General features: G+C 38.6%; 5 protein-coding genes and 1 pseudogene across 6 annotated transcripts; 5 read left to right on the forward strand and 1 right to left on the reverse strand.

Annotated features, from left to right (window-relative positions):
- Nucleotides 1-16,334: 16,334 nt before the first annotated feature.
- On the forward strand, nt 16,335-18,555 carry CALHM6 (calcium homeostasis modulator family member 6). The gene is made up of 2 exons (XM_082668797.1): nt 16,335-17,123; nt 18,084-18,555. The coding sequence occupies exons 1-2, from the start codon at nt 16,377-16,379 to the stop codon at nt 18,504-18,506; spliced, it is 1,170 nt and encodes a 389-aa protein (XP_082524923.1). The 5' UTR covers nt 16,335-16,376; the 3' UTR covers nt 18,507-18,555.
- A 17,469-nt stretch (nt 18,556-36,024) lies between these two features.
- TRAPPC3L (trafficking protein particle complex subunit 3L) lies at nt 36,025-41,507 on the reverse strand (the record flags this gene model as incomplete). The annotated part of the gene is made up of 3 exons (XM_082668708.1): nt 36,025-36,144; nt 39,263-39,448; nt 41,421-41,507. The coding sequence occupies 3 exons, from the start codon at nt 41,505-41,507 to the stop codon at nt 36,025-36,027; spliced, it is 393 nt and encodes a 130-aa protein (XP_082524834.1).
- A 141-nt stretch (nt 41,508-41,648) lies between these two features.
- On the forward strand, nt 41,649-46,541 carry CALHM5 (calcium homeostasis modulator family member 5). The gene is made up of 2 exons (XM_082668973.1): nt 41,649-42,199; nt 45,648-46,541. The coding sequence occupies exons 1-2, from the start codon at nt 41,660-41,662 to the stop codon at nt 46,053-46,055; spliced, it is 948 nt and encodes a 315-aa protein (XP_082525099.1). The 5' UTR covers nt 41,649-41,659; the 3' UTR covers nt 46,056-46,541.
- A 22,713-nt stretch (nt 46,542-69,254) lies between these two features.
- On the forward strand, nt 69,255-92,275 carry RWDD1 (RWD domain containing 1). The gene is made up of 7 exons (XM_082668798.1): nt 69,255-69,519; nt 77,046-77,111; nt 78,918-79,048; nt 80,835-80,978; nt 81,675-81,807; nt 82,324-82,386; nt 91,982-92,275. Exons 1-7 carry the CDS (start codon nt 69,447-69,449, stop codon nt 92,101-92,103), a joined length of 732 nt encoding a protein of 243 aa, XP_082524924.1. The 5' UTR covers nt 69,255-69,446; the 3' UTR covers nt 92,104-92,275.
- Nucleotides 92,276-109,107: 16,832 nt separating this feature from the next.
- LOC309831766 (amine sulfotransferase-like) lies at nt 109,108-122,077 on the forward strand. Its single transcript, XM_082669105.1, has 7 exons — nt 109,108-109,255; nt 111,309-111,460; nt 113,518-113,726; nt 116,389-116,515; nt 117,458-117,552; nt 120,035-120,221; nt 121,661-122,077. Exons 2-7 carry the CDS (start codon nt 111,319-111,321, stop codon nt 121,780-121,782), a joined length of 882 nt encoding a protein of 293 aa, XP_082525231.1. The 5' UTR covers nt 109,108-109,255; nt 111,309-111,318; the 3' UTR covers nt 121,783-122,077.
- Nucleotides 122,078-123,357: 1,280 nt separating this feature from the next.
- On the forward strand, nt 123,358-124,776 carry LOC309831797 (N(6)-adenosine-methyltransferase non-catalytic subunit METTL14-like; annotated as a pseudogene). The gene has a single exon. The product of its transcript is annotated as a N(6)-adenosine-methyltransferase non-catalytic subunit METTL14-like (transcript).
- Nucleotides 124,777-136,786: the final 12,010 nt, after the last annotated feature.

A 136,786-nucleotide genomic window follows, 5' to 3' on the forward strand; every position in this document is an offset into this window, starting at 1 on the left:
AAGAATAATGCTTCCGTTTGTCCTGCATGGATGCTGTTACGGGGCTTTAAACTTGCTTTATGTGACAGATTCTCCGTTTACTTAACCTCATTCGACATTCCTCTCTTCTAGTCTTTCTCATTCAGAAAGGATGAATTGTCTGAAATGATCAAAAGCAAATTTTGAAAAAAAAGGTAAATTGCTCTTTGAGGCTACCAAGCAAACCTGATCTCAGACCCAAAAACTCAGGCAAACTTTCTCATAAAGATGAAAAGTGCAAGCGAATGCCGAATCCAGCTTTCCTTTTGTTTTTACTAGGTTAGGGCAGACAATAAATTAGTCCCCATAGCATGATCCTAGTATAACACATTAGCTCATTTTCAAAGCAACTTTTAAAAATATGGTAATCACATATCTTTAAAACAAAATTATTTGATGGGTTTATTTTCCTTCTAAGTGGACCTTGTATTTATTTCAATTTAAAAAATTTCCGCAGTCAGTGACTTAAGTGGTTAAGTAAGGAAAAAGAATGCTGAGACAAATCACAGCTCTTCATAATGAGACATGTTTTATATCAGGGATAGTTCATATTTGAATAAAACTAAGGAACTCTTTGTATCTTCCAGAAAAGCAAGCAATGTTAAATCTCTCTTGAAACTGAGTAATTAATTATGGAATGTTCACTGCTGCTCACTGTGAAAGGAGTGTTTCAAGTTCATTGGATAATATGGGAGCTTTTGTCTGGGGGATTGGCAGGACGTTAGTCCTCATCTTAAAGAAAATTTGGGAATCGTTAGCAAATAGAGCTTGTCTGTGCAGTGGGAGGGTCATATTCCCTGGTGGATAACTGATTAGCCTCTTAACAGCCATGATGATGGATGAGACCTGTCATTTGCTGAGAGAACAGTATTGAGATCATTGTTATAATTGTTAATAAAGTCAAGTGGAAGACATTCTCAATTCTCAGACTGTTTTAATAAATAGAATCTATTATATCACCTAATTCTTCCACAAAGATTTTAGTCATAGTTTTTAGGAAGTACCAAATGTCCCAGGGTTACTAGAGAATAGTTTTAAAAGGATATTATGCACACTGAATAATGTTTTAGAAGAAAAATTTATATGACACCTTAATCTGCTTTTAAAAAATTCTTGGTAGTTCACAAACCACCACAAAGGAATTGGAAATTTCTCCAAATTTTTAAGAGAAAGCAAGTCATGAAATGTTATTATTATTTTTAGAAATGTTATATTTTTAAGTTAAAAAGTAAATGCATGTTTTTCCTTAGAAATCTAAAACAAGATTAACTGGGCCACTTTTGAGAGGTAAAGGAGAAGCAAGCAACAGTTTCCAAGACTGTTCTAGAAAAACTAGGACATGGTCGTCTGTGTCTTAGATTAATTCAGGAAATAAAAGGGGCTAGGGATGTGTGTGAAGGTCTAACTTGAAGTTTAGCGCTAAAAACAGGAACTTGAGATGATCTGATGGAGCTTCCAAAATCTGCAGGTGAGGAAACGGGCTCAAGCAAAAGGGGCTTTTATCTGCTTATTCTTGTGCTTACTTCACTTCTGTTGGCAAAGCCCACTGGCTTGGTTTTTCCTCTTTATTCTCGCGCTGAGAAGAGGTCAGTTTCTGCAGCTTACTCAGCCTACTGGCAAAGATGAACCATCTTGCCAGCAACGTTTCAGCTAGATATGTGCTTTACGCTATGTAACATCGGTGAAGTACTGACAAGGAAATCATGCATTCCAGTACATGGTCTAAATATTTCAATTGTAGTCATCAATTTTGATATGTTCAAACTCTGTTAAGCAAGATGTAGTTGCCATGTGAAGAATAAAAGTTGATAAAGTTACATTATGACTTTCCTGTTCTTTTTCTTGGCTGTGCAGTTTCTCTTTGGGGGGTTTCTTTTTTGTTTCTGTTTTGTGTAAGTTATAAACATACATGATTGGAAAAGTAAAATAGTACTAGAAGGCTCATATTTTTAAAAACCTCCTGCCCTCTCCCTTTTCACTCTTGATTTGTGCTTCCCAGAAGTAACCAATTTCTGACTATCTTAGCCGTTGGGTCCGTTACATCCTTGTTTATGTTAAGGTCTAAACCTTCCTACCGGTGAAAAGAGGATTTATCTCTTTTTTCCATCTCTCCTTTCTTCATACCTGTTTCATTACTGCCTTCCTTCTAACAGGGCTATCATAATTTTTGGCTAAGTCACTATTCAGTATTTATATGTTAAAACTATGTAAATATGACTCAAAGGCTAGCCATAAAATGTACTTTCTTACTTTCATAAACAACTTTGGTTTCCCCAGAGTTAATGATTATTTTCTTCATTTCCTTAGTTGTCAAGCAACCTCATTTTATCCCCAAACTTAGCACTGTAAGTATCAATCTCCTCCCTCTGTCCAATCACATCTATGTAATTTGGGGTTCTTTTTGTTCTTGGGGCCATCCTTGCATGATGGTTGTCTTCAAATCTCCTTTCTCCATCATTCTAAGGATTCTCTCTACCACTTTTCTGTGTGAATCTTTTGTGTCCTGGACCCCATGCTTTTCTTTTCTTCATCAGTGTCTCTTTTTGATGGAGCATACCCTCCTCGAAAATCCCGAGAAAGGATGCATAGGGAGTAAAATCTTGCCTCCTTCCATTTCTGGAAAAAAAGAAGTTTATTCCCTCCTTCACTTGATTCATCATTTTGCCAACAATTTTAGTCTGGAAATAACTTTTCCTCAGAGATGTGAAGCCATGGCTCTATGACTCTCCAGTTTCTAGTGTAGCCATTGAGAAGTCTGCTACCGAGTTTTCTCTTGGACAGAGATTTTAACTGGAGAAAGTCTGTCATCTCTCTGCTTAGTTCAGTGGAGGGATGCTGGAGGAGGGAGTTGTTTAATAGGTCTAACTGCTTGTGCTCTCAAAGTCAAGCGGAGAAAGGGGCTAAAAGTCTCACTGTTTCGTAAGTAGACACCTATCCTCTAATTACAGTGCCTCCACTCGGTTGTGCTGTGTCTTTAAACCAGAACCCTCTTCTCAGTCTCTCCAGGGAGTCGAAGCCTCATCTTCTGCTGGAGTCCAAGGGCATTCGGCCTACTGTGGTTCCATTTTCCACTCCCATGCATTCCCACTCTCACAGGCACCTACTACCAATTCCTGAGCATCTTTGTGGTTCTGCTGAGTGAACTGGCTTGTTTCTGTCAACTCCAATCCCATTTTCTTGCTGGCTTATATTTCAGCCTCCTGTTTAGTTACCATTCAACCACCTACTCTCAGCTTCCATGGTCTTGTTTTATTCTCCATTCATTCATTCTGAAAGTACCCACTAAGTGCGAGGCACTGTTCTGGTGCTTGGAATACTACATTAGTGAATAAAAAAATTAAGATCCTGCCTTCTTGGTGCTTACGTTCTAGGGATGGGTCTGACAAATTAGCATAATTCATAAGTAAATTATATAATCTATTAAAAGCTAATAGGTGCTATGAAAGCAAGGGAAAGATGGGATAAGGAGATTGAGAAGGGGAGGGTGTAATTTTAAATAGGGTGGTCAGAATAGGCTCTACTGATGTCCCCACTCCCATTCTCTTTTTCATTTTTAAAATCCCTTTAGTGGATTTAGTAGAGTTTCAGGAAGGACCAGAAATAATTCATATATTGAATCCAATATGTTTAACTAGAAGCCCCACTTCACTGTTCAGGTAAGTTGACAAATAACAAGAATGACAGTAACGTGTGTTTATTGAGCACCTACTATGTGCCAGGTACTGTTTTAGGAACTGGAGATTTGGTAGAGAACAACAACAAAATAAAACCTGGTCCTCATGTAGTTTATGATATGAGTGAGTGGGTGGATGGGAGGGGCAAAGAGCAACAAACTCAACAAAAATACACTAGGTCAAGTAGTGATAAGTACTGTGGGGAATAGTGTAGATAGGAGATAATCAGTTCTCTTGACTAAGTCCAGAGGGGGAATATTTAAGGCCCAGCTCATAGGCAAAACATGTGACCAGAGGCGTGTCTATTTTGTGGGAGCATGTTGGTCAAAAGATGATTAATCAAGGGGCCCTCAGGATACTGTGTCTCTGAGTCTCATTTACTGTAGAAGAGCAGATTGCGTGACTTGGCTCTGACCCAATCACCTGACTGTCCCTTAATAAACAGAAAATTGTGCAAACCTTCCTGCCATTTCTATTTTCAGCCTGCCTGTTTCAGGCCTTCACCTAGACGTGTGGCTGGAGTGTAGGGTGTGTAATGGCAAGGTGGTGGGAAACAAAACTGGGAAGGTAAACGGGGGTGCAGAGGAGGTGCTCCTTGCTTAACCCTCCACTTAATTTTTTAAAATAACACCAATTGTAGGAGCATTTTGAGTAATCCAGGCAGTTGGAATACCTTCCACATGGGAAAAATAAAAGTGCTTCTTCTTTTCCATGTCTTATTGGGAAGTCTGTGTTGTAGGAGAATCATATGATTTTCATGGTGAATCTCAAAGGAAACACCAATGATTTGGGAGGGGTCTTTGAGGCTTTGGTTTAAGGTAGATTTTCTTAAAGCAAGAGCTTCTAAAAACATTTCAGTCAGCCCATCACTTTCCAAATTAAACAATGAAAACTGATTTTAGTATATATTTAGGAATTATTTTCTGAACAAAAAAGTTTTCGGTGGTTTAGGTACCTTCTTTTTCTTTCAAAGAAATAGTAATAACGGTACTGGAAATACCTTTCTGTCTGAAGGGAACATTTGTCAATTTTCCCTACTTTTCCTTGTTTTCCATTTTTCAGCATTTATTATTTACCACTTCTAAAATTTTGTCCAGGATAAGAGACAACCGGTAAAATAAAAGAAATTGCCTTCCTGTGCAGATACTCTTGATTTCTTAGCTCCTTCACCCCACTCTCTAAGGAATTTGTTTTACTGACGGAAGGATGGACCCATGCCATTTATTAGAGTTCTGAGAAGAATTCTTGGAGCCCTTAATATATTCCATATTTAAAGCTCTGTTCTTAATACAAAAAGAATTGAAGAGAGGAAAATGTGATTATTTTGAAAGATGAATTCACAGAACTTTTAATCAAAGTTGAATATAAATTGCAATAACAATTTAAAACATTGCTATTACTGAATATTGCCCTTCGGTAGCTCACACTTAGGAGATATAAAGAGATTATAAAAGTTGCTACTCCACCTGTCTTCCCCACTGGACTACACTCCTGGGGGGCTACATTCCTTGAACTACACTCTCTTGCTTATTGTATGTACATGATTCTTACACAGTGCCTGGCACATACATGGTATTCAAAAAATACTTGATGAATTGACTAACTGAATACATGAATGGAGCACAGAAGACTGTGGCCCCAAAAAACCTTAACATACAAAGCTCCAGCTCTTACGATGAGCTGACATCACTAACCTCCCACACACTAGATCCTAGAGCTGTTTCAACATTGTCACCTCTGGGCTATGTGGTGGCCCTAAAAAATCAATGTTCAGGACAAGTTACATGAAAAAGACAGATGTTAACAAGATACACATACAGTTGCTATATGACTGTTACACATGTGGCGGTCCCCTGTGGGATAGAAAGCCCAGATGCCAAAGCACAACTTAAAATAACACACCGTTTGTGTGGGATGTTGTAAACCACCAGTAATCAACAGACTGTTACTAAGCTTCAACAGTTACCCATGATGATGCCTTTTGAGTGCAATCCAGCAAGCGAGGCTACGCCAGCACAGCTGACTTCCTAAAGAACACAGGACAGTGCAGTGTGGGTGCAGGGGATGTGAGCAGGCAGTGCGGCTGGGAGGGTGGCTTGTTCAGCTGGCTTTACAGCCACACCTACACACGTGGAGAGTCCCACCTTGGCACCTCGGAATACGCCAGACTTCCTCAAAAAGACTCTGGCAAGGACTTCTCATTGCGGTGGCTTCTCTTGTTGCAGAGCATGGGCTCTAGGCGCACGGGCTTCAGTAGTTGCAGCACGTGGGCTCAGTAGTTGTGACTCGTAGGATCTAGAGCGCAGGTTCAGTAGTTGTGGCGCACGGGCTTAGTTGCTCCGCGGCATGTGAGATGTTCCCAGACCAGGGATCGAACCTGTGTATCCTGCATTGGCAGGTGGATTCTTAACTGGTGCCACCAGGGATGTCCAATATTTGCCTTTAATTATTTGGAATGTTCAAAATGCCACATTATAATCATTTAAACTATTAGTTATCAGCATAGTTATATCAAACCTAGTTTGATATAGCAATTTTTTACCTTTAATCTTGTGAAACTGAAGAGAGTAAGCAAATTTTTCTTGTCAAAATAGATTTTTAAAAATAAGACAGACTAAAGGACATCTCTGTAATTTAGAATTACTACAACTCTGTCAGAGTTTAGGATCCTGCAGGACAGCTTACAGAGAGTATAAGATACACCATTAGAGCAAAATCAGACTTCTGTTTTTCGTTTCTAGTCTCATTCTGCACTCAAACTGTGAGTTATTTCGATGCTTTCAAAATAGAAGAGAGTCATAAAGGTAAAAACAAATTATTTACTAATTTATTCATATCCATCTTTAGTATTGTTTTCTGGATTTTGCCCTTAGTCATAGATGTTTGTGGTTTTTCAGGTGGTTGAAATTAATGAAGTCATTGTAAAACTTGAGTTTTTTGTTGGCCAGCTCATACTTTCTACAAAATAAGCCCACTTATCACCCTCTCCTAAAGAAGACAGAGATTTGGCTGAAATAGCTATTAACAGGTGTGAAGATACAGAAGAGGCTACAGAATATTTCTTTCACAAACAATACATCTTTCAGACATCCAATCGTTTGTCACTCACATTGACTTTTTAAACTCCAGCATTACGTGGAAGCAAAATATGGAACTTTTGTCTTCTGTTTTGGCACATTTTAAAAATTCTTTGTTTTTCACATTTGATTGAATTTTGTCACTTCTTGGTTGAGTGTTTGTATTTTTGGAGACCATGACTGTTTCTTTAATAAGCTAAAATTGTATATTATAGAATATTAGAGTTAAGAAGGACCCTGAAGATGATCTAGTCTAACCCTCCCATTTTACAGTTGAGGAAACACCTTGCTTGGCATTTCTTCACTGTAGTGCGGGTGAGGGCATCACCTAAATCATCACTGCCTGTTTTGACTTTTCTACTGTTAGTTGGTCAACCCTAGGTTGGGAAATAAGGTTTACGATGCCATCAATCTGGCTGTTGGACTGTTCTTCCCCAAAATAACTTCAAGTGAGTTATAGGCTTAAATTTTTGAATTATATTACTTTATTTCATTAAATACAGATGGCTGATAGTTTGCTTACTAAACTTCCAGTTCTTTCTTTTGTTCTTGGTTAGATGAGCCAGTTAAGCGTTACTGCCCCATAGAGCACAGTAGCCTATTATATGGTGCCTTAGCGCCCTCTGGCACATCTCTGAGTCACCACTGTTAAAAAATCTTTTACAAAGTGTAATTGTGAAACTAAAATGTTCTAAGTACTGTGCTGGGTTCTTTACACTATCTCACTTTATTTTTTAATACAGAAATTGTATGACAAAGGTTGAGACAGCTCCCAGTCAAGACCCCAAGACAATAACCATTTTCCTTGTGATTCTTAATCACTTCTTTTTTTCTACAGTTTTGTCGCTTATGTATATATCCTCAAAAAGTAAAGTTTAGTTTTGTCTGTTTCTGAACTTTTTATGAATGGACTCATACTGAATATATTCTTTGTGTTTGATTTCTATTGCTCAATATTATGTTTTTAAGAGTCATCCTTGTTGTTGATTGTTGCTATAGTAGTATTTATTTATATTGCTGTATAGTATTCTATTGTTTGAATATTTCGCAGTTTATCTTGTCTGCTGTTGTTGGATATTTGTTCTTTGATTTTTAACCAGTTTTCACAGAATGCAAACAATACTACTATGAGATGTTTCTACCCTGTTCACATGTGCATAACACTTTCTAGGGTATATTCAGATTCCTTTTTCATGACTGTGTGGCAGAAAGAGTGGGATGAAGTAATAAGGGTCTGTCCACTTTCAGTGAGGATGGAGAGGTCCAATCTGAGAAATGGTCCTCAGGATGAATTGAGCTACACAGGAAATGGAGTGGCATCCACAACTGACCCTGAGTTTTCTAGCTTGAAAGACTGATACCCTTAACTGACATCAAAACTCTGGAGGAGAAATAAGTTTTAGGGAAAAGAGAGTTCTGTTCTGGGTTTGAGGTGACTGCTGGACATATAAGTGAAAATATCTGCTAGGCAATCAGAAATGCCTATCTGGAACTTAGGAAAAGGAGGAGCGGGAGATGAAGATTTGGAAATGGTAACATACAGTTGGCTGTCAAAGCCAAGGGAAAGGAGAATAAGGCTAACTGACAATGCTTTCTGAGCATTTACTATGTGCCAGGCATTGTGCTAAGAATGTTACTTGTAACAACTCACTATCTAAACAACAACCCAATCAGGCAAGGTAATATTATTATTTTCATTTTACAGAGAGAATTGAGGCACAGAGAGGCCAATTGGCTTGCCCAAGGTCACACAGGTAGTCAGTGTTGGCACCAAGAGGAGATTATTCGGAAGTTTATGTGGAAAGGATTGAACTTTAGTGAGCACCAATATTAATGGTTGGAAGGCAGAGGAGCCTGGGAAGGAGATTCAGATGAAGTCATCAAGTTAGGACGAGAGCCAGAAGAGTGTAATTAATAGTCAAACTGAAATTAACTTAATAAGGGAAGTACTGCAGGTGCCTAGCCCTCCTGGGGGAGGTCAGGTAGCATACCAAAGTAGAGTCACAAATAGTCTGAGTCTAGGTGTCGACAAAACCTACTCAGGCTCAGTTCATTGCTTCCAGGAAAGGAAGTGAAACCTCTTTATGGAATCTAATAATAAAATATAGAAAAATAGTTACTTCCCTTTGGTTGCTGTCTACAGCTAAAGTACAAAGAAGAATCTCTCCCCTAAGGAGTTCAGTTATGTATGGGTATGGGAAGATGGTGGAGAAATGGGGCAGGTAGCGGGGAAGTTGAGCACTACATTCCAGACAACTCTGCTGAGAAAACAAGCTCTGCCAGGCGGGAAGGAGGCCAGGAGGCAGTCACGGGACCGGCCCTGCTCTGCCAAGGCCTGCGGCCCTAACAAACACCCCCCACTGTGGTTTGGTGACACTGATGAAAGTGGGTGGGAATGGGTGTCCAGGTGGCCCTACAGCTGTACCGGGACCTGCCCGATGGCCTTGTCCTCTCTCTGGTATTGCCCTGTTCCTGTCTGCATAGACTTACCTACTGTCTGTCACAAGGTTGGCAATTCAAGATGCTTTATGTTATTCTGAGCTGGGTGGCGTGCCCAGAAGGGCTCAAGTTCTGAGCTGAAGAAAGCAGGCACGGTGCTGACTCTGCAGTAAGAGCAGAGAACATCCAAGTCTGCTTCTTGTTCTTTCATTCATTCACTGATTCACTCATTAGTTCCACAAATATTTATTGAACACCTATAATGTCCTGGGTACTATGCTAAGACCTGTGTGACCAAAAAGGGATTAAATCAAACATGGTCCTTGCCCTCATGAAATGGATAATCTAGTTGGGGATTTGAAAGACATAGTAAGCAGCAAATAAAAGACTATAAAACTATCATATGAAATAAGGAAACAAATATGAGGCTAAAAATGGTCAAGGGATGGATGGGGGAATTGAAAAAGAATGGTCATAGAAGACATGGTAGACATATCCCATGTCCAGTTCTCTTTTCCTCAAAGTCCTGGGAGAGGACCATACTTCTTTCCCTTGCAGTTACATAGAGCCTTGTGACTAGTTCTGACCAGATATTGATACTGGAACAGGGTATTTCCATAATAAAAGTCTCCTTTTGTCTTCCTCACTACTTGTCCCATTTCTCCACCATCTTCCCATACTCACACATAAGTGAATTACTTGACGGAGGGATTTTCTCTGTACTTTAGCTGTGGGCAGGAACAAAAGGGAAATAACTATTTTTCTATATTTTATTATTAGATTCTTTAAAGACATTTCACTTCCTTTCCTAAAATATGTGGCAATAGCTTAGCAGTCCAGTGGTAGATGGAAAGCACGGAAACTGATCATGGAGGCTGGAGAGATGGCATTTCTTCTTATGTGGTTGTTGATAAAACTGACTCATGCCTTAACTTGGAAGGAAGATTATGTAGCTTCAAAAAATGTGACTCTAGGGAGAAAGATTGGAAAACAATGTTTCTAGTGTGTGTTGGTTGCTCCTGGCTGTGTCTTGGCAAGGCTTTATAAGCTGAAAAAGGAACTGGTTGACTTGTAAGCAGAAATGAACAGGAATAGAGATATTTCACAAAACTAGGGCTTGTAAAACTGGAAAACCTGATGAGTTTTAGACTCCAAACACTAAGAGGGAAATTGAGGAAACCTCAAAAGACAAAGTCCATTAAAATAAACCCGTGGAAAGGCCAAATTAAAAGTGTGGTCTCCACACCTATGGGTAATACCTCTCAGTAAATTAAGGAACTTCAAGGCAAAGGTAGAATTAAGATATTCAATTGGATAAAGAGCCAAGACAAAGATCAAAGTACAAGTTTTCTACAGAAAACTGTAGTCTCATATTTACTCAGGGTACCTGTAATGGCAAGAGAGAGACAGATTATATCTATACCTATACCTATACCTATACCTATACCTGTATCTTTACCTAGAGAGAGAATGGAGCAAGAAAGCAAAAGGATACACCAGATCTGAGAACCATGTTTTGAAAACAACTGAGTATAGGTATTGGCAAATATAGTTTACTGAATAAAAAAGACAAGAAGCTTATGAAAATCTGAGAGACATTTATACTGAAAGGAATCGTAATCCCAACTGGACCTGTGGTCTTTCAACATTGTACAAGTAGCACATGGATGAAGAAAACAGCCACCAAGAAGGGCAAGTGCGCATTAAGTAGTATGGAGCCAAGGAAGATAACAGAAGACCTTCCAGAGGGTCAAGTCATGAGAATCCAAGAACGTTTTGCAGTCACCAGGGTAGGGACCTCTGTGGTGTTGGCCCAGGAGTAATTCAGAATTGTAGCAGGTCAGTTAGTGCCTGCTGCCTACTTCCATTTTTCCCTTTCAGGATGGAGCATTTCCTGGGGTTGTCCTGGCCCTGTTTCTCCACTAGGCATTGTCTGTGGCAAACGGATTAATCTATTACTGTGAATTCATAGTCTGCGGACCAAGAAGGGCCACGTGAAGACCTGATGTGGAGACTATCACACACTACCCAGATATTCTGGACTCTGAGCTCCATGTCATGACCGGTTTGTTTCATTGGGGAAGATTAGTGAGTTTCAGCCTCTCACCCACCTCCTTCCCTCTCCACCCACCTTTCCCCTTGGCCTTGTTTCTATCCCAACAGTGGGCACACAGGAGACTCTACAGAGCACAGCTGGAGCGTCGTCTGAATGAGGCAGGTGGCTCTTTCCATCCTGTATCCCCCAGGGCTTGGGCAGACGCCACCAGATCCCGATCCCATCTTTTCCACTTATCTTCCTATTGATTTTTGACGCCTTTCAGTTCTCAAATGGTTCTTTATCCTCCATATTCTTTAAACACAGTTTCTCACTAGGATTTACTACTTTTGGCAACAAGAGGTGAGTTATTAGGATTCTAGGTTCAGGGAGCAGCCCTTGATATGAGCCCTGTGTGCAAAGAAAGAGAAAGAAGAGACTGAAAAAGCCTCTTCCCAGAGTTGTTCCTTAGATCTTCTCATTACATCAGGGCATTTTATATTAGTTTTTTAAATTGTAGAAATAACATATGCACGTTAAAAAATCAAATACTGTATATATATCTTAAAATTTTTTGCTTTATTTTTACACAAATGGATTGTGTGACATGCAGTGTTTTTGCTTGCCTTTTTCAATTACCATGTCTACTCTGTCTTTTCAACCACACCAGCACATACAGATCGACCTCAGTCATACGGATCTGCTTTGTATTCTATTGCACAGATGCCCATAACTTATATATATAGTTCTCTACAACTGAACCTTACCTGATTGTGAATGTTTTAAATATGCAGCATATTTCATGTGATTTATTCTTTTAGGGAAGATCTTTCACAGCAGTTTAACTTCTCCAATGAGTTGATTTAAATTTTTGAGATTTTGCAATAGTCACGTTTATAATTTGAAGAAACACAAATTTTCTCCTATTAAGTTATTTTCATTTCCTTTATCCTAATCCTTTAATCTTATTTGTTATTCAACGTTATTATCTTTGGAAGTCCAAATCTTTGGTCATAGTTCCTAAACTAGCAAACCAAATTTGAGTTCAGGGGAACTAGGCTTGTGATGAAGCAAAGGATGAATGGCCATTGGCAGTGAAGCTCTATCCCATGTTAAAATCACTCTAAAATGACTCTCTGAATTGATGGGAAAACACAGTTTAATGTGTGTTTATCAAGATTCCTAATAGATACAGGTCTTAAGAACCGTGGAAGGAAAACTAGGACCTTTAATAGCCTTTTATGGTACCAGATGATGACGATGGTGGTGACAACAAAGACTGGCCACATCTAGGTTCTCAGAGTTAAAATAATCATCTACCATAAGAAAAAAAATGTGGGGGGTGGGAATCACAGAATACTTAAAATTTTGTGATAGGTTTAGGAAATTCAAGCTCAGAAAAGGGGAAACTAATCTATTAAAAGGTTACTTGAAATGTTATGGGATTGCCACTTAGCAACTGACACTGCTGTGCTAAGGAAAAGTCTGAACTTTCCTTCTTTCTGCTTTATACTTCCAGAGGAAGAACTTTTATAAACATTCAAAAATCTTATTATATTAGCAAGTCCCAGGTCCCATACTCTCAAATACATTACTTAACATAAACAGTATATTCCACAAATTACAGCATGCAGAAAGGTACACTCTAAGATTCAGAATATCAGACGTTCTAAATTTACTTGTTATTTTGGCATCCAAAGTTGTGTCTTGCATATTCCAGATACTTAAAAGATATATGAACCTTAATTTGATTTTACTCTCGCAGGTCTTGGGGCCAGGATTGACACTTTGCTGGAATATAGCAGTTGTATTCCAAGCAGGACCATACAAAATTAGTCTCAGTTCTCATGAGAACTACAGAGACTAATGTTTGACATCCAGCTCACTTAAGGATGACTGCAAGGGACTTTCAGATTCACAGTGTGAATGTATACTTCCTTTCAAGAGTTTCTCTTGCTTTCTTTTCCAAGAAATGGTTTGTGGTTTCTGAAATCCATTTCTGACACCGATAATAACAGTGTTGAGAAACAAAGTACTACAGTTTAACAAAACAAAACAAAACCCATAACCATTGGTTTTTCGCTGTGTTTAACATGCGAGTCTCTCACTCATTTCTTAGAAGCTAAAGTAAATTGGTGTTAAATTATAGGTTTTCAAAAGTGTAAAGTTCTTTCAAATATTATTTAGTGTACTCTCAGAGAAAATTCTTGAATCTTCTTGAATTACTATGTTACTCTATTTGCACTAAAGGCTGAACTTCTGAGCAATGGCCTCTCAGAACAGAGCTGGCTATAAAGGGCTGGACAATCTTCAATAGACCCAGAACCAGAACCACCCATTGCTCCAGAGGTGGTAAGGGTGGGTGTCCGGGCACTAGACTCAAATCAGGGGCTGGGAGGAAATTCAGGCTGGTGGGCCGCAGCTGAACTCTAATAGTTATGGAAACCTGGAATAAGTACAGAAGGATCGTCTTATCTGGGAGATCTGTGATCGGGGGGACACAGTGGTGGCATCCCCAGGAGGTGGTGTTTAGAGACACAAGCTGACAGGATAATAGGTGAGGATGCAGCTCAGTCTGTAATGAGTTTCTGGGGCAGGATCATAAACCTCATACCCTGGTCTATAAAGCCCCTAAACCTGACCTTCCACCTGCAGCTCTGCCCTCGTGATGCACCACCTTCCTTCTCACTCTCAATGCTCTCGTCACTCTGGCTGTCTTTCTAACCGCAGAATACTAAGCTCCTTTACACCCAGAGCCTTTGTCATTCGCATTTCTGCTTAAATGTCCTCTCCTCATAGAGGCTTTCTCAGGACACTCTGTACCACATGATTGCATTTTAATTATCTGCGTAACCTGCAGACGTTCCCCCTCATCATCTATATCCTCTCCACTAGAACATCAGCTCAATGAAAGCAGGGCATCTCTTGGTCTTGTTCCTTGTTGTACCCAATAACACCAGGCACTTTTATAGGTACCTGGCATATTCTGGGTGCTTATTAAACCTTTAAATGAATGACTGAATGAACAAATGAACTAATTAATAAATTGGTTAACAAATGAATTACTCTAGTCAGGATAGTAACTAAAAATAAATGAAACCAAATCCTTGACAGCGGCGAGGAAGAAGAGGAAGGCTGTCGCCAGATGCAAACGTCTTAATAAACGAAGGGAATGAAAACAGATTGCAGGACGGAGGTGACGGAGGAGGTCATGCTAAACAGCTTGAGCCCTGGTGGAGAATAAACTATTAGAAGTGATGGGAAAAGCCCAGGTGTGGATGTAGTAGTGGGGGAATGCCAGCCCTCCCTCTTGTTCTGAGAAATGTGGGAGAATAAATAAATCTCACTCAAGAGAATGGAAGGGTATGTTTGAGTTAGGTTACAATTAAGGGAGATTTGGATAAAGCACAAAGGTTGTGATATAGTGGAATTTGTTCAGGACAGTATGTGGAAAGCGTGGGAAAGGAGGCAACATCTCAGAGGAGTAGGGTGGCAGTGAAGAGAGGAGAAGGGTCACCCACAGGAAAAGGGAAGGAAGAGTTTTTGCATATGTGGGCTTACAGAGATGATAGTCATAGCAGAAGTGATTTGCCTCAAACATGCAACTTTGATGCAAGTTTACAGGAAGCCTGGCAGTACCTGGTCCAACTCCAGAGAAGAGGGCCCCAACTGTCCAGCATGACAGAAAGGACCTTGATCTGGGGACAGCTTCTGAACACTCACACAGAGAGAGTAGCTATTCATCCCAGTGCCAGGTGGTTCTGTGCCAGGAACTGGTGCTGGGCGGGAGCTCAGGAGGCAAGTTGAACTAAGAAAAGAGTAACATGTTCCTGCCCCGTCTCTAACAGTTCAGTAGGCTCTGTGGGCTACCTGTTCTTCCCAGATAAATAAGGCAAACCTAGGGGATGGGCTTGAGCAGCAACCAGTTCACTGCGACCTGCCCCCCCAGACTCTGTATCCAGACACCCTCCTTGAAGTGAAATGGACAGCTCAGGGCACACTGATCCTCTGAAGGTCGTGGAGGATCATTGAGTCACTGAATACAATCCTTGATCTAAAATAGAGCATTCATTTGGATTCTTAAATAATGTACAACACAGTTGTCTGTTGTCTCTTCCTGACGTTGCAAGGTGAGAGGTAATCCCTCACACTGAGCATTCACTAATAGGCACACCCTGTGTGTAAAAGTGCTTTACAGATGCTACGCAATTTACTCGTCTCAACGATCTTGAAAAGTGAGCACTATCTTCTGCTTTTACAAATGAGCATGATGAGTCTAGGGGGAGCTAACTTCTTAAACACACACATACACACACACAATGCACCTGACTTCACAGCCCATGTCCTTTCAAGTACACCTCACCTCACTCTAGAGCTGCTCAGAGTAAGGCTCAGTTTCACAGAAGTGGTTTTAGCTTGTGTCAGAGAAATGCTGCTTTGAGAAAACTGAAAGTGGAGGAAATAATGTTAGTTAGATGTGGCTGCAGATTGAAATTTTTTGGTTCAACTAGTGTTTTTTGAGCAACCATGTACCGCTCTCCTCTGCTGATCAACTTGGTGGTCACTGAGTAAGGATTTGACACTTGTCCACATACTACCAGTGTTAGGACCCACCTGAGGGGGAAAAAAAGAGGCAGAAGTCAATACTGTCTATTCAGGCTAATGTCCTGCAGGAGACCAGGCAGAGGAGAGGACAGTGGTAGTTCTGTCCAGAAGGGGGACAGAAAGGAGACAGACATCATGGACATACTGGAATTTGAGCGGGGCTTTGCTGCGATTTAGTTTATGAAAGAGAAACTGGAAATTTGCCCTTGAATAATGTTTCCTTTAAATGATCAGTTTTGTTTGGTTTCTTTGTTTTGTTTCTTGCAATTGTTTGGTCTGACTGAGAGTGGGTTTAGGAGCCAGGGTGGCTGCCATCGAGGAAAAGCTGGTGTTTTTCCCAGTTTATCCAAGTAAAAAGTATTCATTTGGTGACTGCATAGGGTCATTAAGGGTAAGGAAAGTCCCCTTGTCAGGAGGAAACAAAACTCACAGTGGAACAGGGCCTATCTTCCCTCAGAGTTCCGGAATTGAGGGATAAAGGTCACCAGTACCTCCGCTTCTGGAAAGGCATGAGTACTAGGGAGGTCAATGGTGTGTGTGTTTGAGTCTGCCGCACCTGGTCTGGTTGAAATAAGAAAGCGAAAGCTCAGGAAACCCAGAGAAGACCCTTTCTTTTTTGGAAGGCTTGGCTTAGCAGAGCAGGGAAAACCCCAGACCCCAGACCCTCCCCCCAATCATTCGAGGAGCTGGGCAGCGAAGAGGCAGAAGCACACGGGCACATCCACGGCGCCCTGGGGTAGGAGACCAATGGAGAAGTTTAGGGCGGTGCTGGACCTGCACCTCAAGCACCGCAATACGCTGGGTTACGTCCTGGTGAGCTTGCTGACGGTGGGTGGGGAGCGCATCTTCTCCACCGCGGTGTTCCAGTGCCCGTGCAGCGACGCCTGGAACCTGCCCTACGGCCTGGTCTTCCTGCTGGTACCGGCGCTGGCGCTCTTCCTCCTGGGCTACGTGCTGAGCGCGCGCACCTGGCGCCTGCTGACCGGCTGCTGCGCGCCGGGCGCGCGCACTGGCTGCGGCGCAGCGCTGCGCGGGGCCCTGGTGTGCGCGCAGCTCAGCGCTGTCGCTGCGGTCGCGCCGCTCACCTGGGTGGCCGTGGCGCTGCTCGGGGGCTCCTTCTACGAGTGCGCCGCCAGCGGGAGCGCCTTCGTGGCGCGGCGCCTGTGCTTCGGCCGCAGCCCCGGCTGCGCGGACCAGCTGCCGCTGGTGCCGTGCCATCAGGTCCAGGCTCCCGACGTGCAGGACCTGCAGAAGGAGCTCAAGGCCCAGTCGCAGGTCGGGCGCCCGCGCTGGACGCGCTGGGGGGATCGGAGAGGGACGGGCTTCTACGGGGATGGACGGGGGAGGTAGAAATGCGTGCCCTTTCTCCAGACATACGACATCCGGAGACTAACTAGAATGGTTGTTGACTTCTCGTGAGCCGATAGGCATTCCTTCCTTCCTTCCTTCCTCCCTCTCTCTTTCTTTCTTTCTTCCCTCCCTCCTTCCTTTCTTTCTTTCTTCTTCCTTTCCCCTAACTCCCTTCTTTCCTTCCTTTCTATCTCGGTGCTTTTTCTTTTCTTTTTTAAATTGAAGTACAGTTGATTTACAATATCGTGTTAGTTTCAGGTGTACAGCACAGAGATTCAGTTATACGTGTGTGTGTATCCTTCTTCAGAGTCTCTTCCCTTACAGGTTATTACAAAATATTGAGGATAACTAATTAACGGGAGAAAGGCACTTGGGCACTCGTATAGTGTCAGGCATCCACTCTGTACCAGTCACCGTGCTGGGCCCTTTACTTCCTTTATTATTCTCTTCTGTCTTTACAGTGAATACACTGAGTCCAGGTCAAGTTGCTTGTCCAGTCAGAATTGTTACAGTAAAATGAGTCTGCCTGGCTCTAAAGCCATCACCCCACACTACTTCTGGGCTTGTAAAGCTAAGAGGTTCTTGGAAATGAATGTTTGTTTCATTGGATTTTCTGAAATTCCACGTTTTGAGTTCCAGGGATTCGACATATAAACTCCTCCTTGGGCCCTTGACATGCCTTGGAAAATGACTGTCTTGTCAAGTGAGCACTTGTACTGAGGGGTTCGAGAGGTTACTGCCACTTCTTTCTCGTAAGGGATTAAGACCTAAAGCTGTTGCTTGTTCATCATCATAACTCTAAGTAGTTCACACTTTATCTGAGGATTTAAAAATTTCTAAAAAAAAAAATGTGACTAAATTGCTATTTTGTTGTGTTTTCTGAAGGTGTTGGGCTGGGTCCTGATAGCAGTTGTTATCATCGTCCTCCTGATTTTTACATCCATCACCCGATGCCTATCTCCAGTTAGCTTCCTGCAGCTGAAATTTTGGAAAATCTATTTGGAACAGGAGCAGCAGATCCTTAAAAGTCAAGCCACAGAACATGCAACCAAACTGGCAAAAGAAAATATCAAGTGTTTCTTTGAGTGTTCACATCCAAAGGAATACAACACTCCAAGCATAAAAGACTGGCAGCAAATTTCATCACTATATACTTTCAATCCAAAGGAACAGTACTACAGCATTTTGCACAAATATGTGAACAGAAAAGAGAAGAATCAAAGTATCAGATCTTCCAAAGAAGATGTGGTGGTTCCTGTTCTTGGCTTTGTAGATTCATCTGATATGAACAGCACTCCAGACTTATGACCTTATGAATAGGAAAAAAGTTCTTTTGAGTTATTGATTCATTAAAAAAATAAACATTGGTATTGTTTATGACTTTTTCTTTTGGTCTTCCAAATTATGGAAACATAGCATATTAAATCAAATAAAAATTTAGAACTTTATCTCTTTATTATATTATAAGAAAAAAAGGAAGCAAAGGTAAATGGTTCACTCAAAGTGACAACCTGGAACTAAATCAGAATTTTTATATCCCTAGCCTAGGGTATTTTTCACTGAAAAATAATGCTGCTTTCAAATAAAAGAATTTAGTAGCAAAAACAGCAAAATAACAATTGAACTTCAGACCTTTCTTTTAGGGTATTTGATTTCAAATTCACTTTCATGCAGACAGCACATCGTTTGGTACTTTAAAATACTGGCATTTTATGGCTACTAAAACAAAATACAAAATAAAATCATCATGAAAAGGGAAGTAAATTTTTTTAAAAACAAAATTTGAAAAACTATGATAATTGCAGGCATAACCTGTATTTAGTTTGTAGGATCAGAAGGAAATTTTTAAAGCTGTTTATTGTGGTAAATTTCAAATATACACAAAGGTAGAAAGGATAGTATTATGTACCCTCATATGGTCATTACACAGCTTCAATGGAGTGGGGAAGTCAGCTAAAACCTACACCATACAAATAAATATAGAAATACAAATTGTGAGCTGGTTTAGATTGAGGAGGAGGGGATTGAGGAGGTCTGTGAGAAACTGAAATCTGTAGAGTCAGAGAAGAGCATTTCAGTTTGCAGAACAGTATGTACAAATGTGGAGGTGAGGAAGATCTTAGTACAGTCAGAAGCCTTAAAGGCGACTAGAGAAAATGTGCAAGGGACAGCTCGTGCAGCCCCTCGAAATCATGCAAAGGATTTTGGTTTTCATCCTATGAACATCTCAGGAAGATTGATCTGCTTTTCTTTTTATTTATTTATTTATTTATTATTTTTTTTGTGGTACGCGGGCCTCTCACTGTTGTGTTGAGGCGGACTCTCAACCACTGCGCCACCAGGGAAGCCCTGATCTGCTTTTCTTGTGGGAAAAGGAATGGCAGGGGGAAGAGGGAGAGCCAGGGTGGAAATGGAGAGATTAATCAGGAGGCTACTACAGGGGAAATAGGTGGGAGTGAACTTGAACCTGGTTGATGGTGATGAAGACAGAAAAAGAAGACAGATTCAAGGTAGACTTTGACAGCATTTGTTGATGGAAAGGATGCAAGGATGTTTTTGAGAGCAAAAATATCTATAGATAAAATTCTGTTGCTTGATAATGCCAGGACTTTCCAGGGGATCTTAGACTGTCATTCCTGTCCATCTCCCAAATTTATGGCTGTTCTGTGTGTTTAAAAAAATGACTTATGAAAACTTTGCAAAACAACTAAGCACAGATCATATTTAGCCCTTCTTCCTCTTTTGGCAGATCCTTGCTCCTGCTTCTATTTGCCCTTTGTTGCATAGGGGCCATTAAAAAGTACTGGTCAGTAGAGCTGAATATCCTGTTATTGAGAGTCATATATTGCAAGAAAGTTGGCAGAGAAACTGCATGATCAGTTCTTTTCTATTCCCTAATGAAGAGTTTTGAAAATCATAACATGACTACTTTCATTTTTGCTTCCCTTATTTTAAAATTTCTTTAGTATATTCTTCTCTTCAACATTTTTTTTCTGGCCTACCATTTATACTTATGTATAATACTGTCTTCAATAGTCTCACGTTCCATTTTATTGACTTATGCTACACTTTCTCTTGCACGGTCTTTAATATTGTTGTGAAAGTATATATGCTTAAGATAAAAAATGATGATGGAGAAATGTGTGAAAGAAAAAGTGAAATCACCTCATTCCTTTGCAATATGTTCTTCCCAGGGAAGCTGTATACTCCATGTTTAGATAAATATTATCTCATACTATAAATGTGGCTCTGCACATTTTTCATATAAAATATCATAGTTCCATGTATATATACATAACAATTTACCTCCTGAAAAATTACTGCATAGTATTCTACTGATTAGTAGGATATGATTCCTTTTTTGTTAAAAAAAAATACACACACATGCACACATTCATAAAGTATATAAAGATAGGCACAAAATTGTCAGATTTGGTCAATTCTGAGGAATAATAATGGGTCAGGGGATTCTTTTGAACCTCATGCACTTTTTTTTTTTTTTTTTTTGCGGTACACGGGCCTCTCACTGTTGTGGCCTCTCCCGTTGCGGAGCACAGGCTCCAGATGCACAGGCCCAGTGGCCATGGCTCACGGGTCCAGCCGCTCCGTGGCATGTGGGATCTTCCCGGACTGGGGCACGAACCCATGTCCCCTGCATCAGCAGGCGGACTCTCAACCACTGCGCCACCAGGGAAGCCCGAACCTCATGCACTTTTGATCTTTGGATTTTAAAATAATAAATAATAAATATTAAGAGTATAATTAGAAACGATTAAAAAGAACCCTTACTACTGGTGTAGGGTTTTACAGTCAATAAAGAGGTTTTGCATCTTTCACTTCATTTTATTTTCAGGAGTTTGTGGAATACCCATGAAACATATCACTCACACTTACAAGTAAGGAATCGAAGGTTAGAGAAGTCACGTTGCTAGGCCAAGGTCACATGGTAGAACCGAAGCTAAGGGACTGCTCCTCTCTGGATCATGTAGTTCAAAGTGGCCACTTGGCTGTTTTTATTACTGGGTTAGATTTTTTCCTCTTTTAAATCCATGTGCCCTTGTGAGTGGAAAAGATACAGATGTCCTTAGTGACCCCCAGGAATTTTCATGTCCTTCAGAAACTTGGCGACTACTGATAGCTAAGACCACTTTGAACAAACACAGTGAGATCAGGACACAGCACAGTTATTTCATGGTGGGAACATGGTCACCACTATTTCGCAGGATACATCACTCTTCTGACCCTGGCCCCAAACAGGCCATGTTGTGGGCTCAAGAAGCATTTTTATACTCAATATATAGTCTTTATAATATCGCAATTAAGAGCTCAGTCACTGGAGACATATGGGTGGTATATGAACAACTGAAACTTATTTTTCACAGTTCTGGAGGCTGGGAACTCCAAGGTCAAGGCACCAGCACATTAAGTGTCTGGTGACAGCCCACTTCCTGGTTCACAGATGGTTATCTTCTCACTGTGTCCTACATGGTGGAAGGGGCAAGAGAGCTGGGGTCTCTTTCATAAGGGCACTAATCCCATTCATGAGAGCTCTGCTCTCATGACCTAATCACCTCCCAAAGGCCCAACCTCCAAACACCATCACATTGGGGATTAGGTTTCAACATACGGATTTTGGAGGGACACATTCAGTCTACAGTACTGGGTTGTTGTTCTGGCTCAGCCTCTACTAAGGATATGAGCTTAATCATCTCTCCAAATCTTGGTTTCAGCAGTTGTAAAATATAAAGTAATCATATTATTTACCCAGATGATTTTTGCTCACAACTGAGATAATGCCAGGAAAATGCTCAATAAACATAATATATTTTTATTATTGTAAGGTAGTAGGCTAACTGGATTGGAGAAAAAGAGAGAAATAAGATAACACTCTTAAGGAACTCTCAAGGAGTTGATAGGCAAATAAGTAAACAGTTAACCATCATAGGAAGGGGAATAGAATATACGATAATTAGAAACATAAGCAAGGTGTTTTGAGAAAAGAGAAAATAAATTCTGCCTAGGAATATTTGGAGGAATTTTCACAAAAGAGGAAATAGTTTAAGGCTTCCTAGTGAGTTGGATCCCACTCATCAGGGAGGGACTGAAAAGTCAACCTACCAAAACTGTAATAAACTCCCAAGCTACCCAGAGCCTCCCAACGAAGGTCCCTTGAGTTTCATTCCTATTGAACATTGCTGCTCTAGAACATGGTAATCAGCGTTAAGTCTTAAAGAATTCTCCCCGCCCCACCCCGATGTGCCATTTCAGAGTTTCTCCACAATAGCTTCTTTCTCAGGAGCGTTCTTTCTTGAATTCAACTTCTTTTGTGGGCGTGGTGATTGTAGATTTCAATGTAATGTTTCATTCGGTGTGTGTAGAATTTTTTTAATTTATTTTTTAACAGTGGCAGCTTAAGAATCTATCTAATTCAAACCAATACTGCTATGGAGACTAACTTCTTCAGAACTCTTCCCAGTATGTTCACAGTGTCTGGTCACCTTTTCTCATATATTAAACAGTGATTATCACAAAGAGCTCAATAACCACAAATTTTGACATTCATTGCGAATCAAAACAAACCAATTCAACATATGAATTTTGAAAAGTCACAGATATTCAGTCCATAGCATCGTCATTTAAAGCTTTTAAAACCTACCTGTCCTCCACTCCATCCCACATGTCTACCCTTACTTTTTAATATTATCCAATATAAATATAATCTCTGAGTTAATCAGGCTTTGGACGTCCTACCACACCCATTAAACAGCGTGAAAGGCTCAGTCTTACCTCTTCACTCAACTGGTTCTCTTTTCAGTCATTGTTCCAATGTCTTGACTGGGATTTGATTTGATCCTACTTACAAGCTAATAGTTAGCCTGTTACTGTAACATGGAGGCTGGCAGGAGAGATGAAATTTCTGGGCCAACGACCAAAATCTATATTAATCACAGCAGTGCAGACAGCATGAGCATTGTGTTTGCATTGGTTCCCCTTGCCCCCAAGTCCTAGGGGGAACAACACAGAAAGCTAAGATGGATACCTGCACACAGTGTGCGTTGTGTTGCTGGAAAGAACACTGAGCTTAGGGCACCACCATTTTATAGCAAGTAGTAATGAAGCCTGCTTTCTGTCTAAGAGAGAAATTGTTTCTCTCAAGGCAGGTTGCTGCAAGCACAACCCTGAGAAATGACCTGGGAAAAAACAGTCAGAGCCTTGCATTCCTAGCATACTAGTAAGACGTGCAAAAGCATGAGAGACCAAGGGAGGACTATCTCCCATCACACAATATCTTCCAACTTTCAAGCCCCATTTCCAATCATACTTCCCCCCAGTGCATCCCCCAACTGCATCAGGCCACAGCAATTTCTTCCTTCTCTGAACTCGTGACTTCACCTCTCAAACTCACTGTAGCACTTGATCAGATACCTGCTTGTATCATATTAAAATTTTGTGTTTTCTCTTCCCAGAATGATTTTATGACTTCTGAAGACTTAAAAAAAATTATCTTGTAAATGCCACAAAACAACAACAAAACTGATAAAAACAAGTGAGAAAGATTAAATATATTTATCATTTCATTAAGAAGAAAAAAGAGTTTAAGTATCACAAATACTTCCTGAAATTTTAAGACACAGGGTACATGACCATGATAATATATCAGTAACCAGAGACTGTGTTTTGGTAAATACACTATCATTTCTAGACTTGAAAACCACTTGTTTGTCAATCACGTGATTATTTATGTTATTTGTTCGTCTTTTGTGTATGGCACTCCGTTTCTTAAAGGCAGTTTATAGCATAAGAAAAACAGTTATATAAATATATTTAATATCATAGAGAAACAAAATTTAATAGACAAAAGTTTTTTTTCACGGTGTATCCACTAGCAACTTGAGTTACTGATGTTCCACAGAGTGCAGTTTGGGAACCAGTACCTCAGATAATCAGAGGCAGATGGAAAATCCACTGTTGTTTGGCTTGCTTCACGGTATTCTCAAATCACATACTCTATTCAAAAATAGCAACTTGAATGAACTCAAGACTGAGACATGGTCAAGCTGTGGGGCAACATTTCAATGGCCAAGCAAGTAAATGGATACATAGGGGATTCATTAGACTATAGTTTATTTCATGGAGACCAGATCATCATGTGTCTAGGCATCTTTAAAGATACTTAAAAGCACTTGGAAAGAGGGCAGTGCATAAAATAAAAACCAGATGTTTCTCCTCTTAAAAAATCAAAACAATCCTAACCCCTTTCTCAGCTCCCAGCTCTGCTCAAGAACTCTTGATGAGACAACTGCTTTTTATTCAATTCCTATGCAATCTAAGAAGACTAACTTTGAGTCCACATGCTTTAATTTTAAATCTGCTTGCCACTGTACATACCAACAAAATTCCACAACCCTTCCAGTCTCATAGGCACATTTACCCCAGCTAGAAGCTGCCTAACTCTCCCTGCAGATGTGTGCTGAATCTCTGTCTATAAAATAGGCATTTTATTTTCTAAAAATGTAAACCTTTACTGCACATCCTCTATATCCCCACTCCAATTTGAGATTCAATAATTTATACTTGCTTAAGGAGTGCTTCATAAATGTGACCATTGGCAGTGAAAGGCTACCCAAGGAGGTACTTCTGGTTTAAATTGTTGGTTTGAAAGTACATATTCAGCCACAAGCAAACAAAATAAAAGGATTTTTTTCATGTCATAAAGCAACCAGAGAACAGGAGAGGAAAAGGCAACACTTTTTTTGGAAGTTGGAAAGCAGGTGGTAAGTGGTGACTGTACTACCAGGCCTGAGAAATCTGAATCCCAAGCCAGAACTGGAGAAAGATAAGAAGCAATATGATTTGTACCGTACAATCTGTACAAAAGGATCAGGATTCAGCAGCAGCAGCCACCTCTGGAAATGGGTCTGGCAGCAGAGTTATACGCAGGATTGGTTGAAAGCTTGTTTAAGAAGAACTGGTCCCTCAGATCTCTGCTGCCATTCCAAGCAGCTGGACAGCTGCTTCTCCCTACCTTAGCAAAAACGGGGGTTTTAATCTCTAGATAGAGTTTTTCAAAAAATTTCTGAACTGAGACAACAGGATAGTTGAAGACAGGATACTGTATTGAACAAAGTGAAATAAAAGTTAAAATATACATACTGAATTTTATTTTCTCCAACCTGACTCCCAAAATGCTGGCATTCAGGCTCACATTCTTCAAGCAGTAGGTCAGGAGTCATATCTAGCAAATTTGACTGCCCAAGAGAAGAGACCGCAATAAAATGACACATTTTGAGGGTCACATTTAAATTCCCCAACTTGCCATACTGCTCGGGGGTGGCAGGCAGCTGGGGCAACTAACATCACATCTGCCCTCTCCATGGTCTGAGTGGCAATCCTGACCTCCTGGGGTGTTTACAGTGCACCAGTTTAAGATGCAAAATTAACAACTGTTTTCTCTCTCCTTCTGCCTTGCCTTCCTTCTAAAGAAGAGCTGTTTGTCTCAGTTATCATTCCTGCCCCTCTCTGAGCCTTGAGTTTTAGTGCCAGGGCTCTCACACAAATCTAGCTTCACATCCTGAGTGAAATATTTCACAAGAATGTAATTCTGGAATTATCTCACTGAAAAAGCACAGCCAGAAAAGGCCATAAGCATTCACACCCATTGCCCATTCACACCCAAGGCCAAGGAGATCGCAGACCCCTTTCCCTTAAACAGAGAATGTGCTTGGGGCCCAAAGCAAAGCCCACCAGCTGCCCATGGATATTATCCTGCCCACTGCCAGACCCCCTGCTTGCAGACTGAAGCCTGGGTGCAGAACAGCCACCACCACAAAACATTCTGCACTGTACAAGGACAGACTCAGGAGAGAATCCAAGCAAACAGGCCTCACTTTGCAGATGCTCCCTATGTTTCACAGGAGATATCTGGCTCCAGGAAAGACCAGAAGAAACTATTGACACTCCCCTGTCACAGCCCCATAAGACAGAAGAATGTCAGAAGCCAAGCTGTTAAGGATCCTTCCCATAGCTGCCTGCTTTTCCCAACTCTCTAACTCAGTTGCTATCCAACTCTTGAGAGAGTCAGAAAGTAGGGTATTTAACTCTGAAACTAGATGTCAAAGCCAGGTCTAGATCAGTCCAGCAGGGCTGAGACCAAGTGAAACTGGAGAAGAAATAATGTACTTTGATGGACTTTCAAAAATCCTAGCTGAAAAATCACCAAGCTGGAATCTTTGGAAAAAAATTCCTTACTCCAGTCTGTACCCCACTCCCAATGAATCCTCATAAAATGATCCAGAAGAGGAGAAAACAAATTAGTGGTTTGCCAGGTCTATAAATCTAAAGCTATTCTAAAGTAAAATGTTTATTAAGATAAAAAATAATATAATAAGTCCCTCAATTTATTATTCTATGTTGAAGCCCATAATCTACAAGCTCCACTAAAGTTCATATTTTATCCAATATGGGTGGATAACCAAGGAGCTCCAGAGATTTGAAAAAAGTATGAGAGGCAGAAGCCAAAACAAATGGAAAAAGTTACTTGGAGGAAACAGACACTATGTACTCCTAAGAAAACTTTAAAAAGACGACCAATAATGATTTTAGAGATGTAATAGGAGACATGACATGTATGAAATGAGAATAGAATTGTATTTAAAAACATTTGAAGGACAAAAGAGTTCTTGAAAATTAACATGATAGCAGAAATTAAAAATGCAATAGGGCTTCCCTGGTGGCACAGTGGTTGAGAGTCCGCCTGCCGATGCAGGGGACACGGGTTCATGCCCTGGTCCAGGAGGATCCCACATGCCACAGAGTGGCTGGGTCCGTGAGCCATGGCCGCTGAGCCTGCGTGTCCAGACCCTGTGCTCCGCAACGGGAGAGGCCACAACAGTGAGAGGCCCGTGTACCACAAAAAAAAAAATAAATAAAAATAAAAATGCAATAGAAGGTTTGGAAGATAAACTTGAGGAAATCTCCCAGGATGTAAAATATTAATATAAAGAGATGGAAAAGATAGAAAAGTTAAAAAAAAAAAAAAAGAGAGAGAGAGAGAACTAGTCTAGGAGATCTAACATCCTACTAATAAGAGCCTAGCAGAAAGCAGGGAAAATGGATAGAATAGGATAAGAAATCATCAAAGAAATAATTCAATGTTTTCACCAAATGGAAGATGGATTTCTAGATTGAAGAGTTCATCAGGTGATCAGCACAGTAGAAGGACACAGAGTCACAGTGAGATGCATCATGGTGCAATTTTGGAACAATGGGGATAAGAAGATCCTAAAGTTTTCCAGATAGAAATAATAGACCAAGAATCCAAAATCAAATGGCACTGAACTTCTGAAAAATATCTGGAAGCTAGATGATCATGTTTTCACAAACTTTATCCCCTATTCACTCTTTATCATGAAGCTACTAAGGTATGCACTCTTTCAGAAGAGGGAGGACACTGAGAAAGGAAAGTCATAGGATCAAGGAAACAAAGGATCCCATAGAAGATAGAGGAGAAGAGAATCTCTAAGAGGATAGTGAGAGGAGAAGACAAGAATGACGGTAAAATTAACCACTGATAATAAGATTAACCCTATCTGGGTTAGTCAAGGTTTAGAAAGGAAGAAAGTTAAACACAACAAAATTATGCATTCTTAATATTTTACTGGAAAATCACTGTGACATCTTTCAAATAGCATGTGGTGTTTATAAAACGTTGTCCACAGATTCTTTGAAACTCCTTCCTTCAAGAGATAGAGATGAATTCCCTTACTTGATTGTGAGCTGGACTTAGCGACTCATTTCTAATGAATGGGAAAAAAGTGGAAGTGATGATATCAAGTGTCTTCAGAACCTAGGTCATAAAAGATGTTGCAGCCTCCTTTCTCTCTCTCTCCTGGATTTCTCTCTCTGGTGGAATTCAGTTGCTGGGTTGTGAGGGTGATAGAGCAGCCTCAGGAGAAGCCCATGTGGTGAGAAATTGAAATTTCCTACCAATAGCCATGTGAATGGCCTGTCTCGAAATCAAATCCTCCAGCTCTAGTCAAGCCTTCAGATGGCTACAGACTCTGCTGACATCCTGATGGCAGCCTTGAGAGAAACCCTGAACCAGAATGACCCAGCTAAGCTGCTCCTGAATTCTTGACCCCCAGAAACTGTGAGATAATTATTGTTGTTAGATCATTAATTATTTTAATATTATGGGGTGGTTTGTTACACAGCAAAGGGTAACTAATTCACTGCCTTCTGAAGTAACTTATGTCTCTAAGGTCCATTCTCCCACCTGTTGTTTTATGACATTATATCTCATTTGCTCTTAGTTGAGTGTCACAGGTTGACACTCTTGCTGACCATGAGGCAATTTTTGGAGAGAGTTTTACACTGTACTCGTGTGTAAAATAACTGTGGTTTTGATGGGTTAAGGAACCTGGATTTGTAAATGCCCAACTACTGGCTAGTAATCACCACTTCTTCATTCCTGAATTGCAGCTCTCAGCATCATCAAAATCTTATTTTAAATTTTGAGTACGTTTTTTTCCCACTGCAGTAGGTAAGCAACAAGACAACATCAAAAGGCTTGAGAGAGACTATCTCTAAGAAGATAAATTGATAGAGAACTTAATGTGTTTGAAAATATTAAGAGGAGATTTATGCACGTGGGGGAAGAATTTAAGGATTACTGATAAGAATAGGGAAAGCTAAGAAAATGTAAAGACTCTTCTATTATTAACTCTAGGGAAAAGTTGTAGAGGAAAGGAAACCTACCCTTAGTGTGCTGCATGGTCCAGTGGTCAATAGTGTTTACACAGTCTTAGCAATGTAACCACCGAATATTGATCTAACCCCGATTATGCCCTAGTAGGAGGGATGGCAGTCAGGAAGTTTGCCTATGTGTGTGGTTAGGATGGAGACTGTGTGTGAGAAAGCCTTACATTTCTTGTGCGGAAATAAAAAAATAATATCTCAGACTGAAAAAATAAAGAGCTATATAAGCATTTTATGCATAAAGGTGAAGTAAATGACAGAAGAATCGGTCACAAGAGTAGAGAGGAGATGCTGAGGTGAAGCAGGAAACGGTAAAAGGTAAAAGTGATGGAGGTCAGGGAGGAGAGGCAGGCAGATGATTCACACTCTCATCTGATGCTTTAGATTGTTTGCACGAATACATTTTTTTAAGTAAATTTTAAAAGAAAAGAGAAATAAGATAATTACTAAAATAATCACTAAAATGTATGGAAAGAGTCTGTAAATGTCACCAATGTTACTAATAGGTGCTTTATGTCTTTTGCAATGTCAAATCCTTTTCCAGGGGCCCCTCAGATATGGTCCTTACAGGTACAGAGAGGAATACTTGCATGATATTAACTTTCACTTAAGATCTTCCAGTATTTTCTGAACTGATGAAAAATAATCCTATGACTGGAGCCATAATAATCTGCTCTTTGAGAATATTTTTGTGTTTTGAGATGAAACAAAATTTCTAGTGACAACTTTAATCAGTTCTGGTGACTATTTTGTTGACTACTGATTTAAAGCATGAAAAACAATATTCCAGTTATTGAATAGATTTTCTTCATTTTAGCCTTTCTTTCTCTTTGCAATGTCACTCCAAAAACTTTTGAAACGGGAGACAGATTGATTTAATTAATATTTATTAAGCATTCATTACATGATCATAGTCTAGCAGGGGATGGGCAGCCCTGGAACCAAATAATTAAAATGCAATGGGATTTGTGCAAAGATTAATGTGTGTACATGTCAGAGAAATAGTAGAGAGATAATTTCTCTGAGAGTTGCCTCAGGTATTTATGGAAGGGGGCAAGATATAAATTGACTAAGGAGTTGGAGAGAGGTGATAAGGGAAGGTTTTAGAGAACACGAGACCTGTAGAGGTTTTCTGTGTAAGGGTTCTACTGTCCAGGAGAAATATCTACCTTGAGAAAAGTGCCAACCATGGAGCCTGCATATATCAGAATTTGGGGAAGAAAGAGGAACTGGAGGAGAATGAAGGAGACTTAGGATTAATAGCCAGCTAAAATAGAGGAGAAGAATCAGGATAGAGAAATTTTAAGACAAATATTTTAACATAGAATTGTCCAGTTTCAAAGCTGGCACTCTGTCTTTGTTTGGGCTGCTATAACAAAATTCCATAGACTTGGTGGCTTAAACAACAAAACACATTTATCCCTCACAGTTCTGGAGGCTGGGAAGTTCAGTATCAAGGTGCCAGCAGATTCAGTTCCTGGTTTGCAGATGGCTGCCCTGTTGTATCCTCAGAAGGCCAGGAGAGAGGGATCTTATGTCTCTCTTCTTGTAAGAGAATTAATCCCATCATGAGGGCCTCACTCTCAAGACCTAATCTAATCTTCTTTCTTAAGCTGCCTCCTCTTCCTGCATCCCTCACCCAGTCTCCCAAGCTAGACACTCGGGAGACATTGCCAACTCCTTGGACTTCCGGTCCCATGAATAATACACTTAAGGCAGGCAAATTTAAGCCCTTTGTAGTTTCATATCCAACTCCTTTTCTCTCCCCGTTACCAACTTAATGCCTCACAGATTATTATGAAAATTAAGTGACATACCACATAATTAACGTGCCTAGCACCTGATAAAAATCTTAATTGAATCCCAAACCAAGAAAGCAGCATTTCCAGATGCTTCTATTGTTTGGCAAATACGGACCACTGGGAATTAGCACTTCCTCTTTTAAGTCATTAAAATCTATGTGGTTCACATGCTACAAGGAAATAGCAAGTCACTAAGTACAGTCTGCTGGCTTGAAAGATTCAGGCCACTTGGGAGGCTCCAGAAATCAGAAGGATTCCGAGTTGGAAATCCTCAAGTGACTCCGGATGTGACTTAAGTTTCCAGTAGAAATAGTTGAAGGAAGAACCTGAAATGTATGAGTTTTTTGTTTTTTTTAGGAGCTACCACTGATTGAAAATGTCTTTTTTCTATGAAATCTACTTTTTCTGGAACCTGTGCTCTGTGGATGCACACCATAATGCTCGTTCTATTCTCTCTGTCCTGTAACCTTTTCCTCTCTGTGAGGAAAAGAGCTATTGTCAATGCAAATTTTATTTCATTGAGCATTCAACCATGTGAAAAATGTAATAATAAGCAGTTTATTCTCTTTGGTACTCCAATATGTTGCAAATTATCTGACCTATCACATAGTTATCATGCAATGAACCTTGTTGCATTACTGTAACAGAAACCCAACTCTACTACTTAAGGAATATAGTAAATTTATTGCCTCATGTAACAGGCAGGTTTTTCTTCTCTTCAGTCCATTCAGCCTTGTCCCCCTCCCTATGTCAGCAGCAATGACTGTGGTCTGGGGAATGCCGTGTCACGATTGGCTTAGATCTGACTGGCAAGATTTTAAACTGGGAAAGAGCCACTGTACCTAGGTAATAGCAATGAAGCTGGGTGTATGGATGACTTCCTCTGAAGTAGATGGGTTGCGTTGCCTAATAAAATGCTGGGCACCTGAACAGAAACATGTCATTCTATTGGGACAGGGAAACATACAGGCAGCCAACAATTGTCCATACATGAAGAATAATTAAAATAAAGGAACTGAAACGGAGAATAAAAAAGGAAGTAAAGGAGCTTCAGGGAGACTTCTTTGGAAGAAAGAGAAGTGTATGTAGTGGAAACAGAGCTCCTAGAAGAAAAAATGGAAGACAAAAGAAACTGAAGGAAGAAAAGCAAAGAAAGATTTAATTGGGAAAAACAGAGTCTGAGTTTAAGGGAGAACAAGGAATTATCCTAGGACATTTATTTCTTAACTGTTTTTAGTGAAGGATTTCCAATGGTTGATGCGTTTTGTTTGTCTTCTGTCAGTGAAACACTTGAAAAATAAAATTTTGCCAATGATTATTGTGGCTATGGCTTGTTTTCAATTTTAGGGTAACTATTACTGATTGAATAAGAACGGTTTCCTTTTCAGATCATTCGAGGTGTGCATTATACTGGCTGCATCCCTTTTCTGTCAGCTGATTATTTGCCATAGCCACTGTAGGTTGACCATTGGTCATGTCCAGTTAAAGTTCTGGAAGGTTTACCAGAATGAGGAAGTGCAGCAACTGGACAGATTTTTTTTAAGGAATAGGCAACCAAGCCATGTAAAGAAAACTTGGTTCATTTTTTAAAAAGGGAGTCTTTTGTTGTCCCAGGTTTCTAGGACTGGGAGGGTGCCCTTTTCAGGGACTCCTTCAGTGTTACTGAGAAGAAATGAATTAGCCTCCATAGCTGGTGGACGAAGCTGTGAACTCTCACCACCACCCAGAGTCTACAGTCCCAACTCCAGAGACTCTTAACAATGAATAACATTATATCTTTCAGCATTTGCTGTGCTACTCGACATTTAGCAGGTCTTGGTTAAAGGGACCTCTTTGGTTACAAAAGTTTTAATGTTATATTTGCACTTCAAGTGTCTGGTTTTCCAAATTTCTGCTTTGGTCCTTCATAAACAAGGAGAAGAGGGAATTTTCCACTTATTCATAATAGTCCATTCCAACTGCTAAAGAGATTCAGGCTTCCAATAACTAATGGATGAAACTGAGAGATTTGAGAAGACAATAATTAAATGTGCAGGCTGCTGAGGGAAGTATGTCTGATTCCTGGCATCTTTAAACAGTGAACAGGCAACCAAGGCAGGTCTCCTCAGAAAACAGCTCGAGGAACCATCTGGTGGTGTCATTTGAATGGCACGAAACTATCCCTCTGTCCCAAACCTTTCTTCCCTTTGGCTGTGCCAAGATGACAGAAATCTCTGCATTGATTAAGGTTTGGGGTTCAGAGTGAAGGCTTTTATGAAATAAAAATAGTATATAACTCTGTAGTTACACTGTGCAATTTCCACAAGTTCTTTGTGTAAAGACTCAACTTTACACAAAGGCAATGAAAATACACTTGGAGCCCAGGGGGTGGTATGCAACCTTTCTTTACTATGAAGCATTTTTGTTTTTTTGAATCTTCATTCAGTTTGTGAAGAGATAGAATTTCATGCATCTCTGATGTTCTCTTTCTCTTTACCTTTTATCTTTTCTATTCATCTCCATGAACCTGGATCCTCCCCACTTATTCTTTGTGTCCAAGGTCAAGGAGATCCAATAGATCTTTGACTGGGAATTCTAGACCTGTGTACATATTACAGTAGCTGCAGCCACATATGGCTATTGCACACTTACAATGTGACTAGTGTGACTGAGGAAATGAATTTTTATTTTAGTTTAATTTTAATTAATTTAGATTTAAAAACTGAAGCTACTAAACAACACTAAACACAGTTTGATTGTTTTGGTAGGACTGCATTTTACTGTAAACTTTGAAAACTTAGCATTGAATTGAGATGTGCTAAAAGTGTAAAATACACACTAGAGTTCAAAGATTTAGTATAAAAAAGAATGTAAAATGTCTATAATCATTTTTATATTAGCTAAAAGTTGAAATAATATTTTGGATAATTAGTCTAAATAAAATATGTTGTTAAAATTTATGTTACCTGTTTCTTTTTACTTTTTTAATGTGGTTATTAGAAAATTTATATATGTGTCTCTCATAATTCTAATGAACAGCACTTTCTAGATTCTTGCATTCTTCAAGATGGAGCAATTCAAGATTGAATACAAACGAGCCATTCTCTTGGTTATATAGATCATCTTTCATAGCATAAATTCAATGCCAAGAGACTTGCCTCCCTCTCCAGGGTGAGGAAAACAAAAAAGTATGGAGAACAAACCCCATCTTGAAGCAATCACCAGTTCCAACACTCAGCACCACGGAGAGTATCAGATTAGCTGCCTTCGGGGGGTGGGTAATAAAAGGACCGGGAGAAGCAAATTTTGATGGCTGGGTTGGGAAAGAAAGGAGATGACGGTGTAGAAAAGTAGGAGAATATTCCAAGTCATGGAACATTTTCAAGACAGCTTGTTGAGTGCTAACTTCAGAGGGAGACCCTTAGACATGAATATCTTGGGTTTCTGGAGGGATGAGTGTACTATAGAGGAGAAAGAGGAAACTGAGCAGAAGATGGAAACATCCCAAAATAAGTTTTGGGGTGGATTGTCGACAAACATCCTTGAAGGCATCCGTTTAAAATCCATGGCTTACGATATCACTTCTGATATCAGATAACATTCTTCTTCCAGATTCTACTCCTGGTCTTCTGTGGCATTGGTTTGAAAGTCCTTCCATTGATGCTGCAGCTGCCCCAGTGACCTTATTTTGTCCTTAGTACCTACCTCAATGTCCTTTTGAAGAGATAGTTGAGTAGGTGGGAAACAAACAATTTCCCCATAGCCTTCTAAAGTCCAAAAATGTAGAATTTCAGTGGTGGTTGTTTATGTCATTTAAACTCACTGATATAATTTTAGATTTTTTTTTTTTTGGCGTACGCGGGCCTCTCACTGTTGCAGCCTCTCCCGTTGCAGAGCACAGGCTCCAGACGCGCAGGCTCAGCGGCCATGGCTTACGGGCCCAGCCGCTCTGCAGCATGTGGGATCTTCCCGGACCGGGGCACGAACTTGTGTCCCCTGCATCGGCATATGGACTCTCAACCACTGCGCCAACAGGGAAGCCCAATTTTAGATATTTACTACATCCAATCCTCTCATTTTACAGATAAGTGAGAGAGAGACAGACAGAGACAGAGACAGAGACTGGCAGAGAGACAGAGATGGAGAGAGGCTGAGAGATGATGTGCCTTGCCCAGGATTAGCCACTAGTCAGGATCAGCTGAAGCCACTAGAAACAGAACTGGGACTGTATCTTCAGGATCCTTGAGACCTAGTTGAGGTCTACCACTACCTTATTACTTACACCAGTTTTAACTGATGGTGCCACCCTAATTGGTACTTTTACTTATAATTTGAGTTCTCTGCAGAGCCTAGTAGATTCTGGACTGCTATATGCTTATGGTCTGGTAAAGATTATCATTTATTTAATCCAGTACATTTTGAATTTTAAAAATGTTCTGGTCACAAACAAAATACACTTTGTACGATTTTTAGGGGATAGAAATGATACTAAAGTTCCTAACTGAATAAGCTTTGGGATAAGAAAGTATTCTCAAAGAACATTCTTTACCTTTCATTTTATTTCCTGGCCTGACCATCGGTAATATTTCCTGAGAAAAGGAAGGAATTTGGTTATTACCAGCTATCTAAAAATTAAATGAATTAAAATTAAATGCTATTTTAAAATATTTCAGAATTAGCATTCAAATAAATAGCTTGCCTTGATGATTACAAGTCAAGAGTAGCTTCAGGAGGCCGAAGCTATAAGCCAAGCCTATATATGAGAAAAGTCATATCTACAGCTTCTCAAAAATATGGAAAATTGTCACAAATGGTACTGTTCCTATAGAGAATGCAATATACAGTATCTAGAAACTGTCTTTATATAGTGACATTGATATTGTATAATTTCATCCATTTTTCCAGTAAGAACTGTGATATTGTATAATTTCATCCATTTTTCCAGTAAGAACTGTGTAGGTCGTATACTTTTTTTTCATTACCATAAGAAAATGAAAAAAAACAGACTCTCTTAGGATGGATTATGTAATATGTAGAATTCATGCTTACTATTTTACAAGGAGTTATTTGTCTATGAAATCTTGCGGACTCGAGATTGAAAATGTGTGATTTACAAGCAAAGAAAAAAACAGCTTTAAATCTTAGTGCCCTGCATTTCAAATTTCTGGCTGATTTACAAGTCTTTTAAACCCCATGCTATTAAACAATTCAAAACTTCTATGGCTCTATATGTGCAGCTAATATTAACTGCTCAGCCAGCCAGCCTGTGGCATTTTGCATGCTATTCTTCATTTTTTCCGTCTGTATTTTTCCTCATCCAGCATTTTCAGAAATGTCATTCCTATTTCTGTCACACTGTCACCTTTTAGTCTGTTTTGCAAGAATGTAACATCAGCAGCTAAATGAACCTAGGAAAGACAAAAAGAAAAAACAAAGCAAAACAGGCCTGAGTCATTCAGGTTTAAAAAAAAACAACCTCTAATTTTTTCGGTCTTTATTTTCAGTTTGATTTACCCCATAAAGAGCTGACTTTCTTTACAAAATGATAAAAAAAGAGCTTTTTCTGTGGATGAAGGGCCCTTTACTGTGCGTCCTCCATTGATGATCTGGCTGTGGTCAGCTCTGTGTGTGAGTCTGCAAAGAGAGGGGTGGTCCAGGACAGGCTCAACCTGCTTGATTCTGGGGCAAGCCCAGGATGTGGGCCCCTTTTTGTTCACAGTGTGGGTCTAAACTAAGGCTCCATCTCAGGAAGAACACAAATTCCTAACTCAAAGATAGCCTTGACTCAATGTGCCTTGCCAAGCAGAACTTCCAAGGATAAATGGCTTCTTAAAATGATTTTTCTCCAATTGACTTGCTATAAATCACTCTGTCATTAGCTCAATAACATAATCACTTGTCCTAACAACATTTAGCAATTACTTATGGCTTTGAGAGCTGTGAAAAAACACCAACTAAATAAATTATAAGTATAAAATTAAAAATTGAAATTATAGACATGGATATTTGATACCCAGGTCTTCATTTCCACAATAAAGCATTTCTCATTTCCCAGACACTGAAGTAAACCCTAGGGCTTGCTTCTCTATTCATTAAAATATACTCACATTGGGCTTCTCTGGTGGCGCTGTGGTTGAGAGTCCGCCTGCCGGTACAGGGAACATGGGTTCATGCCCCGGTCTGGGAGGATCCCACGTGCTGCGGAGCGGCTAGGCCCGTGAGCCGTGACCACTAAGCCTGCGCGTCCAGAGCCTGTGCCCCGCAATGGGAGAGGCCACAACAATGAGAGGCCTGTGTACTGCAAAAAAAAAAAAAAAAAGAAAGAAAAAGAAATATATATGTGTATATATATATATATATATATATACTCACATAAGAGCAGCATATTGCTGACCTACCCTCAATAGAGTACCTGTTCAGCTATTTTAAGTCATTGGGATAGATAAGATATAAGCAAAATTACCTAGTAAAAAATACCTAGTAGTTAAATTATGACAAAGACAAAAACGATCTTATGGGGAAAAAATGAGAGTGAATTTAGCTTCCATATTTCAAAGTGCACTGTACATATGAACTACCATATGACCCAGCAATCCCACTATTGGGCATATACACTGAGAAAACCATAATTCAAAAAGAGTCATGTACCACAATGTTCATTGAAGCTCTATTTACAATAGCCAGGACATGGAGGCAACCTAAGTGTCCATCGAAAGACGAATGGATAAAAAAGATGTGACACATATATAAAATGGAATATTACTCAGCCATAAAAAGAAATGAAATTTGAGTTATTTGTAGTGAGGTGATGGACCTGGAGTCTGTCATACAGAGTGAAGTAAGTCAGAAAGAGAAAAACAAATACAATATGCTAACATATATATATGGAATCTAAAAAAAAAAAAAAAAGGTTCCAAAGAACCTAGGGGCAGGACAGGAATAGAGACGCAGACGTAGAGAATGGACTTGAGGACGTGGGGAGGGGGAAGGGTAAGCTGGGACAAAGTGAGAGAGTGGCATGGACATATATACACTGCCAAAGGTAAAATAGATAGCTAGTGGGAAGCAGCCGCATAGCACAGGGAGATCAGCTCAGTGCTTTGGGACCACCTAGAGGGGTGGGATAGGGAGGGTGGGAGGGAGATGCAACAGGGAGGGGATATGGGGATATATGTATATGTATAGCTGATTATACAGCAGCAACTAACACAACAATGTAAAGCAATTATACTCCAATAAAAATGTTTTAAAAAATACCTAGTAAAAGCAAATAATAAGTGAAAAAACCTGGGTCTAGTAGGCAGTTAATTAATATTTATTGAGTCTTATCTGACTCACTCCCCTCTCTCACTAAGAATTCCCTGGCCAACCAGCCTGCATTTGTTAAACCATAGACTTTGGTGTACCAACTTATCTGCTCCTGTAGCGTGCAAAAACCATGCTTTTGTGATTCTCACCATCCAATAGAAGGATGTACAATGCACTTTGAAATATGGAAGCTAAATTCACTCTCATTTCTTCCCCATAAGATCTTTTTTGTCTTTGTCATACTTTAACTGAAAATCAGTTAAAATATCAAAAAGACTACATTGAAATTGTTTGGATATTTGGGACCATATGATGTCTGATACATATTTGTCATTCAGCACATATAATCAACTGCTACCCATGAAAGCTGGAGACTTCTTTATCCTATTTCAGACCTGATTTTTTTCCCCAATCTATGTGTGAATCACACTGAACTAGTTCAACTTCCTTGTCCCTTGAACAAAATATTATTTTTGTGCCTTTGGGCAAGGTCCTCCTTTTACCTGGAATATTATTTTCCTCTTACCCCAAGACCTTCACCTAACTGCTTTTTGTCTTTCAGATGTCAGCTCAGAGATTCCGTAGGAAAGCTTCCCTGCCCACCTCCCACCCCACTCCACCCCACCCCATCCCAGGTCCTCCCGTGGCCCTAAGTCATTTGACTTCTCTACTGGACAGAAGATTCTTGAAGGGCAATAACTGTGTTTTGTTCATCTGTGTATGCTCCGTGCCTCTTAACAGATGCTGATCACTGTCTTGGTTAAATCAATGAATAATTCAGGTGTGGAAGCCAGCCTCCAAGATGGCCCACAATGACCCCGCCTCCTATCATTCAGGGAGTTCCCTCCAACGTTGTCCCAGAGTTGACAGCACCTGTTGTGATTAGAGCTACAAAGAGACCTATGTGACAAAGAACTTCATGAAGCCTCTAACCGACTGCGAGAAAGGCACTGAAGCCACGTGACCGAGCTTGGAAGTAGATTCCCAGCCTTAGTCAAGCCTTCAGAGACTGCAGCCCTGACCAACTGCTTGACTGCATGTGCATTAAGCTGTGAAAGGCTTTGAATCACAGCCACCTAGCAAAGCTGCTACCAGATTCCTGATCCTCAGAAACTGTGTGAGATAATAAATATTTGTTGTTTTAAGAGGCTGCATTTGGGGGTAGTTACACTGCACTAGATAATGAATATACCTGGCAAAGTAGAGTCTGTGCCTTACCATTTCCAGGGCCCCTCTGATAATCCCACAGAGTAAACTGCAGTAGCACAGAGAAGATCGCCCAGCAGGGAGCTCTTCCACAAACTCCACCAGAGGATTCTTTTCTGGAATCAGCGAAAATTCATTTCTGCTTGAATTGTTACAGGTCACACTTGGTGTAGTTCCCAAGTACATCTTGAAAGCAACCTAGTAAACAGGAAAAAATTTACAAAACTTGGTCTAGAACAAAGAACTGTTAGTAAGGCACCCAAATACCCTTTTCCAGGCACAATGGTTAAGCTCGTGGCGTGTGTAGTCAGAAAGCTTGGGTTCACACTCAGCTTTGAAATTTACTGACCCTCTGACTTGGACAACCCTTCAACCCTTTTATTTTCATGGAGTATCCTAAAGGACAAGTTTTCTATGGAAATAATATGGTTTATGAAACTTAGAGTTAAGGCATCATTTTTGAAAAAATCTTTTTCAAAAGTGAATATCCTTTAGGAGAGTAAGAAATTAAAATATTACCAATCATCAGCATACTAGCATAATGTTTGTCACATGTGCCTAGTAAAGGATAAGATCCTGAATTAGAAGGGACCCAAGACACACCTGCCACAACAGGAAGGCGACAGAGCAGAGGGCAGAGGGTGCCATGGGAAGATTAAACCCAAGGGTGTGTTTTGGGAAGTGGAGGGAGCCGTAGCACCAACGATGACAAGCCTCTGAGAAGGAACAAGGGTTAGTGGTGGGAGGCACATAAGTGAGTCATAACGCAGCTTCTCAAAAAAGTCTGCTGTTTTAAAGCTGAAAGAATTCTACAATGTAGAGATAGAGGAAGCCTTGGAGACTATTTCTTGCATACCTCCAGTTTCTCAAATGAGTAAACTGGGACTCAGAGAAGTAAAATGACGTGGCTAAGTTTACATTGTAACTTAGTTCCCTGGCTTCCAGTCCAAGGGACTTCCTTGTCACAAAATATACAGGCCTGGAATCTGAAGTTCATTAATGGAAATTTTCAGCTTGACTGTTGTCTTTCAAGTGCCTTAATTAATTTAATTTTAAAATTAAAAGCAGTGTAGGACAGATATGGGGACAATTTCCTTAAATTATTTATAATTAGAAGTACTAGAAGTTTCACCATTCATCCATTCATTCAATAGTACTCATTGAGTACTGTGCCTGTCTAGCACAGTGCCTGGCACACTGTGTAGTGCAGTGTGGAGTTCGATAACTATTTGAAAAATGAATTATTGAGTAAGCATCCATTCTGTGTTTGACATTGTATTTATGCCCAGAATACAAAATGTAATAAGATGTAGTTCCTGTTTTATAAGAGCTCACAGTTAAAGAGGAGCTATAGATATTAAAAAAATAACTGCAATACTATAAGCTCTGCAAGTACAATGTTATATATTTGGTAGCAACCCTTGAAATATTCACAGAATAAGAAGCTTCTACCCTGTTTATGAATATTGAGTGAAAGTTTGCCAGGTGGACAAGGTCAGGTGTGTGTGTGTTGTGGGGTGCGGGGATATTCCAGATAGAAGGAACATGTCAAGGGCATGAAATACCATGATGAGGTTCAGGGGAAGTTGGCATCTATCAATTTGTGGGCAACAGGGAGCCCCAAAGGTGTGAGTAGGCTAGGGAGGAACTGGTTTTCTGTTTTAGAGGGATCTCCTTTATGTCAGCATAGAGGATGGATTTAGGGTTGAGAATGGGGGTGGTCATGAGGTCAAAGGCAGAGATACCAATCAAGAGGTTACTATGAAAGTCTAGGAAAGAAATGAGTAGGACTCTTCTCACTTTGTCTTTCATTCAAAACTCAAACTCTCCCTGAACTTTTCCATATAAATTTCAAATAGCCCAACTCCTAAAATTTGGTTTCAGTCACTAGTCAGTTAAAGAGGATGTAAAATGAATCTTCCAGATCTTAAGTCAAAGTGCAAAAGTCTTAAGCAACAAGAGAAAAATACCATCATGAAAGTCTAGGCTAGGAGGCTTGATTCAATGGCTCTCAATCAATTGGCTGAAACCCTATTTCTGCTAATGTTGATTCCTCTGGTTGGAAAATTCCTAGACTATTACTATCTGCAGAGTCGCAATTTCTTTCTGATTCTCAATCCAAGCCACATGGAAATAACACAAAAATGGAGGCTGTTCACTTTGAATTTACTCTAATTCTCAGTGTTTTGGCTCTAGTTTCATGGCCTAATATCCACCAGTAGGAGGCATTATCTGAACACTGTTGGGAAATATTCATTCCTAGGGAATGACATTGTTTCCTTATCTGGCTGAATTCAGTCTGAGAAGGACTGTTGCTTCTAACGAAGAAAGAGCTCCACCCTCGGCCACTGCCACAGCTGCTCTGCCAATAAGTAAGAGCAAAGCGTTTTCCCTTTGTGTATCTCCATCATGGATGCTTTTCAGGGGATTTTAAGATTCATCCTCAACCGGAAAACTGTTATTGGCTACAGCTTTTTGGCTCTGCTGACTGTGGGAGGTGAGCGTCTCTTTTCACTCGTGGCTTTTAAGTGTCCCTGCAGCACTGAGAACGTGGTGTACGGATTGGTTTTCCTTTTTGCTCCTGCCTGGGTGTTACTGATCCTGGGATTCTTTCTGAACAACAGGTCATGGAGACTCTTCACAGGCTGCTGTGTGAATCCCAGGAAAATCTTCCCCAGGGGCCACAGCTGCCGCTTCTTCTATGTCCTCGGTCAGATCACTCTGAGTTCATTGGTGGCTCCAGTAATGTGGCTTTCTGTGGCTTTGCTCAATGGGACGTTTTATGAATGTGCCATGAGTGGGACCAAAAATTCCAGACTCCTGGGGCTGATTTGCAAGGGCAAGCCCGAAGAGTGCTGGGACGAACTTCACAAGGTACCTTGTGGCAAAATCAGCATGACCCATACAGACAACGAAGAACTGAAACTGTCCCTGCAAGCCCAGTCTCAGGTAAGAAAGGACAAACATGACTTTTTTTCTTTTTTTCCCCAGAGTGAGCTTGAAGTGTTCTCTCTGTACTCTGTTGAGCCAGGGCTGAGTTTGAATCCTCCTAAAACATTTTGAAACTAAATGGAAATTGGAACACGGGGCAGCATTAAGACAATCTGAGGAAAAGCTTTTCAGTGGTTGCTTGGCTAGTAATATTGCTGATTGGATTGTTTTTTCCATTTCTGAAAAGAAATCTCCTCTGAGTTATACATACGTAAATACTTATGTATTTTAAGACAATCTCTCTGGGTTGATTTTGTAAATAATGCATGACACTAACTCATAATAGAGTGCTAATGGCAGAGTAATTAGAAGTTACTGCCTTTTATTAATTATTTTCAAACTGGTTTCTCAGAAAAACACACGTATCTATTAAAATATAGCTGAACGAAATAAGATAATACTTTCCAAAGCCGCACATAATACAATGAGTGTAGAGATTCCCTTGCATGATTTCTGGCAACTGCTATCTCTATGTATAAATATTGTCGGGATGGAGGAGAACTTCCTGTATAAAGTGGGGGTTGGCAGTCTCTCAATAGCCTTCAGTGAAACGGGACCATATTCTCCAGGGAGGTTTCGTCCTGTGCTCTGTGCTCTACAGCTAAAAAAGTTCTTACATTATTTTAGAAGCTCAAGATTTGGGGCACTGTTTTATTTAACAGCAGGAAATTGTAGCTTTACCTAATTGACACAAGGAAGTAGCTTGTCATCCTTCCAGGTACGTGAGCACAAATCCAGATGTGAGCCTGGCCCTGGCCTCAGGAAAAGACTGAATTCCTACTTGTGAGGAGTAGGAATGACATTCCCCAAATCAAAACAAGCAATAAGAGTAGGTAAATAGATCCACAGTTTTGTCAGGAATGCTATTTGTTTAAGAATAAATGTGCTGAAAATAGTGTAATTTTATTTTTTTTCAGCATAGACTTGCCTTTTCAACAACACATCAAGGCAAAATCTTTTTCTAAAATCATACTTTCCAAAACTGGTTGGTGATATAGTCATACTCTCTTCATAAACTGCTAAGCCTAAAAATGCTCCCCAAACAAAATCTTTTGTTTCATGCATAAAGCGCATCTTAGATAAAAACATGCCAGGCTCCCTTCTTTGGTTGAAGGAAGGTATTAATTACAAATGTTATGATACAATGAGTGATGTATGATTTGTGTCCTCGGGCACCAGGCTCCATTCAGGTAGATCCAAACACTTGTCACTGTGTGAACTTTTCTTCTCTAAACAGAGACATAAGGAAATCATGCACATCCTCCCATAGCTTAGCCTGGGCACGCTGACCTGTTTACTTTTCAGAGGAATGAGAGGGGCCTGGGGCTGATTCCTAGAAGAGGCATAAGAGATGTGGACAAAGGGAGCTGTGTCACAGCAGGTGCTGACTACAGTGCTTCCCACAGGCAGGAGCGACAAAGAGTCCAGACCAACAGCTGGGTGTGCGGCTGGGGGTAAAAGGTGCCGCGTCCATGGGTGGAGCAGAGAAGTGAATCCAGCTGGGTGGTTTGCTATTCCTCAGGAAGGTAGGGTAGAGCAGTGGCAAGAACTCCGTCTTGGAGTTCGCTCTCCTTGGGTTTGAATACTGATTCTACCACTTACCAGCTATGTGGCCCAGAGCTACTGGTATGACCCCTCAGGGTCCCAGTTTCCTCATAGTTTCCTCCTACCTGGGAGGGGTGCCAGAAGGAATAGTAGATGATGGACATAAATGGATATAAAGCTGCTGGCACGGAGTAAGTGTTCTAAACTGACGAGAAAAACGCCAGGGTTTCAGGGAGAAGACTCGTGCAGAACGGGACACTCTTGAGGGCTGGGGTGGGAGCATCCACCATGTCTAGGTAGACGCTGGGTACCATGAATTTGGGAAGAACAGAGGGCTCAGTGCTCAGTGCTCAGTGCTCAGGTGAGAGCGAGTCGAAGGTAAGGTCATGCAATGGGGGAGGGGGAGTCTGAAGCTGATCAAACAGTTGACGACACAGCAGCATTGGTTCAGATACTGAGGTGGGATGGCCTACGGGCCTACAGGAGAACCTGTGTGGAAAAAGAAAGGTAGGGGTTAAAGAAAAGAGGAAGATCCAAGGGAGCTAAGCACAAGTGACTAAAGTAAATGTGAGGACTTTTCACACGATGGAAGCTGTGCTTCATTTGTTAAATCACATCAGAAAGATATCCTGTGTTCAGTAATGCTTTTACATAGACATGGATACATTGGAAAAGTAGCAGCACATGACAATGGCTGATACTGAGTCACGTGTATGTCTACATCGTCTCATTTTAATGCCCCAAATTACCCTCTGAGGTAGGTAAGCCCCACTTTACAACTGAGAATCCTGAGGCATGGAGAATAGCCACAGAAAGGAGAAAGTTGAGATTTAAACCCAACTAGTGGCAACCCAGAATTAACATTCATGTGGGGTCTGGGACCCTGCACAATGACCTCCATAGTCTGGAGTTGGAGTTTGGGAAACACTTGTTTAAAGCATTGGAGCATATTTGTGGTTCTGTTACGGTCTGAATGGGTTCATTTGCAGATTGTTTCTGTGTTCAGATAGGCCCATCTGCTGAGAAATACTAAGGGCCATCTAACTAAAATGTCAAGAGAAACTTTGAAAGAGCTTTGTTAGCTGTCCACATATGAAATTAATTCCAATTGTGAAAAATATAATTAGAACAACAAAAAATTTAGAAGATAAGTTGAGCTGCTTAGACTTCTGCTTTTAAAGTTCAGAAAAAACCCCCAGCAGAACCATTTCGTATTCAAAGAGGAATTTGTTTTTTCCAATTACCCAAATTCAGAACCAGCAAATCCTGAAGGTTTGCAATGACTCTATTTTTTTTTTCTTGGCTTTTATGCAGGCTTCCAATTCTTATAGCTTCAGTTTCCTTATTGTGTTACGTTTGTCTCACTTTATCCTGGATAATGAGTGATGATATTTCTGTCAGGGAGGGTCTGCTGTTCTCTGCAAACAATGTAACATGGGAAAAATCAGTCACGGGTCCTGAATATGCACGTATCAACGCCTGAAAGCACTCCGCTAAGGAACTGGTCATTTGCTCAAATGAGCGCATTTACTCATGCACAGAATTCTTCCCTCTAATAGCTAGTACTGTTTGAGGGCTTGGTTTTCCCAGTTCTTGGATAATCTATATTTTTGCTCATTTCCATTTGCCTACCTTCTGGGTCTTTCTTTGCATACCAGCAATGGTGGGTAGGATGGAGAATAGAGGTTAGGTAAACCCCAACTTTATTTGACTGTAAAAAAAACCTGTCGTTAGTAATTAAGAGGAAGGATTTCAACCGAGGTCTGATATTAAATTAGCCATACACTTCCCCATAACACTACCCCGGCTCCCGGAGAAGTGGCTTTGCTTTGGAGGTCCTCAATATTTCTTTCTTTCTAAGATTCTAGGCTGGTTCCTGATTTGTTCAGCAGCTTTCTTCTCTCTGCTCACTGCTTGTTATGCTCGCTGCCGATCAAAAGTTAGCTACCTTCAGCTGAGGTTTTGGAAGACGTATGCACAAACGGAGAAGGAGTACTTGGAAAATACGCTCCTGGACTATGCCAAAAAGCTGAGTGAGAGGAACCTGAAATGCTTCTTCGAAAACAAGAGGCCAGAGGTCTTCTCCATGCCTACCTTTGCGGCCTGGGAGTCTGCTTCAGAGCTGCATTCTTTCCACCCAAACCAGCAGCATTACAGCGCCCTCCACAGGGTGGTGGAAGATGGTCTGGAACTTCGCCCTGAGGATGATGAGACTACAATGGTGCTTGTGGATGCTTCTCAAAATGTGCAGCTCACCGACCGTCACTGACTCGTGGTGTCTAGACATCTTCCTACTGCGTCAACAGCTACCCGAGCATCTCTGCGTTTTCTCACATTTAGCGTTTCTTTATAAGACAATAACGCAAAGGCAAGCAGCTTTGCAGCTCCCAGCTGCAGGCAGTGTCATGTGCTCAAACTGATGCTGAGTGACCGGCCAAGGATGGTGACAGAGGTGCTGCCGCATTTGTCGGGGGTTGGGCTCAGGGGCTTCAAGTTCTAAGATTTTATGATTGACAGTGAGATTCATGCAAGAAGGTCTGCCACTCTGTGTAAATATGGTCATGGCATCCGGGGGTAGCAGTGGTGACTTGGGAGTGAGTGTGGTACTCTTAACAGACTTCTGTAGAGTGGGATCTGCAGTGTAGTTGGTAGAAATCCTCACTCAGTAAATCTATCCTACTGCCTTTCAAGGATGTGTGAAATTCTATCATTTGAAATTCATTTCCTTGGAATCTGAAGACACCGGTTCTCAAAATAACACATTAAAAGAATATGATGCATAAAATTCAGAGCTTTTCACATGTCTCCACTATGCACTGAAAGTAGACCCCTACGGTCAGGGCTGTATTATGACTTTTGTGGGCTCTAGGTACTTTTGCCTTCATGAAACCATTTCTACATTAAAAAATACACATACACACAAGCACAAATATACATATATATATTTATGACTATTGATATAGACACATATTACTATTACATGTTAAAACTTTTTTTCAACCTTGAAGTTCATTTATTTCCTGTGACTTTATAAGAAACTAAAAACACTTTTGTGGGCACTTATAGAATGCAAATTTTGCATTCTATTATGTAATATATCCACATTAGTTTAACTATACAGATATATTAATTCCCTCTAAATCTCTGAGTGGGATTGATATTTAAGGGAGAGGCACCATGTTCTATGCTGTGGCTCACATCTTATACCACAGAGAGTCCTTGCCTCCTAGTTGGAGAATCCTGCGGATGAACTCCTTATTACTACGGAACATTATCCCAAATTGGGGAAAGGATCCTATAGGTATAAGACCTGAAACAACATATCCTTGGGAACTTGGAGGTGCAGAGTCAGGTTGTGTGTGTGTGTGTGTGTGTGTGTGTGTGTGTGTGTGTGTGTGTAGGTGGGAGAGTGGGAGGTGGGGGCTGTGATGTTGCACTATTTGAAATATTGTTTGGGTTTTAAACATGGTATGTGATAAATGTTTAACAACTGGCTCTCAAAAAAAAAAAAAACAACAACAACCCTGATTTGAAGTGTTTGCCAATTTCTATGATGTAATTTCAAGTTACCAAGGTGATGTCACTGAAAGCAGAGTTAGGAAGAGATGCTAACTATGGGCTCTATGAGCCAGAACTTTCTAAGAAGTTTTTTATAGCTAGTATTTTTTTTTTTTTTGCATTTACTTTGACTCTAGCCAGACCATCTCCCGTGCAACTTTGGTGCATCTGAGTTTCACTGTAATAAAACCTAACCATGGGAAATTAAACTTGGCTCAGTGGCTCCAATTGAGAGATGGAGTCTCTTTCTCTTCTTGATTCTGACCTTAATGAACCAATAGAATGTAGCAGAAGTGAATCTAGATTGCAGAATTGTTGCAGCTTATGCCTTGGTCTCTGGCAATGCTCAGCCTGGTAAAAGCCAGCCACCATGTAAGAAGTCCAATTACCCTGAGAGCGCCAAGCTCAGAAGAAAGCCAAGCTAGCCAAATGGAGAGAGAGAGAGAGAGAGAGAGAGAGAGAGAGAGATTAAAAAGAGTTAGTTGGCTAACTCCAACACTTTGAGTCATTCTATTGATAGGTTAGGTAAAGTACCAGGAATCTGAGTGAAGAAGTCATTTTGGACATTCCAGCCTCAGTAGACAAGACATGGAGAAGAACCAGGGGACCCAACCGACAGCCAGAAAAAAGGTCCCAGGTCTATTGTCTGAGTGAAGTCATTCCAGCCATCAGACTTTCGAGCCACACCATCTGAGGCTGCAGACATTACAAAGGGGTCCCCACTATGTCCTGTCCAAATCCCTGATCCAGAAAATCATGAGCTTAAAAAAATATTTGTTGTTTTAAGCCATCAGATTTGGGGGCGCTATGAAGTAAGATAGCCTGAACACTAATATGTGAAAATCAGAATTTATTAAAAGAGAGAAATTAGAGGCAAATTGAATTTATACATAGATTTATACCAAAATTCTCCCTATGCATAGGTGTTTCCTTAATAATTTTTTCCTCTTGATTTCAGGAAGCAGTATATCCTCTATGGAATGATTTGATAGATGCTGAATAGGTACCTCTCCAAACTAGCTGCACCAAAGCCTGAAATTCATTTTTAATGATTTTGGTTTGAAAGGAACACACTGATGTGAGTTAATTCAGTTTAAAATAAATAACTGAGAGGAGAAACATACTATTATCATTAATACCTAGAAGAAAATGGCAGTAGAAGGCACAGGATAGGTTGGCCTTGAGTAAAAGCTAGAAACAGATTGGTCTTCTAGGCTTGCTCCTCAAAGTGTTGCCTTCAAACCACAGCATCAGTAAACGAGGGAGCTGTTAGAAATGCAGAACCAGACCCCATCCTAGACCTGTTGAATCAAGCCTGCTGTTAAACGAGATCTTAGGTGATTCCTACGCAACTTAAATTTTAGAAGTGCTGGAGTGGTGGTTCTCAAACTTTAACGCATGCCAAAATCATCCAGAGGGCTTGTTAACATGTAGATTGCTGAGCCCAAGTGTCTGATTTGGTAGGTTTGGGGGCAGAATTTGCATTTCTAACAAGTTATCAGGTGCTGCTGCGCTGTTCTAGGGATCACATCTTGAGAACAACTGCTCTAAAGCAGGGGTCCCCAGCTGCCGGTCCGTGCCTTGTTAGGAACCAGGCCGCACAGCAGGAGGTGAGCAGCGGGCAAGCGAGCGAAGCTTCACCTGCCGCTCCCCATCGCCCCCCATCACTCACATCACCGCCTGCACCATCCCTTCCAAACCCCGGTCTGTGGAAAAATTGTCTTCCACAAAACCGGTCCCTGGTGCCGAAAAGGTTGGAGACCACTGCTCTAAAGCACAAAGCAGGCCACACCAAGGAAGGAAGCCTAGAAGAACTTCAGAATCTTGGGCCCCACCCCAGACCTACTGAATTAGACTTTATGCTGTTATCAACCTGAGAACATGGGGTAACTTTCCATGTATTTTCTGTTTATTCAAGGTGACCTTTTATCCCTTAATGATATTTTAAAGTTTTCCTCACGTAAGTTTTGCAAGCACTGTGCATTTGTAGGTAACTTCTTTGCTGCTAGTCTAATGGTTTCTTTTTCCTGTGATATTTTCTAAGTGATGGTTATTTGAGTACATGGAAAAGCTATTACTTTATGCATATTAGTTTTATACCACTATACCTTACTGATTTTTAAATTATCTTATTCTTCGTAGAGCTTTTCAGAATTAGAAAATAAATATTTTGCAACCCCTAATGACATAATGGATCTGGACAACAAATAATGAATTCTGAACTACCAGGTGAAGGCGGGATGGGTGAGGAACATGCAACTTGAAGCCACTCCTCTGTCTTAGCATCCCTAAAAATGGGACAACCACACATTATGTGACTCCTTATGTTATGCAGTGCAAGAGTAAGTACACAGTACAACTTGTGAAATAGTGTTTCCTAAAATAACTAAATCTGACTCTAATCAAGATCTTACTCTTAGTTTATAGGAAATGTAGGCAAGAGAAAACAAGTTAATTAACACCATAAGGAAGCAACCAAGTAAATATAGAATATAGGACATGCTATCGGATGTATGACCCAGCTTTCCGTAGACCAATGGCATTAAAAAAAGGAGAATAAAAGACTTAAGAGATGTAATGACCAGAAACAACAGGTGGGCCTCATTTGTATCCTGTTTCAAACAACCACTGACATAGGATATCTTTGAGATATTTAGGGAAATATGAATGGGTATTAAATGGGTATTAGATGATTTCAAGGAATTGTTCATTTTGATGTGTATGATAATAGCACATTGGTTTATGCTTTACCAGTTTGAGATGCACATTGAAATATTTATATGTGAATTACCAGAATGTCTAGCGTTTTCTTTAAAATATTTCAGCACAAAAAAAAGGGTGGGCTGATAGTTGAAACAAGAAGGGCAAAATACTGACACTTATTGAAGCTGGATAGCAGGTACTTGGGACTTATTACATATTCTCTTTATATTTGTGTAAGTTTGAAATTTTTCATAATAGTTGTATAATGAAATAAACAATGTGCTCACCTCAGTTCTTTTTGCTGAAGTTCTGTCAATCAACTCCTGCTTGCCTGGAGTTTACCCTCCAGTATTATTCTCAGAAAAAGTTCTCAGGAATCCTATTCCCTGAATTTTTACATATTCAAGTTATTGACCTATTCTATACTTGAAGGACAGTTTAGCTGGTTCACACTTTCTCTACTTGAGTATATTTTAAGTGTTACTCCACTGTCTTTTGTCATTGAATTCTGTTAAGGAAACATCTGATGCCATCTTAATTTATTACTCACATGATGTTTTTAACCTATATTCTCACAAAATTCTTTCTTTAACTTTAAAGTCCAAAAACAGTACCAAATATGCTTTCAGATAGGTCTTTTGGATCAATTTTCCCTGCTACAAGTTACACTCTTTCATTACAGAGAAATATTTTCTCTTGTTTCAAGAAAATGGAGTTGGCGAGTTTCCCATTATTCTCCTTGCTGCTCTATATGATTTTTAAGAAACCTTATGGTTTTAGATTCAGAACTAAGCCACTGCTATGTTCCTATTGGAATCTCATTAATTTAATAATAATTTTAAAAAGCTAAGTTATCTTGTGGTCTTGATTCTTGTTTAACCCATTCCTACCCTCTCCTTCTCCTTTGCCCGTTCATGCAACCAGCATAAAGTCAATACTTGCAGCCCCTCACCTATGAGATGAATAGCAAGGAGCAGTGGATCCGCACATGTACCTTTTATATGGCAGCTGCAAGGATGAAGACTTTTCTCGTTTGTGTGGTTGCTGCCTTGATTGTTGTCCTGTATTCAACCAATCCCATCATTGCCCAAAGTTCCCAGGGGAACCTAGATTGCCCTGAGGAGATGACACAAGGAAGGATCTGGCTCCAGTTCTAATCATTTAGAGCAGTGGTTTCTGACTAAACCTAAATGAAGCCCCAAATGTGTACTGGGACATAATGAGACTTAAGGAGAGGTAGAAGGGCAAGCTGAGCTACTGAGGCTGGACTTGAGCATGGAGCGTAACCCCAGAAGGAGGCCTGGGGTTACTTGTAGGCAAGGCAAGTGTCAGTGGCTTTGTACTTATACCTATTGGAGTAGGGTTTTGGTCAAGAGCATTAGGTTAGTTTAATCCCTTTTGGAGATTGGAAGATTCTTTTTTTTTTTTAACTTAAAAAAAATTATATTTATTTATTTATTTTTGGCTGCATTGGGTCTTCGTTGCTGCGTGCGGGTTGTATCTAGTTGCAGTGAGCAGGGGGCTACCCTTCATTGTGGTGCGTGGGCTTCTCATTGTGGTGGCTTCTCTTGTTGTGAGTCTAGGCACGCGGGCTTCAGTAGTTGTGGCTCACGGGCTCAGTAGTTGTGGCTCGCGGGGTCTAGAGCACAGGCTCAGTAGTTGTGGCTCATGGGCTTAGTTGCTCCATGACATGTGGGATCTTCCTGGACCAGGGCTCAAACCCGTGTGCCCTGCAATGGCAGGTGGATTCTTAACCACTGCGCCACCAGGGAGCTCAGAAGATTCTTATTACAAACATAAAATGTCATATTTGAGTCTGGAAGAAAACTGCTTTTAGGTTGCTTCAAATAATATTTTCAAAGTTCAGTAGTTTGTTAAAATTGAGTTATGCAGAAAGAATACTTGCCCAGCTGTAAGAGAGATCATATTCTAAATTTTGCTATTCCACCGAAGAGGAAAGGCAGAATTAAAATTTATTAACAAACTATTATGTGCTGGATACTTTACATAAGATTTATATTTAAGATTTCACAAGCATACTGAGAAGGATTATTGTTTCCATTTTTTACGAATAACGCTAAATTTCAAAAAGGTTAAGTTTAAGCCGCAGGTAAGAGATAGAGCTTAAATTTGCACCTGAATTAGTCTGATTCCTAACTTCCATCACACAAATGCTGCCTCATGTTCGTTTATTCTCAAGTGTTTATTTAATCTTTTGAAGCAAGTTTTTTCACTTGTAATATTAGAGTGTTGAATTAATACATCAGAATTTCTTTCAATTCTGTCATCCTAAATCTTAAGGCCAGTAGCACATGAATTCCCAGTCAGTTGGCTTCTTGATATACTCCTGGGAATTGATGCCTATCTCCAAGTTTCTTGGCCTCTGTCTGGGTCCCTGGCCCCTTTCCCTTTCAGCACAGCTTTTCCACCTTGGGTTTCTAGATATTTGAGACAGTTATGCTCTAACTATGCTTCTAGTTCTCTATATTGATAAGGTCAACTTCCCATTTTATTTCCTTAGGTAAAAATGACAATTGAGGGCTTCCCTGGTGGTGCAGTGGTTGAGAGTCCGCCTGCCTGCCAATGCAGGGGACACGGGTTCTTGCCCCGGTCCGGGAAGATTCCACATGCCACGGAGCGGCTAGGCCCGTGAGCCATGGCCGCTGAGCCTGCGCGTCCGGAGCCTGTGCTCCGCAACCGGAGAGGCCACAACAGTGAGAGGCCCACATACCGGAAAAAAAAAAAAAAAAAAAAAGACAATTGATAAAGAAGGAATTTTCAGCAAGGGAAAGTTCATAAAAGATTTAGAATAGTCCCCAAACTTTAACTTTTATACCTTTTAGAGCACAACTTTCTGTCTGTCTGTGTGCATAGCTCTCTCTTCACAGTTTCAAATTTCCTGACCCTACAGCTACACCAATGCCAGAGAAAAATCTTTAAACGTTTTAAATTGTAATGACAACTGAGATTAAATTGGGAAAAATGAATTAATCAATTCACCTAATCACATTCTTTAGATCATTTCAAGGAACAGGATAAAGTAAGAAAAGTTATCAACTCAGGTGAACATTGAATAATTTTGCTTTAGAAAATACCTCAGAATATATGCATCCTTTGGCAGAATACATAACCTATAAAATGATTACTAGTTGCATTGTAACAACGTTTTATTCCTACATTTTAACATAAAAGGATGTGCTTCTGCAATAATAATAATTGCTGATGATATCAACAGATCAAGATGATTCTCCCAGGAGTTTTGTTGGTATTTGTGCCATGAGCGGAAACACGAGGGATAGTGCTTTTAAAACGCTTGCTCCCTTAAACAATTGGCTATGAGTGAGTTTCACTGACCCTATATAGGAAGTAAAGTGGTTAAAGAAATATGCAGACAAATATAGAGTTACAGACTAGTGTTTGATCAATATCCATCTTCTTTGGAGTGAAGGACCTGGGAGACAAAACTTCTCTCCCTACCTCCTCTGCGAGAGATAAGCTAGTTATCTCTAGGTGGGCTTTGTTTTAATCGAGACTATCCTTGATTACATCTCTCTAATGTTTTCCACTTTTTTTCCAATGACATTTTATTTTATTTGAAACACTTAAAGGAGACAAAATGAGTGGTAACTCTGGAAGAATTTGGACTGAGGGACGGGAGGGTAGCAGTCATCACATGCCACCTTGCCTCTGCAGTGATCACCCTAGAGCTCCAAGGAACGCAGTTTGAAAACCTCTGCTCTAGGGCACTGGATGCCCAGTAAGATCACCTGGGGAGCATTAAAAAAGTTCTGATGCCTGAGTCTTTTTCCCAGAGAGTGTGATTTAATTGGTCAAAATTAGGGCCTGGGCATCAGGATTTGGGGGGGAAAGTTCCAGGAGATTCTATGGGGGAGTCAGGATTCATAACCGTTACCCTGGAGCCTCACTGAGAGGTCAGGGCAAGTCTGGACAAAATCTTACTTCTGACACAAACAAAGAGTCACACCATGCAGGGCTGACCAAGGGTGTGGCTGGCCTTCCATGTGTCTCTGAGTGTGGCTGGCCTTCCCCATGTGTTCCTGAACCTTTAGGCTCAGATAAAGGTTGCTTGAGCCTTGGGGGTTTTGTTTCCCAGAGTATTTCCTCAACTGTTTTCGTCTCTCGGTAAGGAGTTTCATTGTAAATAGTTACATTAATGAAACGTTCCCCATGCGATTGCTATTTTCAATCCACACACTTAGATTTGTTTCATAAGTCAGTCTCTCATGAGTTTCTTCCAAATAAGTTAAGCAATAGGAATAAAAACAAGAATCTCCAATGGAAACTTAGGACAGCCTAGATTTTCATGGACTGAGATATCTGGAAGATTGAAAACTTCCTTCTGGAACATCTTTGGTAATAGTGTTAAGGAGACAAGATGCCTAGAGAAAGCCAGTTTGCTTGTAAGGCTGGATCATAAACAGGAGTGGAAGATGGACGTTCATGAGTAAGGGGAGATAACTTGCAGAATTTACTGAGAATTGAGCCTTAAGAGATACTTTTCTGTGACTAAAAGAAAAATAATGTTACACAAACGTAGTAACAATAAAAGTTTAAGCGTAATTTTCCTGCAGATGCCTTGCCTTCATATCGGGAATCTGCCTTAAGTAATTGATGCAGTCTTCTGGGTTAGACCTAATCAGTCTGCAGAACCCACAGATCTTGTGGTTATGCACACAAGCTTGTCCACAAATGAAAACTTTCTACGTTTTTCTTCTTTCTCCCCTCCCAGAAGTACAAAGGGGAACAGAGCAAGTGCGTGGGTGTTTATATAAGGCAGTTCTTGCTTACTCAGAGGGGAAAATTAAGCCTAAATGGTTATGTTTGTTTAAACAAGTTTCTTATTTTTAATAATTCCTCCGCCATATTTCTGGACCAAATGGTAAGAATTTTCAAAATATTTTGTGCGTTCCTTTTGCTGTTAATATTCACCATTTTTAAATATTGAGAATTTTATGACTATAAAGGGTTTTTCTATCCTTATAATTTTTTCCACTCCCGTCTTCCTTGCTCAAAAAGGTTACTAAGAAGGAAAATGGCCTGACATTCAGCTAACTGTGAGGCCATCCTTCTCTGGAATGCTGTCTGGTGCCGTGCTGTGGCTTCTATGGAATTCAATCCCTGTTTACCAAGGGCTCCCACTTATTTTAATATCATATGTTGGAAAAAGTGAAGTAATTCAATAGACCTCTACCACTAAATTGTGAGTTAGCCTTTGAAAAATAGTAAGTAGTAGCAAAGAAAGATGTTCTATTTGGGCTTAATCTGATTAGCTTCCATTGCTTGGTGGAGGGAAGAAAGGAAGCAGTAGTCCTAGGAAGGGGGTTGGGAATTAGGCACACACTGTGCCTTAACCCTGGGACCCACCTCTGCCTGCACTGTGCTAAGAACTGCCCTCTGACCTGGTCGCCAGTCCACCCTGTCGGTTGTGAATCTGACCCTCCAGGGCTGCCCAGACCCTTCTGATGCGTGACCGAGTCTGTCACTTGGCTTCTTCCCACCCTTCAGCTCCCTGCATGAGTCACAGGTAAGGAATGCCTGGCTCCCGAATGCAACATAGACTCTGAGGACCTCAGTTTCCCACTTCAATCTTTTGGGTGGGGTTAGAGGCCCATACCATCATGGCTAAATGCTCAATATTCTATTTACAAATGATTCTATTATAAAACAGTGGCAAGATACCTAAATATTTTAGGATTGGGGAATCTTTGTGACAGAGTCACAATGCTTGGCTGCGTGATGGAGGTGACATTAGTGGTAGCCACGCTGCCCCTTCTCCCCCTTCCCACACTGCACTGTTGGGATTCCTGGCAGGTTATCTTTGAGTTGCCTGACATGGATAGATTTGAGCTGAGTGGAAGTTGGCCTCAAGTAGTATGTGTGTGGGGAGCACATGTTCCAGAAGAAGGAAGGCTGGGCCAGGGCATGTTATCATCTGGTGGTGCTGACCACTAGGCAGAGGCAATGACACGCTCCCAGCCCTGATGAGGTAACAGCAAGACACATCACGGCAAAATACAGTCCTCCGCATCAGTGAGAGATTTCAACAAAGGGCAAGCATTGCCTAGCAATAAAAATGTTCCAAGTCTCCCTCTATTTCGTGCCATTCAGGCTGCATTTCTTCGTCTATCCCTTTAAGTAAGTTGTGTGTAAAAGGAAGGGGTATGTGTCTGTCTATGTGTGTCTGCGTGTTGGGTGGGAGGGTGGTGTGGGAATGGAGGCAACTTTAAAATTAAGATTTAAATTTTCATCCTGGTAAAGGGAAAAAAAAACACAACATTCAAAGCACTGAAAACAGCCTCTCCATTTTGTGCACAGAGTTATGATGTCAACATAATCCTGCGTGTTGTGCCTGGTACTGGGTGCATTCCATTTAGGCTTATACTCAGAATTGTGAAACATGGTAATTTTCAGGGAAAGTACTTCTTTTAAAAATGTACATTGTTTAGAAAATGAAAGGAGCCAAATATGGGGGGGGGAAGAAGAGAAAGTAAAATACAGAAACATAAGGAACAAAACTGTTTGTTTTGTTTTTAAGAGAAAAACAATATCCTAAGATATGCTGATGTCTCTGACTTGAATGGCCTGGTTCAAGTTCACTTCACCTGGGCAGTTTTTCTATTCACATAAAAAAATCAGGTCATCTCTGGTAACATTCTCTGAAAAAACACAGACTGCCAAGAGAAAGGACTGCAAGAGATTTAGAAAAAGAGAAACAAAAGCAAAAGCCCCATAGGATTAGAGGACCAGAACTTTTATGATTGGTTCCTTTATAAGAAATTCAAAAGAAAAACCTAATACTATCTACTGTAGTACAAAATCATTTTTCTTTGGAGAACTTGGTTGTCTCCCTTCCACCAAAGCATCCCTCTGAGTTTACTGTTCTAAGAAATGTCTGCCCCACTCTTGCTAATGGTCTAAAATATTTACTTTCAACTAACAATGTAGTTTCACTTGGACTGCCTCATGGGGGAAGTTTTTTTTTTTTGGCGAAAGGTTTGCTTACTTGATTATTATCTCCAAAATGCATAACAATGACAATTCCCTACTTCAATACCTTATAGTTAGCATGCTAAATGGAGCCTGCTACACTATTCTCTACAGGACTTCTAGCTTCTGGAACAAAGGAAAACAAACAACAGCATCAAGATGAACAGTAAGATGAAGAAAGTGAGCAGAGCATTCATAGGTGAAGTAAGACTCATAAATTACTGCTACTAATTTCCTAGACAGGAAGAACAAAGTCTTTGCCAGTTACTTTTCCCCATTTGGGGAAAACTCAGGATGTTTTTCATAACCAAATGCCCTTCCTGAGGGGTTCCCTACGATGGCCATGCTTTGTGTCTCATTACCCTATTGTTTTGGCCACGGATAATGGACAAGGATGGGCATTTGAGAACCCGGACTGTCAGTCCATAGTTTGGCTGTAGGCCTGAAAGTGGCTTAGCATGAAAACTCTACCCAGCAGAGGGCTAGTGATTGGCTGCACAGGCTAGAGACTCTTTTTGGGACTTTGAATGTGAGACACACAGAGAGAGTCACAGTTTGGATGATTGGGCAGAAGACAAAAAATGCCTGGGGAAAAGAGAGTAAGCAGAAACCAAGAGGCAGCAGAATCACGGAGATGGAGAGAAGATATAGAAGAATAGAATGATATTAATATGTAGCTGCAAGAGCATAATAACCAGAGAGTAGTTGAGTCACCAAAATGGCAGAAGACTGAAGTAGGGAACCATAAATGCCTGCTACTGAGATGACAAGACAGACTGAATTTCTGTTCTTCCATGAGGCTTAGCTGTCGTGTCCCAGAATATCCTCACAATAAACCCCTATGACCTGACAACCCAAATGCCAGCAACATAAAGAAGCCCACCTAACACAATTTGTCTGCATGATGAGTTTTAGGATACATTTCAAATATTTTCCACAATAAATGAGAATGATTTATTTAAATGATCATTTTTGTCTCTAGCATCTCCTGATAATAAAACTGACCATAAGTATGTTTGGAAAGCATGAGATATATTTTTGTGTAACTAAAGAGATGTTTTCTAGATCTTAGACCAGAGAAAGGTACAATTGTATTTTCTATTTGCGCTTGTAATAAACTGGAAGAGATATGAGCCCATTAAGTAAGTTAAGTGATATAAAATATCTAGTGATTTGATTACCTCTTTAATGTTTGCATTTTGTAATTACAATTGACATCAATGTAGCAAGAATGAATCTTGCCCCGAAACTTTCTACACTCATATAAATCATGGAAAAAAATAAACGTTTCTATAAAATTATCAAGATGAGTTTACTGTCTATTATTTAATGACAGTTATTTTCCTGTCCAGGATCCTATTGTAATTCAAATTTTGTTATTGCTGTTTTGTTATTGTGAGCAACCAGACATTTCTGGAGCATTGAATTTTCACCGTAGTAAATATTGCTTGAAATAAGGGGGCTTTTGCCAGTAGTGAGAGTTAGGGTAAGGGGGAAGGGATAGGAAAGAGTCTTTAATTTGGAGATGAATGTTGCCCACTGCCCTCTTCTGGACAGAATAGGAGGAGCAACAGTGTGTAGATGTGTGAAAAAAAAAAATCTTCAAATATTTTGTAAATTCACTTCTATATTTAATGAATGTCTACAATGTACTGGTTTGCCATGGCATGGTGGTCCAAACCCCAAGAATGTCTGAAATTTCCCTTCCTTTGGAAAAGCTTACAGACGTGATGGGGAAATGAAATTTCCCAGAAATGAACTATAACTTCACTGGATAATCTAAGAAAGTATCAAGTCAAATTGTATGTCTATTAACATAACTCGAGAAAACTTCATATGATTTTCGTTCTTTGTAAAACATTTTTGCTCTAGTTGGATGGAGAATAGGAATATATACAAAAGAAGCTGGCCAGCAGCAAGTTCTTAGAAGATCAACAGGCACAAAATACAGTAAAACTGTGTGCCACATACTGATTAAAACATTAAACTAAAGGGCAGATTTATACAGCTCTATGTTCATAATAAAGATGCTCTCAGTAAAGTTGATCATGAGTTCCCTTACCTTTCCAAGGTTTCAATTTATACTATTCAAAGTAAAAGATCTCATTTTTGCTTTCCAGAATTTCTAACAAGCACAATATATGGAGTTCCAATTTTTCAACCTAAGGATCAGAATTTCAAGTTTTATAAGTCTGTTTCTATTTTTATATATTTTATATCATATTTTTCTCTATTTAAAAATTTCATCTTACTGTGACACCACCAATGATGTGATGTTTTTACTGAAAAATCATACATTCCCCCTATACCCCTCAGAACAACCATCATAATGACATTGACCTGACAGTAAAAAGCTTTCCCAGCTTTGATGAACAGAGTTTGCACCAGGCCAAGTATTTGTAAACACTATCTGTAACTAGAAGGCCCGGATGCCCTAAGGGGGGCTTTGGAAGCTACAATCAACACACTCATCTATTTATGATCTAGTCTGTGTCCAGAGTTTAGCTAGGGAAAGCAATACCTGAAAATCAGGAGAACTAAGGCTGGAAGAGGTCTCACCTGACAGATACGGAAAACGAGGTCTGGACAGGCTAAATGACTTGCTCAGGGTCACACAGTGGGAATGTGGCGGAGCAGGATATGTACTCTTTTTTTTTTTTTTTTCGTACGCTGGCCTCTCACTGTTGTGGCCTCTCCCGTTGCGGAGCACAGGCTCCGGACGCGCAGGCTCAGCGGCCATGGCTCACGTGCCTAGCTACTCCGCGGCATGTGGGATCTTCCTGGACTGGGGCACGAACCCATGTCCCCCGCATCGGCAGGCGGACTCTCAACCACTGCGCCACCAGGGAAGCCCTGTACTCATATTTAATCTCCATTACATTGGACTTGGTTAGACTACCGCTCTGAATCTGAGGAGGATCAGAGCTCTTCATGTTTAACTCGTAACGGCAACATCATAATATTTCTTGTCAAACCTATCCTTTACGATGATCTTGATTTAAATGATCAAGTTTATCTCTGATTAGCTTCTCCTAATAATAAAACTTTTATCATAAATGTGTTTGGAAACCATGAAATATATTTTTGTGTATCTAAGGAGCTTTCTTTTAGACCTTAGACAGGAGAGAAGTACAACTTTATTTTCGGCTTGCTCTTATAATAAACACAGGGATTTATGCCTGTTAAGTTAAACCCTCTAATATTTCATTACTACAACTAAAATCAACTATGGTAACTCTACTGCAAATTCCACATTTTCATTTTTCTCAGAATGATGATCATAATAGGAGAAAATCTTCAAAGCTATATTTTATATATATATTTTTTATTGAAGTATAGTTGATTTCCAATGTTGTGTTAGTTTAAAGTGTACAGCAAAGTGATTCAGTTGTACATATATATATTCTATTCAAAGTTATATTTTAAAGAAACAATTAATTTTTGGAAAAAGCACTAGAATAAAGTCAGAAGAATTAAATTCTAAGCTGGCTTTTTTTTCTCTGAAAATTATACATTTTTAAAATTGAAGTATAGTTGACTTACAATACTGTATTTGTTTTAGGTGTATAACACAGTGATTTGATATTTTTATAGATTATACACCACACAAAGTTATTAAAAATATTGTCTATATTCCTTGTGCTGTACATTATATCCCTGTTACTTGTTTATTTTATAACTGGTAGTTTGTACCTCTTAATCCCCTTCAACTATTTCACCCCTCCTCCCATCCCTGCTCTGGCAACCACTAGTTTGTTCTCTGTATCTGTGAGTCTGTTTCTGTTTTGTTATGTCTGTTCATTTGTTTTGCTTTTTAGATTCCACATATAAGTAAAGTCATATAGTATTTGTCTTTCTCTGTCTGACTTATCTCACTTAGCGTAATACCCTCTAGGTCCATCCATGTTATTGCAAATGGCAAGATTTTGTTCTTTTTTTAAATGGCTGAGTAGTATTCCATTATATATATATATATATATATATATATATATATATATATAAAATGGAATATATATTTATATATATATTCCATTATATATGTATATGTATTCCACATCTTCTTTATCCATTCGTCTATTAAGGGGCACTTAGATTGCTTCCATAACTTGACTATTGTAAACAATGCTGCAGTGAACATAGGGGTGCATATATCTTTTCTTTAATTACTGTTTTTGTTTTCTTCAAGTAAATACCCAGGAGTGGAATTGCTGGATCTTATGATAGTTCTACTTTTAATTTTTTTTTAGGAATCTCCATACTGTTTTCCATAGTAGCTGTACCAATTTACATTCCTACAAAAAGTTAAACTGGCTTTTCTTACTATGTTCGTGGTGACATCACCTAAGTCTTAATTACAGCATCAGTAAAATGAGGCTAATGACAGATGTAAAATGAGGCTAATGGCAGATGCCCTTTTTACTTCACAAGGCTCTTGTAATGGAAAAACAGATAATAGGTGGGAATTACTTTGAGCTTTTCTGAAGAAACGCTCTGTATTATTCATGTTTTAAAATATCAGGACTTCTCTGGTGGCGCAGTGGTTAAGAATCTGCCTGCCAGTGCAGGGGACACGGGTTCGAGCCCTGGTCCAGGAAGATCCCACATGCCGCGGAGCAACTAAGCCTGTGAGCCACAACTACTGAGCCCGCGTGCCACAGCTACTGAAGCCCGCTTGCCTAGAGCCTGTGCTCCGCAACAAGAGAAGCCACTGCAACGAGAAGCCTGCGCACCGCAACGAAGAGTAGCCCCCGCTCACCACAACTAGAGAAAGCCCGTGCACAGCTACGAAGACCCAACGCAGCCAAAAATTAAAAAAATAAATAAATAATATTTATAAAAAAATAAAATATCATGTGCTGCTGTATATCATATGTTACAATGCTGCTGACAATTTTCATAAATAATGCCTTATTTAAATTTTGTAGTTGTATTTTGAGTCAATAACCACAAAAAGTACACTTGTATATGACAAAATCACATTTAAAGTGGATATATTTTAATGTTGCAGGAAGTTGACATTAGAAGTAACCTATCTCCTTTTTATTTAAAATGTAAGGCTGACTACCCTCCTACACTGTTGGTGGGAATGTAAACTGGTGCAGCCACTATGGAGAATAGTATGGAGGTTCCTTAACAAACTAAAAATTGAGCTACCATATGATCCTGCAATCCCACTCCTGGGCATACATCTGGAGAAAAACATGGTCCGAAAAGATACATGCACCCCACTGTTTACTGCAACAAGACAATAGCCAAGACATGGAAGCAACCTAAATGTCTATAGACAGAGGAATGGATAAAGAAGATGTGGTATATATATACAATGGAATATTACTCAGCCATTAAAAAGAATGAAATAATGCCATTTGCAGCAACATGGATGAACCTAGAGATTAGCATACTGAGTGAAATAAGTCAGACAGAGAAAGAGAAGTATCGTATGATATGGCTTATATGCGGAATCTAAAAAAAGGAAGTGTTTTAATGGCCTGGAATGTGGTATATTTTGGTGAATGTTGCATGTAATTTTGAGAAAAATGTATATTCTGTTATTGAATAAAATTTTCTGTACATGTCAAAAATGATTTGGTCTCCGGCATGAGATTTCTTTTCACATCGCTAGATGGCGCAATTTAAGGTTAAAGCCTGTCATAAGAATTTGTCAGAAGCCTAGTGATAGAGTGACAATCTGCCCTGTAGAAAAGGCAAAATGAGGAAAACAAGAGAGAGGAGAATGTTATTAGTACCCTAAGTCACATAGTTGTCTCCTCTCAGAGACAAAGGAGTGTCGAGTAGGGCATAAAGTCAGGAGACCTGTTCCTATGTGCAGCCTTTCACTAATCAGCTCTGTAAGAATCACTTAACTCATATGGGTATAGATTTCTTCATCTAGTCAATTCCCTTCAAACGCATCCTCTTTCTCTCTTTCCTTCTCTGGAGTCAGGAAACAGTCATGAGTTCTGTGGAAGCCACGGTATGTAGGTATACAGTAGGTACTTGGGAAGGATGATGATGGTTTTCTGTACAAGTGCATGGTCTGAGAGGGCAGCCAAACGAAAGGCACACCATTAGGTTCTGTTCCTGATTCTTCTGTGCTCCACGGGCAGCATGTGACTATGTGGACTTCCTCTAACCTTGCCCCACTTCTCTATAACACCAGCTATAGAACATTTTACACTTGCCTAATGAGATAACGCTGCTGAAGGCCAAACCTTTTAACAAAAGCTACTAATTATAAGCAAAGCATCAGAGGGTGAGTATAAAGTCTGACCCTTCATTTGTGTTAAAAAGCTCTTGAATTGGGTGACATCATTCCCACATGTAAAAGAACACTTTGCTGGTGAAGTGAAATTGATCAAGAGGGAGGAAATCAGGTCTTTGAAGGAAAATGCAAAGGCCAAGAGACAGCCCCTTTGCACAAGAGAAGGGTGAGGGTGACAGAATATTCTCTTCATTAATAAGAAGGAATTTTGTATAGGAGTGGAAGTGGATCTTTTCCCAGTTCATTGAGGACAGGAGGGGCAGACAAGAATTTACATGACATCAGAAAGGTCAGAAAGACATAAAGTTTAGAGAAGAGATATTTGGAAAGTGGATGTTGTATACATTCTTAGTTTTATAACAAACAGACCTGTTTCTTTTAAGTTTTTTTTTTTTATTGTGGTAAGAACACTTTAGCGTGAGACCTACCCCTTAACACATTTTTTAAGTGTACACTTTTGTTAATGTACATAGGTACAATGTTGTACAGCAGACCTCTGGAGCTCATTCTTTTTTTTTTTTTTTGGCCACGAGGCATGTGTGATCTTAGTTCCCCAACCAGGGATTGAACCCGCCCCCTTACATTGGAAGGGCAGAGTCTTAACCACTGGACCGCCAGGGAAGTCCCCTAGAGCTCATTCATCTTGCTTGACTGAAACTTTGTGCCCTTTGATTAGTAACTCCCCATTTCTCCCTCCCCCCAGCTGCTAGCAACCATCATTCCACTCTTTGATTCAACAAATTTGCCTATTTTAGATACTTCATATAAGTGAAATCATGCCGTATTTGTCATTCTGTAACTGGCTTCAACCATGTTGTTGCATATTGCAGAATTTCCTTCTTTTTAAAGACTGGATAGTATGCTATCGTTATGTATTGACCACATTTTCTTTATCCATTCATCTGTTGATCGAATTTTAGGTTGCTTCCACATCTTGAATAGTGCTGCAATGAATATAGGCATGCTAATATCTTTCAATTCTTTTGGATAAATATCTCCAAAGTATGCAAGCAGCTCATGCAGCTCAATATCAAAAAAACAAACAACCCAATACAAAAGTGGACAGAAGACCTAAACAGACATTTCTCCAAAGAAGATATACAGATTGCCAACAAACACATCAAAGGATGCTCAACATCACTAATAATTAGCAAAATGAAATCAAAACTACAATGAGGTATCACCTCACACCGCTCAGAATGGCCATCATCAAAACGTCTACAAACAATAAATGCTGGAGAGGGTGTGGAGAAAAGGGAACACTCTTGCACTGTTGGTGGGAATGTCAATTGATACAGCCACTATGGAGAACAGTATGGAGGTTCCTTAAAAAACTATGACCCAGCAATCCCACTACTGGGCATATACCCTGAGAAAACCATAATTCAAAAAGAGACATGTACCACAATGTTCATTGCAGCTATATTTACAATAGCCAGGTCATGGAAGCAACCTAAGTGTCCATCATCAGATGGATGGATAAAGAAGATGTGGCACATATATACAATGGAATATTACTCAGCCATAAAAAGAAACGAAATTGAGTTATTTGTAGTGAGGTGGATGGACCTAGAGTCTGTCATACAGAGTGAAGTAAGTCAGAAAGAGAAAAACAAATACCGTATGCTAACACATATATATGGAATCAAAAAAAAGTTGGTTATGAAGAAACTAGGGGGCAGGACAGTAGTAAAGACGCAGACTAGAGAATGGACTTGAGGACACGGGGAGGGGGAAGGGAAAGCTGGGACGAAGTGAGAGAGTCACATGGACATACATACACTACCAAATGTAAAATAGATAGCTAGTGGGAAGCAGCCGCATAGCACAGGGAGATCAGCTCGGTGCTTTATGACCACCTAGAGGGGTGGGATAGGGAGGGTGGGAGGGAGATGCAACAGGGAGGGGATATGGGGATATATGTATATGTATAGCTGATTCACTTTGTTATACAGCAGAAACTAACACACCATTGTAAAGCAATTATACTCCAGTAAAGATGTTAAAAAAAAAAGGCAAAAAAAAGAAAAAAAGTTGGGACAGAAGATTTTCAATAGGAGGAAATCAGAGGGCCTAGATTTTGTTACAGATAGAGGAAATGGTGGACTTCAATGTTAGAAGACAAATAATCAATAGAAATCATGTAATAACAATTTCCAGATGAAATTAGTGCATGTACTCTTTAGAAACAAGTTCAATACCCACTGAGAAGTTGATGAGTCTGCTCAGAGAAGAAAGGGAATTTTATTTGTATTGCATACATATTATAAAACCTGTAGCTTGTTTTCAGGAATGACAATATAATTGGCCTCACTTTGGGAGAAATTCCACAAATAAATACTAATCGAATAAAAAAAAATGGAGATGAGGGAGTAGGCCATTTGGGCATGGGAGAAAGAGCATTCCAGAAGGAGGGAACAGCAAGTCCCTCCTTAGGAGGAGAACCTGCCTTGTGGGTTTGAGGAACAGCAAGGAGTCTAGTGTGGCTGAAGCACAGAATAAGTGGCAGAGTAATAGGAGATAAGGTTAGAGAGGTCCCAAGAGCTGCAGGTGATGGCCAGGGAGCCAGATTCTATAGAGTTTACGCTGTAAATACATGGGCCTCTAATCTGAGACGGGGAGGGGGCAGCTATGAGCAAAGGAGTAACATGACCTAATTTACATTGTAGCAGGATCAATCTGGCTGCTGTGTTGAGTCAGTCAGGGAGATCAGTTAGGCTAGAAGAAGTGATACTGAAATTCACTACCCTTCAAAGGAACTCACAGAATTAGAATTTCATATGGCTGTATTTGTGACTGGTGATGAGTTCTTGAGACACCTGACTAAATAAAAATTAGCCACATGAACTGTGCTTGAGGAAATTAACCTTTAAATAGGGAATTCTCAATTCTGCACCTCTGAGAGAGGCGAGATTGCCTAGAAAACTCATAAGGACAGAAAAGCAAAAATAAACGTCAAAACACACTTTAAAGACTGCTAATATTAGGAAGCAGCAACTGTGACTTTGCGTTCTTTGCAGAAAAAAACTTAAATACAAATGAGTAAGATGAATCTCTCAGGGACATTCTTCTTTAGCAATGAAGATGAACAGAGAAGAGGGAGAACAGAACTGCTTCAGAGGAATATATATATGTGTATGTATATATATTACTAATTACTAATAACACTGATATCCTATTTGAGAATTTGCAGTGTGTTTTCACATACATTATTTCATGTTATTCGAATGATCTTGTAAGTTTACATAACCTGTAAATGGCTAAGGCTGGGCTTCTCATTTTTGGCTCCAGATCCCATGATGGTTATTCCCACCAAATCATTTACATCCCTGCAGAGCTTGAAACACACTTATCCGATAACATCTGTAACTACAAATTAAAAATGAGACACTGAAAGCAAGCCAATCTGCCTCATAAAAATTCTCCATTTTCAGGAAGTTAAGGACTTCCCTGTGTTTGCTGAAGTGTCTCTGTGTCAAAATGAAATTAGAGATCAACGAAAAATGCTTAATGATGCCCATGTAGGTGTGACAAAGATTTGGAGGTATGTTCTCTTCCTTACATTAGCATTGGAAGTCTCTTAGAAAGTTCTCCCTAGTAGTAAAAAACTAAAGAACAACTCTTGAGCATTCTGAAATATGAAGGCTTTTTACAGTGGATAAACAACAGGTTTGAAAAGGACGTTTTAACAAAAACTCTGTTAATAAAAGAGTAAAGCAAATAAAGGGGCACTCCATTTACCTAAACTTGTAACCAGTATTAACCTTCTCTTTCTAATATAAACCTTAAATTGGTTGCTTTGCTGCACCTATTTTGATAAGTTGTTTTTATTATCAGTTAGGAAATTAAAAAAAAATTTTACTTGATGTTTTTCTTTGATCCATGGATTAAAGGTGCATCAGCTTCCTTGCCATACTCATTCTGTCTTCCTCACCTGTCACTGTGGTCAAAAGAACTTCATCTTTCCAGTTGTTCCAGCCAAAAATCACCCCTTACTTCTCCCTTTCGTACAACACAGCTTCAAAGTATATCCAGAATTCGTTCAGTCCTATAGCTTTGGTGCAAGTCATCGCTATTTTTTGCCTAGGTTACTGCCATGGACTAATTGGTCTCCATGCTTTCAGACTTTGTCCCTCTAAAATTGTCACTCTTCCACCTAAACCCTCCAATGATCCCACATGATCTGGATTCCCACACCAGTTCACTGTGCACCAGCCACACTGGCTTCCAAAATATCAAGTGGGCTCTCACCTTAGGACCTCAGCACTGGCTGTTCCCTCTGCACAGAAGCTCCTTCTCCAATAACAAATCATTGATTTCTCTAAGCTGCGGATATCCAGAATAAGAAGCACCTTGTATATGCAAAGTTACTTCCTGTATTTTATTTGATTCTTACCATCATCAGAAGAGTTTCCACATTTTTCCTGAAAGTTTAAAAGAATGTCCCAAATCAACCCTTAATACTGAAGACATGGAATCAGTACCAAAGTGTACCTGAATATGTTTGCTTTAACGTATCCTTCTGCTATAAGTAGGCAACAATTCCCAACAAAAGATCAAGACGCCTTCTGGTCCATGGGACCATCATTTTAACAAGAGAAAACTTTAGAGCCTTTATCGTTAGGGAACTTCCTATTTAAAAACTGTTTCCCCCACTACACAAGTGAAACCAGCTTTAATACAAAAAACAAAACAAAGGAAAACACAAATGAATGTGAAAAATCTTTTAATGTTTGAATATTTTCTTACATTTTTTTCTGCATTAAAAACAACATAAGCATCTTCCTTTATTATAAACATAAATGGTACTTCAGCATTCATTTCATAAAAGTACCATGTTTATCCATTTTCTTAGCTTGTTGCCACATATGGCAACAAGGTTATATACTTGTTGCCATTATATCTCTTTGTAACTGCTGCGATGAACTTGAAGATAACATGTATATATATATACGTTAAGTACTATTATTTCCTCAGTTTCACTCTCCCAAATCAAAAATTCTGAATATTTTTCGGAGTATTTATACTTACTTTCACATTACTTATCAAAACTGTTACCCAAATTTACACACCCTTCATCAGTTTATAAATTGCTATCACAGAAATATTTAGATCTGCATCCTGCCGCGTTCATTTTACAAATTCAAAAGTGAAGCCTGGAATCCGAATCTAGAACCCAGATCTCAGGCCTTCCAGTTGACTTCTCCCCCGGATTCACTCTGGCTATTCTGCAGTTGGGCCGATCCTTCTGGACTCGCCCGATGCACTAACAGAGCTTCTGCATCTCTGCCCACTGGATCTTTTGTTTGTTGTTTTTTTTTTTTTTTTGCGGTACGCGGGCCTCCCACTGCTGTGGTCTCTCCCGTTGCGAAGCACAGGCTCCGGACGCGCAGGCTCAGCGGCCATGGCCCACGGGCCCAGCCGCTCCGCGGCATGTGGGATCCTCCCGGACCGGGACACGAACCCGCGTGCCCTGCATCGGCAGGCAGACTCCCAACCACTGCGCCACCAGGGAAGCCCTGCCCACTGGATCTTACACTCTCGTGGGATGCCAAGAACTTGGAGGTTCCAGGAACGTAGAAATCACCTGTGACCCGCCACTAGCCATCACCAGGACATGCCTTTGCCCAGTCTGCCGCTGCCACAGCGTCCTAACCCGGAAACCTGGTCCCGCCTCCGGTCCCGACTCCCCCAGAGTCCCGCCTCCAGCTACATAGTCACGCCCCCGCACGCCAGGCCGGCCTTAAGCCCAGACAAGTCGGGCAAGGATGCGCCGCTGAGGGGCTTCTCAGGCTCAGGCCCTGCAAAGCCCAGGAACCAATCCTTAGGTGTCCATGGCAAATGCCAGACCGGGTGTCTTCACTATCCCTGCAAATCCCGAGCGGGCGTGGGACAGGCGGCCCACCGGCCAGGCCCAACGAGTCGAACGCGGAACTAGGGAGCAGGCGGAGGCAGGCGCTGGGCTGTGGCTCAGCAGGCCTAGCCTGGCTTTGGGCCTCCGGCCTCTCAGCCGGGGACTCTGCGCCTGCGCCCGCCCGGCAGCTGCCTGCTCTCCCAGTGCGCCGCGGTCCCGGCTGCCGCGCGCCGCCTGGGTGTCTGGGCGATCCATGGGCTGCAGCGAGGGCCGCGATGACAGATTACGGCGAGGAGCAGCGCAACGAGCTGGAGGCTCTGGAGTCCATCTACCCTGACTCCTTCACAGGTGACTTACGCGGCCGCGGGCCCGCAGCTACTCGGGGTGGAGTGGGACCGGCCGCCACCGCCACGGCCCTCGGCATCCTGGGCCAGGATGGAGAAGGGAACGGAGAGGCCGTGTGGCCACCGCGCCCTCTTCTCTACTTCTCTTCAAGGTTTCAGGCATCTACGAGTAACTCTACGGCTGTTTTCTCTTCTTCGCTTGTTTCCTGAAATCTGAAAGTCCGGGCGAGGCTGGCGAGGTCCCTGGAGTCTCGGGCCTGGAATTCAGTCGGGGGCAAAACCAGAGAGTTCCATTGTGACTTAACAGCAGCCCGAGGTTTAGTGAAATACACGAATATAGATACTCCAAGTGGGAGTAGTCTTTCCAGTGCCGCACAAGTGTCAGTTTTCACATTTTCATCTCTATTCAGGTAGAAGCTGTTTTTCAGACGATGGCGTTTTAAAGTTTGTGGGATTCAGAATTCTCAGTTACCCAGAATCCGTTTTGAGAGTAGTGTTGTCCCAGAAGTTTGTCGTTTTTCTTTTCTCTTCTTTCTTTCTTTCGTTCTTCTTCTTTTTTTACATTCTCATATTCTGCAGAATGCCCCATGAATGAGGTGGCCCAAATTTCAGGTCCACTGTAAGATCACAGGTAATTAGACCAATAGTAGGATATCATCAGGCCTGGCTTCCTCTTGCTAGAAGCAAGGTAGTGGAGGCTCAGGAGAGGTAAGTGCTTGCTCTGGGTTGGCCAGAAAGTTAGTGGCAGGACTGGTAATAAGAGTAAGGTCTGGGGCTTGGGATCCAGCTCCAGCTGGGATGAGGGGGAGCAGAAGATTACTTGGGAAGTTGGGCTAATGTGAAATATTAATGAGAAGTTCATTTGGTATATTTTAAAGGAAGAGAATTCTTCAGTATTAAGCCTTCAGATGATTCTGAAAATGCTGCAAGATAACCATATCAATATGGCTTCTCTCACTTTACACTCAGTTTTTGAGAGGTGATCTAATAAAGCGAACATGAGCGAGTATAGCCTAGGTTTGTGGGATTTACCTTCCCTATCCCTTCCTTTGAGTGTTGTCCATCACTGATTGTCAGAATTCAGAGTGTAAGGTAATGTTATTTTAACTCATAAACTCCCTTTTCATTGTTTAGCTTAGTTTTCTTAGCTCTACCCTTTGATCACTGCTTGCAATGGTAGCAAATTTTGTTCTGCTTTGCCAACAGGCAGATGTCTCTCAGCTATCCCTGTATAGCTCCAGTCCTGTTCATGTTCTCTGTCAACAGCAGTACAGCTGTGCTGTGAGGATGTTAAGGGGATGAGTGAAGAGGGGTTTGAGAGTGTCATTAACTGGGTGAGTGTGTATGGAGTCTGGCTCCCTTATCTATCCTTGCTTATATATCAATGTCTAAATAAAATAGAATATAGGGTCAGTTGTTGGATATATTCTTAATCATGACGTTTGGTCATTTCTAGTATATTGGAAACGTAACAGGCATGAACACAGTGTAGGCAGAGTTAAGAAAGCATAAGATGTGCTGTTGTTTTCATTTCTTTGGGCATAAGGTATCACTCATTAAGTACTGTGCACATAAGCATTTATGACAGTGATACATTTTTAACCCTAGAATAATTGGATGGTTCTTTCAAATTGTACTAAGCTCTGATGTAGTTCAGTATGTGAAATTCTTGTCAGATGCAAAAGTGCTTGAGGATTCCGAGCCAGGGTAATGAAGGACAATATGTGAATCTTTGACGCATCAAGTATTCTGCAGTGTCAGCTGAGCCCACCTGTCTCTAATTCCTATCAGCAGTCCTACAATTGCATTAAATAAATTAAAATGAGATGTCTTGATTTATAGTTCTTTAGGAACTTTGATCAAGTTCTGTATGATGCCTCAAGGAAAAGGCAGAGGGCTTTGGAATCATATATTTCCATGTTTGGTCTTTTGAAATTTTGAGGATTTGCAAGGTTTACTGTTTTACAGCTTTCTTTCGTGTTGATGATTTCATACTTTAATATTTTCATACCAGGTTTCAGAAAGAGACCTTGTTTGTGTCAGTTTGCCAAGGAACACTAATTGGTAGTTTTCAAACGTCACTTTGAATCACATTGAATATTAGATTTGGTAAATACTTTTTTTTAAGTACATGGTAGAGTGCTGACAGAGAAGCCTTTGTTAAGTACATCATGACCCCCTTGTGGATGCTGAAGAGGCACAATTCAGCCAGCCATAGTCCTAGGCACATAGACCTAACCTGACTTTAGAATTGTTGCTTGACTATTTGCAGAGAACTTTTGGCCTGATGTTGCATTTGTTGTGAAATATGACAGATCATAATACAGTTTCTTCTCTGTGCCTATTCTGTAGCTTGACTGCACATTGATCCAATTCTCCTAACAACTAGTCTCCCAAAATGTAAATGGACTTTCCTGATACCACATTCTCCTTCAGTGCTTCACTTGACAAGGTCCTGCTAAGGTAGTTGAATTTGGTTATTTCCATTTCTGTGTCAAAATCCTGGCTATCGGGTGTTTTGTTGGAACAAATTGGTTAGCTTTAGGCTAATCAAAAGTTAGGTTCCCTTAATTCTCTTTGATCTTACAGAGAGGGGTACGTAATCCTGTATTTGCTTATATTAGTACCTCTAAGTAACACCCATGAGCTTAACAGTTAAAATTGCATCTTAGAGATGGGGCAGAAGTCATCTTGTGAAAGCAGTTTTTCTAGGACAGTCACTTTCTAAGATCCAAAGAGACTTATTTTATCATGAGCTGATCTGGTTCTTTGTGAAAACCTTAGTGTCATTTGTGTGTCCTGTTAGTGTACCTTTCAGCTACTACCTCCGTTTTCTCTGCTCTTTACAAAATCCTAAATTCTGTCTAGTTTACCATCATCTGCCCCTATATCACCTAACACTTATGCTCCTCCGCTGGTTCCTTCCGCAATGCCCACCAACCTTATTCTTTTTCTCAAAAGTATTTTGATCCACTCACAGTGGTGGAAGTCTGGTCTCTAGTGAAAGTTAATCTTTCCTCAACTCGCCCCAACTCACAGTGTGTAATGCATTGGGATAGGATTATTGCTTCATGAGAATTCAGGAATAATTCATCTTTTCAAGTTCAATTCAGTAAGTTTCCCTATTTTAGTAACCTCCAAGCTTTGGAATATAATCCCTTTTCCATTTTTTTTTAATTAGATTAAGCTATGATACGAACCCCCAAATAACTGGTTTTAAAAAGGTAGAAGTTTATTGCTCTTGCACATAAATGATAGATGTGTAGCTCTGGTGCAAGAATTCTTCAGGGACCCAGGCTTCTTCTTAGTTCTTTGTCATTGCTAAGATGTAGTCTCATGCTCATGGTGAAGATGGCAGCATTCCTTTTCCAGGCAGTAGGATAGATAAAGGAAGGAAGGGAAAAAAAGAAGAAGAAGAAGAAGTAAAAGACAGCAGTTTCTTAAGAAATTTCTTAAATATTTCTTAAATTTCCTTAAGGAAATTTCCTCAAAACTATAAAAGGGCTTATTTCTTTCTATCCCATTACCTGGAACTCGGTCATTTGGTGAGACCTAACTGGAAGGGACGCTGGGAAAGATAGTCTTCATCCTGGGTGGGCAATACGCTCAGTTAAAAATGGTATAACTGGAAGAAGGGGAGAGTGGATATTAGCAGTGTTCTCCAATATTTTTTTTTGTTTGTTCCTGGTTCACAATTTTCTCTCTGTAATGGCAGTTTGGTGGAATGCGTATCAGCTCTTTGTCCTTGGACAAATCATATAACCTCTCCAAGCCTCAGTTTACATATCTATTTAATAAGGAATAATGTAAGTGTAAAAACTTTATAACTGTTAAACAAATATAAGATACTTTTTACTAGAAATTTACCATCTTAGTTGTGGATTCTTCTAATAACATGACTTCATAACTCCCGTCTTTATCAACGAACAGTTTTGATTTCTGTTTCCTCCAACTGCAGGGGCCATAGCCACAGCTTGGATGGGCCATCTTTAAAATTTTGGCCTCTGAAATTCCTCTTTCTGTCTATAAGCTTTGTAGCCCTACGGTTTTTCATTCCCATGCTTTTAGTGAACATGCCTCTCATCATGAATTCTCATGGTTTGTTAGTTTATCAGCTTCTTTCTTGTTCATCTTGCCTCCCTCTCCTGTCTAGCTCCCAAGGTCAGGCAGTTCAGGGATGTTCTTGCTAGCATTCCCATGTCCTCATTTACCACATGGGGTCCTCATTTACCATATATTTAGTATACTTATTGTTAGAAGCTCAATCTCTTGGGAAAAGACATCAGGTAAATAATTTACAACACAATGTGATGATTCTTTCATGGAGGTTCATATAGAATGCAGCCACAGCAAAGGGAGAGGGGACGGTCTGAGTTGTTTTGGAGAGCTGAGGGGTGATGAGTTATGTGAATGAGACTGGGGGATGGGGCATATGTGCAGAAGCATGACTCTGTGAGAGCCAAATGTGTTCAAAGGACAAGTAGCTGGGTATGGCTAGAAAGTAAAGTGAGAGTCACGGAAAATGAGACTGACAAGTACACAAGGGCCAGATCACGAAGGGCCTTGTTAGGGATTTAGATATGATCTTACAGGCCAATGGTTCATTCCCCATTCCCCCTACCAACAGCTGCTCAGACACATACAGCACATAGAGACTGCCATGTCAGAGCTGGATCTCTCGGTACTTAGGTGGATTCACAAATAAAATAGGCTTCTCTTGAGTTTGTTTTTACCTGTCATGGCTGCTACTTTTCTTTTAACCTTTGGCACTTTTTCCTCCTCTTACTTTTGTTCTGCAAATTTAGGATCCCTTACATAGCTGACATTGGCCCTTATTTTTCTCTCTGTATTCTCTCTGGCGATTTCATTTAGTCGAATGGCTTTAGCTGTCACCTCTGTGGATGATCCCAAATTAAATTCAGGCCCAACTCTCTTTAGCCCCATTTGCCCATTTCTGATTGCATACTTGATACCTCCAACTGAAATTCTGTGTTCTTCAAATACATCTGGTTTTTCTTTTCTATTTCTGGTTTTTGTTATTGGCACTGCCTACAAATTCAAGTTGTCACACATCACCATCTTAGATTTGTCCCTGTTCTCTGCTGTTCCCATTGCTCCCAGCCTAGTTCAGAACCTCATTAACTTTGCTGAAACGATTTCAGTAACTATCAAGTTTCATCCTGCATCTAGTCTTGTTTTTCCCCTTCCACTTTATGCACTGTTGCTAGATTTATCTTCTATGCTTAGAAATAGAATTCTGACCTTATTACTTCTGCTAAAGAAAGCTATCACTGTCCACACTAAACTTTCAGCTGTATATTTTCAACTTGTTTTATTCACCGCATGTACATTCTCTAGTGGAATAATTTCTAATTCCTTGCATAGTCCTTAAGCTTTCACACCATTATACCCTTTGCCGTGTTACTCTATTCTGCATTCCTTTTCTCCATCTCTATTTACCAGTATGCCTTTATTCACAGCCTAGCTCAAATGACTTCCCTGGAATTTCTCAGCTGGAAAAATTTTTTTTAAAGAGAATGAAACTCTATACAGTTTATATTCAGTCCTGCCAGTTACTGGCTATATAACTCTTTTATCTCAGTTTCCACATCTCTAAAATTGGGATGATACTATATTTAACTGATTCAAAGACATAGTTTTACATGTAAACATTTCTGAAATATGAATTTGTCTTATAATTGATTACATATCATAGTTTAATTGGTAGTTTCTTTCTTAGTGGTATATAAAGTAGGGTGCATCACATAATTGATGGCATCTTAAACTTGGTGAAATGTGGTAACAGTATAAAAGCAGGATTTTGGTGTGAGAAGTAAAGGATCTTTGTGTAAATGCATAGAACAGCACAGGTGCAAAGTAATGCTCAATAAATGTTAGCTGTTGTTACTGGTTATAGGTAACCCCTAAATTACAGCCTCATGGAGCCCTAGAAAATGATAATAAGTTGGAATGTCATTGAGTTGAACCCTTATTTCTATAGTTGCAATGTTTATATTTCATGACATGTAAATGCTAAGGTTGGTCATGAAAAGAAATAGGAATGAAGTACATCAAATATATTTTACACACGTTTGTTAGAAAAAAGGTAGGGCCAATCATATTATAAAAGCTTTATTATAATTACCTTTTAGGGACTTTTTCTGCATAGGCTGGACTGCCTGAGGCCTATTAAAATATGAGTCCAGTGAGTCTCTTATCTTCCTGACAAACACCTTTGTACTAACCATAGATGTTCATCATTGCTTCAAGTACTTTCAAACTTCAATTAAAATGAGGAAATATGTCTTGATTTTTTTTTTTTTTTTAACATTTTGGCCGTGCCACTGGGCATGTGGGATCTTAGTTCCCCCACCAGGGATCGAACCTGTGCCCCCTGTGGTGGAAGCACTGGAGTCTTAACCACTGGACTGCAAGGGAAGTCCCCTGAAACTTTTATTGATAATTCATTTTATTGATAATTCATTTATTTATGAAGACTTCAGAAGTTCTTGAATAGGAAAAGCTGAGTAGTTTTTGTGGTGACTTCTTCAGAGATCCCCTTACTCTTTCATGTCCGAAAGAGGCTGCTGAGCTGCACGGGGGTCAGGGCTTCCCAGGCCTGAAGTGAAGCACAGACTTTTCTTTTGGACTCAGCAGCAATCAAGGGTGACTTGAATTTTCCTTGTTTAATCATCTAATGGTTCTGAATATTAGTTCAGCTCTTTCATTGAGCCAAACTTTATTGAGTTTCTAGATACTGCCAGGCACTGATGTAGGAGTTCTCAGAGTTTTTACAGTATTCTTGTGGGGGAATAGATCATAAACAGGTAAATAGTATCAGATAGACATCAGGCTTCAAAATAGCATATAAAGCTTTCTTATTTATGTAAATGTTGATTGACATGTCTTGCTTAACAAATTATAAGTAATTTGATACTTGGATTCATGGATAATTTTGTAATTCCATGGAAGATGGTAGATTTTCAATAATTTCTGAAAGAATAAAGCTTGGTTCTAGAGATGATACAGAAGAATGAGAGAGCTAGAAGACACAAACTCTAACAAATTAATATTTACTGTTTGTCCTGGAGATTCTGAATTATATTTCAGAATATATAAGTATAAAAATTAGTGATAATACTGAGTATTTATGAGGGTAGGTTCTGATGAGAAACATCAATTTTTTTTTTGCCGTTTCATTTGGAAATTTTTTAGAATGTAATTTTCCATGTATAGGTGGAAATTTTGAATTAAAAAGTAAATTACTTATTTTAATTGATTTGATAAAACTCAAAGAGGGTATCTATTATAGGTATTTTTTTCCCCAGATTAAAGAAAACCCTAGATTTAAATAGAAATTGATGGACGTTTTATCGTTTGAATTGTTCTATTCAGTCTGTATTTATGGAAATGGAAATACAGGCTAGGAATCAGTTTCCAGGACTGGATATTGATATTTTGCTAATAAGGAAAAGCATGTGCCGTAGGAAGCATCTTAATAACTTAATCTCTGTGTATAATTTCTTGCAGTATTATCAGAAAATCCACCCAGCTTCACCATTACTGTGACATCTGAGGCTGGAGAAAATGATGAAAGTAAGTCTAATCAAAAATACTTTAGGTTTTTCTAAGCCCTTCTCTCGGGAATTTTATTCATTCTGCAGCCATTGTGTTGGGCATTGCATGTGTGGAGGTGCTAAGGTGCTGTTAAGAATTTAGTATGAATGTTACATATTTCTTGTCAGTATTTACTATGGAATAATGACTTCTAGAGAAACAGAGAGGAAGTCAAGGAGATGTATTCTGACAGTAAGCTTAATTCTTAAAAGTGAAACAGAAACATTAACAATACAGCAGATAAGAAAAGGGTAGGACATATTTGTCAAGAACACTTGGCATGCACACGTAATTTAGTGGTTGTGTGGTATTCCTTGGCATAGCATGGACTTTTTCCTCTTCGGATATTTAGATTGTTTACTGGACATTTGCTGTTATAAATTGGGCTGGATAAATACCTCTCTGCATTTTTCCCCTCTCTCTTTAGAATGGATATTGTACTGTTATTTAAGTATGTGTATACATAAAACCAAATAAAAACCAATATTATACAAGTGTAGAACTAAGACAAATATACAAATTGAAATAAAGGAGCTATAAAACTAATAAATTAAAATTAATTTAAATTTGATACATGTTGGGGGAAGAGTGTCTTAAGTTCTTTTCTGCTTTTAGTCCAGTTCAGTTAATATTGTAATTTGATAAGAATGTTGTATAAGTTGGTGTTAACCCCAAGGATTTTTTTTTTTTCCTGTCAACTAAAATTCTGTCATGGGTATTCAGTAATACCGTTTTAGTGGTGTCATTTGATAACTCTAAATCTGTCTTGTAGAATTGAAAATGAGGTTAGTATTGATATTACTGAAATCTGAATTAAAAAGCTGTTGAATACAGTTATTTACATATATTTATATAGATAGATATTTATATATATTTATATATAATTATATAAACTTCTTTGTTAACGTCATACATAAAAATTAAAACAAAATATCAAGCCAGCACATTTTGAGGTGTTGTTTTTTCCATTCCCATGGAGAGAAATCTAGATTTCAATTAAAATCATCAATATCAGGAAGTTTTAATAATTAAAATGTGAGTTACAGGAAAGGCAAAATCTAGACAAAGGGTCATTTTGATGAGTAAGTTTTAACAGAAAATGTTTAGCCCTACTGCTTAGTTGGCGAAATTGAGAATTCATCATGCTAGCAGAGAGATACTTTGCACTAATGCGCCTGTAAGAATCTCACACCTGTACCAGTGTCAGATCTGTGAATTGGCACAGGCCAAAAGACTGGGGGAGCATGTATGGATGAGTCAGGTTAAAAGTTTCTCAGATAGCCTCTCAAACTGTCCAGTTCACAGCTGTGTACTCTAGCAACCCCTTAGCAGTACCCTGCTGGCATTGTGCAGATAGCAGTATGGACTCCTGCACTGGAGCTGGCTCTGGTAGAGGCCTGAAAATGAGCCTAAGGTAGTACTTTTTCTGTATGTCATATTCAGTGCATTTTGTTCATCTTAAGGAGAGTTTTAAAAAGAATGTGTTCTTCATCCTCTTTCTGTGATGTGCAACATGATAAAATACTCATAAGTAGTAGATGTGTTAGAAGTGATCTTTGGTATTCCTGTGATTTGTTTTCACTTATATTTGTGGTACATGTTGTTTATGTTAGTAGTAATTATCTATCTGGTCTCATGGTAACCTTGTTTCTCTTTGTAGGAAAATCTGTTATGCTACTTTTCATTGACACATTGTAAATTAATTAATGATTCAACAAAGATGTTGACCTCTCTGTACTTTACATTTTAAGGTGTTCATATCAATCTCTTATCTTGTGTCTTTAGCTGTCCAGACTACCCTCAAGTTTACATACAGTGAAAAATACCCAGATGAAGCTCCCCTTTATGAAATATTCTCTCAGTTAAATCTAGATGATAATGATGTCTCAGACATTTTAAAATTATTAGCATTACAGGTAAGGAAGTAACAAGTTTTGTAATGGCATTATTTTATTGGCCTTAAATATTATACAGTAATGTTAAGGGTCAGAAAATGCTATTAAATATGTATAACCAGTGTTTTGAACAAGCAAAATTCATGATGTGTGTGTGTGTATATATATTCACAAAGCATCTTTATTTTTGTTTCCCACTGTACCTTTAAAATTTGAGTAAGAGAAGTTCTTCCTATACCCTTGTTTAAAACTCAGTTAACCCTGTGACTTGTAGGCGATAAAAATGTGATTAGGAACTCTAAGTTATAAACACAGTTAAAATTTGGTTCTCAGAATGCCTAGTCCCATGTAAACTTAAAAATTCCAACTTAAAAAACATTAAAACTCCTAACCCCCCTGACCTGTTGCAGGCTAGTTGCCTATAATTTGGTAAGAGAAGTGGTGGAAAATGGATATCAGAAAGTTCTTACCTGGCTATTTCTGTGATGGGATGGGCTACTCACAGTCTGGGCATGGGGGATATTTAAAGCTCTCTCTTGCTTGGGTAGAGAGTTCTCATGGGATCTTCAGAGTAGGGAGTAGGGAGGGCAAGTAAAATCTTACTCCACCAGCTTAAAACAGAAGTCCTGATTTTGTTTGTTTTCTAAGAAGAACTGACATAAAACATGTCTCCATCATAAATGTGACTTGTATATTTCAAAGACTATAGATGCTCTAAATGCTGACATTTTAAAAATATCTGGAGCTATTAGAGAATGAAGAGGGAAGGGATATATCAAACATTAATTGATGCTGATCTGGGCCCTGTTCACTCTGTTACCCAGTGTGAAGTTATATTAATTCTCTATATTTGGTTTAACATTCTTCTTGTAAAAACATTGCAGAGAGCCTGGAACAATATACTGTATTCAGTCAGTCATATATTAATGTAAGTTATTTGATCTGAGTGATTTTGTTAATATGCATTTTATATTTCATTTATACTCAAACTCCTTTCTTTCAAAAAGAAAGTTTTGATTTCTTTCTGATACTTAACCTGAGATCAGAGATAGAGCACATATTTGTATTTTTTCCCCTAAAAGTAGTTATATTAATTTTTAGTTATCAAAATAATAAATTTATATTATAGAAAACTCAGAAAATACAGAAAATAATGAAGAAGAAAATAAAGATTACCCTTAATCTCACCAGTCAGGTATAAATGCCTAATAACATTTTGGTACGAATTCAGAAAACTTTTTCCTACAGTAGCTAGCACTATCAGTTCTCCAGTATGTTATCATTATTTTAGTTCTTTGAGGGTATCTTAAGAGCTCTGACAATGGACTGAATTTTGAGGGCAAAGTGATTTTCTAATATAATACAACAATAAAGAATGTAGGTACTTTTATGATTTATCTTTATGTATCCTTTTTTCTTTCTATTTGTAATGGTTTAAAACTAAAATCATGAAAACACGCTGGAGAACTGATGTTGCTAGCTACTGCAGAAAAACGTTTTCTGAATTCTACGTATATTTATGATTATTACATAGAATTTATTGAAATTTCTTTTTTTCTCTGTTTTAGGTTGAATATGGCAAATTACAAGACTTTTAAAATGTTATTTTTATATATATGCTTAATTCTTAAGTGATCCAAGAGTCCAAACTTATGGTGTAACTGAATTAGTGATCATGTTATAAATGTATGAAGTGTAGTGATTATGCTGAAACACCTTTTTTCCCCCCACTGGTTAGTTAGTTGTTTTTATTTTTCTGAGAATTGTGTTTCTCACTACAACCGTTTTTTCTTTTTTGGTTACATAGACAGAAGAAAACCTTGGTATGGTGATGATCTTTACTTTAGTGACAGCCGTGCAAGAAAAATTAAATGAAATAGTAGATCAAATAAAAACTAGACAAGAAGAAGAAAAAAAACAAAAAGAAAAAGAAGCAGAAGAAGCTGAAAAGGTATATTTAAAAGTCAGATTTTCTTTCATTATTCTTTAAATCTGTATTTTTTGGGGGGGTTTGCTTTTGGAAATTTCAGTAATTTGGGGGGAATCACAAAAAGAAGCACAAGTAAATTTTAATAAAGCTTTACTAAGTAAAATTTTAGAAGGTCCCTCATTTAATTGATGCACATGGCACAATAATGATTAATAATCAGTTAGTTAAAGGTTATTAAAGCTTATGCAGGTAAAATCAAGAAATATAAACTATTTCACTTACGGTATAGAGTTTAGAATTATAAAGCCTCCACCAGAGTGATTTAAATATTTACTAAATGTAAAGAAAACCTTAGATTCTAAAATGAAGTAAAAAAGATAAGCAATGATGTTAGTGTTATGAATTGATGTGTATTTAAACATATTAATATTGACAGTAGCAACTTTCTTCTTAACAGTGAATAGCAATGGGGACACATTACGTATTATCTTTGCTTTTTTGTAATAAAAATTAAAAAAGGACTTTTCCAGAGTAAATTGCCAAAACCAATTAGAGTAGCCAGTGCAGGCAGAAATCAGACTAAATATTTTAAACTTGAAACCATTTTTCTCTGTTTTTCCTGTGAGTGGCTGTATTCATTTGTCTAGAAGATCATTAGGCTTTATTTTCTAACTGTTGTATCATTTATCTGGTGGTGTGTCTTTCTTCTTTTCTAAGCAATTATTCCATGGCACTCCTGTTACAATCGAGAATTTCTTAAGTTGGAAGGCCAAGTTTGATGCAGAACTCTTGGAAATTAAAAAGAAACGAATGAAAGAAGAAGAACAAGCAGGAAAAAATAAATTAAGTGGTATGACCCCTCATATCCTGTTCCTTTAAGCCCTCCTATATTATTTCTTACATAGCAAGAGGATCATTTGGACAGATTTCTATAAGAAAATAATATACTTAGGCATCTAGGACAAAAAGAGAAAGCATTCTTTCCATATGGTGATGTTTCTTCACACATAATTATAATTAATTTTTATGGCTTATCTTTCATCTAAATATTGGAGTGGATAGATGTTGAGATATAATTACCATGACTTTTAGGATCACAAGCCTTAGGACTGATAGAATCAAACCGTTTGTTTTTCTAGGACTCTGAGGCAGATTAGGTTTTCACTTCTTCCATTTTAATGCAAATACATTTCATATGCCTCTTAGCTACTCACTGAGTTCATAAATTGATTGAAATTCACAGAAAAAACAGGTTTTAAGACTTGTTTTTTTTATAACTTGTTTATATTATTCTACTGTTTAAAGCATTGTAGGGGAGATGGAGGAAAAGTATGCCATTCGAGTTAAATATGTTTATTTCTTTTAGGGAGACAGCTATTTGAAACAGATCATAATCTCGACACATCTGATATTCAGTTCTTGGAAGATGGTAAGATAATGTTAGAATTCCACATGTACATAATGTGCTGTTTTTATTAAACCATGAAAATCATAGTGGTAACTTAATGTAAATTTTTCCTCCCAAGGCTATAAAGAAACACATTTTGAAGAATAAATTCAAATGTTTGATCAATTTATACATTAAACTACAGCAAAGTATTTTTTTGGTAACATCTTTATTGGAGTATAATTGCTTTACACTGGTGTGTAAATTTCTGCTTTATAACAAAGTGAATTAGCTATACATATACATATATCCCCATATCTCCTCCCTCTTAGGTCTCCCTCCCACCCTCCCTATCCCATCCCTCTAGGTGGTCACAAAGCCCCGAGCTGATCTCCCAGTGCTATGCAGCTGCTTCCCATTAGCTATTTCTTTTACATATGGTAGTATATATAACTCCATGACACTCTCTCACTTCATCCCAGCTTACCCTTCCCCCTCCCTGTGTCCTCAAGTCCATTCTCTACATCCCTGTCTTTATTCCTGTCATGCCCCTAGGTTCTTCATGACATTTATTTCCTTAAATTCCATATGTATGTGTTAGCATATGGTATTTGTTTCTCTCTTTCTGACTTACTTCATTCTGTATGACAGACTCTAGGGCCATCCACCTCACTACAAATAACTCAATTTCGTTTCTTTTTATGGCTGAGTTATGTTCCACTGTATATATGTGCCACACCTTCTTTATCCATTCATCTGTCGATGGACACTTAGGTTGCTTCCATATCCTGGCTATTGTAAATACAGCTGCAATGAACATTGTGATATATGGCTCTTTTTGAATTATGGTTTTCTCAGGGTATATGCCCAGTAGTGGGATTGCTGGGTCATATGATAATTCTATTTGTAGTTTTTTAAGCAACCTCCTTACTGTTCTCCATAGTGGCTGTATCAATTTACATTCCCACCAACAGTGCAAGAGGGTTTCCTTTTCTCCACACCCTCTCCAGCATTTATTGTTTGTAGATTTTTTGATGATGGCCATTCTGACTGGTGTGAGATGATACCTCATTGTAGTTTTGATTGTGCATTTCTCTAATGATTAGCGGTGTTGAGCATACTTTCATGTGTTTGTTGGCAATCTGTATATCTTCTTTGGAGAAATGTCTATTTAGGTCTTCTGTCCAGTTTTGGATTGGGTTGTTTGTTTTTTTGATATTGAGCTGCATGTGCTGCTTGTAAATTTTGGAGATTAATCCTTTGTCAGTTGCTTCATTTGCAAATATTTCTCCCATTCTGAGGGTTGTCTTTTGGTCTCATTATGGTTTCCTTTGCTGTGCAAAAGATTTTAAGTTTCATTAGGTCCCATTTGTTTATTTTTGTTTTTATTTCCATTTCTGTAGGAGGAAGGTCAAAAAGGATCTTGCTGTGACTCATGTCATAGAGTGTTCTGCCTGTGTTTTCCTCTAAGAGTTTTATAGTGTCTGGCCTTACATTTAGGTCTTTAATCCATTTTGAGTTTATTTTTATGTATGGTGTTAGGGAGTGTTCTAATTTCATTCTTTTACATGTAGCTGTCCAGTTTTCCCAACACCACTTATTGAAGAGGCTGTCTTTTCTCCATTTTACATTCTTGCCTCCTTTGTCAAAGGTAAGGTGACCATATGTGTGTGGGTTTATCTCTGGGCTTTCTGTGCTGTTCCATTGATCTATACTTCTGTTTTTGTGCCAGTACCATACTGTCTAGATTACTGTAGCTTTTTAGTATAGTCTGAAGTCTGGAAGCCTGATTCCTCCAGCTCCGATTTTCTTTCTCAAAATTGCTTTGGCTATTCGGGGTCTTTTGTGTTTCTATACAAATTGTGAAATTTTTTGTTCTAGTTCTGTGAAAAATGCCATTGGTAGTTTGATAGGGATTGCATTGAATCTGTAGATTTCTTTGGGTAGTATAGTTATTTTCACAGTGTTGATTTTTCCAATTCAAGAACATGGTATATCTCTCCATCTGTTTGTGTCATCTTTAATTTCTTACATCAGTGTCTTATAGTTTTCTGCATACAGGTCTTTTGTCTTCTTAGGTAGGTTTATCCCTGGGTATTTTATTCTTTTTGTTGCAATGGTAAATGGGAGTGTTTCCTTAATTTCTCTTTCAGATTTTTCATCATTAGTGTATAGGAATGCAAGAGATTTCTGTGCATTAATTCTGTATCCTGCTACTTTACCAAATTCATTGATTAGCTCTAGTAGTTTTCTGGTAGCATCTTTAGGATTCACTACGTATAGTATCATGTCTTCTGCAAACAGTAACAGTTTTATTTCTTCTTTTCCGATTTGGATTCCTTTTATTGCTTCTCTGATTGCTGTGGCTAAAAATTCAAAAACTAGGTTAATAGAGGTGAGAATAGGCAACCCTCTCTTGTTCCTGATCTTAGGGGAAATGGTTTCAGTTTTTCATCACTGAGAACGATGTTGGCTATGGGTTTGTCATATATGGCCTTTATTATGTTGAGGTAAGTTCCCTCTATTCCTGCTTTCTGGACGGTCTTTATCATAAATGGGTGTTGAATTTTGTCGAAAGCTTTTTCTGCACCTATTGAAATGATCATATGGTTTTTCTTCTTCAGTTTGTTAATATGGTGTATTGCATGATTGATTTGCGTATATTGAAGAATCCTTGCATTCCTGGGATACACCCCACTTGATCATGGTGTATGATCCTTTTAATGTGCTGTTGGATTCTGTTTGCTGGTATTTTGCTGAGAATTTTTGCATCTATGTTCATCAGTGATATTGGCCTGTAGTTTTCTTTCTTTGTGACATCCTTGTCTGGTTTTGGTATCAAGGTGATGGTGGCCTCGTAGAATGACTTTCGCAGTGTTCCTCTCTCTGCTGTATTTTGGTAGAGTTTGAGAAGGATAGGTGTTAGCTTTTCTCTAAATGTTTGATAGAATTCGCCTGTGAAGCCATCTGGTCGTGGGCTTTTGTTTGTTGGAAGATTTTTAAACACAATTTCAATTTCAGTGCTTGTGATTGGTCTGTTTATATTTTCTATTTCTTCCTGGTTCAGTCTTGGAAGGTTGTGCTTTTCTAAGAATTTGCCCGTTTCTTCCAGGTGGTCCTTTTTTTTTTTTTTTTTTTTTTTTTGGTATGTGGACCTCTCACTGTTGTGGCCTCTCCCATTGTGGAGCACAGGCTCCAGATGCGCAGGCTCAGTGGCCATGGCTTACAGGCCCAGCCGCTCCACAGCACGTGGGATCTTCCTGGACCGGGGCATGAACCCATGTCCCCTGCATCGGCAGGCAGACTCTCAACCACTACGCCACCAGGGAAGCCCCAGGTTGTCCATTTTATTGGCATATAGTTGCTTGTAGTAATCTCTCATGATCCTTTGTATTTCTGCAGTGTCAGTTATTACTTCTCCTTTTTCATTTCTAATTCTATTGATTTGAGTCTTCTCCCTTTTTTTCTTGATATGTCTGGCTAATGGTTTATCAATTTTGTTTATCTTCTCAAAGAACCAGCTTTTAGTTTTATTGATCTTTGTTATCATTTCCTTCATTTCTTTTTTATTTATTTCTGATCTGATCTTTATGATTTCTTTCTTTCTGGTAACTTTGGGATTTTTTTGTTCTTTTTCTAATTGCTTTAGGTGTAAGGTTAGGTTGCTTATTTGAGATGTTTCTTGTTTCTTGAGGTAGGATTGTATTGCTATGAACTTCCTTCTTAGAACTGCTTTTGCTGCATCCCATAGGTTTTGCGTCATCGTGTTTTCATTGTCATTAGTTTCTAGGTATTTTTTGATTTCCTCTTTGATTTCTTCAGTGATCTCTTGGTTATTAAGTAGTGTATTGTTTAGCCTCCATGTGTTTGTATTTCTTACAGATTTTTTCTGTAAGATATCTAGTCTCATAGCGTTGTGGTTGGAAAAGATACTTGATACGATTTCAATTTTCTTAAATTTACCAAGGCTTGATTTGTGACTCAATAAATGATCTATCCTGGAGAATGTTCTATGAGCACTTGAGAAGAAAGTGTATTCTGTTGTTTTTGGATGGAATGTCCTATAAATATCAATTAAGTCCATCTTGTTTAATGTATCATTTAAAGCTTGTGTTTCCTTATTTATTTTCATTTTGGATGATCTGTCCATTGGTGATAGTGGGGTGTTAAAGTCCCCTACTATTATGTTACTGTCAATTTCCCCTTTTATTATGGCTGTTAGCATTTGCCTTATATATTGAGGTGCTCCTATGTTGGGTGCATAAATATTTACAATTGTTATATCTTCTTCTTGGCTTGATCCCTTGAGCATTATGTAGTGTCCTTCTTTTTCTCTTCTAATAGTCTTTATTTTAAAGTCTATTATGTCTGATATGAGAATTGCTACTCCAGCTTTCTTTTGATTTCTATTTGCATGGAATATCTTTTTCCGTCCCTCACTTTCAGTCTTTACGTGTCCCTAGGTCTGAAGTGGGTCTGTCGTAGACAGCATATATACGGGTCTTGTTTTTGTATCCATTCAGCCAATCTATGTCTTTTGGTTGGAGCATTTAATCCCTTTACATTTAGGGTAATTTTCGATATGTATGTTCCTATTACCATTTTCTTAGTTGTTTTGGGTTTGTTATTGTAGGTCTTTTCCTTCTCTTGTGTTTCCTGCCTACAGAAGTTCCTTTAGCATTTGTTGTAAAGCTGGTTTGGTGGTGCTGAATTATCTTATTAGCTTTTGCTTGTTTGTAAAGGTTTTAATTTCTCCGTTGAATCTGAATGAGTTCCTTGCTGGGTAGATTAGTCTTGGTTGTAGGTTTTTCCCTTCATCACTTTAAATATGTCCTGCCACTCCCTTCTGGTTTGTAGAGTTTCTGCTGAAATATCAGCTGTTAACCTTATGGGGATTCCCTTGTATGTTATTTGTTGCTTTTCCCTTGCTGCTTTTAATATTTTTTCTTTGTATGTAATTTTTGATAGTTTGATTAATATGTGTCTTGGCGTGTTTCTTCTTGGATTTATCCTGTATGGGACTCTCTGTGCTTCCTGGACTTGATTAACTATTTCCTTTCCCATATTAGGGAAGTTTTCAACTATCATCTCTTCAAATATTTTCTCCGTCCCTTTCCTTTTCTCTTCTTCTCAGACCCTTATAATTTGAATGTTGGTGTTTTTAATGTTGTCCCAGAGGTCTCTGAGAGTGTCTTCAGTTCTTTTCATTCTTTTTTCTTTATTCTGCTCTGCAGTAGTTATTTCCACTATTTTATCTTCCAGGTCACTTATCTGTTCTTCTGACTCAGTTATTCTGCTATTGATTCCTTCCAGAGAATTTTAAATTTCATTTATTTTGTTGTTCAACATTGTTTGTTTGCTCTTTAGATCTTGTAGTTCCTTGTTATACGTTTCTTGTATTTTCTCCATTCTATTTCCAAGATTTTGGATCATCTTTACTATCATTACTCTGAATTCTTTCCAGGTAGACGGCCTATTTCCTCTTCCTTTGTTTGGTCTGGTGGGTTTTTACCTTGCTCCTTCATCTGCTGTGTGCTTCGCTGTCTTCTCAGTTTGCTTAACTTACTGTGTTTGGGGTCTCCTTTTTGCAGGCTTCAGGTTCGTAGTTCCTTTTGTTTTTGGTGTCTGCCCCCAGTGGCTAAGGTTGTGTAGGCTTCCTGGGGGAGGGGACTAGAGGTTGTGTTCTGGTGGATGAGGCTGGATCTTGTCTTTCTGGTAGGCAGGACCTCCTCTGGTGGTGTGTTTTGGGGTGTCTGTGACCTTATGATTTTAGGCAGCCTCTCTGCTAATGGATGGGATTGTGTTCCTGTTTTGCTAGTTGTTTGGCATAGGGTGTCCAGCACTGTAGCTTGCTGGTCATTGAGTGGAGCTGGGTCTTAGCGTTGAGATGGTGATCTCTGGGATAGCTTTCACCGTTTGATATTACATGGAGCTGGGAGGACTCTGGTGGACCAATGTCCTGAACTCCGCTCTCCCACCTCAAAGTCACAGGCCTGACAGCCGGCCGGAGCACTGAGACCCTGTCAGCCAGAAAGAAAGAGAGAGAGAGAGAGAGAGAGAGAAGGAGAGAGAGAGAGAAAGAAAGAGCAACCAAACCAAAAAAACAAATCCAGCAATGATAACAAGTGCTAAATTATACTAAAACCAAAATAAAACAAACAAAAAAAACAGACAGAACCCTAGGACAAATGGTAAAAGCAAAGCTATACAGACAAAATCACACACAGAAGCATACACACAAAAAGAGAAAAAGGAAAAAAATGTATATATTGTTGCTCCGAAAGTCCACCGCCTCAATTTGGGATGATTCGTTGTGTGTTCAGGTATTCCACAGATGCAGGGTATATCAAGTTGATTGTGGAGATTTAACCCGCTGCTCCTGAGGCTGCTGGGAGAGATTTCCCTTTCTCTTTGTTCGCACAGCTCCTGGGGTTCAGCTCTGGATTTGGACCCTCTGCGTGTAGGTCGCCTGAGGGAGTCTGTTCTTTGCTCAGACAGGACGAGGTTAAAGTATCCGCTGATTCGGGGGCTCTGGCTCACTCAGGCTGGGGGGAGGGAGAGGTATGGAATGCAGGGCGAGCCTGCGGCGGCAGAGGCCAGCATGATGTTGCACCAGCCTGAGGTGCGCCGTGTGTTCTCCCAGGAAAGTTGTCCCTGGATCCCGGGACCCTGGCAGAGGCGGGCTGCACACGCTCCCAGGAGGGGAGGTGTGGAGAGTGACCTGTGCTCGCACACAGGCTTCTTGGTGGCGGCAGCAGCAGCCTTAGAGTCTCATGCCCGTCTCTGGGGTCCGCGCTGGTAGCCGTGGCTCACGCCAGTCTCTGGAGCTCGTTTAGGCAGTGCTCTTAATCCCCTCTCCTTGCACCCCGAAATAATGGTCTCTTGCCTCTTAGGCAGTTCCAGACCTTTTCCCCGGACTCCCTCCCGGCTAGCTGTGGGGGAGTACCCCTTCAGGCTGTGTTCATGCAGCCAACCCCAGTCCTCTCCCTGGGATCGACCTCCGAAGCCCAAGCCTCAGCTCCCAGCCCTCGCCCGCCCCGGCGGGTGAGCAGACAAGCATCTCGGGCTGGTGAGTGCTGGTCGGCACCGATCCTCTGTGCGGGAATCTTTCTGCTTTGCCCTCCGCACCCCTGTTGCTGCGCTCTCCTCCGTGGCTCTGAAGCTGCTTCCCCCCCTCCGCCACCCCCTACCCCCATCTCCACCTGTGAAGGGGCTTCCTAGTGTGTGGAAGCTTTTCCTCCTTCACAGCTCCCTCCCACTGGTGCAGGTCCCGTCCCTATCCTTTTGTCTCTGTTTATTCTTTTTCCTTTTGCCCTACCCAGGTACGTGGGGGGTTTCTTGCCTTTTGGGAGGTCTGAGGTCTTCTGCCAGTGTTCAGTAGGTGTTCTGTAGGAGTTGTTCCACGTGTAGATGTATTTCTGATGTATTTGTGGGGAGGAAGGTGATCTCCGCATCTTACTCTTCCGCCATCTTGAAGGTCTCCCCCCAGCAATGTATTTTTTAAAGTTTTATGATAACTTAAGCAGTATCAAAGATAGCAATAGATAAACAATGTGGTCACGTTTGCCTCTAACAACTAGTAAACCAGGTCACTATGACTCAAGTGACCTGTTTCCTTCAAATTTCTAGTATCACAAGTCTATGGTCTATCATGGAGCTTTATAAAAACCTCAAGCGTAGAACTAACCAAAAGTCTTAGATTTTATATCACTCTCACTGTCTTTGGCACCTCTAGTCCCTTGTGCTTTCCTTTTCTTTTTTATCCTGACCCTTATGCTCTTGCTGCCTTTGTCCATCCATTGTCCATCCATCCACAAATATTTATTGCATCCCTGTAAGGCAGGCACTGTCCTGGCCGCTGAGGATACAGCAGAGAACAATTTAGACAGATTTCCCTGCCCTCATGGAGCTTGAGCCCTATGTGTATCTCTTAAACTGAGCTCCTTACTCAGTCACCCCTCCAGTAGCTTCCTGGGTTCTGTACTTCATCGTCCTTCTGTCATGCCCATTATGCCAGCTGGGGATCCTCTAGCATCTGGCCTTTCGACCTTGTTCCTGGACTACCTTCTGGAAAAGGTTAAGAAGGTTCAGAATCAGCTATCTGTTGAGGTGGCCCACTGCTAAATCATGCTTCTTAACCTGAGCTGGGCTCCTACTGACACTGAGCAATTTTTTTTAATTTTAATATCTTATTACATTCTTGTTCTAAGATTTTTAGTCTCAAAAAAAAAATTCCAAAACCAAAAACCGTGAAACAGAAAACAAGGATATCTTCATCTATCCTCCTTCTCATTTTAGGAGCTTATTTTCCTTTCTATTTTGTTGATAAGTTTTAGATCCAGAAAGTTGAGTCTCATTCTCTCTTGAACTTTAAAAGTTTTACTGTCTTTACTCATTTTTGACTCTTTTCCTTGTCTAATGGATCAAGTGTCTCCTTATATCCAGTAACTTACCAAAAGCTCTGTTGATTCTGCCTCTGAAATGTCTTTTCAGCTCTTTCCTCCTAATTTGAAAGTTTTGTTATTTTTCAACTGGACTTTAGTAATAGCTTCATAAATTATTTCCCTGCCTCAGTCTCTTCCTCCTGGTGCCCTTTCCTACCTTGTAGTCACCACCTCTGAGGTGGTATTTCTAAAAGCCATGTGTCATGATGCCATTTCTCTCCGTACGGTCCTCTGCTGCTTAGAGGGAGAGGTTGACCTGCACAGTCATTCAGTTTGGCCTTCATCTGTGTTATCTCCAGATGTTTTTCCTCAAGAATCTTGTGTTCCACTTAGAAGTATTCAAGGTCTTAGCTCTTCTCTCTGCCTTTGCATAACCTACCTAGAATTGCTTCATCCTGGCCCCTTTTCTTCTGGTTGCGTTCAAATTTATCATGAAGATATTTCAGATGTCATCTGCTCTGTGAGGGCTTTACTGCTTCTCCCAGGCTGAGTCAGTTATTCGTCGGCTTGGACTTGACAAATTGTATTTTATTACTGAACTGCTCTTAGGCATGAAGCAAGACTCCTTCTCATTAAGTTGAATGTCAGTGGACTAGAGTCTGAGAGGGAAAGAAGGTAAACAATGTTTGGTGATTTAAGAGTACTCTGATATCCTACTTTATTTACTACAGATAGACTGAAGAGTGAAGATGTTTCATACAAAGCCTGGGTGTTACTTCCTATAGAGCTTAGACATTTGGAATCTTAGAAAGGCATACCACTGGTTACAGGGGAAGTGGGTGAGAGTGAAGATCAAATTTGTCAATTAATTATAAGTATGGTTGAGCTTTAATGATGTATATATCTCCAGTATTGGAAGAGATAAACTCTTGGTACAGGTCTCCTGGTCAGTGATAATCAACTTTGTATCATCATTGTCTTCAACTTATAACATGCCAGATCATAAATAATTCATTCTAGATTGGCTTTTTTTGTAGCTGGATTTTTTAGACTATGAACTGGAACCATGAAGTTGCTCTTAAAATGTGTCTCTGCTGACCAATACAGATCACTGTTGGTATGAGTAGTAGTTCAGGATTTCGTCACTTGCACCTCAGATGCACATTTAAGAAGTCTCTGTTTGGTACTGCCATTGGGTTGTATCTTTTATTTCTGAGCGTAAGACTGCAGGGGAAATCTTCTGTCTTTTGCAGCTGGAAACAACGTGGAGGTAGATGAGTCTTTGTTCCAGGAAATGGATGACTTGGAGCTGGAGGATGATGAGGATGACCCAGACTACAATCCTGCTGACCGGGAGAGTGACTTGACCGACTAATGGACTAGCCCGTCTCCAGAGAGGCTTGACTGCCATAGCATCTGTGGCTGTGCTAAGAGGGTGTTGATTTTCCTTTCTTTTTTCTAAGAAAAAATAATTTTCAGGAGAATATTCTTCTGATGGCTTTCATCATTGAACTTAATAAACTGATCTTAAAATTTCAGATATAAAATGTTCAATTCCTCTTATTGGTGGGAAGAAGGCCACATGTTTAAAATCATTTAGTGTTGGAGAGAAATTCTGCCTAAAACACCAAGACTGGAAGGTCAGCTGTTGCTGTACCCAGGTGTGGGTTTACATGCAAGGAATTGGAATAACTTGGAATTTCTGTGCTAGAGACTGGTGGCGTTTGAATTCTAAGGTTTGTCATTCATATAAAATATTAGAAGACTGAGGTGAACAGAGCATTAAACCTTCTGAATTCTAGCCTTCGGGCATAATAAATTTAAGTCTTAACAAAACCAGAAGCCCATATAATAGTCAGGAGTAAAATGGACTTTAGTCATATAGTAGTATCTGCATCAGAATCATCTTTGAGTTATTAAAAAGTGTGCACTCCTGGTCCCTTCTCAGTGGAGGTTAATAAACACTGAGCCTCATTCTGAGTTTTAAAACAGTGAAATCTCATACCTGTGACACAGGTGATTGTGATGCACACTCCTGATGAAGAACTACTGTCCTACAGTTGTCAAGTCTATAAATTGTGATTTTCCCCACTTTTCTAATTAACCAGTCTGAAGTGGTTTGAATTCTTGGGATTGTACACTGTCTGCAAGAGTACCACACATCCACATTCATGCACACATTAGACCTTTGTGATAATTTGGAATGATCGACTTGGGGGCTCCAGGCAGGAGAGCCAGGCTTCGTGCAAGTTATCCAGTCATTGCAGTTCTGGAGGATTGAATCTTAACTGCAATAGGAAATCACTTGTGCTATTGCAAATGGCTTCCTCAATTCAGAAATACTATGTACCCACAAACACAGCAATATCAATCCATGTTTATTTTTGAAGTCAGACCTTATGATTAAAATAAAGTTAAGACAGAACTATCATTGCGGAATTTAATGCTTTTCACCCACCTTGATCCTGACCAATAAAGAGGAATAGCAGTAATGTTCAGTATTTCTATGCAGAGAGAAGTCCAAAAGTTTGTTACGTGAGATTTTGCTTTTCCTAAGGAGAGATCCTTTCTGCAGCTGATCAGCAGTTGCATAAGAACCTGAAGGAGTGGTTCAGTTAAGAAAAGCAGTCGTGAGCAGTGTAGTATGAGGTCAATGAAGACTTGACCTTGAAGTATCAAGAATGATTACACTTGCCCCTCACATAATTTTTTAAAGTCTAAGTTTTACACATTTTCTACAGATATTGAATAACCACCTTTGTCATTTCAGAATGTAGGCAGACCCTAATGAAATGGAAATAAAGACAACCTGGTTAGTTCTAATGATAATCCCAAATATTTTCACCCGGAGTAAAAATTAACTTTACTGTTGGCTTTGTATTCTGGGAATTAACCAAAGACTCTGCTTCTCAAACTGGAGCACACTTAATTCCTGGATGTGTAACAGCATGACTGGTAGTATTTGAAGCAATAATTGGCCCGTCCTGAATTATCAGTTTTGCTCTTGGATTTGGGAAAATTTTTGTTTTGGTTTTTCTACTCGTGTTAACTTGTATACAGTATTATTAAGTTAAAAACATACACAGATACTTGTATTCATTGCTGTATCCCTGGAACAATGGCGCTGAGTAGGCACCTAATTGTAGGAATAGTATGCAAGATGCTTATGCATTTTAAAGATAAAATATAAGGGTTCAAAGAAATGTTCTATTTGCTGTCTGCAACTTTGAGTAATGCTTCTGGGTTCTGCTTTACATCACATTCTCCTGGCAGCAAGCATGCCTTAGGGAAAAAAAAGTGGATAAATACTAACCTAAGGTAACACATCTAAAAGGTTACAGGAACATTTCCTAGTTGAGGTAAAACCAAGAAAGATATCAGTAACATCTCTTATCAGTGAAAAGGATGAGATCATTGATTGTACTGTCCCAAACTCCCAAGATATATGTGCCAAGAAGTAAAGAGATGCATTCTTGGATTCCAGAAGAAAGGAAGTTGTGGGTTTTCAATATTTATGTGCTAGCTGGTTGTTAGGTGTTATGAAGGTGCAAACAGATAGTAAGTGAAAGACTGCAAGTAGCTCCTAGTGTTTGTCTTTCAGAGAACATACATGACAGGCAGCAATCGTAGGGATTGTATGATTAAGGGTCAAAATGAGTCACACAGTTCAAGAACTGTAGGGAGTAATTTTAGAGAGACCATTGAGGTCTAAAGTGACAGGGAAAGTTTTCCACAAACGACACATGGAGTGTGAATTTATGTAGATAGGTAAATGTGAATGACACTAGTTTGTTTGCTGCCTTAGGACCTGTGTCTGAGTAACAGAGATGACAGAATGTTGCCAAAAGTTGTACTGTGAAGTTTATAGGTTTCTTTTTCATGTCACCTTTCTTGGGCAAACTCATCAAAGGACTTGAAAGAAGGGGGGTGAGTTGAATTCCAAATGTACTAAATCCCCTCCATTAATAAAAGATGGGAAAATGCTGGGGAAGTTTCAAGAATATTGTAAAGGGTTATCGAATCAAAAATTTCACAGTGCTGTGCAAAGCCATAATGGCACCTGAGCTAAAAGGAGAAACCAATAATTATTTAAAATTTGGATAATTCATTTATCATGGATTTTTACATTGATTTTTATTTTTTAAATGCAGCATTAAAATATTATCTTTGTTGAATTTTATGCATCTCCTTAAATTTTGCACCCAAGGTAAGTGCCTCACTCACCTGACCATTGTCCTTGCTGTTTCAAAGAGGTTCTCAGGGTCCTGTGGCCTCCATCCCAAAGAACATTAGGTAGAAAGACCAGGAAAAGAAACTACTTTTTCAGGTAAAGTGGGCTTCTCTGCATAAATGAAAGTGCTCAGTGGACAAACAAAATGAAGCCATATTACTACCGGCCAAATAGTTAAGGTAAAGTAATTAAGGACATGAAATTACTGGAGTGTGGGCTGCTGCCACATGCCCAAGACATTAAAAAATAGGTCACTGGCTTTACTCATACCAGCCCAAGCTTATTTAAATGTGATAGACGTCTTCATTATAATTTGGTATCATTAATAGATTTATTGTTGTGGAACTCTGTTTTGAAAATATGGATCTAGAGCATTTTCCACCTGTACATTTGAGAGAAAGTTAAAAGAACTTATTGATTTTAATTTGGATGTATCTTCTGATGTAAATTTTGCTTTTAAAGTATCGGAGGGATCCATCTCTATTGATCTAAAGGCCCTTAAGACATTAGGATCTGTTACTAAAGGTATTTGTTTTAAAAGGTAAATATTGATGCTAATAAAGGTATGCATTTAATGTTTTCCATGCTATTATCAGCTGATATTATGGGATTCTATTTGAGAGTAGAATAGAAATAGGAAGTGTCTCTGTGCATATGGTTTTTTTTTACATAGTGAGGCTGAGATTTCTCACCGACATTGGTGCTCAATTGATAATAAACCAAGCACACTTTGAGCCAGCCCCTGGGAACTTGAGCAGAAAAGGAAAAAAGTAAGGATTTAATACTTGATATTTCAGTTCACCACTGAAATTTAATGTGTTGCTTAATATGAAAATATCTGAGATGGTTCTGCTGGAAAGAGGTGTGAATTGGAATAATGGGCTTGTCTACTAACTGTGGGAGCTTGAAGAAAATTCACATAACCTCTGATCCTCAACTTTCTCATCTGTAAGGTGGGGGATTATAATAGTTCCTTAACATGAAAAAGGTGTTTAAAAAAGGAAACTTAAACATCAAAACTGGGCTGTTAACAGGGAACTTCTTCACAGGCCTTTGTCTACAAATCTCTCCCACCTTTCCCATTCCACCTGCCCTACACAATCAAATTATAATGAAGACGTCTACTGCTATGGACTGAAGATTTGAGTTCCCTGAAATTCAGGTGTTGAAATTATAACCCCCATGGTGATGATGTTAGGAGGTAGTGCCTTTGGGAGTTGACGAATGGGATAATTGCCCTTGTAAAAAGAGGGACTTGAAAGCTCCCTGCCCCTTCTGCCATGTGAAATTACAGTGAGAAGACAGCCAAGGGAGCCAATTCTCAACAGACAAGAATGTGCTGCTGTCATAACCTTGGACTTCCAGCCTCCAAAACTGTGAGAAATAAATTTCTATTGTCTATAAGCCACCCAGTCTACGGTATTTTGTTAGAGCAGTCTGAGTAGACTCAGACAAATACTCCTCCATCTTCCTTCTGCCAGTATTTCATCAAAAAATCGAATTCTGGAAAAGAACAAAAGATATATTTGCAGCGGAGATAGCACCTCCTTTAGCTCCAGTTGTTGCCCTGCATTTTCATCTGTAGCAGCCAAAGTGCCTCAAGTGAGAACAGCTCTGACGGGTGTCCCAGCTCCTTAGCCCCGTGTTTGTGACCCGCTGTGGATACTGTTAAACCGCATTGCAGTTCAACTTCTCCCTGTGCCCAGTCTTGCTTCCTTCACTCCCTCACAGGTGGTGTTCCTGAGAGCTCTTCCCAGTCTGCAGGCACGTCTCTGTTTCCTGGGGGAACCCAACCTAAAATGTCTTACAATAATTTTTACAATAAATGTCTTACAGTAATAATTAAATTAAAGCAGCACGGTGACTCAATGGCAGAACAATGATAGATCAGAACATATGAGGGCAGAGTTTGGTGGGATGGACCTTGAGTCAGTGCCCTTGGCTGCCCATACCCTAAGTGGTGCTCGGGAGTGATTCTGGGTCAGGGTTAAAGTGTGGGAGCGTTTTTGGCTGTCACAATATATCAGGGTGGCTAGAAGCCAGAGATACTAGACATTTTCTGGTGGGAGGACGTTCTCACAACAAGAAAAACTATTCTGAATCTTGCACAAATTTCTCACCTTCCTCTGGACATTCATGGCTGTGAAAAACCTGTCTAACTACCTTAGAGTTGAACTAATTCCAGTTGTGTGTGAACTCAAAGTTTATTTTGCATAATTTTAAGAACTTCAGAATATTGTTACCATGCAAATTAAGAAAAGATTGTATTTTGTTTCCAGAAATTTATAAAAAAAAATTTCAACATCAAAAAAATAACACTGCAGGGGGCTTCCCTCGTGGCGCAGTGGTTAAGAATCCGCCTGCCAATGCAGGGGCACGGGTTCGAGCCCTGGCCCGGGAGGATCCCACGTGCCGTGGAGCAGCTGGGCCCGTGCGCCACAACTACTGAGCTTGCGCTCCAGAGCTCGTGAGCCACAGCTACTGAAGCCCAGCGCCTACAGCCCGTGCTCCACAACAAGAGAAGCCATTGCAGTGAGAAGCCCACGCACAGCAGCGAAGACCCAACGCAGCCAAAAAAAAAAAAAACAAAACATTGCAGGTAACAACTCCTCATATTCAACATGAATTACCAAGGCGATGTATATATTGCATTCATTAGAGTTGTTGCCTCTATGGTGATTCTGCTTGTAGGTGAAATGACTGGCCTACTCTATGACATCTTATACTGCAGGAATACTTGAGTATTTCATATGTAAATACACGTTATTTTTTATTTGTAACTTTCTTTGTATTTCTTTATAATCGGTATTATATTGATTTATTTTTCAAATTTCATATGTAGTTAGGTCATGTTGTTTATGGATTTTATGTTAGGAAAGTAAAGGAATTACAATGAAAAAATCACAATAATATACTTTACACTCACTAGAATGTCTAAAATTTTTTAAAAAACGAACATTCTGGGGCTTCCCTGGTGGCACAGTGGTTGAGAGTCCGCCTGCCAATGCAGGGGACACAGGTTCATGCCCCGGTCCGGGAAGATCCCACATGCCGCGGAGCGGTTGGGCCCGTGGGCCATGGCCGCTGAGCCAGCGCGTCAGGAGCCTGTGCTCCGCAATGGGAGAGGCCACAACAGTGAGAGGCCTGCATACCGCAAAAAAAAAAAACAACAAAAAACCCCCCGAACAATCTGAATGTTGGTGCAGGTGTGCAGCAGCTGCAATTTGTTCACACTGATGCTGGGGTGAAAAATGGCACGAGCGCTTTAGAAAACTGGATGTTTCTTACAAAGTAAACAGTACATCTATTCTACAACCCAGTAATTTTATCGTTAGGTATTTGTACAAGAGATGTAAAATGTATGTCCAAAAAGTGTGTACAAGAATATACATAGCAGCGTTATTCATAATTGTCCTAAAATGGAAACAACCTAAATATCTCTTGATAGGTAAGTGAACAAATTGTGTTATATTTATGCAATATAATTCTACTCAGCAATAAAAAGGAACAAACTACTGGTACACATTCAAACATGGATGACTATCAACAATTTTCTGTTTAGCAAAAGATGCGCTTTAGGTAAAGTTTTAGGACAGGGAAATCTAATCAATGTTGATTAAGAAAATCAAAACAATGGTTTCCTCAGAGTTATGGGAGATTAACTGGAAAAGATCACATGAGAACTTCCTGGGTTGAGGGGAATGTATATATTTTACAAAATTCATCAACTACGCACTTAACATTCATGAATTTTATAGGATGTAAATCACACCTCAATTTAAACAAAAAGTGTTATGAAAAAAAGAGGGAAAACCCCCAAAGATGTGGGGATGTGATAGGGCTGAGAACTATTTTTCTAGGACGTTAAGTTCCACCAAGCTCTATAAAGGATGAAGAAGGAATAATAGAATCGGACAAGAAGAAACCTGGGAGGGGGGATAAGAGGCTCCTGAGTAGGAGGAACTTGAGACCTCAGGCAAAGCAGGTCCACGGTCACCAGCAGTAGCTGCCAGTTTCATGCAACACACACCTGTGCCAGAGGCCGCGGTGGAAGGAGAGACGTTTCCCTGGAGGTCTGCAAAGCTTGAGAAGACAGAGCATAGGCCAGTCTAGACGAGACTCCCCCCACCAGTATGCAGACCCTTTTGAGAAGGAGAAGTAGGAGGAAAGATAAGTTAGGAGGAGTGAAACAGCTTGACAGGGAGTTTAAAGTGTCTTAATTAAATTTACCTCAAGTCCATGTTCAACACTGGAGGAGACATATAATCTTAATCTATCGTTTTATTATTTATTTATTTTGTTAGTGGGAAGGAGGATTTGTGAATAAGATGAATTGGTATAGAAAATAGAAAATGTATACTTTTTCACACAGGGCTTAGTCATGGAGTATAAGTCATTAATTTTGTTATAGGAGAATTAAATTGAGATCATATAATTAGAGCCTTGTCTTGAATTTGACTCAGTGCCAGGAGGCAGCTTCAAGGTAGCAAATAGCTTAGTTAATAAATAAGCACAGAGTATAATCTATTGAAAATCCCTGTGGGTATGAAAATCATGCAGGTCCTGCAGTTATGCTTCAAGAATGTTAGGTTCTAGCTATATCAGAAAGACGGTACTGCTTGTATTGTAGCAAGTGAGATGAGTTTCCTTAATTATTCATAATTTTTATGATGAAAAAATAAGCAAAGATAAGCACATGCCCAAGCATGGTTGTGAATGGGGAAGTCAGTTTTATTCTGTATTACCACCTGATACAATACATTATTACCATTTCAGAAAAAACTCTTTGTTCATAATAGAGTCCTTTTTGTTAAGCACAGAGTGTATTCCTGAGACTGCCTGTTCACTCTGTAAATGATGTTAAATACCTCTTTTGATCTTGAAGAGGACTGTATCACCATCTATCAACCAAAATGAGTAAATTATCTTGAAAATGCTGGGTTTGCAAGTGTCATCTAGTGGTTAAGGAATCTATTGCGTTTTTAACCACCAGTATTTTTGGACAACAGTGGCTGGCTCCAGGGACAAAGAGGGCAAAACCCAAAACTTATCAAACAAAAAATAGGAGACCATCCCCGTCATGACCAATTATTCAAGTTTTGCATCCCCTCCATGCAATGTCTGCCTTCGTTTACTCTTCGGTATCTTCAACTAGTCATGGGTTTTTAAGTCACTTGTCCAGAGAGTTTATAGATATTTGAAAGATAGGCTGAAAGGAGTTATGCCACCATCCCAGAACAAGAACTTGAGTGATAGGGTTTTTTGTTTTGTTTTGCAGTACGCGGGCCTCTCTCTGTTGTGGCCTCTCCCGTTGCGGAGCACAGGCTCCGGATGCGCAGGCTCAGTGGCCATGGCTCACGGGCCCAGCCGCTCTGCAGCATGTGGGATCTTCCCGGACCGGGACACGAACCCGTGTCCCCTGCATCGGCAGGCGGACTCTCAACCACTGCGCCACCAGGGAAGCCCCGAGTGATAGGGTTTTGATTCTAGAATCTTATGGAGCTTTGGATGACCATTGGCTTTATCCTCTAGATTGGATTGCTCTCAGAGAAAATTCTGACTCCCAGATAAGATTCTCTCTCTTCTAGTATGAGTAAGATTTTTATACAGAAAAATAGGCACCTGTAGTTGTTCCTTGGAATGTGGCCCGTCTTAGGTTCCCTGCCTAAAATTTCCTGCATCCCTGTTTTTCCCAGGAAACAATTGAACTGCATTTAAACCTTAAATCAACGCCCACTTAGAAAAAATTCAGAGAGAAGAGATTTCTTTTTTCCAAGTCTCAATCACACCCATTGACATAAAAGAAATAGAGAATGACATCAGCACCTTGATGGCGTAAGATATTCCTTTACTCTTCTCCTTTGATTTATAACTAATTGGACATCCATAACCAAACAAAAGTGACTCTGCACAGCACACCAGGACACCTGAGAAACATCCATTTTGTGCATCTGAAAGTGGGTGGGTTGGACCTCGAAGGAGACTGTGGAGCCGAGGGTGTCATGGCTGCTGTAGAGGCAAAGGTGGCAGTGGTGGCCTCTCTAGCCAAGGAGGTGGAAAGGTGTTTAGTGAAAATCTGTCTGGCTCCCCCGGGTGCAGCTGGAGAGACCTGTTGCTCTCCAGCAGCACCTGTATCTGTGAAGAGACCTCAGTGACCGGGAGGAGGGAAAGGAAAGGGAAGAAGGCAGACAAAGAGAATAACGGATCACATTTCCTGCTGTCCACCCCATGATTTCAGCAAGAGGACAACCCACAGTCCCCTGGGACTCCCTACGGGCTCTAGACACAGCCAAAGCCCCAGTGCTATGCATATATCTCTCCCACGCTGCCACCACCTTCTTTTCATGCCATATTTTTTAGGGTCACTCCCAACTTTAGTTGCAAGTCAGCTCCACTAAAAGAAACCAAAAATTTGTGCTAAGAGCCAGCTTCTGGAAAACAAAAGAAAGATTTCTAATTGTCGATCTGTTGAACTGTTGAATCAAGGTAAACAAAGCCTTCCCTAAATAAGAAAGGTGTTTGCCATTTCAAATGAGATGGTAAAGGTACATTTTAACATTATCACACACTAGGAAATTGCCCAGTAATACGGCATCACAAGAAGAAAACAATTCTTCAGCAAAGCAATCGAAAGACACAGAATGCTGCAATCTAACTGATAAAGAATTCAGATGGCTGTTTTGAAGAAATTCAACGAGGTACAAGATAACTCAGAAAGGCAATTTAATGAACTTAAGAATAAAATTAACTCTATGGAAGCTGTTTCCCCAGCAGGATGCAAACTTTGATGTCTCCACTCATTAAAAGAAATTAAAAGTTGCAGTTTTATATTTACATATGGGCCTGCATAGCAGCATAGTTTAGTGGTCAGTCAATAATAGGTCAGAGTCTGTGCTTAAATAATTTAAGCTAGTAAGTTTTCCACCTTTTCACCCTTATAAGACTGGAAATGAATTAGAAAGTTCACCAACCATAAGATTCAGTTTACTTGCCTTAATTTATTCACTTTAGTTGGAATCTCATAATTTTTCTCTTCTATTAACATACTTTGTCTTCTAGAAATGGCTTATTTTTTAACATTTAGAAATCGTGGAAAAAGGCAGTCTGAATAATTATAAGGTCAAGTGTCTGTCACATTAAACTCTTATTTTCTTAGCAGTAATGATTTCTTCGGTAAAAAGGGATTGAAGCCTTCCTTGGATTAAGTTTTTATTTAATGAAAGGTGACAATAGGAAAGATGAAACTATGAACTCCAAAGCTACTAAGAGTTGTTCTAAGTGAGAAATACAATGTGGGCTTGCCTGGTGCAGTGGCTACGGGACAGGAGTGAGGGGAAGTGTGTTAGGAAGAGCTTGAGTTATGTTCCAAACCAGATAGTGTGTAGTGGTTGGTGGAGTCTAACAGATAAGAAACTGGTTTATAACCCTATTGTCTATGTTACTGCGTCCTATATTTGTTTCTTAGCTCATCACCCTGTAAGAAAAAGTGAGGTACCAAACCCCACAGAGAACTAATGAATATTTGGCTTGGGTTGGAGAAGAGATTAAAGTGGGTTGTAGGAAGTTTTGTCCTGTTAGTGCTACCTCCTCACCCAGGTGCTGTCCATGTGCTTGTCCCACGAGGTATCATTGGACACTGGAAACATCACTTGACCATGGAGCAAAATGAAAGATTTGACAGAATTTTCCAAAGGAAGATGAAAGATTTTCCCTTGAAGTTCATCTAGGATATAAACGAGGAGTAGAATCAATGTGAAAGAATCATATAAAAAAATCTGCTAACCAGGGAGCATATTTTAATACACATATTAATTTGTGCTGTTCATACAAATGTTAATTATACAATTTTATTACAAAACAAAGTGACTAAACTGTGCTTAGATTAGTTGTCATGAGTTTGATGAACACATTGAAATTTTGAAAATTAAAATGATTTGAGAGATAGTTTGCATTTGTAACCTATATGATAAAGGGATAGACAAAAAGCATGCAACATGAATTGTAAATGTATGGAGAGAGTTTTCTGTAGCATGTATATTTTCTTTATATGCAATTAAATTTAGGATCAATCAAACATTAAAAATCCTTTTATTCTTTTATTTAAACCTTAAGTCTTTGGTTTAAAATCATTGTGAATGTCAAAATAGAGAAATCTCATGTAAACACAATGCATCTATTAATAATTTACCAGATCACAAAGTCTGAAGGGCAATCAAAGGTTCAAAAATGGAGTAATTATTTAATGGTTCAATTATTTAACTATTTGTTTGAAAATAGTTTCGGTTGTGTAACCGAAAGTGGGGTCTGGCTGCTCGCCGCTCAAAAGCCAATAAAGAGGCAAGGTTGGTGGAAAGGAAATTTCCGAGGCCTGCAACCGGGGTGGGGGGAATGTCTGTGCCAGGCCAACTGCCCCCCACTGACAATCGGGGGCAAGACCTTTCTTTTATAGAGAGCGCGAGGTGGCTACATGCAGAAACAGCACAGTCAGCTCTGACGTCATCTTGAAATCGGTCATCGGTGGTCTGACCAGTGTCATCTTGATTGTTTTAAGTACAGTTAATCTTCAGTTCCAAGGTCAGTTTGTTTCCATTTCTTTGAGGCCAATTCTCGGAACTGTGGCAGCCTGTGTCATGGCTACAGCCTGGTCATCATGTAGTTAACTTCTTCCACCTGGTAGGGGTTTCAGTCTCTATAAGACAGCTCAGAGGACATGGCTCAGAATATTATCTACAGCCCTTGAGGGAGAACTAAGGGGCCTTGACTTTGCTTAATGACTACATTATTATGTGGTCTCATTTGACTGTTTTCCTTTGTTTCTGCATTTTCTCACTTCTCCGATTAAACTTATCAGAGAAATAAGAAACTTAAAGTTTTTCCACAGACAAAAGGCAGATGGAGGACGCGAGCAAGGACCTTAGGGTACTGCTCCGTTTCAGCTGTACCTGTAACTGTGCCCAAAGCATATTACTCACTAAACTAATTCCACCACGTGGAATTTAATTTTCACATTTCATATTTGAATATTTAAGATAAGTTATTTTGGTAACTAGAAAAATATAGGTGAATCTGTTTATAATTCCCAAATAGAGAAAAACTCGTGAAGCATAAAAGCAGTGGAAGAAACTTAAAAGAAAAAATTTAGGAAATTTACAATCATAAACAGTTCAAGCACCACTGTCCTTAATAGTCAACAAATGGAAACAGCTCAATGTCCACGTACAGTTAAAAAAACAATTATGGCATTTCAAATAAGGAAACACAATTAGGATGCATGCATTACGACTACATGGAAAATACACATGAACCTCAGAAACGTAATATTCAGTGAGAAAAACCGGGCACTTGTTGAATGATTTGCTATGTAAGATTTAAAAAACAGCAAAGTTACTCTATGGGTTAGAAGCAGAGTTGTTACCTCTGGACAGGTAAATGAAGGAATTCCTGGGGTGTTGGTAATATTCTTTTCTTGAGTCTTAGTGCTGGTTCCCTAGGTGTTGTTACTGAAAATTTTCATTGGGACGTGCATGTAGAATTTGTGAATTTTTCTGTATTTATGTCATAATTAATAAAAATTGTGAAATAATTCCTGAACATGCAAACATTTTGTGAGACCAGACAACCAAAATCTTGCCATTTATAGAAAATGCAAAACATTTAGTCATAATTAGCAAAAGTTTAAAAATGCAGAATGCTCAATGTTAGAAAGACTAGGATGAAAAAAACATTCTCATATATTTTTGTGGAAATGGAAATCATTTCCAATCTTCTTTATAGCAATATTGATACAGGATCAATAGTCTTAAAAATCGTTACGTCCTATTATCCTGTAATTTCATTTCTAGGAAGCTTCTCAACTCCTTTCAATTAACTCAGTCTTCTGTAATTTAAATTTTACATTCACTCCAGTTTTTTTAAACTAACATTTTTTTTCCACGTCCATACAATTGGATTATTTTTTTACAGTTAAAACATCTATTTACATATCTGTGGGAATATGAATCTGAGATTTTCTCTCATTTTAAAAATGATTTCCCTGGCATTTGGTCAAGCACGTTGTTGCAAATAAGAATAATCTACTTCTGACCAGTTTATGCATAATATGATTATGATTGATACGATTCAAGAAATCAGAAGAAATTGTCATACCTTCCTGAAGAACTAGAACCAAAGGGTATGAAGCCATTAGGGATTCACATATTTTTTCAATTTTTTTCTCTCTCTCTCTTGTCTTGGATTTTCGTGGTCTCTCATTTCTGTGTTCTTTATGTGAAGAAGACATTCTTTTTTGTGTCTCTGAAGACTAGCTGTGCTTCAGCATGATTGTAGTCAGACACTAAATCCAAATGAAATTAGTTCAAATAACAAACAGAGATAGGCTGGTGTTGTTGAATTCACATGAAAACTCCAGGGAGAGAAACTGAAGGGTATAGGTTAGGTCATCTAGCTTCTGTGAGCAGTCAACTTACAGTCAAGGGAAAATGGTCATGGAGTATAAGCACGGCACATAGAACCTTGTAGCGTCCTTGAAAGGAGGAGATAGACATGAAAAAAAAATCTATTAAACTTGCTATAGCTTGAATTATCCCTAAAGGGCATGTTAATATCCTAACCCCCATTACTTCAAAATGTAACATTTTTTTGGAAATAGGGTCATTGTACATATAATTAATTATATTCAGACACTGGAGTGGTGTGTGTCCTTAATCTAATAAAACTGGTGTCCTTATAAGAAGAAGAAAGATACGGAGTGAAATGGCCATGTGATGACAGAGGCTGAGTTTGGAGTGATGTAAGCCAAGGAATGGCAAAGATTTTCAGCAAACACCATAATCTAGAAGCTACAAGGAAGGATTCTCACCTACAGTCTTCAGAGGGAGTATGGCAGTGTTTAATCTGACTCAACATGGGAAGTGCTTCTTCATTTCCAACTGACAACCCTCTAGGGAATATTTTGGCAGACTGGTCAACCTATAATTATAAACCTATAAATAAGGAAAAAATAATTTAACACTGTGGTCACAATATTCTTTAGACTCTGGAGAAAACTTGTTGAGATGAAACTCTTTGGAAATTCCAAAACTGGCCCTTTTCCCATGTGCAGTTATAGAAAGTTGGCTTGATAAAATACTTTTTTCAGAACACTAACCCTGAGAGAACAAAAATATTCTTAGGAGAAAACTTGAAGTTAACTCTTATCATGTCCTTGAAGTAAAAACACAGCCCACTTTGCCTGGGACTTCAGCCTTGGGTTAATTAGTAGAACTTCAAGCCAAGGGAGGAAAAAAGGGAAGAAAAAGAAGCGTTTTAAAATCAAATGTGTAAGTTTGACTATTCTGACTGTTATTTGGAAACCTGTATGTTTAATTGCAATGGCTGATTCATGAACTATAAAAAGATGAAACAAAGAGATCTCTGTTTGTTTGGATGTATGTATGTCTCAGTATGTGTCTTTGTCTTTGGATAATATTGCTGAGGTTAATTTGAAAATGAGCTTTATTTAATTGGCTTAAAGAAAGGTAAGTGCTTACAAATGAAACAAATCTAAATTTACCTACTTTTATCTTCTTGCAAGAGGGAAACTAAAGATGTTTGTGTTTATTAGACACATGTCTTGTGCCACTTTGAGAAAAGAAATTGTGCTTTGGGAAAATGCATGTTTTTAGAGGTTATAGAATATATTCTTAAATTTGCAAATCAGAGAATGCCAATATGACAAACAATTCACAATTGCTTTCTTCTTAGTTCTCACTAGAGAACAAGGTTTTTTTTTTTTAAAGGGTTAAAAATTATAACATGTAATTAAAACTACTAAAATGATATAGGAAACATTTCAATGTGTAATGCAAGTAGGAGATACATTGCCAGCGAGAGAAGATATAAAGACTGGAAATATTTTTGTTGAGGAAAATAATGATGCCAATAATTTTGTCCTACAGTTGGCTGTTTCTAGATGGAAAAAATAAGGGACAAATTAATATGAATCCAGAAAGTGATAAAAGTGTTGTGAAAAAAGGCACTTTGAGAAAAGAATTTTGTACATCATTAAGACTGAGCTCCTCATTGTCAGACTTCTGCCATTCTGGTGACCTTATAACATGGAAACGGTCTACTCCTAAATCAGGAAATTTAAAATGAATAAACAATAGCTGTATATTTTTTAAAATCAGGGCTATGGGAAGTCCAAGATGGCCACTTGACTTTTCCTGGCTCCTGACAAACCTCATTTTCTATTCGGTGGGTTAAAGTTTTCCCTGGTTGCAGGGCTGATACCCTCACAATGAAAAGGAAAAGGTTAGAAAATGTGTTTCCCACTTGGAGTGTACTTTCTACAATCTCCAGTGATCAAGACATCCACTTCACTGGACAAATCATACAAGCCTTAACAAAAACTTCATGAACTTCTTGAAATTATCACTGTCACTATCATCCTCAATCATCAGCCAAGGTCAATGAAACTAATGGAAAAACTGGGCTCAAACAGAACAAAGATTAATTATATGGGATTAAATGAACTACTAAATATGACTAATTTTTATGACTTGTCTGACACACTACTGGCTTCTAATCTTTGTTTTTCAGATATAAAAAAGCACTTTTCCTCAAGCTACTCATGATTTACAACAATTTGGTAATTTACACTTGTGGTTAAAATTAAAAGATTTTTCTTGCTGCCTGGTTCCTCCAGAAATTGGAGACTCTTGGGTCCAGAGCAACCTTATCAGGTGAATGGAAAAAACTGTCTCTTGGCATGTGCAGAAATCTAGATATTCTGGTGACCTGGAAAAGAGACAAATTTGACCAATATATGTATATCACAGGCAGAATCTGAAGGCAAGCCATTGGCATGGCTTTCCTGGCCTTGAAAGGCCTTTTAAAAGTTCAATCTGAGATTCCTAATGAAAAGTTCCAGTGCAGCCAATTTAAAAGAGCCTATATGAGCAATTACATTTATATGAATAATCAGGCCATGTTTATTGAAACCAGACTTATTTTGAACAAATCAGCCTTAATTTAGCTGGATTTAGTAAAAATGAGGATAATCCAGAGAGAAAAATTGTGTTTCAATAATATACATTTGTGGATATTGAAGTTTTGTATTTACTGAGGCTTTGCATTTATTATCTAAGTCCAAGATGTGTCCTTGTTGCTATGTTACATTATTATAAAGTTTAATTGAATTAGTAAAAGAATATTCTAAGCTTGTTTCTAAAGCAGATCACAGTAATCTATCTTTGGTTGAAGATCAGATGCCCTGTGACCTACATCTATCTAAGAGGATATGCATACTGGAAAAGACATCATTTAAAGGACTGTCTCCAAACTAAATAAAAGGACTCTTATCAGGTACTCTTAACTAGCACATGTACAACAGAAGTGAAGGGAATTGACTCCTGAATTCGTATTTCCATTTAAGAAGGGCCTCTGCATTGGACTGTCTATAGAAAAGACTGCTGACCCCAAATGACACTCACAGCGGGATGAGAAGGAGACAATAGCAGTGGAAGACAGCTGACATAAAAATCTGGACCAGAGCTGTAAGAACCATCCAACTAATTCAATTGCACTGTTACCAAGTGTTTGTCTTCCTATCAAAATGGAAATTTATTGTTTTACTTCTAACCATACTTTTGACCCCAATGTTCAGGATGAAAAGAAAATCCTCTAGTGGAGTTGTCACAGAGTATAACTATCCATGACATGTATCACTGCTTGTTTTAAGTGTATTGCTAAAAGCACATGTACAATGCTTGTGTGGCAATTAAGTACAAGTGATAAAATGTATAGCCCACACAGCATTTCCCCATTAGCATACCTCTGAGCCAGTTCATGATATCTGATTCCCCCCCAATGTGGAGAACTAGGTAAACTAGTTTCTGGAGAGTTTTTTTTTTTTTTATCATAAATGGGTGTTTTTGAATTTTGTCAGAAACTTTTTCTGCATCTATTGAGATGATCATATGGTTTTTATCCTTCAATCTGTTGATGTGGTGTATCACACAGATTGATTTGTGTTTTGTACGGATGCCAAAATTAAGTAAGCAGGACTACTGTGTACCTGAAGTTCTCTAGTATTCGACTCCTTTGCTTTTTCTGGAGTAAACAGATAATGTTAATGCCAACTAAATCTTACCCAATTTATTTTTCCAGATTGAGCTAGCTGTTTACACCCTGGAACACTACTCATTGGCCAAGACAAACTCTGCAGGGAATATTTCTTTCTCAACCACAAGTGGATCGCTATCATCCTTAAAGTGATATCAGAAGTGGATTTTGCTTCCTCAGTTTATCTGTAACAGTGAGTAGAAAAAGGGTAGATTTAGAGCCTTTTCAAGTCTCTTCAGCATACAAATGTATTTATTTTTTTCTCCTCAATTTCTGTTTTTCCTTCTCTTCTTTCAGACTTCAGTGAATGAATAAGAGGGAGACATTAGATGTCCTATCTCTTTATCCAAGCACTTTCTTCTATATTCATCAAGGAGATACAAACAATATATGATTTGCCAATACTGAGATCCTATATGAATCTACACTCTTTTTCTCTTGTTTCTGTAACAAAAAGCTCTCTAATTTTCTCTCTTCTGAGACAGTGCAAGAGAGACTAAGCTTACAAATAGCAAAAAAGAGTGATGCTCAGAAGGTTTCTGTGGAATGCCTGGCACTCTTTCCTCTCTTCTCAGCATTCTGAGTTTCTGAAAGTGGTGTTTTTTAGGGCATGTTTGGGGTGGCTTTGTGGGGCATCAGGAGGTATGTGACAGTGACTCACACTGTCATCCTTGGCTTTCACTTCAAGTTTGATTGTTTGTAAAGGGATTAATTGTTTCTTGACATGCAATTTAGACAAAACCATATGTGCAGCTTTTTAACAAATTCATTTTCTTGGTGTTCACAGAAATTTTTAAAAGTGCATAATGAAAATATATGCTTATTCTAAATCTAACGTTATTAGAACTTCTGGGATCCCTCACCTATTTCACATTCAACATTTCTCAGGCATGGCTAATAAAGAAATGCTTGCCTGGTCCAATTGTAAACTTTTAAAAAATTATTTATTTATTTACTTATTTATTTAGGCTGTGTTGGGTCTTCATTATTGCGTGGAGGCTTTCTCTAGTTGTGGTGAGTGGGGGCTACTCTTCGTTGTGGTGCGCAGGCTTCTCATTACGGTGGTTTCTCTTATTGTGGAGCATGGGCTCTAGGTGCGTGGGCTTCAGTAGTTGTGGCACGTGGGCTCAGTAGTTGTGGCGCACAGGCTTAGCTACTCTGCAACATGTAGGATCTTCCCCAACCAGGGATTGAACCCGTGTCCCCAGCATTGGCAGGCAGATTCTTAACCACTGAGCCACCAGGGAAGTCCCTGGTCCAATTTTTGAACAGGTGTATCTTTAGACAGTTTGCTTCTGATTTTTGGCTTTCATTTTTAGATTTATTTCAGAATTCTGATAAAAAACTCCTTTTGGAAAATATGACGATTACCATAAAACATCTTGCAACTATATGAGGGAACATTTCCAAAGGAAATGCAATAAGTATTTCTCATGCAAAACATTTCCCACAATTCATTTCAAACAGTGTATCAGATCTCAAAGCCTCAGAAGCTTCTTTCACAGATAGCAGATTATTTATGTTCCAGAAAAAAAAAAGAAATAAAAATTGTATTAATTAAAGAATTTTCTATTTCTGGAACAATGAAAAAAATGTAAGAATAAAAATATAGGGCTTCCCTGGTGACACAGTGGTTGAGAGTCCACCTGCCGATGCAGGGGACATGGGTTCGTGCCCCGGTCTGGGAAGATCCCACATGCCACGGAGCGGCTGGTCCCATGAGCCATGGCCGCTGGGCCTGCACGTCCAGAGCCTGTGCTCCGCAACGGGAGAGGCCACGACAGTGAGAGGCCTGTGTACCACAAAAAACAACAACAACAAAAAAGAATAAAAATATAAAGTATTAAGAAAATATGATAAAGTGATTAAAAACATGGACTCTGGCTAAATTGGCATCACTCTTGCAGCTGGGCCACCTTGAATAGTTTGCCGAACCTCTTGTGCCTTAATTTTCTTATCTGTATGTTTGGAATCATGATTATAACTCATTCATGGGGTTTTAGGAAAAGATGTTTAACCTCTTAGTGTCTTAGTTTCTTAATCCTTGAAGTAGTTGTAATAACAATACCTTTAGCAACTTTGGGTTGCTGTGAAGAGTAAATGATTTAATATAGAGAAGGTGGTTTGTATGCTAAATGAGTTGATACACATGGGACATTTTGCACATACTGAACACTCAGGAAGTGTTAGTCGTTATTATGAAATACTCAGAACTTTGAAATAATTGTATCTGTTTTTACTTGTAGGTGAATAATTATGGACAACACAGACACATATTTATTGAACTTTAAAGGCTGTTATTTTCAACGTTCTTTAGTTGATGTTGACCTTGTAGAACATTTAGATGATTTTGAAATTAGAGATGATGATGTGTTTATAATTACATATCCAAAATCTGGTAAGTTTGAGGAGTGGCCACCTGTTTTAGTCTTCACCATGGTTTGGTAATTCATGTGGACAAATGTGCCCTTTTCCAGACATTGACGGTAACCCATCTACATTTACAGAACTGTTTAGGATCACAAAAAGTTAAATAAATCTCAAATCTCTATGCATTTGTAATGCATATATTGTCATTTCTGATGGAATATATGAAGAAACCAAATATTGAACCAAGAGGAGGTACTTGGTAAATACTGACCTGTTGGCTTGGTCTGAGAATTGAAGAAAATATATTTAAAAACCTAGGAAGATTTTTGTTACCATCATATCTCAGTCAGAACTAATTCCTAATATTCTTTTCAATTACTCTAATTGTTTTTTATTTCCTTAGAATAATACAATAATTTTAAACTAAAATTAATTGCTCTTAATCTTAAATTCCAAAAAAAAAAAGACAAAAACCCAACCTTATTTTTTATATTGCACTTTTCAGAACATAGGATGATAGGATGACTGGCGCCAGTGAAGCAATATTGTACAGAGTATTTAATGTGGTTCAAAGATATACTGGAGTCTAAGGCAATAAAAAAAAGTGTTCCTGATTTTCATGAAAATGCTCCAGTCCCTCCCTTTTAATCTACTTTGAAAATCATGACCTTGTTTACTTTCCCCAAATTAGTAACACGTTGCTTTACCCCTGAATTCTTCCACTCTCAGAACTTATGAGCACATCTGATTGAGCTTTTTTTTTCCTGCATTAGATGTTAGTGGTATCTCAGTTTGCTTAGTTTTAGGTCAAGCACAGCTGTCCATAAAAGAGTCTTTTCTTTCCCATTAATCCTAGCCTAGTGTTTGGGACACAACACACCAGTCCCCAGTGCAGCTTGCTGGATTCTTGCTCATCTTGGAGGGGAGATTAGTGAGTCTCCCCAGGATTCACTATAAATTGCATCAAATCTATCACATAGGTACATCAGTTGCATAGTGACATTGTGAGACTTTTGGCATCTCACATCCTTTTAGAACATTGATGATATATTCATGGACAAAAATGCAAAAATCCTAAACCCAATATAAGCAAAACACATTTAGCAATGTTAAATCATAAATACACTATGACAAAAGTGGGTTTCTTTCAAGAATCAAGATTGGTTTAAAAAATTATTAATGTAGTTCACCCACAATACTGAAGTATAAGAGAAAGCCTGAATTATCATCTCAATAAAGCATTCAAAAAATTCAGCAGTCATTCATAATGAAAACCATTAGCAAACTAAGGAGAAAAGGGAACTTCTTCAACTTGATAGAGTTTACCAAAATTTCCACAATATTGTGTGCAACAGTGATACAAATAAATATTACATTTAAAATCAGGAACAAGAAAAGAATGCATGCTGTCACTACTGTTATTCAATATTGTGTGGGAAGACTTATGCCACACAATAAGTAAACAAAAAAAGTAAAAGAGGACTTGAGTTCTTAACTTTTTTTTTTTTTTTTGCGGTACGCGGGCCTCTCACTGTTGTGGCCTCTCCCGTGGCGGAGCACAGGCTCCGGACGCGCAGGCTCAGCGGCCATGGCTCACAGGCCCAGCCGCTCCGCAGCACGTGGGATCCTCCCGGACAGGGGCACGAACCTGTGTCCCCTGCATCGGCAGGCAGACTCTCAACCACTGCACCACCAGGGAAGCCCTTAACTTGTCTTCTAAAAGATAACACTCTAAGAAAGGAGACTAAGGAAAGAGAAACAAAGGTAGCCAGAGAAAATTGTGGAAACAGACTTTACTTGAAGTACAGGAAAGAGAGGAGCTGAAAGGTTAATCTGAATCACTGCTATCATGGAGTCAGAACCATCACAGCTCTTCAGAGTGGAAAAGAAACTGAGTCCTTGATTTTATCTTCATTAATTTTAATGTAAATGCAGACAAACAAAAAATTGGGCAAATTATTGACATCCTTAGAGTGATTAAAAGAAATAAAAGTTCCAAATCATTTTAAGAAGGACAGCCTTACTGTTGACATTTATAATTAAAAATTAACTCAGAGTTGAAAACAAGATTATTTGTTTTCACAGGTACAATCTGGACTCAGCAGATATTAAGCTTGATTTATTTTGAAGGACATCGTAGCAGAAGTGAACTGGTGAACACATGTGATAGAGTTCCCTTCCTGGAATACAGTGCACAAAAAGTGGACCATGTCAACAGACCATCCCCTCGTCTCTTCACTTCCCACCTCCCATATTATTTAGCACCGAAAGGTCTCAAGAACCGAAAAGCTAAAGTAAGTCACAGAAATAGCTTATAGACATTTTTCATAGACAAAATTACTTTATTCAGATATTGTTTTCCAGCCCCATTCATCCACATCTTTTCAAATGTGATTACTATAGTCTTTATAATCTTGTTTTACATAATAAAAATATATACAAAATTATAGGTATATATATAAATTGGGTCACCATACATCATTGTTTGCAGTATAATTATGTAACATATAGTAAAAATAATTTTATATCAGCATATATAGTTCTATTTTTTAATGTTTAGTAGGATTTTGCTGTATGACTACACAATATTGAATGTGTATTGATGGACAGGTAGGTGGCAGCCAATGAACATATCATATAGCAATAAACATTCTCATAGATCTTTGCACTTTTTTGTTCTGATGAAATGATTTCCTAAAAGTAGAATTTTCAGGTTAAAGTGTCCAAAAGTTTTGTGTTGGTACTTATTATCTATTTGCCTTCTATAATGTATCAATTCACACTTCTCAAACAGCAAGAATGATTTTTTCCTCACACACTCACCAGAGATTGTGTGTTAGGTAAAACAATCTCATTCTTAAGTAACTGCAACCTTTTTGTTTTTAATAATTTTGAGCATCTTTTTATATATTTTGAGATCTTGAAATATCTATTATATTCTTTGCCCATTTTTCTCTAGCTTGTCTTTTATTTACTGTTTTGCAGAAGTCTTTATATGGGGGAAATATTTTCCCAATTAACAATTTACCTTTACAAATTGTTGAATGATTCTAATATTATAGAATCAACCTATCAATCTTTCTTTCATAGTTTCTGGATCTTGTGTCTTGCCAAGAAAACATTTCCTCACCAAAAAAAGAAAATATATGCAAATACACTTCAGATTTTTTCTAATTAACTTTATGTATTTATTTTTTTACATTTCACTGTAAATTATATCTGGCAATACATGTGATCTGAAATATGACTATTGCATGATATTTGCTAGGGGGTTGGCCAGTTGACCATCTATGAGTTGTTAAGTATTTAGTCTTTCCAACTAATTTGAAGTCTGCACTTTGATATACTACATTTCCATAGTTCCTCCCTCTGACCCTGCATTCTTCATACCAAAATTGGTACGATCTGTTTAATATGTGATAGTTCTTCATATTATAACTGAGAAGGCAAATTGCCATCAACTTTATTTTTAATATGTTTATTCCCTCAATAATATTTAGGTATTGATTAGAATTGATCAATTATATAGATTAATTCTAGGACAATCATTAGCATTGCAGTACTCCAACATTTCATCCTGCATTATTCTGATGCTCTATTTATCAGGTCTACTTTCAAACCCACCTCATGTGCTATGTTTTTCTCTGCATGCTTTTTACACATTTTTTTTTCTGAAGTTGCAGTTTTTTATTCCTATTTTATGGATATTATGAACAGGTAATTTTTTCACAATTGTTTTTTCTGTTTAATTAAATGGCACTGATTTTGGTACACTATTATATTTGTCTTCCTTAATTTCTCTTATTAGTTTTATTAATTTTCCCTATATTCTCTGGAATATATTTCTTCTTAAAATAATAATACATTTTGTATTCCTTTACCTTCAAATATTTGCACTTCTATTTCCTTAGTTAAAATCTGCAGAAAAAAACAGAATAATGGAGGTGATGATGAATGTTGTTCTCTTGTCTTTGTAGCATTTTTAATCTTTTCTTGGTTTTGTTTTGTTTTGTTTTGCAATTGATTTTTGAGGCACATGATGCTGAGAAATAATTTTTTCCTGTTCTTAGTTTAATTGGAATTTTACTTTTTTTTTTCTTTTTGCTGTTCAGAAAAGGTCTACTTACATAAAATGCCTTTTTTGACAAATCTGACAGTACCACGTCTCCCCTCCTCCCCAAACCTCCCTTCAATTTATAGTGAAATGAAATTCATTAATAATTTACTAATATTCTATTTCTAGAATAAATCCTACTTGTTTATAGTTTAGTACTTGTTTTAACATACTGCAAGAAGAGTTTTGTTTTCTTTTACTCAGAAATTTTTATCTGTAATTATTTAAAAATATACTTTAGGGCTTCCCTGGTGGCGCAGTGGTTGAGAGTCCGCCTGCCGATGCAGGGGACACGGGTTCGTGCCCCGGTCCGGGAAGATCCCACATGCCGCGGAGCGGCTGGGCCCGTGAGCCATGGCCACTGAGCCTGCCTGTGCTCTGCAACAGGAGAGGCCACAACAGTGAGAGGCCCGCATTCCGCAAAAAAAAAAAAATAATAATAAATAATAAAAAAATATATATATATATACTTTAATTTTTTGCGATTGCTCTATCTTTATTTTAGTATTGCTTTTATTCTAGTCTTGTAAATAAGTTTAGAAGCTTTTGGTATTTTTGCTAAGTTATCAAGTAGTTATAAATGTAAATCAACAGAATTTTTTGAAGTTTTAATTAAAGCCCATTATAAGTATATCTGACCCTGTTACCTTCATAATTCCACAACATTTTTCCTTTTTCTTATGCTTTTTTCGAAATTAGTTGTCTTTCCCTAAAGCAGTATTATGATTTTCCTAGATAAAATAAATTATTATGCATTCATATGATGTAATACTATGTAGATATTAAAATATCTGTTAAGATGACCAAGAATTGTTAAAATTGTTTCACTCTTCCCCCTGCAGATTGTTTACATCTATAGAAACCCCAAGGATGTTTTGACTTCATATTTTCATTTTTCAAATTGGTTAGTTACATTTGAACCTTCCGATAACATAGAACATTTCATGAAAAGGTTTCTAGATGGAAAAGGTAACTATTAATTCATTTCTCAGGCAACATTTTATGAGGCAATGTTGCTGTTTAGTCAACAATTCTCAAACCCATGGAAAAAAGTTTGGGGAGATGGAGAAGGGTAATCATAGAAGGAGGAATTGCACATAAGCGGTCACTATTGTCTGTCAACTTAATCTGTCACCCAAAGGTTTTTCTATCCTCAGCAGGACCACTCTGGGGATTGTCAAGGTTGCAAAGATATATTTTGACCAAATGAAAAGAGATCTACAAATGGCCTAGCAATTCAAACTGGCTAGATCCAAAGTTAGATCCAGGTGTTTCAATATAGCTAATGTTTAGGTTGGGTGAAGTTTTTGTGCTCTGTCATGGCCCTTGGGTAGGCTTTATATGGCAGCTGTGAAATGTTCATTCCAGCACTGAGGAGGATTAATTGATGCAAGAGGCTTGTGGAATGTGCAATCAGGGCTCTCACTCATTTCAAAAATTATATTCAGGTTAGCTAAATATTGGGTTGGCCAAAAAGTTCCTTCGGGTTTTTCTGTAACATGGCGAAACCCGAAGGAACTTTTTGGCCAGCCCAATATAAATAGATAGCTAAACTTGCTCTGAACAGATCTTAAAACAGGCAACAAGAGGGGAAATAAAGACTTATGTTTTCAGGTGGATGAAGTAGGAAAAGGAAGGGGCTTACCTTAAAGAAATCTTCAAAATGAATTCTTTGAGATTGTTTTTTTCTGAATTCCCTATTCCTTACATACACAGAGTACCTTGCAAAGGCAGGTTTCTGTGAAAACCATTTACTTGTTTGCTCAAACACCATTTTAAAAAGGTAGCATAGATCTAGTCCAGTGGTGGGTGCTTGATTTGTCTTGATGATCCAGAACAGAAAAGAAAAACTGTAGTTTGCTGTTCAATAAGTGCAACATTTTTACCTTCTTATGTATTAATTTTCCACAGTGATGGGAAGCCTTTGGTTTGATCACATCAGAGGCTGGTATGAACACAGACATGACTTCAATATTTTGTTCATGATGTATGAGGAGATGAAGAAGGTAGGAAGAGTGTTTTGTTTTTAAAATTATTCCTTTGAGACCTTTTCTTATCTTGGTTAATGAACTGCATTCTCCTAGTTATCTTTGTATCACTGTATACACTATAACTGAAACTATGATTATGCATAAAATTGAGAGTGGGAAGGGAGAAAGGTAGAAAAAGAGGAGGAAGAAAGAAAGGGGGAAAGAGGAGAGAGAAAAAAAAGAACTAGAATCTGTAATTGAGAGACATTAAGACAAATAGTTTGGGTACGGAGAGAAAGCCTACCCAGGTAACAAAAGATACTATCAGAAACGTAGCAAGGGAAGTACCCCTTTGTTGTACCCCTTTGAATTCTTGTGGGTTTATACCCCCAAGTAGAATTGTTGGATGATATTGTAATTATATACTTATTTTTTTGAGGAACCACCATACTATTCATACTATTTTCCATACTGACTGCACCATTTTATTCCTACTAGTAGTACACGAGGTATTTCTAATTACTCCACATCTTCATCAACACTCATTTTATTTATTTAAATAATAGCCATTCTAGTCCTTGTGAGGTATCTCATTGTGGTTTTTGTTTTATTTTTCCTTAGTGATTAATAATGTTGAGTATCTTTTCATGTGCTTATACATTTTTTATATATTATCCTTGGAGAAATATATTTAAGCCTAATTCATTTTGAGTTAATTTTTGTCAATGGTATAAATAGCATACCATAGTTATTCTTTTGCGTGTAAACATTCAGTTTTCTCAAAACTATTTATTGAAAAAGCTGTCCTTTCTCCATTGAATGATCTTGGTACCCTTCTCAAAATTCATTTGATCTTATATGTAGGGGTTTCTTTCTGGGCTGTACATTCTGTTCCATTGACCTATCTGTCTGACTTTATGTCAGCACCACACTGTTTTGATAAATGTGGTTTTCTGGTAAGTTTTGAACTCAAGAGTCTGATGCCTCCAACTTTCCTCTCTGTTTTCATGATTGCTTTAGACTTTCAGGGTCCCTTGAGATTCCACATAAATTGTAGAAGAAAATGTCACTGGGATATTGATAAAGACTGCATTGAATCTGTGGATCACTTTGGGTAGTATTGATATCTTGACATTATTAAGTCTTTCAATTCATCAACATTGGATGTTGGTCCAGTTATTTGTGTCTTCTTTAATTTCTTTTGCAGTGGCTTGCAGTTCTGACTACACAAATCTTTCACTCTTGGTTAAGTTTATTCCTAAGTATTTTTTTCTTTTTGCTGAACTTGTAAATGGAATTTAAAAAAAATTTCCATTTGGATTTTTCTTTGTTATTATGTAGAAAAGTGACTGACTTTTGCCTGTTGGTTTTGTACTGTGCAACATTTTAAAATTTGTATATTAGTCCTAACAGTTTGTTTTGCAGAATCTTAGGGTCTTCTGTGTATAAAATCATATTGTCTGTGAAGAGAAATAATTTTACTTCTTTTTTAGTTTGGATGCTGTTTATTTCTTTTTCTTACCTAATTTCTCTGGCTTGGACTTCCAGTACTATGTTGAAAAAAAGTGTCTTGTTCTTGATCTTTGCAAAGTATCTTCCAGTCTGTCACCACTGAGTACAATTTTAGTAGTAGGTAATTCATATATGACCTTTTAGGTGGAGGTAGTTTCCTTCTATTCTTCCTTCATTCAGTGTTTTGTCACAAAAAGGTGAAGGATATTGTCAAATGCTTTTTCTTCATCAGTTGAGATAATCATGCCGTTTCTTTATCTTTTTTCTGTAAATGTGGCATTACGTTATTATCATATGTTTAAACTTGCTTGCATGACAGGAGTAAATCCCACTTGATCATGGTATATAATTCTCTTAATGTGTTGTTGGTTTATTTTGCTAGTAATTTGTTGAGGATTTTTGCATTTTTATCTTTCATGATATTGGTCTTTAATTTTCTTTTCCCATAGTGTTTTTCTGGCTTTGGTATCAGGATAATGCTCCTTATTGAATGAGTTTGAAAGTATTCCCTTTTTTTCAATTTTTTGGAAGAGTTTGATGAGTATTGGTGTTAATTCTTTAAATGCTTTGTAGCAGTCACCAAAGAAGCCATCCAAACCTAGGCTTTTCTTTCTTGTGCCCATGGTATTTAATTACTTGCTTGACTCTACTCCTCATGATACTGTGGATTCTTAATGAACCCAGATAGCATGTTATTATTCTCTTAACCTTCTCCAGCATCTTGCACAGTTTTTAAAACTTATTAGGTATCCTAATAGTGTTGGTTATTTGAATGAATTGAGGTGAGTTCTCCTTATAAAATCAAACAGTAGGATGCTCTAACAGAGCTGACAACCAGAGCACTCATTTTCAAAGAACAAATAAGGTAGGAATATATTCTTGTCAAACTTTAGACTTAGAATAACCCCAAGCACTTTCAGTTTTCCAATATGTGATAAAGATGTTGGTCTGTAACTCATGTATTCCTTATAGGCTTAATAGACTCTTATACACACAATTTTTTCAGGATCTCAGAAGTTCTGTGCTTAAAATCAGCAGTTTTCTTGAAAAAGAACTGAGTGAAGAGGATTTGGATGTTGTTGTGAACCAGGCTACATTTCAGAACATGAAACTTGATCCACAAGCGAATTACGATTATATTCTAGAAGCTGAAAACTGGACAAGAACAAAAGAAGGAGATTTCCTGCGCAAAGGTGATGCTCAGTGGTTAAGAGGAGCAAAATGTTGAACGTTTTCTTGACTCCTTGGCCCCTAGATTAATTAAGGAGTGCTTCCAACATTTCTTTCCGAGCACTGCCATCTGGGCCCTAGAGAGGACCAAAGATTCTAACTGAAATAGCCTCTAAAAGTATCCCTGGAAACAGAACCATTCTGACTTATAAATATTAGATTCTTTCCTTCTAGTACAAGTGACCCTACTCTTGAAAATTGGTTAACAAGTCTTATCTGGAGGCAAAGGATATATGTGACCAGAATAGCTGCAAGTCTTTGTTTTATTTTTCCTAGAACATCCTAGAAGTAAAGTTAACATGTATTTTGTTTTGAGAGACGGGGTTTGAACTATTGTAATTTCCTCATGTGTTAGATTTCCTTCATTGTCAAAAGTAGACTGATACCTCATTAACCTAATCTGCTATTCAATTATTCAACAATGTGTGATACATTTTTATTGTGCTCCTATAACATGCCAGGAGTTGTTAAGAAAGAAAATATTTTCCTTCTGATACTCCTTAAGCTCAAAAATTTTTTAATTTAATCTTTTAAGGTACACCATTCTAAAACATAATGGGTACTTCTCTAATTTATTCATATTTTATTCCCTAAAATTTTCATATGTTAGCATTATGTGATGGGCATTGATTGATCTTAATTATCTAAAGATCTTATTGAAATTGATGTAGATATTGATATTTTAAAAAGTTATTGTTTCTTCTTTTGTCCCATGTATTATCAGCTTTCACTTCTCATTGCTCAATCAGATTACATATAAAGCATTTTTCAAGCCCATAAAAGCTTGCTTACTATTCCACATTCCAACAATAACCTTTACATAAGAAAATCTGATACCTTAAAAATGCCAAATTATTAATCTTCATTGTAAAATTGTCTGAATAATGATGGTTTCAAACTTGTGTCATATAAAACTGCAGCAATGGCAGCTCTGGCCAACCTCTGTGACTTTGATTTCATTACCTGAAAACATTTGGGTCCAATTTTTTTAATGAAGTAGTACTTATCTTGAAGTGTTGGTTAAGAATTATATTCATGATAGATGTAGTTTGACAAGTGTGGTGCCTGGCACTTACTGAAATATTTTTAAATATTTTAATCTCTTCATGTATTTTGGCTTTATTTTTCCTTCTAAGGAAAGGCTATAATTTAATGCAGTGGCTGGTGGAAGTCTAATACATAAGGTAGTGGACGATAACTCTATTTTCTGTGTTACTGCATCCTAAGATTTTTTCTTAGCTCATCCCTGTATAAGAAAAAAGTACGGTATCAAGCCCCATGGGGAACTAACAGATAGACATTTAGCTCGCCTTGGAGAACAGATTAGAGTGGGTTGCAGGAAACTTTTATCCTGATAGTGCTATCTCCTCACCAAGTGCTGTCCATGTGCTTATCCCACTAGGTACCATCGGAGACTGGAAACATCACTTGACTGTGGAGCAAAATGAAAGATTTGACAGAATATTCCAAATGAAGATGAAAGATTTTCCCTTGAAGTTCATCTGGGATATGAATGAGGAGTAGAATCAGTGTAAAACAATCACATAAAAAATCTACTAGCCAGAAAGCATATTTTAAATATACATACTAATTTGTGCTGCTCACATAAACGTTAATTATACGACTTTATTAATAAGCAAAATGAGTAAGCTGTACTTACATTAGTTGCCATGAGTTTGATGGACATTTTGAACATTTTAAATTAAAATGATTTGAGTAATATTCGGCATTGGTAGCCAATATGACAAAAGGAAAAATAGCATGCACAATGAATTCTGCATGTCTTTTGATTTGAGATTGAGAGTTCTCAAATGATTGAGATTTCTGTTGAGTGTATTTTTTTCGTTATCTATAATTACATTTAGAATTAATCAACATTAAAAGTCCTTTATTTCTTCTAATTAAACATTAATTCTTTGGTTTAAAATCAGTATGAGTGTTGAAATAAAGAAAACACATGTAAACACATGCATCTGTGAATAATTTATGAGATCACAAAATCTGCACTAAAGGGCTTCCCTGGTGGCGCAGTGGTTGAGAATCTGCCTGCCAATGCAGGGGACGCGGGTTCGAGCCCTGGTCTGGGAAGATCCCACATGCCGCGGAGCAACTGGGCCCATGAGACACAATTGCTGAGCCTGCACGTCTGGAGCCTGTGCTCCGCAACAACAGAGGCCGCGATAGTGAGAGGCCTGCGCACCGTGATGAAGAGTGGCCCCCGCTTGCCACAACTAGAGAAAGCCCACGCACAGAAACGAAGATCCAACACAGCCATAAATAAATAAATAAATACATTAAAAAAAAGAAAATCTGCACTAAAGATCGAAGTTTCAAAGGTGGATTACTTCATGTAATGGTGCAATTATTTAACTATTTGGATTAAAAATAGATGTATTCATAACATATCACTCAATAAACTAATTCAAAGTGTATTTAATAGTTAAATATTTAAGACAAAATCATTTTGAAGAGCTAGAAAAATATAGCTGAATGAGTTTTTAATTCCCAAATGGAGAAAAACTTGTGAAGCATAAATACATTGGAAGAGGAAACACCTATTGAAAAAATACTGGGTACCCGTCGCCTGAAGCTCCTGGAGAATTTTGTGTTCCACGGTCTCCGAAGAAAAACTGGGCGGGTATTCATCCGCTAATTGCCAAGTTTTCGAGGTAGTGGAAAACAAGGGTTGGGACATGGAGAGCCACTTGCAGGAGATCCGGGAGCGGCAGAAGTTACCGCGACAGCTTCTCGCGCAGCAGTTGGGAGCTGAAAGTGCTGCCAGTATTGATGTTGTGTTAAATAGCAAAGACGAGCAGAGAGAAATTGCTGAAACAAGAGAAACTTGCAGGGCTTCCTATGATACTTCTGCTCCAAATGCAAAACGTTAAGTATCAGGATGAAGGAGAGACAGATGAAGACAAAATGGAAGAATATAAGGATGAATTAGAAATGCAACAGGAGGGGCTTCCCAGGTGGTGCAGTGGTTGAGAGTTCCCCTGCCGATGCAGGGGACACAGGTTCGTACCCCGGTCCGGGAAGATCCCACATACTGCGGAGCGGCTAGGCCTGCGAGCCATGGCCGCTGAGCCTGCGCGTCCGGAGCCTGTGCCCCGCAACAGGAGAGGCCACAACAGCGAGAGGCCCGCGTACCGCAAAAAAAAAAAAAAAGAACAAATGCAACAGGAGGAAGAGATTTTGCCATATGAAGAAGAGATTTACAAAGATTCTAGTACTTTTCTTAAGGGAACACAGAGTTTAAATCCCCATAATGATTACTGCCAACATTTTATAGACACTGGACATAGAGCTCAAAATTTCATCAGAGATGTAGGTTTGGCTGACAGATTTGAAGAATACCCTAAACTGAGGGAGCTCATCAGGCTGAAGGATGTTAACAGATAAATCTAACACTCCTCCTATGTACTTACAAGCAGATATAGAAGCCTTTGACATCAGAGAACTAACACCCAAATTCGATGTGATTCTTCTTGAACCCCCTTTAGAAGAATATTACAGAGAGACTGGCATCACTGCTAATGAAAAATGCTGGACTTGGGGTGACATTATGAAGTTAGAAATTGATGAGATTGCAGCACCTCGATCATTTATTTTTCTCTGGTGTGGTTCTGGGGAAGGATTGGACCTTGGAAGAGTGTGTTTATGCAAGTAAACATACAGATGTGAAGATATTTGTTGGATTAAAACCAATAAAAACAATCCTGGGAAGACCAAGACTTTAGATCCAAAGGCCGTCTTCCAGAGAACAAAGGAACACTGCCTTATGGGGATCAAAGGAACTGTTGAGCGTAGCACAGATGGGACTTCATTCATGCTATTGTTGACATTGACTTGATTATCACAGAAGAACCTGAAATTGGCAATATAGAAAAGCCCGTAGAAATTTTTCATATAATTGAACTTTTTTGTCTTGGTAGAAGACACCTTCATTTATTTGGAAGAGATAGTACAATTCCACCAGGCTGGCTTGCAGCTGGACCAACTCTTACAAATAGCAACTACGTATGCAGAAACATAGGCATCCTACTTCAGTGCCCCAAATTCTTACTTGACTGGATGTACAGAAGAAATTGAGAGACTTAGACCAAAATAACCTCCTCCCAAATCTAAATCTGATTGGGGAGGTGGAGCTCCCAGAGGAGGAGGAAGAGGTGGAACTAAAGCACTTTGCTTTAGTTTCTCCAAGCTGCAGGAGTATTTTAGCTAACCTCTGTTGCAGCTGTCACTGTCTGGTTTTGTCCAGAATAAATGAGTCATCCTGTCTTTTGTCATGTGCATGTAACCAAACAGAATGGAACAACACAAATACCCTCACTTTCAGAGACCGAATTTATAGATTTCAACTAATTACAAAGGCTTTTGCGTTTAGAAATAAAGTGAGCAGTGAAAAAGACCCAATCTGGATTATCATACTAGTGCTGACAGTAGTTGATAATGGGCATCCTGCCACTGCTGTCACAGCAAGTGGGAAGCTGTTTGACAGCCTTGATGGAATGGAGTTGGGACAGCTGGTAAACTTCTCTTAGGCTTTTTTTTTTTTTTGGTACGCGGGCCTCTCACTGTTGTGCCTCTCCTGTTGCAGAGCACAGGCTCCGGACGCGCAGGTTCAGCGGCCATGGCTCACGGGCCCAGCCGCTCTGCGGTATGAGGGATCTTCCTGGACCGGGGCACGAACTCGTGTCCCCTGCATCGGCAGGCGGACTCTCAACCACTGTGCCACCAGGGAAGCCCTCTCTTAGGCTTTTAATATTTTCTTGTTGAAACAATAAAAAGAGACTTCTTTTTTCTTCCTTTTTGAAAAATCTTAAATAACTCATATAATTTGACCACAGAAGAAATTGAGACACTTGGAACAAAATCACCTCCTCCCAAATCTAAATCTGATTGGGGGGGGGTGGAGCTCCCAGGGTTGAGCAGGGAAGAGGTAGAACCTAGTAGGCAGACTTTACAAAGAGAAAAAAAAAATACTCATTATAATCTCAGTTGCACAGCTACTGATGACTGTTCATCATACTTCCTAAAAAGTGAACAAGGACAAATATCCAAGTGCTAGAACTTTGGTATGGACTTGATCTTGGATTGACTTTCAAAACAGTTTCATATTCCTTAACAAAATAAAAGAATTGGAGGCATCAGAGACATCTGGTTATCAGGTACTTGGTTTAAACATTTTGGGGAATAAAGTACTTGGTGATGAGGAAATGACATGCATCTTTAAACTTGTTATGGAGAAAATAATGTAAAACCAATTACAGAAGACCCTCAACTTAAGAAGAGAGCTTGGAAAATGGAACTACAGTTGCCTTTTAAGGGACTGGTTTTCCAGATCAGTTAGTTGTGTGAAACTTTATGTTGTCATTTCTCTTTCTATACTGTAATCCATGTTTTAAATGAATTTGCTGAATGAAATAATGCCATTATTGTTCTTGATAAATATATTTTTTATTTTGCATATGATTTTTCTAATGAAACTTTAAACCTTTTAAAAAAATTGGAAGAGACTGAAAAGAAAAAATTTAGTAAATTCACAATCATTGATACTTGAAGGCACCATCGTCCATAATAGCCAACAAATGGAAAGAATCCAATGTTTGTGACAGTAAAATGAATAAGTAAATTGTGACATTTCATAAAGGAGAAACAGTAAGAATGCGTGAATTACAGTACTTGAAAACATTCATGAATCCCAGGAACATACTACTCAGTGGAAAAAACCAGACACTGATTTCATGCTTCATTATATAAGATTAAAAAATAAGTAAAATTAATTTATGGGTTTAGAAGGAGCGTTGGTTTTCTTTGGGAGATGGTATAACTGGCCAGGCAAATGAGAGCATTCCTAGGGTGTTGGTAATATTCTGCTTCTTGATCTTAGTGCTGGCTCCATAGGTGTAGACACTGTGACTATACATCGCACTGTGCATGTATAATTTGTGACGTTTTCTGTATTTTTTCATATATTAATAAAATTTGTGAAATAATTCACAGGCATGAAAATTTTCTGGACTACTAGATGAACAAAACCCTTGCAGTTTGGAGAAAAGATAAAACATTGGGATTCATAACTGGCAAAAGTTTAAAACCCTAGGAATGCTCAATGTTAGACTAAGGCAAAATGAATGTTGTCTCATATAAATTGTGACAAAACTAGTTCAAGTGTTCTTTATAGCAATTTTGAAACAGGATCAAAAGTCTTAAGAATGGTCACATTCTATAATCCTGTAATTTCTTTTCTAGGAAACTTCCAAACTCCTATCTGTTAAGTCAATTTTCTGCAGTTTAAATTTCACTTTCACTACATTTCTTTTTTTCAACTCACTACTTTTCCATGTGCATGCAATTAGCTTATTTTTATTGCACAGGTAAAACATCTATTTACATCTTTGTGAAGAACATTAAATCTGAGATTTTCTCTCATTTTTGAAACTCTTTCTCCTTGCATCTCGGTCAAGCTACTTCTAAGCAGCTTATTCAAAATAGGGTAGTTCGTTAAAATGATTCACAGAACAACAGAATAAGAATTTTCTTGAACTTCTTGAAGATCTAGAACCAAGAAATATGAAGCTCTCAGGGATTCATATCTTTTTGACATTTTTTCTCTCTCTCTCTAGTCTTAGAACTTCATGGTCTCTCATCTCTGTTCTGCATGTGAAGGACACATTCTTCTCTCTGTTTCTGAAGACTGGCTTTGCTTCAGCATGGTGGCAGTCATATACTATGTCCAAAAGTAGCAGAGAAGAACAAACTTGACTCCACATTGGAAGTATTCTTTTACCTCTAAACTTTGTGCTCTGTTGCCCATGCTTAGTCATGCTGGCTCTGCACCTTTGTCTAAAAGAATGTTGCCTATAGCCTGAGTATACATAATAGCCCTTTCTCAAGGCTCTGCATCCCAGGATGTGACATTTAAACACAAAACACTTTTCATTCATATAGAGATAAAAAGATGCAGAACAGAAAATAACATTTGTCTTGTTGAAGGTTTATAGGAACATGTGACCAGACATATATGGACAGCTGCAAGATCAAAGGATTATCACATCCTCTCTGGGGTCGGGTGAGCACCAAGAAGTCTGCAATAACCAGCTGCCCTTCCTCCCCTTTTAGTATAAAAGAAGCCTGAATTCTAACTTGGGTAAGATGGTTCTTTGGGACACTAACTAGTATGCCAACTTCTCAGTCTGCTGGCTTTCTGAATAAAGTTGCTATTCCTTGTCCCAACACCTCCTCTCCATTTATTGGCTTGTTATGTTGAGCGGTATGAGCTTGGACTCTGCAACACAAATTTTCTCAGTTCAAACAACAAAAAAAGATAGCAGTTGTTGAATTCAAATTCAGGAAGAGAAACTGAATGGCGTAGGTTAGGTCACTAGGCTTCCCTGAGCAGTCAACCTGTGGTCCAAGCAAAATAGCCATGGAGTACAAACACAGCATATAGAAAGCTGTGACGTCCTAGAGAGGATGAGATGGACAGGGGAAAAAATCTATTATACTTATTATGGCTGAATTATCCTCAAAGGGTATGTGTAAGTCCTAAACTCCCTTACCTCAAATGTGACATTATTTGAAATAAGGTCATTGTAGATGTAATTAGGTTTTTTTGTTTTTCAAATACTGGAGGAGGAAGGGTATCTAATCCAATAATACTGATGTGCTCATGAGAAAAGGAAAGACACTAGGTTAAAGACAGTCATGTGATGACAGAGGCTAAGTTTGGCATGATGCTTCTATAAGCCAAAGGATACAAAAAAATGGCCGGCAAACACCAGAACCTAGAAGAGGCAAGGAAGGATTCTCTCCTACAGTTTTTAAAGAGAGTATGTCCCTACTGACATTTTGATTTTGGACTTCTAGATCCAGATTGTGAGGCAATAAATTCCTCTTGCTTTAAGCCATCTGTATGTCAGTATTTTGTTACAGCAGCCCTGGGAAACTAATACAATACCTCAACTCAATTAAATAATTGCTAGTCTAAACCACAGCCATCAGGGCAGGTTCTGGAGCAAAACCAAAGGGGTCAGTAAGGTAGCATACTGCTCAGTAGCTTTGATGCATGAGATAAATATCCAAACATATGTCAGCAAAACTGTAATAGTAATTGGATATTTAAGTCCATTCTCAACACTCCTATTCAGCATAGTACTGGAAAAGCCTAGCTAGGACAATAAAGCAAGAAAAGGCAAAGAAAGGTATATAGATGGGAAAATCATGTCATTTTCAAATGACGTGATAGTCTATGTAGAAAATTCAAAGGGATTAACAAATCTAGATGATTTTGAAATTAGAGATGATAATGTCTTTACTATAACATGTCTAAAATCTGGTAAGTTTGAAGAGTGGGACACCTGTTTCAGTCTTCACTCTGGTTTGGTAATACACATGAACAGACGTGCCTGTTCTAGACATTGACAGTAGCCTACCCACATTTATAGAACTTTTGAGGATCAGAAAAGAGTTAAATATATCTTGAATTTCTATGATATAAGGCCATTTGAAATGCATATGCTGTCATTTCTGCTGGCACATATGAAGAAGCCAAATACTGAGCCAACAGCTGATATTTCATAAATGTTTAGTAGGAGATGGAACAAAATATGTTTGAAAACCCAGCAAGATTTTTATCATCAGATTATCTCAGTCGGAACTAATTCCTAATATGTCTTTCAATTACTCTAATTGCTTTATATTTATCTATAATAATGCAATAATTTTAAATTAAAATTAATTATCCTCAAATCTTACATTGCAAAAAAAAAAAACACCCTTATTTTTAAATTGTGCTTTTTAGAACATGGGTTGATTAGTGCCGTTGAAGTAATTTGTACTGAGTGGTTAATGTTGCTCAAAGGTACACTGGAGTTTAAGTCAATATAAAAAAAAAAAGATTATTCCTGATTTTCATGAATATGCTGCAGTCCCTATTTTTGCCACCTAGTTTGAAAATTATGACCTTGTTTACTTTCCCCAAAGTAGTAATACATTGCTTTATCCCTGGAGTCTTTTACTCTGTAAAATTCTTAGCACATCTAATATTGTTTTTTTTCTGCCTAGAAGTTGGTGACATCTCAGTTTGCTTAGTTTTAGGTCAAGCATTGCAACCATAAAATCTTAAATCTTTTCTTTACCCTTAAAACTGCCCAGGTGTTTGAGACATCGCATACCAGTTCTCAGTCCGGCCTGCTGAGTTCTTACTCATCTTGGAGGGGAGATTAGTGAGTCTCCCCTGGATTCACTATAAACTGTATCAAATCTATCATGGATGTAAATCAGTTGAGTAGTGACATTTGTAAGATTGTTGACATCACACCTCTTTCAGAACGTTGATGGCATATTAACGAAAAAATCATAAACCGATTATAAGCAAAACAAATACAGCAATGTTAAAAAATACACCATGACCAAGGTGGGTTTATTTCAAGCATAAAGACTGTTTTAAACATTTATTAGTGTGGTTCACTCTTATTACTAGAATATAAGAGAAAGCTTGAATTATCATCTCATTACTGCAGAACAAGCATCCAATAAAATTCAGCAGCAATTCATAATAGAAACTACTAATAAACTAGGGAGATGAGGGAACTACTTTAACCTGATAACAGAGCCTACCAAAACTACCACAAATATCAAATGCAATAGACATTTATAGTGAGGAACAGGACAAGGATGCCAGCTACCACTACTTTTACTCAACATTCTATAGGAAGACCTATGCTATACAATAAGGGAAACTGTTAACTGACCAGTTTTGAATTTGTTTATTAAGTTTCCTTCTTAAATATATTTTTCATATACAGGACTATCATCTTCTGGGTGAGAAAACTGAGGATCAGAGGTTATGTGAATTTTTTTCAAGCTCCCACCGTGAGTAGAAGAATCTATTATTCTAATTTTCACCTCTGTTTCATCAGAGCCACCTCACACGTTTTCATACTGAGAAATGTGTTAAATTTTGTGGTGGACTAAAATATTCAGGATTAAATATTAAATCTTCAAATGTCCCCCCTTCTGCTCAAGCTCCCTCGGGCAGCCTCAAAGTGTGTTGATTCATTATGAATTGAGCACCAATGTCAGAAAGAGAGAAATCCCAACCTCCCAATGTAAAAAATTACGTGTACACAGAGACACTTCCTATCTCAAGTAGAATCCCACAAAACTAGTTGATAATAGCAAAAAAAAAAAAAAAAGACAAGACATTAAATACATACCTTTGAGAATGTGCCTAACCCTTTCCTCTTGTGACAGTTTTAAAGACCTTAGCATTAATCTTTACCTTTTAAAGCAAACACATTTGGTAACAGGTCTTAACTTCTTAAGGGCCTTTAGATAAATAGGCATGAATTCATCACATGCTATAAGGACGAAATTTTAATGTTAGAAGACACATCCAAATTAATATTAAGAAGTTTAAAAAATATATATTCAAAAGTTATAGTAAAATGTAAATGTAAAAAGTATAGTATAGTAAAAAGTAAATGTTCTGGATCCATATTTTCAAAATGGGGTTCCACAAGAATTGATATATTAAAGAAACAACCAAATAAAATGCTTAAAATGAAAAAAGATACCACCAAAGTTGGAGTATACTTCATATTCATTTAATGATTATATCACATTAAATATGTTTACACTGCTATGGTCAAAGCCAATTACCTATTTTTTAACATCTTGGGCATGTGGTAGCAGCTCACATTCCAATAATTTTTCAGGTTTCTTATTATTTATATTAAGTATCTGGTTGAGGCTGTCAATAATGTGGCTTCATTTTACTTGTCCATTGAGCACCTTCATTTATGCAAAAACGTTTCCTTACCTGAAAGCTCCATGTGATGCCACCTCCAGGCCTTTCTACCTAATGATCTTGGTGATGGATGTCAGGTAACCCTGAGAGCCTTTTTGAACTACCATGGAGTACAGGGAGGTGACTGAGGCACTTACCTTAGGTGAAGATTGAAAGAGGCACCAAAAACTCAACAATCCAGATAAATACTATTTTAATGCAATACTTAAAAATATAAAAATTAATGTAAAATTGATGGTAAACAAATATCCAAATTTTAAATAAGTACTGACGTTCTTTCTTGCCTCAGTGTGGGTCTGCACAGCACTATTACTTAATATTTTGATTTGATAATCCTTTACAACATTCTTGAATCTTCTGCAGCACAAAGACATTCCATTTCATACCCCCATAATGTCTACAACAAAAAAGACCGATAATAACAAGCATCAGCAAAGATATAAGGAAATGGGAATCCGCACATATGGTGGGGATGTAAATGGACAGTCTCTTTAGAAAACAGTTTGGCATTTCTACTTCTAGATGTCTACCCAAAAGGAGTGAAAATATATGTTCTCTCAAAGACTTGCCCATGAATGTTCATACCAACGTTATTCACTGTAGTGAAAAGTGGAAACAATTCAAATGTCTATCAGCTAGTGGATAGACAAAATGTGGTGTATCCATACCTTGGTATACGCTTCAGGAATAAAAATGAACAAAATATTGATACATGCTACAGCATGAATGAACTTCAATGTCCAGAAAAAGACAAATCAATAGGTGCAGAAGTAGTTGAGTATGTGCCTGGTCTGGGGCATGAGAATGGGAATTAACTATCACAGGACATGTGGACTTTGGGGAGTTGATGGAATTGTACTAAAATTGAATTGTGGTGATGGTTGCACAACTCTGTAAATGACTAAGTATCATTGAATCATACACACAAAAGGGATGAATTTTATGGTATATTAATATTCCCCCAAGAAACAGGAAGCTTCCTTCACTGTTGAAAGGAATGTAAATTGGTGCAGCCACTATGGAAAACAGTATGGAGGTTCCTTAAAAAACTAAAAATAGAATTACCGTATGATCCAGCAATCCACTCCTGGGCATATATCCAGAGAACACTCTAATTTGAAAAGATACATGTACCTCAACATTCATAGCAGCACTTACAATAGCCAAGACATGGAAGCAACCTAAGTGTCTATCAACAGATGAATGCATAAAGAAGATGTGGCATTTATACAGAATGGAATACTGCTCAGCCATAAAAAAGAATGAAATAATGCCATTTACAGTAAAGATTATCATACTAACTGAAGTAAGCCAGAAAGAGAAAAACAACTATCATATTATATCACTTATATATGGTATCTAAAATATGATACAAATAAACTTATTTACAAAACAGAAACAGACTCACAGACTTAGAAAACATATTTATGGTTACCAAAGGGGAAAGAGGATAGGGGAGGAATAAATTAGGGGTTTGGGGTTAGATACAAGCTACTATATGTAAAAGAGATACAAACTACTATATATAAAAGAGATAAACAACAGGGTCTTACTGTATAACACAGGGAACAATATTCAATATTTTATAATCACCTATAATTGATAATAATATGAAAAAGAATATATATATCACTTTGCTGTACACCAGAAACTAGCACAACATTGTAAATTAACTATACTTCAATTAAGAAAATTTTTTAAAATTAAATAAATATTCTCCCAATAAAGCTGTTAAAAGAGCCCAGAGAAAGTTCATGTGATATACAATTCAGAATACAACAACCATTTTACACTAATGTGGTCCCTATATAAATTCTAAATTTAGAGGTAAATTACTTTCCCCCTTGCCTTCCACACCAAAGTAAGTGTAGTATAAGGAAGTAAGAGCTTTCTGTAATTTAGCCTAAGGTTGTCACTTACTCTAAAATTTTAACATGATAGCTCTCAGTTCAATCACATATTGTTTGTCTCATTAATAAATTCTCCTTTTATTATTTCTTCCACTCCTAGGCCTCAAATGGAGGGAAAAAACAAGACTTGGATACAATGATGGCAAATAAATAACAGTCTCACCAAAAAGCATGTTTTAATTAGCTATATTCTCAAGTATAATAGCCATTTCATCTTGAACTAGTCACAAAATAGTAATAGAAAGATCAGAAACTTTATTTTTTCATGTTTATCACAGCCTTATTTATAATTTTGTATTGAAGTAGAGTTGATTTACAATGTTGTGTTAATTTCTTCTGTAAAACAAGTGATTCGGTTATACATGTATATAGACATTTTAAAAATATTCTTTTCCATTATTGTTTATCATAGGATATTGAGTATAGGTCTTTGTGCTATACAGTAGGACCTTGTTGTTTATCCATCCTATATATAATAGCCTACATCTGCTCACCTCAACCTCCCACTCCATCCCTCCCTCAGCCCCCTCCCCCTTGGCAGCTACAAGTCTGTCTATGCCTGTGAGTCTGAGAAACTTTCCTTTTAAAGCACAAAGTATAATTGGAGCTGCCTTATTTACTAAAGTGATATCAAGATTTTAAATTTTATTGGGATAATCCCCAAGAATAAACCTGTTTTTATTTTTGCAATCTAAGAATTACATGGATGCTAATTTACTGAAAAGATCATTACAAGAATTTTGGCCTTTAAAATTCATCAGAAAGCTTAATTTCAAAAATTCATCAGAAAGCTTAATTGCCACTGACCATATAACAAAACAGTCATGGATTTAAATACAAATAAGACAGACCACAATGGGAAGATGTATTGCTTGGGCCAACAAATACTGACTATGTAGCTGTAAAGCACTCTCAAATGATTAATTTACTTAAAGAAGTAAATATTAACATAAACTAGTATCACTTTAATTTTTTAATGATATGAAGAGAAAGTTGTTGAGAGAGAGGATATAGTACTGTAAAAAATAACAAAGGAGAGTATTATTTATTAACTCTTGGTAAAAGTCGAGGAAAAATCATGTGGCAGTCATGGCTAATTGGCCAGTTACCACCATATCCTCAGATGATCTGCTTTTGAATAAGCAGATAAGTGAATCTTTTGTTTATTATTGCTAATTTATAAGCATTATTCTGGTCACCGTTAAATTATCTGGATCCTTATTCAAAACAACATAATTTCCCATCAGATTCTCTCCAGAACACAAGCAATGCTTGAGGAACTCCTTACGGTGGGTCATGGAGTTTCTACTTTTCCTAAAATGCAGGCAGAAAGCCCGGCAGGCACATGTCAGAGATCTCTGGCAATATTTAGCAGGAATCTTCAGGATTTTACCGCTGAAACTCATATTTGTGAATAAGCCAGTCTTTCTGTTGTCTCCTATGCTAGCTCTCTCTTTTTTTAAAAAAAAAAAACCTTGGCTTAAATTATCAAGTAAAATAAATTATCCAAGTTCATGACCATATGTGTACATAATAATGAATCTACAAAGTGAACACCAATGCAACCATCGTTCAAGTGAAAAAAAATAGCATTCAGGGTATGCAATTTTGATTTAGTTCATCTAGGCAGTCACTTCGATTTTTATGTTTTAAAACTGTATACATTTTTACTGTTCAGATAATAAGATTTACTTTATATAGTAATATTCAACCCAATATTTTTGGCTAGGATGTAAATCTCACCAAGTTCTTCATTTCTATTCATGCATTGGGATCTCTTGTAAATCTGCTATATTATTTTTTATAGTTTCCAGTTCTGTCAAATTTTAATTTTTGTCTTTGATATCTTGAATATCATAGCATAGTAATTGAATTATTTCAGATAATTGCAGTATGTGTAATATCTTCATTCATTTCTATTGTCCAAATTTTTGCTGTTTTTGGCTACATTTTCTTATATCTTCAAATACTTGCAGTTCGTGATTGTATGTTAGTTACTGTATACAAACATTATTTGAAGAAATAATTTGATAACGAGGGTCCTGTTATTTTACTCAGCCCATCACACTCAACCTTTTCCACTGACTACAAGGGAAATACAATTTACTTAAAATATAAATACTAAGGTACTCATCAGGTGTAGAAGACGATTCATCTTGTCTCCAATCTGCATCTCCAGGTAAATTTCTTGTGAGTCTATCAAGTACCAAGGACAGTGAAGTTTAATTTTTGTTGAATATGGAAAATATTTCAAGTTTCTGTAGTTTGGGACTTACTTTCACATTTTCAAAGGAATTTTCCAGCTTTTTCAGGGACATTTCTTATCTTTCCACTTGAATTGGAAGAAATGTTCTTTTTTCCTTGAAAATTGCTCTCTTTTCCAAGATAACTTAAATCTCTCTTTCCTATGAACTTCCATTGTTCATGGTGTTTCTCTTTCCAGTTTCCCCCCTCAATAGTTTTATTAAAACTTGTATCAGAATACAACATAAAATTTACTGTTTTAATCATTTTTAGCATACAGTTCCACGCCATTAACTACACATTGTTGTGCAACCATTACCACCACCCATCTCCAGGTTTTTTTTTTTTCATCTTGCAAAACTGAAACTCGTACTCCAAATCAGTAACTCCCCATTCTCCCATCCTCCTATCCCCTGGCAACCACCATTTTATTTTATGTGACTATAAATTTTACTATACTAAGGTCTCATGTGAGTATTTAAACGTTTTTGACTGGCTTAATTCAGTTAGCATAACACCATCCCGATTCATCCATGTTGTGAAATTGCCTACATTTTGAATGGTGAAAAATATTCCATTGTATTTATATACCACATTTTATTTATCTGTTTGTCCATGGATGGATACATGGATTGCTTCCACTTTTTGACAATTGTGAATAATGCTGTTATGAACATAAGAGTGCAACTATCTGTTTGAGTCCCTGTTTTCTGTTCTTTTGAGTACCTCCCCTCACACAGAATTATTGTATTACATGGTAACTGTATTTTTAATGTTTTGAGGAACCACCATACTATTCAAACTACTCTCCATAGTGACTGCATCATTTTGTATTCCCACTAAACAGTGCACGATGGTTCCAATTTCTCTACATTCTCACCAACACTTGTTATTTTTTTAATTTTAATTTTTTTGTAACTAGCCGTCCTAATGGGTGTGAAGTGGTAGCTCACTGTGGTTTTTGACATGTATTTACCTAATGATTAGTGATGTTGAGTATCTTTTCATGTGCTTTTTGATTTACTGCATATTTTCTTTGGTAAAATATCTATGTTTAAATATATTCCTTTTTTGAGTTAATTTTTTCGATATGGTATAAGTAGGAGCCCAACTTTATACACTTTTCCATGTAGATATCCAGTTTACTCAACAGTATTTATTGAAAAGGCTGTCTTTTCCCCATCATATGGTCTTGATTCCTTTGTCAAAATTCATTTTGCTTGATATTGTGAAAGTTTCTTTCTGGACTCAGTATTCTGTTCCATTGATCTATTTGTCTGTCTTAATGTCAGTACCACAATATTTTGATAACTGATTTTGTGGTAAGTTTTGAAATCAAGAGATCTAATGCCTCCAACTTTGTTCTTTTTCAAGAATGTTTTGGCTATTCAGAGTCTGTTGAGATTTTTATGTGAATTTGATAGTAAATTATTCTATGTGCAAAAAATATTAGTGGACTACTGCATAAGATTGCATTGAATCTGTGGATCACTTTGGGTAGTATTCACATCTTGACATTATTATATCTTCCAATTTATGTACAAGGGATATTGTCTAG

The sequence above is a fragment of the Grampus griseus genome, assembly GCF_964374135.1.
Source record: "Grampus griseus genome assembly, chromosome: 13".
Lineage (NCBI taxonomy): Eukaryota > Metazoa > Chordata > Mammalia > Artiodactyla > Delphinidae > Grampus > Grampus griseus.

Bases quoted from the DNA above. Each gene is read 5' to 3' on its own strand.
- CALHM6 (XM_082668797.1), top strand. From the start codon at position 16,377: ATGGTGTGTGTGTTTGAGTCTGCCGCACCTGGTCTGGTTGAAATAAGA. The intron at 17,124-18,083 runs GTCGGGCGCCCG...TGTTTTCTGAAG, and splicing joins AGCTCAAGGCCCAGTCGCAG to GTGTTGGGCTGGGTCCTGAT.
- CALHM5 (XM_082668973.1), top strand. From the start codon at position 41,660: ATGGATGCTTTTCAGGGGATTTTAAGATTCATCCTCAACCGGAAAACT. The intron at 42,200-45,647 runs GTAAGAAAGGAC...TTTCTTTCTAAG, and splicing joins CCCTGCAAGCCCAGTCTCAG to ATTCTAGGCTGGTTCCTGAT.
- RWDD1 (XM_082668798.1), top strand. From the start codon at position 69,447: ATGACAGATTACGGCGAGGAGCAGCGCAACGAGCTGGAGGCTCTGGAG. The intron at 80,979-81,674 runs GTATATTTAAAA...TTCTTTTCTAAG, and splicing joins AAGCAGAAGAAGCTGAAAAG to CAATTATTCCATGGCACTCC. The intron at 82,387-91,981 runs GTAAGATAATGT...TGTCTTTTGCAG, and splicing joins TATTCAGTTCTTGGAAGATG to CTGGAAACAACGTGGAGGTA.
- LOC309831766 (XM_082669105.1), top strand. From the start codon at position 111,319: ATGGACAACACAGACACATATTTATTGAACTTTAAAGGCTGTTATTTT. The intron at 113,727-116,388 runs GTAAGTCACAGA...TTCCCCCTGCAG, and splicing joins TCAAGAACCGAAAAGCTAAA to ATTGTTTACATCTATAGAAA. The intron at 116,516-117,457 runs GTAACTATTAAT...AATTTTCCACAG, and splicing joins AAGGTTTCTAGATGGAAAAG to TGATGGGAAGCCTTTGGTTT.